This window comes from Cibotium barometz, chromosome 15, assembly GCF_041138505.1.
Source record: "Cibotium barometz isolate CiBa-2024 chromosome 15, ASM4113850v1, whole genome shotgun sequence".
In the NCBI taxonomy this organism is placed as follows: Eukaryota; Viridiplantae; Streptophyta; class Polypodiopsida; order Cyatheales; family Cibotiaceae; genus Cibotium; species Cibotium barometz.
The window spans coordinates 54,957,135-55,101,313 of NC_141060.1; the positions used below are offsets into that span (position 1 = coordinate 54,957,135).

At 44.3% G+C, this 144,179-nt stretch overlaps 1 protein-coding gene across 1 annotated transcript; it reads left to right on the plus strand.

Moving 5' to 3' along the window:
- The first annotated feature begins 6,486 nt into the window (after window positions 1–6,486).
- On the plus strand, window positions 6,487–117,542 carry LOC147631440 (uncharacterized). Its single transcript, XM_086809188.1, has 13 exons — window positions 6,487–6,825; window positions 21,981–22,163; window positions 23,005–23,157; window positions 62,530–62,575; window positions 62,951–63,102; window positions 63,223–63,418; window positions 63,511–63,654; window positions 63,841–63,908; window positions 75,563–75,611; window positions 75,814–75,881; window positions 76,049–76,093; window positions 76,189–76,257; window positions 116,244–117,542. Exons 1-13 carry the CDS (start codon window positions 6,487–6,489, stop codon window positions 117,372–117,374), a joined length of 2,643 nt encoding a protein of 880 aa, XP_086665314.1. The 3' UTR covers window positions 117,375–117,542.
- Window positions 117,543–144,179: the final 26,637 nt, after the last annotated feature.

Here is a 144,179-nt window from a genome sequence, read left to right on the forward strand (position 1 = left end):
TTCCTTACCCTTTGCTAGGGTTTCACCTAATATTTTTTTGTTATTGGTAGCCTTAGGTTTCCATTGTCATCTCTTGGTTCTTTTTGTTGTGACTAAAGAGGTTGGGGGAACATGTGACTATAAAGGACCCAAATGCTTTTGTTACCTTCACAATACCGATGGGCCACTAGAGGCTACACCATTTTTGGGTAGTGTATTTTTGTGGGGGACGTCTAGTTCGATGGGTCAATGCGGATTGTGGTGTTGTTTTAGGTTAGTGTATTAGCCTTGGCATGACTTTGACTAGTGTTGTATGTTGGATCTTTCTCTTGGTGGTGGATGCAAGATTGTTCATTGTCCTTCATAGTAACCTTGTGCTTGGAGCATTGCTTTTGGAACACACCATATGTCTCCCTTCTCATAGAAACATTGGTGTTACTAGGAGCTGATGGTGGGTGGTTTTGATTCTATAAGGTTAGATATGTTAGCAATACTGATATTCATTGGGTTAGTTTTTAGAGAGGACACTCGTGTCAGTTACTCGATGTGAAGATTGATCTTGCTTAGGTGTGGTTTTATTTGAAGCTTGGTTACTCACCCTACAAATAAGTATAATATAGGCATCTTTTTAGGCAGCATGGTTGGAGGGTGAGGTATTTGTGGATGTGCTATGGGTTGGACCACTTCCTTGATGGGGGAATCGGTTTTTTGTAAGATCCCTATCCCCACCGCACAACAAATTCTGGGGTGCTAGCAGCGGAAGTAGCACTTCTTGTGCGGGCTTCTTGTGCGGGCAGGGTCCTACACTCAGGGCCTCGCCCTTGGATATCTGGACAAGAGACTAATCCATTGGTTTTTCCAAAACCAAACCCGGAAAAACTTCCTTTCCCCAGAAAGCACGGGCGATTCCACCAGGATAACTTTTCCCTAACGTACTCAAAAGCCTTAACTATAACTGAACTGATCTGACCGAACTCGTAAGTTCCATAGTCAGATCAAGGGACAGATTGCACTTGGATCATGCTTTTTTCCTCATCGAGAGGCACAGCCGTTGATTCTTTTTCCATAGAACAATTTTTGTCCGAGATTTACTTCATCTATCGAACTAAACGGAAATTGAGTCTCGATTTACGGATCCATCAGTCCAGCCTAACCCTATCCCATGGGTTAGCCAACCGCCCAACCACTGTAGTGATGGGATCCAATTAGGAATTTGGTTAGGTTTTGTCCCGGGTACCAGGGAAAAGAGTTCCCAGGCCCCCTAGCCAGATGTTCATGCAAACATAAAACTAGTCACACCACTTACACACCCAATATGAAATTGTCTTTTTCACAGATTCAGTCATCTTTAAAACGATCATTTAATAAAACCATAGTATCACTGATCACAATCCTCCAAAATATCTGGTTGAATCTTAATTTCCAATCATTCCTTCATCAGAGTATTTATGGCATCATTGGCAACCAGAACGCTCACCACCTGTTCACTCAGGGGCCTTTTCAATAGTTCCTAGCTCATAGTACTCGGCAATATAATCACTTATAAAAATCAAGATGGAATCTCCATTGAAGATCAGTAAGATCAACCAACAGATCCATATAAAAGAGCCATGGACTCATCCGTTGAGGACCAGCAAGGTCAATCAACCAGATCCATGCCCAGTTTCAGAAAACAACTCTTACTCCTTGTTCCAATATCTTCCATGATGCACGTGTGGGTATCTTCGGCGACCCAAAGCCCAAGTATCGTATGGTCAGCACCCTCTAGGATCCTTCGCAGGTCACCTAGCGCTTCACTCATAGGCCGCTTCCTTGGTCCCTCATCCACCGTACCGGAAGCTCACCATTTAAATCGTACCGAGGCTGGTCAAGACCTCGGTCGACCTTGCTACGCGAGACGTCCTCTGTTGACTCTCTGTCAACTGTTGTAACTTTATCAGGTAGGTCTCCACGACCACATTCTCAAGACAGTCAAAATGCTTCCCCAGCATTCTTGACATAAAACAGTCATTTACAAACAGATCACAAATACAGTTTCTATAATGAATTCACATCTTTCCAGTTTGTTCCACATCAATCCATATTACTTAACCCAATTCTGATTCATAAGTGTATCCATTCTTGACCAGATACATCATTTTCCATCCCATCTCATCAGATTCATTCACTTCACATAACATCCATTCCTATCTTTCTTAATTTACATTACGTCTCATCACATCCATTTCTCATTACATCTCATTAGTTCACATATTATATTATTCATTTCACAGTCTGATTCACATGACATCTCATCTCATCCATTCGTTCATATCGACTTCATATCCATTCACATACATATTCGCATTCATTATTCCGCATACACATCCACATTCACATCTACATCCATACATCTATTTTCACATCCACATTCATACATCCACATCCATACATCCACATCCATATCTACATCCATACATCCACATCCATACATCCACATCCATATCTACATCCATACATCCATTTTCACATCCACATTCATATATCCACATCCACATCCACATTCATACATTCCACATCCACATTCATACATTCACATCCCCATTCACATTCATACATCTACATCCATATCCATACATACATTTTCACATCCACATCCATACATCCATTACATCCACATCCATACATCCATTTCCACATCCACATTCATACATTCACATCCACATGCACATTCATACATCCACATCCACATCCACATCCACATCCATACATCCATTTCCACATCCACATCCATACATCCATTTCCACATACATCCATACATCCATTTCAACATACATCTTTCCTTTCACATACATCCTTCACATACATACATCTACATCCACTCTTTCACATACATATAACTACATCCATTCTTTCACATACATACATCTACATCTATTTCTCGTTCATTTTCATCTATCTGATTCGTTTCACATCCTCATATCTATTTATAGAATGCAAGAGAATTCTTATTTTTGATATAAGATTTCTTTACACATCTATTTAAGCATAAATTTTATTTTAAAGAGAATAACACTTTTGAAATAAAAATCGATCTTTTATGCATCTTCCTATGCATAAATTCATTTTAAATGAGAATGTCACTTTTGAATTATAATTCAATCTTTTATGTATCTTCTCATGCATAAAATCAAAATTGATGAAAATAACTCTTTTGAACTAAAAATAGATTTCTTTATGCATCTTTATATGCATAAAATCAAAATTGATGAGAATAACTCTTTTGGGTTAAAATAAATTCTTTATGCATCTTTCCATGCATAAATCCAATTTAGTAAGAATAACACTTTTAGAATAAAAGAATTTCTCTTATGCATCCTATTTATGCATAAAATCATTTATGATGAAAATCACACTTTTAATATAAAAAATATCTTTTATGCATATGTTTATGCATACAATCATTTATGATGAAAATCACTCTTTTAATATAAAAATTTCTTTTATGCATCTAGTTTATGCATAAATTCATTTATGATAAAAATCACACTTTTAATATAAAAAATATCTTTTATGCATATGTTTATGCATACAAACATTTATGATGAAAATCACTCTTTTAATATAAAAGAATTTCTTTTATGCATCTAATCTATGCATAAAAATCATTTATGATGAAAATCACACTTTTAATATAAAAAATATCTTTTATGCATATGTTTATGCATACAATCATTTATGATGAAAATCACTCTTTTAATATAAAAATTTCTTTTATGCATCTAATTTATGCATAAAATCATTTATGATGAAAATCACACTTTTAATATAAAAAATAATATTTTATGCATACTTCTATGCATAAAAACCAAATATGATAAAAGTAACACTTTTATAATAAAAAATAATCTTTTATGCATACTTCTATGCATGAAAATCAAATATGATAAAAGTAACACTTTTATAAAAAAATAATCTTTTATGCATAAAAATCAATTATGATAAAAGTAACACTTTTATAATAAAAATAATAATCTTTTATGCATACTTTTATGCATAAAAATCAAATATGATAAAAGTAACACTTTTATTTAAAAAAAATATTTTATGCATACTTTTATGCATGAAAATTAATTATGATAAAAGTAACACTTTTATAATTAAAAAATAATCTTTTATGCATACTTTTATGCATAAAAATTAAATATGATAAAAGTAACACTTTAATATAAAAAATAATCTTTTATGCATACTTTTATGCATGAAAATCAATTATGATAAAAGTAACACTTTTATAATAAAAAAATAATCTTTTATGCATACTTTTATGCATGAAAATCAATTATGATAAAAGTAACACTTTTATAATAAAAAAAATCTTTTATGCATACTTTTATGCATGAAAATCAATTATGATAAAAGTAACACTTTTATAATAAAAAAATAATCTTTTATGCATACTTTTATGCATAAAAATCAATAATAATAAAAGTAATACTTTTATAATAAAACTAAATTTCTTTTATACAAATAATCAAAATGCATCTTCTATGCATGAAAATGACACTTTAGAATATAGAAATCATAAGGATTACTCTTTTAGAATAATGAAAGATAATACTTATTTCCAAATTTTTGAAAAATTTTGCCATAACCTCCTTTGTATGGCTGACCATTTTTCAATTTTTAAGTCTATAAAATTAATTAGAAATGCACCAAGAGTATTTAAATCATTCTAAAGTAACATTTTTCTACTTATTTAAGAGAAACATTATGAAAAACTTGATTTTATTTATTAATCATTCATCTAGGATAAAGAATGGTTGGATTTACTAGAGAAGAGAGGGGAATGCCTTTTTGTAATGAGGCATAACATTTTTTTTAATTTAGAGAAGATAAAAATCATTAAAAAAACCATAAAAAGAATATAAAAGAGAAGAATCTCCAACTTACATTTTTAATTTGAGAGCTTTCCTTTGGCTTGATGGTTTGAGGGTTCTACTCTTGTTTGAGACAAGAGTGGCCACCAATCTTCTAGAAGAGGGAAGGTCAAAAACTAATGAATTATGAGTAAAATTCACTATTTTGGACACTTGGGAGAGACAGGGTAATAGTGCAAAACACTATTGAGTTTCAACAAAGGGGAAGGCTTCTATTTATAGGAAAAAGTGAGCTTCTAACCAAGCCAACTGATTCTAGAATTTTCCAAATCAATTTGGTCAATTTTTGACCATTTTTGGGTCAGTTTTGCTCACTTTTTGAATCTAGTTGAAACAGGAGAGAGGAGAGATAAACATATCTCATTGAGCAGAGATAAAAATATCTCATTATTTGGGAGTTTAAAACTCATTCAAGCATAGATTTGAGTTAAAGCAAGTGTTTAGAACACTAATGCTACTCTAATTAGTTTAATTACAAGTAATCAAGCTCAATTTTTTGGCTTTTTACTCTCTTTAAGTCCACTAAACACACTAACTAATGATTAGTGATAATTAGTAAAAATTAAGAGAAATTTTATGATTTTTTTTAGGTTTTTTAGGTTTTTTGTTTGATTAGTGTTCTATCTAGTAATGCTAACCTACCTATGCAAAGAGATTAAGAAAAAGAAGAAAGATTAAGCTAAAAATTAAGAAAAATGGCCTAAGTTTAAGCAAAAACCCTCTTGATTAGGCTCTCTAATCACCCAAATCACAAGTTTTTTAAGTCAAACAAGCGAGCAATAATCCCACTCTAAATACAAAGCTATACATGAATCTTAACAAAAACATAAAAACAAACAAACAAAACATCAAAATACAACAAAAAATCAAAAAAACCGCATGCCAAAGAGCCTACCTAGCACCGGGCTATGGGGGCTTCATCGGATTCGAATCAAAGATGACATAGACAAGTAGCAGGATGGTGCTCCCTCTGCTGACAGCAGTGCCAAAAATGTTAAGGAAAGTCTACCCTAACCGTGTCGTGGGAAGTTGCCTATCTGCCAAGCATGGCTCAAGAGCTCCACCATAGCCGCTCGTCACCGTCGTCCTCCCGCACTCATTGTCACACCGAAGCGATTGCTCTAATCCAACGAGTGATGCAAGCTCTCTTGCGAAGGTCGTGTGGGATCTCTGTGGAAGAGGATCGCATTGGTTAGCCTAAGAGAGAGAGAGAGAGAGAGAGAGAGAGAGAGAGAGAGCAAGCAAGAGGGAACAAGTGATTAGCACTAATCACTCACAAACCCTAACCCTAAGCACACCACCCATGCTAGATTAGAGTTGGAAGAGAGAGGAAGAGAGAGAACACTCCACTTCTATTGCATAAATGGGAGAATCCGTTACAAACAAGAGAAATTGGCTTTTATAGTTCCAAGCCTTTTCCCACTTAGCCGCTCAGGAGTAAGTTACCCGAGGTGCCCAAAACATAGTTACAAGGCTTTTCTCTATGGTTTGGCAACTGACCAAGATTCTCTTGTCTCTAGGGCCACCAACCATCATTCCTAAAGAGCTGTAAGAAGGACAACCCTATTAAAGGAGACAAAGTAGATAATGCAGGAGCTGAAGAAGGGGAAGCGAAAAAAGAAAGACAAAAAGATGAGGGGCATAATTCTGGAAGTTACCGAGGAATCCCAGCACTTGGAAGCAAAAACAACCCAAGATATTGCATCATATCAGCAAACGCTAGAGCAACAACAAGAGGCATGGGGAGTGAAACTTCCTGATATACCAGTAATAAGCACAGCTTCAAAGTTACCGCTTCACATGCCCCCTCCCAGCCCGGCACAAATGGCATTCAAAAACCTCTCACCACCCCACGAATCGATTCTCTTAGATCAACCAACTTCAATGGAGATTGGTGCAGAGAAGGAAGTAGTGCCGCAAAAAGATGTAAGCAAAAGGAATGAAGAGGCTACATCCGCACATCCAAAGGCCACAATAGAAGGCCAAGAAGTTGAGAAAAGAAAGAGAGCACAAGAACCTTTAAGCCCAAGCAAGTGACAATGACTGGAAGATGAAGGTCCAGTAGATGACCATTCGTTCTTGCATAACTTAGATGCCGATCGCTTCTTGCATGAGATAATGGAGGGCCTCGAAAGCTTGTTTTTACAATTACCAGTCAGCAAAACAGAAGGAACAGCCTCCATAAGTGCTTCTATCTGGGAACAAGAGCAAAGGGTATGGCACTGTCACTTACTTACTACTCGCGTGCTCCAAGACAGGAATGTCACCCTATGGAAGCAAGTATAGGAAGCTAAAAAACAAGTGCAAAAGCTTAAGGAGCAAATGGCTACAGGCGATGCTACACACAAAGAAGTCATCCTCAAAAGCTTGAAGACCGCAGAAGAACAAGAGGCAAGATACCAAGTGTTAGAAGGGCACAACCAAATGCTAAGCAAAACCGTAGTTCAAAGAATCAAAGAGAACATGGAGCTGAAGGCACAAGTCGAACAAGCCAAGGAGCAACGTCAAAAAGAGGTGGCAAATGCTAGAGAAAAAGAAGGGCAACATACATAACAACTTAAAGAAGCTCATGCAACGTTCCAAGTCAAAGAATAAGGGTTTACAAAGCAAATCGATACCCTAACTGAAGCCGTGGTTGCAGCAAAACAAAAAGTGATTAAACTTCAAACTAAAAGGGAACAATTAAACAAAGCCCATATGTAGAGAAGATTGAGGTAATCACTGCAAGATCTTTGGAAATGAGAAGATTGAAGATGCTAATGCACTAGAAGCGTCTGGCAAGAAGCGGCTACTAGAAGATATGAAGAGCTCGATGCTGCTAGAATGGTACCTGAGACTGCCATCTCTGACCTTTTATCGACCAAAGTCTCAAGGATTCAAGAATTGGAATGCCAGTTGGCCATCTGGCGCAAAGGACTGAGGGAACAGAGCCAACCGATGAATTGCGAATACTCATCAAACGAGCCTTGGAGATAGGTTTGTTATTTGATTTTAAGAGTCATTTAGGAGACCATGCTCCCCCTACAGGATAGAACTAGGTCTTATCTATTAGTCATATCCTCGCATCTTTACATGGTCGAGGTGTCGACGAGTAGGAAATTTTTCTTTTGTTATACTTAATAGACTATCTTAAGGTTTCCCCTTTTTAGGTTAGGGACCTTGCAGGACAAACCTCATTTGTAAAGATGGCTGATGGTACCATGTCGACCATGGATGGGGGTTCTATAGAACTTGATGATGGTCTTCTCTTTCCACTAATGTCATACATTTATGGTCATGAGTTTTACAGGACATGTAGATTCATATGATTTAATTCAGAAGACCTTTTATAAGAAGTGCCAAGTTGGTACATGCAATTAGGCCATAGATCACATCTATCTCTACAAAAGGATTCACATCTATCTCTACAAAAGGATTCACAAATCCTAAAAATAGACATGAAAACTTGGAAGATGCACCATGGGGGGTGGTATGGGAGTGACTCGGAAACTATAGACAAAACCACCTCAGTGCAACTATGTGAATATTAGAACCATCCACAAGAAGAGAATATCTTGTATGCTTCCCTTCTGAATGATGATTTTTACAAAGAATTAGATGCTATATTAGCCATGATGATGATAGATGTCACAGGGAAGACTAGGATAAAGTTTGTGGAACCTGATGAGAAAGGCAAGATGCCAGTCACTCACCATAATACAGATGATGAGACCCTAAGTGATGAACCAGTCCAAGGAAAGCTCTTCAAAAGAGCAAGAATCTAAATCTAGTGACGAGGAAGAAGCCTCAATTTTAATTGCAAGGTTGAAATTTCAGAAATGGTTGTAGAAGAAATGTTTTTGTGCTAGATTCTTAGAAGAAGACTCATGGATGCACAATGGCTAAGATACGTCACAAAGCTAAGACCCTCCTAAGCTCACAAGATCAGCAAAGAAGGAAGCAAAATAAAGCTTTGGCTAACGCGGAATGAGAAGCAAGAAGAGATTTGGTAGGAAAGGAGAGGAATGATGAGGAACCAAATTTGCAAAAGGTTCCCAACCATTTCAAATCCTTCGATATTTATGAGATAAAAGTAGTTCACCTATGGGCATAACATTTGAGGGGTGATCAAATAGGAACCTCATATGATAAACTTGTAGAGGTGAAAGAGGTGAATATTGTAGAGCCTAGAAATCCCAAACCTATCTTCATTGCCCATAGACCTCACCTTGTATAGAGGCATTGATAACTCTTTTAAAAGAGTTTAAGGACTACTTTGCTTGGAGCTATAAAGACATGAAGGAAGTGCTACCAGAAGTGGTTATAGCACACCATCCCTGTCATGGAAGGTTCTTCAAGGCCGGTCAAGTAGCATCCCTCCCAAATGAATTCGAAATACTCAACAATTGTAAAGGGAAAATTTAATAAACTCATTGCTGAAAATTTCATTTACAAAATTGAGCACACGGATTAGGTATCATTGTACCCAAGAAAAATAGAAAGCTTCATGTGTGTGGAGTCGACTTGAAGAAAGTGAATGCGACAACCCATAGAGATTATTACCCATTATCATACACAAGGTACGTTCTGGAAAGAGTGGCAGGCATAGAAGCTTATAATTTTTTGTACGGATTTTCCGAATACAACCAAGCATCCATTGCACCTGAGGACCAACATAAAATTGCTTTCACCACCACATGGGAAACCTTTGCATATAAGGTCATGACGTTTGGATTGACCAGCACTCTTGCAACATTCTAGAGATTAATAAGCATAGCCTTCAAGGATTACCTGTAGAAATGGTTGGAGGTATTTATTGATGATCTCTGTGTACATTCATAATGGTTGGACCATCTAGCTTGCCTGAAAAAGGTGTGATTGTATTACATATCCTTAAACCCTTTGAAATGCCGATTTTGGGTAAAGAATGGAATGATACTGAGGCATATTGTGTCCAAAAACAAGATTTTCATAGATTATTGTAAAGTAAAACTCATCCTAGAGTTACCACCACCCACAAGGGAGTACAATGGTTTATGGGACACGTAGGCTATTATCGAAGGTTTACTGCATTCTAATGTGCTGATATTTTCATGCCATTATATAAGCTTTGATTGTATGCAAATGAACCAAAGAGTGTCAGTAGTAGCAGGCATACGATGAATTAAAGAGAGCATTAGCTAGTGCACCCATCTTGAGACCACCAAATTGGGACCTTGTGTTCCATGTGCATATCGATGCAACAAACTTTACAATTGGGTGTGTTTTAGCATAGCTAGGGGATCATAAACTAGAATACCCAATCGCTTTATGACTCGATATCTCAATGAAGCTGAGATGAATTATACCATAACTAAGAGAAAAGGACTAGCCATGGTATATGCAATGAAAAAGTATAGAAACTACTTATTGTCTAATAAATTTATCTTCTTTGTGGATCGTCAAGCTTTGTTGTATATGGTCAACAAGCTTTGTTGTATATGGTCAACAAGCCTTGCGTGACTGGGTGAATTACTCAATCTCGTCTTTGGTTATTGCTATTAATGGATTTTGACTTTATAGTCATATAAAAGTAAAAGATCACAACATATACTAGCAGACCACATGTCGAGAATACCTAATGGTGGGGAAGCTACCACCACTAGTGTCAATGATGAATTGCCAGATGCTACTCTATTCAAATTAGATCCGGTATCGGAATAGAGGGAAGAAATCTTTAAGTAGCTTTCATACCTTGGCTTGTAGAAGGCTATTTCCATCCTCTTGGTGAGAAGTTAACTCACTTAGGCATGGCAATTGTATGGGATTATCTCTTTAATCTTGTATTAATCCATGGTGATTATCCCATATCTCAGCTTTATGGTCACTCCATTTTAAAACAAAAGATTGTAGTTCATTGCCTCTTTAAGGCTCACGCAACGTGTAACAACCAGAAAACATAAAAAAAGGAAAAAATTTGAAGCTTCACAGCCTTCTCAGAAGGCTCAGCCAACTAAAGTACACAGCCACCCAGCGCCGAGGAGAGAGAGAGAGAGAGAGAGAGAGAGAGAGAGAGAGAGAGAGAGAGAGATTCCATGGCCACCAGTAGTGTTTTTTTTTTTAAGAGAAAGGAGTTTGAACGTGATGTTAAAAAAGAAGAAAGCTGGAGTCTTGAACGTTTAGGGTTTCCTTTCCCTCTTTTCACACCCTCTTTACTTAATCCATCCACACCTCCTACTCTCTTCATTTTTTTTTTGCCATTTATCCTTGCCCACATTTCATACTCTCCCTTATCCTAAAATTGTTATGGTTTGATCACACGTGGCTATTTGGTGAGGGTACACATTGATATTGGTTCACATGCATTGTGGTATGGGTTAAATTGGTGATCATGGGGGATTGTTCACACGTGTCTTATATTTTCATTTGATTTGAACATGGTTGAGTGTTGTTCACACGCATTAGCATATTGTGCACATTGATAACCTTTTTTGACTTTTCGAAATTGTTTAGGCTTATTCACGTGCCCTTGCACATTGTGGGCTTTTTTCACACGATTTATGTTTTGATGGGTTTGTTCACGTGCAATGTGCATTTTGTGCATTATTAGCATTGATTCACTCATACTTTGGCATTGCTAGTGTTTTCTCACACTGTTTGTGCTTTTATAGCCTTGATCACACGCGTTAGCACATTGTGGGCTTGTGTCACACATTTAGGGGATTTTGTGAGTTTGTTCACTCATACTTTGGCATTGCTAGTGTTTTCTCACACTGTTTGTGCTTTTATAGCCTTGATCACACGCATTAGCACATTGTGGGCTTGTGTCACACATTTAGGGGATTTTGTGAGTTTTTTCACTCACCTTAGGCTTTGGATAGTGTTCACATGCAACCATGGGTTGTTCCTATTACTTTTATCCTTCATTTGATCGCCATGGTGTGAATTCACATCATCGTGACATCATTTTGATAGCATTTTATGACTGTGATAGTAGGAGATCCACTAATGCACTATCATCATGGCTCTATGATTGCTATTGTGATTTGTCTTCTCGTGTCATGTAGTGCATATCTTTTTCCACATTTGCACATGCCTTTGGCATTTTGAGGCTTAGATCTCTACCTCTTCACTTGTCAACTTCTTGCTATTATAAGGTAGCATCTTCATACCAGTATTAGATGTTCGAGCTTCATAGTTTGATGCCTAGTCATTTTTGGTATTCACTCAATGAGGAGCAGATATGTGCCATATGGTTTAGGTGGCCCACACACGATAATTTCATCACTTCATTTCTTGGCTATATTGGCCCATGAATGGTTTGGTTTTGTTTGCATGGGATGATTCTTCTTTTGGTGACTCGATTGACTTTTCCACACTCTCGGTTAATCATCATTATAATTCTAATGAGAATGTGGATTACACTGACATGGATACTTATGAGGATGATGATGATGATGTTCGTGATGTGGTCATAGATGATTATATGGGTGATGATGATCATGGTGGTTAGGGGATATATTTAGTGAGTTATTGCATGACAGGATTGAATCGTTAAAGGATGCGTATCGAGCATGTTTACACTTTGGCCGCTATCGCAGAGTGGTGTTTGCATGGGCCTTGATAGCTTCAATGACTCACCCATGACATCAACTAGCCATCATCTCATTGATTCTCATTTGCCTAAACCGACTCATTCATTGTATTATGATGGGGATGATGATGTATTATACACACACACACACATGATGACATTGATGTATCACACACACATGCACATGATCATAGTGATAGACGTGAGAGTGGAATGCAATAATGGTTAATCACACAAAGATAATGATGCATAGCCAAACTCATCAATGCACATAAGCAATGCTAGATGCACTTATGAAAATACCATGAATTAAATGATAAACATGAATACCACAAAGATTACCTTAATACAATGAGGAGATAAGCTCATGCCCCACAAAGGATCCACCAAGTTATATTACCAAACATATGGTAGCTTGCACAAAGCACTTACAAGATCTTCTCTCTACATGTCCAAGGAGTGTAAGACCTTATTTATATAGAGAGCAAAGGGGAAAATGTGGGAGCTTCCTAGATTGCACTAGTCTCACCATAAAGTGACTCCTACATTAAGGGGAACCACCTACCATGCCTACACATGTAAACCATAGTAATAAGAGACCAGATGACCTTAGGATGTATATTCCTAAGGTGAACATGATATCTATCCACTAAGGACTAAAGCTAATGGATGCTAGATCACACAAATCTCAACAACATATGCACATGATGATGATGTATGTGATTGTGATGTGTATGAGTTAGATCATGTGGGCATGATCTCGAGGGTAGAGATGGTAGTGAGCATACCAAGCATCGACACTTCTATTCCTATCATCTTTCCTATGGATCATGTGGACACTCTAGTTGATTGTGGTGACATTCTAGAGGATAGTGTGCATTTGATTAGTGATGTATCCATTGGCACACTTGAGGTTAGTGTGATACTTTGCATACGAGCAACAAAGACACCTATGAGCATAGACCTGAGTTCCTAATGCTAGATGCATCGGGCTATTCTTCTAGGATTTCTATTTATGGAGACATCAGTGATACGACCACTTCTCTTAGTATTCATAGCATTCCTGGTAGCATTCGTGTGGATAGAGTTCATGTATTTGAGCAGTCAGGGGATAGTGCATGAGAGTAGTGATGAATTATCTCAGGTTAGACCTTGTAGGAGAGACGGGATTGTGCATATGGATCTAGAGAGATTTATATTTGATTTAGCCATTTTTTTAGATCCACTAATCATAGAGGTTGACCTATCTTGGGATATAGGTCATATATGGATTCCATTGATGGACAAGACCATGATCTTAATGATGACTTTAGAGATTTTGAGGATGACATGGTCATGGATGATGTCACTTTCTTTTCATGTGTGGATACACTCAGTGATGATAATGCTTATGTGATGATCGTATTGATCATGTTTTTGCTTTAGAGGACCACACATATGCAGAGGGTTTCACATATGAGGGCATATTACTTATTTTGGATCATGCCTATATACTTATTGATGCAGTGGATCATGCCTCAAATGATTTGAGCTATGCTATAGTGGATGACGGCATTGGTTCACACGAGTTCTTTCACGATACCAACTTTGAGATGTGTTTCTTTGGCTTTCATGATTGTCTACACAACCCCAATTTCTTTGGAGCCAAAATATTCATTTTTAGGTACATCATAAGCCACTTGGGATGTATAGTAGATGATTACATGGCATACCATTTAGATGCACTTGTGACATCTCTTGGTCTTGATCCACATGGACCATTTGACATTCTAGCTAGGCATTTTTCTTCCATTTGGTGGATACCCTGGATGTCAGTTCCATGTTATGGTCTTGAGGATGGGCTTATGAGCTATCCTTCAAACTTGAACTTTGCTTTTGACCCAAGAACTATTGTTACATTGGATTTGAGAATCTGTGATGTATACTACATTTATCCATTTGACCCAAGAGGACTTGTACCTAGCCTCATCATCGACATTGGCTTCTTGCACTTTCCTTTTGACCCTAGGGGGATATTCGACTACTTTCGTCATCGATAGTGGTCTCTTACACTGTCCTTTTGATGGAGGTGGGAGATTGCTTAGCTTCATCATTGAGAGGAGATTCTCATTCTTTCCATTTGACCTTGGGGGTCATACTACTCATGTTATGCTGTTTGGGTCTTCCATGACATTGGGTTATGTCATGATTTTTGGCTTTCATATATAGCCTTTTGTATATGTTTGATTTTCCACGACCACCCTTTGATTTTGATGACAAAATCATTATAGGAGGGGATGGTTTATAATGAAGTAACAACTTTAGCTTAGGTGTAGGACCATGGTCATGGGCTCAAGTATAAAAGGGGGCTCATGGACCACTATTGTATCTTTTTGAGACTTTTTTTACATCTTATGATATTTGGTCATCTTGTCTCTTAGAGCCTCATGGCTTTCATACCTTGGCTTGTGGAAGACTATTTCCATCCACTTGGTGGGAGGTTAACTCACTAAGGCATTATGGCAAGTATATGAGGTTATCTCTTTAATCTTGTATTAATCCATGGGGTTATCCCATATCTTATCAATTTCAAAAGAAGTCGTATGACCCTCAGGATCAAATGGAAAGGAAGGTGGTACGTCGAAGATGAGGCTAATCATGTAACCAAGATCAAATGGGAATCAAATGGGAACCAAGATTAAATGGGAATCGGAGCCATGAAAACTCTAAAAGAATGACTCTCCAGCCACCCATGTCAAATGATAAATGTAGGAAGTCAATGTAAATGATGAGGCTAGCCATGGATCGTCCTGGGTCAAATGGATAGCCATAGTGCATATCACGGACTCCCAAAATCGATATAATAGTAGCTCCTAGGTTGAAAGGAAATCTCAAATATGAGGGAAATCTTACTAGCCCATCCTCATGATTTTAGTGAAAAATCCTGAAACCCTAAGTATATCCATTGAGAAAGCTCAAAACCCCTAGCATGACTATTGAGAAATCTTGACTTAAAAGAGTCACCGTGTAGGCCAGGACTACAATCAAGTAAATCTAAATGTCGTGCCACATAATCATCTAACATACATCTTAAATGGCATGTGATGCACCCAAAAATGTGTGTCCTAGCGCCAAAGAAAATAGGATCATGTCGACAATCATGGAAGCCAAAGGAACACATCTCTTGGTTGGCATCATGCAAGAATAAATGTGAACCAATGCTGCCATATACTATATTAATGTGTTACGGCGGGAATCATCCAAAACATGCACCAAATCCTCATGTACAAATCCCCCTGTATGGGTGTGATCCTCCAAGGTAAAAACATGACCAACAGGATCACCACCACAAGCAAGTGTTATCCTCACTGAAGACTACCAATGTATCCACACGTGAGAGATAAGTGGACTCACCCATGAAATCACTAACCATGGAATCCGCAAGGTCACTAAAGTCACCCTCATAAGTATGTTTTATCTCCATCGACACTCGATCTAAGAAAATGTATAAGTTAACTGCAAAACTCTCTAGATCCATATGTATGTATAATCATGCCTCCCCTATGAGGTCTCACCATAGTACAGTCATCATCACTACCCTCATACTCGATGCTTAATTACTCAAGTACACACGAATGCTACCAGGTATACTATGAGAGATAGGAGTAGTGATATCATGAATGTCCTCACATGTGAAAGTTCTAGAATAATAGCCTGACACATCTAACCAAGAAACTTAGGCCTATGCTCATAGGTATCCTGTGACTCCCCATGCAAAATATCACTAACCTTGTGACTAATTAATGCATCACTAAAATCGAATGATGGGCCATGTAGGCCTAGGTTTATCAAGAAGATAGGTAGGCCTAGGTTTATCAAGAAGATAGGTAGGCCTAGGTTTATCAAGAACGTAGGTAGGCCTAGATGTATCAAGAATCATAATGCTTGATGCCATCCCTACCCTCGAGATCATGCCGATATGATCTAGCTCACACACATCACTATCATATGCATCATCACCATGTGCATATGTGTCCATGTCATCATGTGCATATGAATCACTATCATCATGTGCACATGTGTGCAATATATTAATATTATCGTGTGTGTGTGTGTGTGTGTGATACATCACCATGTGTATAAGTATACAATACATCATCATCATCATCTAGATCCATGTCAATGTAGTCTACACCATCAGAAACATATTCATGGTAGCTTAAGAGTGTAGGACACTCGTATAAGTCACCAAAAGAAGATTCATCCCATGCGAACAATGCTAAACCATATGTGTCTCATTGCTCGAAAATCCCCTCCCCCACAACAAGGAATGCTTGCAAATCCCCTCCTCCAAAACATAAAAAAGCTATGTTGCATTTGAACAAAAACATAGCATATGGATTCACTTCACAAATACCCCAAGTGTGCTCTATTTAGCGTTTATGTGAGTTGGCACATCATTGTACTTTGTAGCTATTATTTTGATTAAATAACTATTTTTTGGAAATTGTGTTTTAAATTATTTAATGATTGTTTACATTTATGTAAGGTTGTTGCACTATTTTAAACGTCATGAAATTTTTAAAGTAAACCATTGATGCCGTTTATATGCAAAAATTGAAATAAATAAGGCAACGTCATTCTATAAATTTAAAGGTAGTGTGTAGAGTTATCAAGTTAAGGTATTATGTTTACTTATTTACTAGATAATAATCTTTTCTTATTGTCACTATGATAGCATGTAAATTTCCACATGCAATCCATTGTCTATTAAGCATATTGTTTACTAATGTTGAATTACTTGGAAAATTGCTTTAGGTTTTTGTATTATTGTGTTGCATGCAATGTACTTGAGTAATTTTATGTTTTGGGTTAAGAGCTACATGTTAAATTGATATCAACATGTTTTTAATGTGCATGGTTCTATAATTTAATTATTGGCAATCAAATGCATAGTCCTAAAAAGTGAATGATGAATTGGTCACCACGTTTTGAGTGCTTCAAAGTCCTCCTACTATTAGCAAGCATATTATTATTTATGTTCCATGGTGAGAATTATAAGAGGGTTGTTAGAAGCATTTAAATCAAAGTGCTTAGTGTGCGTATAGTTGACGGTGAGCGTAGTTTAGGAAGTGCTATTCTTGTATCTTTCATTACTATTTGATCAACATTGAGTAGCTTTAGTTTGCATTAAATAGAGAGATTCTTTCATTCTTGTATCTTTCATTACTATTGAATCAATATTGAGTAACTTTAGTTTACATTAAACAAAGAGATTATCATTTTTATGAGATTAAAGTGGAAATAATAATTTGTAATTTTAAAATGTGAAGCTAAGCAATTTTCTCTTGAGTTACTATTTTTTCCATCATATAAAAGAAAAGAACACCACTTGTGAAATGTTTAAAAAACCAAATGAAAATTATTGGTTAATCAGGGTGCGCACATAGGCTATGATGGTGGGTGGTAAACAACCACGGCATAGAGATTGGGAGAGAGGGAGAGAGAAGCAAACTGTAGAGAGAGGATGTGACAAAGCTATTGCACAACTCAAAGAATGATTTGATTAGTTGATGTGATGCTGCACTGAGTACAATGCCTTTTTGTAGGCTTAGAGCCTTATCTTTCACTGAGTCACACACATAGGGGCAATGACACATGGCATGAGGTATGACATCATTGCTTACATACCACACATAAAATATAGCCTTAAGAGGTGGTTCACACACATACATATAAAGGATTGTTTCACACACACGAAGCTCTGCTTTCCCATCAAACCCCCTCCCCAAACTGGGAGTAGTGCTCAAGAAGGCCTCCACAGCAATAGCATCAGGATGGCCTTCAGACTGCACAACACCACTAATGCCAACACCTGGACCTCAGCTTATAGCAAGGCATGGTAAAGGAGCTCCACCACAATCACAAGCCTCTAAGAGGTCGCCCTCAGCAAAAATCCCTCCCCCACCATCCTTGTAATTTGCCATGGGTGTGTAATGAAGCAACGACAACTCAAGGTGCACATGCACATGAATGGGTTTAGGACATCTCTATACATGTGGAATTAGGGCTATAAAAGGCACATAGCCCATGTACTTTGTACATTTGGATGACCTTCTAATGTCTTTTGACCTTTTGGTCCTTTGGAAAATCTTGGAGACTTTTTGGCTTACACAGATTTGGGCTTATGGAAGGCTATTTCCATCCTCTTAGTGAGAGGCTAAATCACTTAGGTACTATGGATTTATATGTGACCATCATCTTAATTACATGTAAGCTTTCATGGTGATTTCCCACATATCAGCTTCATTTCAATTGGTATCAGACCTATCTTCAGCTTCATTTCAATTGGTATGTGATCATCATCTTAATTACATGTAAGCTTTCATGGTGATTTCCCATATATCAGCTTCATTTCAATTGGTATGTGATTATCATCTTAATTGCATGTAAGCTTTCATGGTGATTTCCCACATATCAGCTTCATTTCAATTGGTATCAGATCTATCTTCAGCTTCATTTCAATTGGTATCAAGCACGCTACAGCTTTGCAACATCAACAAATTTCAAAGCATATTGAGGGTACATGGACACATCTAGGAGAGTTTAACTTTAAATTCTTTTCACACTCCCTGTCCTAGCCTAGGGTTCACACTAATTTTCCCTGTCCACAAATTTGTTTTAACCTTTCACACTTCCTATTTCCACACCTAACCGTAATCAAGTGCCAGTCCACACTCCTCATTACCAATTGTTGAGCCCTTTACTAAGAGCATTTCACACGCAGCATGCACTCTTAGGATTTGTTGAGGTTTGTACACATATGAGCAATAAATGAAACAAAAAATATATTTTAATTGAAATTAGCTTACAAAAAATGCCACTTGTATATAAATAAATCAAATCTTAGATCCTCATTATTAAGATTTACAAGATTTAGTATTGACTATGACACTGCATAAGGTTTTAGTGGTTTAATCCATCTACTATTTCAATGCCTCATCATGTGATTCAACACATTAATAGTCTACCATTATCAATTCCAAAAGCACATTAAGCCATCCCAAGTTGCAAATGAGGCCTCAGTCATGGTTGAACCTTGACTTGATCTCAATTACATTCTTAAACAAGAGGCAGCCATGTTACAACATCTATAATTAGAATCCTAATCATCTCTACTAGAATAAACACCAACCATGTGATGCACTATACATAAGTGCTAATGATCATATACTCCACTAAAATGGTTAACTAAAGATTAATAATGGTGCCATATGCCATGAACTATCTTTAGTGCTAAACTCCACCAAAAACAGTTAGCTAATGATTAATAACCTACAAAAAACATGGTGCCTTAGAAAGAGGGATAACCATGGGCCATGACCTATCTTTAGTGCTTAATGAACATGGTGCCTTAGTAAGAGAGACAACCATGTGCCATGAACTATCTTTAATTCTTAATGAACAATTGTATAAAGTTATACATATGATTCAATATCTGAGATAATACTATACATAGAATCCAAAACTATACATTTAAACACCTAATATATATTGAGTTTTAACTATCTAATATATATATCAAGCTTTAATTACTTAATATATATTGAACTTTAACCATCTTTAGTGCTTAATGAACATGGTCCTTAGTAAGAGAGACAACCATGTGCCATGAACTATCTTTAATGCTTAATGAACAATTGTATAAAGTTATACATATGATTCAATATCTGAGATAATACTATACATAGAATCCAAAACTATACATAGAATCCAAAACAATACATTTAAACACCTAATATATATTGAGTTTTAACTATCTAATATATATATCAAGCTTTAATTAATTAATATATATTGAACTTTAACCATCTACCATAACCTTAGTAGTCCCTAGAAGCCTAAACATGTGATTTAAACCTTTGTCATCATCAACACATGTAAATCCTAAAAATTAGAGGTTTAATCAACCTAAAGTGAAAACTGTATTAGGCCTTGAACATTTATATAGTAAAGCCTAAACATGTGATTCAAAACTTTGTCATCATCAACACACGTAACTCCTAAATGTTAAATGTTTAATCAATAAAAAATAGAACTTATTAAAATGATATTGTCATGGAATCATCATTAAAGGGGACCTTTTTCAACAGCCATAGTAAGATATAAACAATGACTATAGTAGGCGCTAACCATATTAATGGCAAAACATGTGATTCAAGACCTTCACATCATCATACATTGTTACCCTAAAAAGTACACATTTAAAGTCTAAATTTAACATTGGCATTGTATTTCAAGGTTGATCATCCGTGGCATAAGGAGCCCAATCAATCGTACGTGGTAGCCGACTACAAAGTCCTAGAAATATCATTAAGCATGGCATAAAGATTAGAGAGATGGAACCCATACTGAATATGTAAAGTACACGAGACAATCGTAGCGGCCTCACATCGATGCTAGAAGCTCGTGAGTAAAGCCAAACAAAGAATGGGGCCAAAAGCAAGTTGTCAAGCCAAAGTTCCTCAATCAACAAAAGCAAACCCATTTTTAAAAAAAATTTTACACACACCAAATTTACGCGTGCAAAACAAACATATGCATTATTTCTACCATGCAATTGTAATTAGCGCCCTCACCAAGATCACCATAGGCGGCATGTATAAAACACTATAGATATAAATAACATCAATGAACTAACAACTTGAGTTCATTCCAACCCTAAAAATTACAACTAACCTAATTACATTGAAGGCTAATGCTAACACACCTACCACAAACGTTAATGTTACATTTAAGAGTTCAACATACAAGTTCCAACAGTATAAGCATATTTGTATGAATTTGCAATAAATAAAAAATTCCATAATAAAACACACAAAATATAAAAAATTTGGATCCTTAGGTTATTGACCAAATAACCTTGACTAAAAAAAAAAACACTTGCGAGTTGCCAAGCTAAAGTTCCCTCATCAACACAAGCATACATGCTTTTTCACACATTTGATTTACCAAACAAACATAGGCATCACATTCCTACTGTGCAATCGTAAGAGTGCCCTTACTAAGACCAACATCGCACTTCATCAACAAATAGACTGAAGAGTGTAAAGAAGAATGTAGACATCTCAAGGGGCAGGCTTTACATGAATAAATACATCATTAACACAAGTCAAGGTATAATCCCCATAGTAAATATACACATGTATACAACATTAAGGCTATAAATAGTAGTAACAAACTAACAACACGAGCTCATTCCAACCTTAAAAATTACAACTAACATAACTACACTGAAAGCTAATGCTCACAAAACTACCACAAACGTTAACATTACATTTAAGAATTAAACATGCAAGTTCCAACAATATACTAGCGTATTTATAATAATTTGCAACAATAAATAAAATATCCCAAAATATATTAACACACTAAATTATCAAAAATTTCCGGCGGTTGGATCCTTGATTATTGACCAAACAAACCTTTGACGAATTAGTAGGCAAGACCAACAATTCACCTGACGTCACTATAATTTGGTCCGCAATAGAAAACAACTTGTGGTAACTTAAAGAGCGGTAGTCTTCTAGAGGAGGCAAGGCCGAAGATCCCAAGACTGTCTCGGCGGAAACCAGAACCAGACCAAGCAAAAGCCATTGCAACAAGAAGCCAAAGCAAAGGAGGGCCCAGACGATTCGGAAGTAATCGATCAGCTATGGCTATCCAGAAACAGGTATGTTTTGAACAACCGCTAGTTGTACTATTTGTAAGTATTTCAGGGCGAGTGTCCTTCAAGCTCTTGTCTTTGCTCTTCAATGCTAGCCTCTCCTATGTGCCTTTAAAGATGTCTAGAAGTCCATAAAGCTGTCGGATATCCGGTACTTTGGCTCCTTCATAGTAAAGTGATGTTGACTATCAGGCCTTTAACCAACCTACAGGAGGTAAGCGGAGAGAAAGCGTAGAAACACTTCATCGCACAAAAAAAAGGAGATTCAACACATCAAATAGACACGTGACCTTCACAAAAACAGGGTCATTAGGTGTTGACGTCTCATTAGAGTCATTAGAGAAGCAAGGGCTCATGTCAAGGCTGGAACATAGTGTTTGGAGCTCAAGACACCTGAAAGGGATGCTTAAAATACCTGCAGCACACATTTCAGCTTATTAGCCAGGTGGCCATAGCACAAAGAGTGTTTGGAGCTCAAGACACCTGAAAGGGATGCTTAAAAATACCTGCACCACACATTTCAGCTTATTAGCGAGGATAGAACTGATGAAGGTAAACAACAAGTAGCAGGCAGTTGGGGTGCGAGGGCACGTGCCAATGTATTCAAGTTGGACAATAGCACAAAGAAGTATTTTACCTTTACCGAATAATTATGAATTCCAATCACCAGATGGCACTCTTCCTCCTAGTGCAAGTTATGTCTCACTGTGCTCTCAGACAAATAGGGTCGGAAACAAAATAAAACATTTTGTATTGCCTTTGTCAGACACAGAAAAGATGCCTTGCAAGGTGTGCTTAGGCTGGGTGTGGAGCTCTAAAGATGCCTGATGTTTTGTTGCGTGCTCAGGCTAGGTGTGGAGCTCTAAAGATGCCTGATGTTTTGCTATGTGCTGAGGCTGGGACTGAGGGAAGGAGGCCTTTCAATTGGTTAAATTACCTCCCTATATTGCTGATTGACTTGTGTGGGACCAACAATTTGCAATTTTATTGGGAATTCAAGGTACCTCACTATCCTATTGGATGCCCTATCAATCCTTTGCTTACACATTTAAGAATCCTATCTCCTTTCCTTTCCCCCCTCCCCCCCCCCCCTCTCCTAGTTAAGATATCGAGTTCAACTAGTGCTGTGGACATTGATGATCCACGTGGGTGATAGCTTTCGCACTTATGTCACTGGCATGGTTGGTGAGATTATGGTTGATATGTCTCCAATGGACGATAGGTTGTGTGACAAGTCACTTTGGAGTACTAGAGTTATGGTATAGTTATAGTGCTAGATCATGTAGTTTGGTTCACACTATGGACCGACCATTGTATGTAATAGTAGGAGAGTACTTTTTCTTCCAGTACGTACTCTTATTTCTTTAGTTTATGGTTGTAGAGAAGAGAAGAAGATAGAAGAAAATTCAGTCATCCATCTCTCTTGTGACTCTCTCTCTCTTGTGCATATGTGTTTGCTTGCAAGGACTCAAGCTCTCTCTCTTTCTTGCATTCTCTTTATGGTATCAGAGCTTCGGTTTGTGTGAGAACTAAGGAGGCAAGCAAGAGACGAGAACAAGGCAAGCAAGGAAGCGGTACATGGGTAAAGGTATTTCCATCTCTTTATCTCTTTGATTTTGAAGTAACACCTTCGGTAGTTGTGAGAGCTATAGGCAGATAGGAAAGTCAGTCTTAGATTGAGGCATCCTTTTGGGGTGAAGAAACAAGACTATATTGTATGTAGTTAATGCAGGTAACTGAATTTTTATGCGTTTCGGGCACGTTTCGGTTCTGCAAGTTTTTTGCTGCATTCACTCCGTGAAGTGTTGATTTTGATTGTATATGCCCAATTTCTGGTTTAGTGCAAAGTTGTTGCAACTGCTCCTCACTGGAGACCAACCACAATTGGAAAACAAATACACGAGCTCAGATCACTTAACTTTGACAATTAATGTACATCATAATCATCCACCAAATCTGAAAATAAGAAAACACAACGTGACACCACCACTGGGGTCGGAAAGGGCCGATCCTCCCCTCAATACAAGTTGTATTTCTTGGAGTATTTGATGAGTATAAGTTTCATAGGCTTATGAGCGAGATTCCTCTATTCATGAGTGATCACAAATGGATCAAATACCATAAATGTTGTCAGTGAAGAACAATTTGTTGATGAAGACTGTGTCACATGCAGTCTCCCACCTTCACTGGGGCTTAGCACCCGCATTACACTTGTCTTTCGGGACCGTGCAGCAACAGACACGCCAGTACTAGCATCTGGCAGGGTGATTCGCCGTAGAGGGATGAAAACCTGGTACTCCAAATGAAGCTTTGCTCCCAAATTTCTACGCCCACTTACATTCATTGGTAGAGTACGGTCAGGGCAAGCATAGGGACAATAAGATCTCATAGAATCCGAGTGAGAGAGATAGCATGTACTCTATACACAAATCAAAGAAAAACAATAATAATTTGCTGTATCAATCTATATGCAGCTCTTATCTTGTGGGAAAGAGAGATTGTCATAACCAGCTCCTATATGACACAGCTCTTGTTTCAGTCCACCATATGAGAGAAAAAAAGTCGAGTGTTTCAGTCCACCGGATGGAAGAAAGATCGGGTGCTTCAGTCCACTAGATGAGGGATGAATCGGTATCTTCACTTTAGAGAGAGAGAGAGAGAGAGAGAGAGAGAGAGAGAGAGAGGACTTTCGTTTTCAGCACGTCGGCAGCATGGAAGAGAGAGAGAGTGCCGGTTGTGTTTCGGCATGCCGACAGCCAGGGAGAAAGTCGGGTTGGCGAAGTCTCTTACCTCCACGTATAAGCCTTACGTGGCCTCTATCCAGCCTCCTTGCGTGTGTTTATTCTACATAGGAAGTCTTGTTTACACTAAAGTTACTTCAAATGAACTTTGGGCACCCATACTTATTATTGCCCATGGCCCATGGTTTAATGAATATGAACTCATAACCTTTATAAATGCAAAGATTAATATTAGTTATAAATATAACCTTAGAAAATGGATTAAAAAGTATACTTACCACCTGTTCACATGCAGCAAAACATGTCAGAAGACATGGCAAGCTTCACGGCTCACTGCAGGTGTCCCTACTCAGTAAGTGGCACATCATAGCAGGCAGATATACAAATATAAGTCACGCAAAACAGTTTCAAACATGCAAAGTTTGATGCACGTGCACATGCGATGGATGAAATCTCCCTTTCATGAAACTTGTATAAACATTCTAGTTGGGCACAAAACTGGCACGACAGAATGTGAAAACCTTGGCCTTCCTATGGAGTAACAGTCCCATAGGTACGACGCGATACAAACATGTGTCCTTCCATGGAGTGATAATCCCATGGACAAGATACCGTCCTGGTCATACAGATATAGGCTCCCGTCCATACGGCACGATCCTAGTCACATGGGTGGCACGAAAGTGGTTCCCGTTCATGTGACGCAAAGTGACTGGCTCTTTCACATGAGACATTGGCCTGGCCTCATGTGAACATGGCACAAATCTGGCTGCTCTATGGAGTGACAGTTCCATAGAAGTGGCACCAAAAATGGAGATGGACCAAATAGGCGGCTAAATGGTGACATTCCTCGTGGCTTCTAAACAGTTGACCTCAATTGAAAAGCCTCAAGATATGCCCGCAAAAGTTGCTAATCAACAAAGTAAGCCATATCTACCCACTTTGCATCAATGGGTAAATAATGTTCAAACTTCACAAGGTATCTCCTGGAGAGCTTTCCAGTTGGTATACTGCCTTCTCTCCTTGTTGAATACAATCTGCTTTGGCTGGAGGATCTCCTCAAGCTTATCAACCTCTGGCGGATCTTCTGAGACAGGCTTGTCAGGATCTGGCCCCACATACTTCCGTAAAAGACTCACGTGAAAGGCATAGTGAAACTTCCAATGATTGGGTAAAGCAAGTCTGTAAGCCACTTCATATACAACAATAGGCTATATACAAAAGACAAAAATCACATCCATGACTAAATGTCGATATGTCGAAACAAATGGATGCCAAAAACACGAGTTGCATGACCCCCGGAATCATATGAAAAGGTGTAATGAAGCAACAACTTTAGATTAGGTCTAGGACTATGGTCATGGGCTCAAGTATAAAAGGGGGCTCATGGACCACTATTGTATCTTTTTGACACCTTTTTGACATCTTCGGTATCCTGATCATGGATCATTTTGGTTTCCCTCATGAATGGTCTCCCAATGATGCAGTCATATGAAACTGGCTGACGTCCAAAGTTCATCACTCACCACAAAGGTGTGGTGTAAGGTAGTTCTGAGGATCTTTATTTTCAAATCCTTCAATAGACCAATGGGTCTAGCAGTGACTCCGTAAGTGAGTTTGACCAGTAATGTTGTGTCATCCATGGCAGATGCTCCCCATTTTTCCTAGCATTGTTTGGTAACAATGCTCACTCTTGCTCCCCCGTCGAGGATTGCTGTGACCTGGAGGCCATCGAAGGTTATCGGTAATGCTGCATTGAGTTCATGTGGTAGATAGTTCTCCCATGCATTCTTTTGATTTGCCACATAACACTTTAACAAATCCAAGATAGCTGAATTTGCAGCCTCACACTGGCCATCCGTTTGCAGGCGATAGGCTAATGAGAACTCAAGCTTAGTGTCCATATTGTTAAATAGAGCCCTCCAAAAGAGGCTCGTAGTCCTAGAATATCTGTCCCCAATGATGGACTTAGGCATACCATGATGCTTAATGTATCATGCAGTGGAAGTATTCGTAATCGAGGATCGTGTCACACAAATGCTCACACTGTCTTTTGTATCCTGAGTTTCGCGAGTTTAGCAATTTACTTTAAGACTTCAAACTTTAAGAGATTTGAGAGAGAGAGAGAGATGGAAACTGTACACCGTATGGGGTCCCGAATCACCCACTGAAGGGTCCCCTATCCCGTTACCGGAATAGTATTTGCTTTATTACTTTGAAGAGACTGACGATGGACTGACGATAAGCCAAATGCAAGATCTCTGAAGACCAAGAGTCGGGCTGAACTGTACACGGCTGTAGAAGCATCAATGATGTCCAATCTCGAGCCTATGCACTCTTCCCAATGGAATGAGGAAGGGCTGCAAATCTGAGGCTGAGATAGGGGCTGTTTGGGACTGTTCTAGGCTATGTATGATTGCTGTAAATGAATATGAATGTTGAGTTTTATCTTCACCAAGTGGCTGTAGCAAAACGATGAAGATATGAATGCTGAAAACTGTATGTATGCTGAAAACGCAAAACATGATGCTGAAGTCGGTGGTCGTGCCGGAATGCAATCTGACCATCCAAGGATGCCCTCACGCTAGGATACGTTGTGTGTGGACAAGCTGAATCGGATACCAATGTAACATGCAACAGAAGTATTCGTAATTGAGGATCCTGTAACACAAATGCTCACACCGTCTTTTGTATCCTGAGTTTCGCGAGTTTAGCAATCCACTTTAAGACTTCAAACTTTAAGAGATTTGAGAGAGAGAGAGAGATGGAAACTGCACACCATAGGGGGTTTCGAATTACCCACTGAAGGGCCCCCTATCTTGTTACCGGAATAGTATTTGCTTTATTACTTTGAAGAGACTGACGGCGGTGGACTGACGATAAGCCAAACGCAAGATCTTTGGAGACCAAGAGTCGGGCTGAACTGTACAGGGCTGTAGAAGCACCAATGATGTGCAATCACGAGCCTATGCACTCTTTCCAATGGAATGAGGAAGGGCTGCAAATCTGAGGCTGAGATAGGGGGGCTGTTTGGGATTGTTCTAGGCTATGTATGAATGCTGAGTTTTACCTTCACCAAGTGGTTATAGCAAAACGATGAAGATTTGAATGCTGAAAACTGAATGTATGCTGAAAACGCAAAGGGGACTGAAGGCTGAATGCTGTAGATGCTGCGTTTTACTGCATAGAGGCTGAATTGCTCAAGCGTTGATACCCCTAGATGCTGATGAGGAAAACGTTGAGGTATGAGGTGTTGAGTTCTGCAATCGCTTTATGCTCCTTGTGCTGAAGGCTCCAAGTGTTGAGTGCTTCAAGGTTGAATGAGATATGAATGAATAATGGATGATATGCTGGGCTATTTATATGGGCATGGGGTGCTGGTCGGCTAGCTAAAGGGCTGGCGGACTGCACTTGTCCAATAAAAATATATAAATGATGTAAAAAATGCCCAATAATGCTATAAAATATGGGAATAATACTGGATAAATTTTGATGGCTGCTAGATGATATCTGAAGGCTTCTGCAATGGTCTAGATGGCCTACATGCATATGGAATGAATGCTATGCATGTCCTGATGCAAACTCTAAGGCTTCTACTGACTCTACATGCATGAATGCATCTCTTTAAGTGGGTTAAGGGACTTGGACTTACTGACTGACTGTCTAAGGCTGAGAATGACCTACGTAGCTCGTGCCTGACTTATCTTGGACTGAGGATTACATTGGGGTCACAGCGTACGACAATTATCATCCTAAAAGGTACTAATACTTTACAATGTTGCACTGATGATGACAAGCCAGCTTGTCACCATGCACTATAGTGCAGAGTGCATGTGACACTTAAATATCTGAGCAAGGAAAAACATTTCCATGCGGGGATCTAGGCAAGTCCATAATGAAGTCCATAGTAATGCTTTCCCATGGCTATGTGGTTGTAACATCGTCACTAAGGTGTCCCAAACCTCCTTAGGCGTTTGTGCATCCTGTATATACACAATCATAGAATCTGTCACACTGATAGACAACCAATACAACACCTTTCTGGCTTTTTCATGCCATGCTTTATATGCCTATAACTGCTAAGAGGTCAAATTTTCACCAGCAATCTCCGGCTCCTTTTTATCACCTATGATGAACTCCCAATATCCTTTTCCCATAAGAAAATTGGTCATCTTGAAGTTCCATGCCTGGAAGTTATTCTTGTCTAGCTTCTCACTCACAATCTGTGATAGACTGTTAAACATCTTTTTTTGCAACAACTTGCTAAACAGTGCTTGCAAACACCTTCTGCACTTGTAGCAAATTTACAACCTTCAATAACGATATTGTAGACCTGTTATAATCCCACTGTGTGTGAGCCAGTCACATACACACACATCCGCCAATACCTGCAACACTTAGATTCTTTGCACAAACTACCTTACAACCAAATTTATGCTGCAACTCTCACCATTTGGCCATCCATTTGGTCCATCTCCATTTCTGGTCCACTTCTATGGGACTGTCGCTCCATAGAGCGGCCAGATTTTTGCCATGTTCACATGAGGCCAAGCTAGTGTCTCATGTGAAAGGGCCAGTCACTTTGTGTCACATGGATGGGAACCACTTTCGTGCCACCCGTGTGTGACCGAGATCGTGCCATATGGACCAGGACGGTATCTTGTCCATGGGATTGTCACTCCATGGAAGGACCCGTGTTTGTATCGTGTCTTGCCTATGGGACTGTTACTCCATAGGAAGGCCAGGGTTTTCACATTCTATTGCGCTAGATTTGTGCCCGACTAGAATGTTTTGTACAAGTTTCCCGAAAGAAATATTTCGTCCATTGCATGTGCACGTGCATCCATCTTTGCATGTCTGAAACTGTTTTCGCGTGACTTGTATTTGTGTATCTGCCTGCTATGATGTGCCACTTACTGAGCCGGGACGCCTGCCAGTGAGCCGTGAAGCTTGCCCTGTGTTTTGCTGCATGTGAACAGGTGGTAAGTATACTTTTTAACCCATTTTCTAAGGCTATATTTATAACTAATGTTAACCTTTGCATTTATAAAGGTTATGAGTTCATATTCATTAAACCATGGGCCATGGGAAATAATAAGTATGGGTGCCCAAAATTCATTTGAAGTAACTTTAGTGTAAACAAGACTTGCTATGTAGAATAAACACACACAGGGAGACTGGATGGAGGCCACGTAAGGCTTATACGTGGAGGTAAGAGACTTCGCCAACCCGACTCTCCCTAGCTATCGGCGTGCTGAAACGGAACCGGCACTCTCTCTCCCATGCTGCCGGCGTGCTGAAACGGGTCTCTCTCTCTCTCTCTACCCGACGTGCTGAAACGAAACCCGTCTCTCTCTCTACGGGGCGTGCTAAAACAGAACCCGTCTCTCTCTTTCTCTATCTCTCGGCCAACTGAAGTGGGTGGACTGAAGCACTCGATTCTTTCTTCCATTCGGTGGACTGAAGCACTCGGCCGACTGAAACGGGTCTCTCTCTCTCTCTCTACCCGACGTGCTGAAACGAAACCTGTCTCTCTCTCTACGGGGCGTGCTAAAACAGAACCCGTCTCTCTCTTTCTCTATCTCTCGGCCGACTGAAGTGGGTGGACTGAAGCACTCGATTCTTTCTTCCATTCGGTGGACGGAAGCACTCGGCTTTTTTTCTCTCATATGGTGGACTGAAACAAGAGCTGTGTCATACAGGAGCTGGTTATGACAATCTCTCTTTCCCACAAGGTAAGGGCTGCATACATATTGATATAGCAAATTATTATTATTGTTCTTCCTTGATTTGTGTATAGAGTACCTACTATCTCTCTCACTGGGATTCTATGAGATCTTATTGTCCCTGTGCTTGCCATGACCATGTTCTCAAGTTTTGAGAGCCAATGAAGATCAATGGACCTGGGAATTTGGGAGCAAAGCTTCATTTGGAGTACCAAGTTTTCATCCCTCCGCGGTGAATCACCCTGCCAGGTGGTAGTACATGCGTGCCTGTTGGTGCACAGTTCCAGAAGACCAGTGTAGTGTGGGTGCTTAGCCCAATGAAGGTGGGAGACTGCCTGTGACACGGTCTTCGTCAACAAATCGTTCTTCACCAACAACATTTATGGTATTTGATCCATTTGTAATGACTCCATGAATGGAGGAATCTGGCTCATAAGCCCTTGAAACTTGTAAGCATCAAACACTCCAAGAAATACAACTTGTATTGAGAGGAGGGGGGGAGGGTCGGCCCTTTCCGGCCCCAGTAGTGGTGTCAAGTTGTGCTTTGTTATTTTCAAATTTGGTGGATGATTATGATGTACATTAATTGTCAAAGTTAAGTGATCTGAGCTTGTGCATTTGTTTTCCGATTGTGGTTGGTCTCGAGTGAGGAGCAGTTGCATTGGTATCAGAGCCCGATCGTTTCTCTTTCTCAAGAGGGGACATGGTGTTTTGAAATCAAAAGCAATCACAGACACTTGACTCAATGGACAACCAAGGCAATCCTTTGGAAGTGCCAAATTCAAGGGGTCAATCAAGTGCCTCTCGAGATTCTAATGCATTGCAGGGAAGGCACAAGTCCCTTGAGAGGGTTTATGACAATGCTTTGATGGGACAGCCATCCTGTGGAAAAGAGCCTATGCATGAGGATGAGCCTGATGCATTGAGGGTTGAATTGGAACACATGAAGAAACTTTTGCAGGCAAAGGAGCAAAAGCTGAAATTTTTGCATGAAGATCCTCATGTGCAAAGTGTCATTGAAGCAAAGAAAGCTGATGCTATGGTAGATATGACCTTTGAGTCCATGGCTCGTAAGGTGGGTAAGAAGCCAAGGGAATTGGCACTCTCCTATCTCATCCAAAAGGGTGATCTCAAAGAGGAAGGGGATGGGGAGTTAATGTTCAAGAATCCACCTCATTTGAAGCCTGGTGACCTAGCATCTCAACGGTTGAGATCTTATGTGCACAAGGAAGAGGTGCCAGTCACTTCTCGCCATGCATCTACTCCACATGGGATGGGAGGAAACAAGTATGTGCATGTTGAAGCCAGTGCAAGGCATGATGGCCTAGTGGATTCAAAGCATGTATTTCATGGTGAGAGTGATCGGTATGCAAGCCGAAAAACATTGCCCATTGATTTGTCTCGTGGTGAGACATCGCATCATTCAAGGAGGTCACATGCATCTGGGCCACAGATTCATAGAGCACATGCCACCGTGCCTCGTGAAACACCTTTGGTTGCTCATGAAGCTCATGCAGAGAGGGCTGTCGCGTTGGATAAGGGGAAGAGAAAGAGGGAAGAACATGAGTCACATGCCAAAAAGCTCAAGGAGTTTAAGATAGGTGATAAATCTGTCAAGTTTTGCCTTTCATGGGGAATACGATGCATCTAAGGTGCTAGCATTTGTGGCACAATTTGACATTGCTTTTAGTGATGAGGACTTCACCGAGAAGTCTAAAGTCCACCATGCAAGTATGTTCTTGAAGGAGACAGCCACACATTGGTGGATCACCGAAAAGAATACCAAAGATCACATTTGTACTTGGAAAGAGTTCAAGGACAGATTTTATACCAAGTTTTTGCCTCCAAATGCGGAGCAAACTCTCACACAAAAGTGGGATAGACTTGAGCAAAAAGACAATGAGAGTGTGCAACAATATGTGAACAAGTTCTGGAAGGTCTTGCTTGAGGTTACTCCCTTCATGCATCTCTCCGAAGATTAGAAGAAAAGGAAGTTTCGCTCTCGATTGCAACCAGCCTACTGTTTAGGAGCTCACAGCATCTGCTCTTGCTACGAAGTAATTGGTGCTTAAAATTAAGCAAGATAATGGAGATTCTAAGAGCAAAGAGAGGGTTGTTCCAAACCCACAAAAAAAGGTGGACAGCCACTTAAAAATAACAATGAGCAAGAGCATAGGATTCACTTGGCCATAATGTTTGAAGAGTTGCGAAAGCATAAACTCTTCATAAATGCCAAGAAAAGTGAGTTCGTTCTCTCAGAGATACACTATTTGGTGCAAATTGTATCCAAAGAGGGTGTGAGAATGGATCCTGCTAAGGTTGAAACCATTCGGAATTGGCCAAAGTTACATAGTACGCATGAGGTCCGTAGCTTCCTTGGATTATGCTCATATTACAGGAGGTTCATAAGGCATTTTGCCAAGATTACCTCGCCATTACATAAGCTTACAAAGAAGAAAGCCACTTTCAAATGGACCTAGGATGAGCAGGATGCCTTCTACCAACTCAAGGATGCTATCATATATGGGCCTATATTGATAATTCAGGACTTACAAAAGCCATTCACGATGGAATGTGATGCTTGTGGGAATTGCATAGGTGCTGTCCTAAATCAAGCGGATCATGCAGTGGCATATGAAAGCCGTAGATTGCATGATGCAGAGACCCATATGGACATTTATGAAAAAGAGTTCTTGGCTGTAATTCATGCCTTGAAAATATGGAAGCATGATCTTCTTGGGCTGAATTTATAGTCAAAACCAATCACCAAAGTTTGAAGTATTTTTTATCTCAAACAAAGCTCTCGAAGAAGCAAATGAGAATGGCAAATTTCCTTTCTATGTTCCATTTTCAGATTGTACATACTCCGGGAAAGAAGAATGTAGTGGCAGATGCCTTGTCCAAGAGGCCATATGTGGCTACCGTTTCAGTGGCCTCACATGGGGACTTGACTGCCATGCATGATTTATACCATTTGGATACTAATTTTTGCCATATTTGGGCTGATTTGATGGCTGGTCACACACATGCCACTTATGTGATCAAAAGAGGGTTATCTCATGAAGGATAACTGCTTGTGTGTGGTGAATGATATGCGTCCAAAGGTTATGGAGGAATGTCACGCTCCACCTTACGCTGGTCATAGAGGTATTTTACCTACGACACGCATGATAGAGAGAGATTTCTTTTGGCCAAGCATGCGTAAAGACGTTGAAGCTTATGTACACGCATGTATTACTTGCCAGAAGGTGAAATTCGATAGGCAAAAAGCCTCCACGTTTGCTTCAGCCTTTGCCTATTCCCTAAAAACCCAAGCTTGGAAGATGAAGCTAAAGCGGGAGTTGCATAATGTGACCAGAGGAAAGTTGAGTATAAATGATTACTCAATAAAGCTTAAAGGGCTTGTAGTCCTTGCTTCTATTGGATCACCAGTAGATGATGATAATATAGTAGATAATGATAATATGGGCATATAAATCATGGCATGAAAAAGCCAGAAAGGTGCTGTATTGGTTGTTTGTCAGTGTGACAGATTCTATGATTGTGTATATACAGGATGCATAAATGCCTAAGGAGGCTTGGGACACCTTGGTGAAGATGTACATCACAAACACCCAAGCTTCGAAGAGGAAGCTAAAGCGGGAGTTGCATAATGTGACCAGAGAAAAGGTGAGTACCCATCACAGGTGTCACAACTTTTTGTTGGGATTTCTTTGTCCATGACGTTAAGACCAGATTTCTCCCTCCCTAGTATTTGACCAACGTGGCAGATGAGTTCTATGGACTCAGACCGAACGGGTCACCTATGCTTCAGTTTTGCGGTAAGGTTATAAATTTAGCACCACAATTAGGGTTATCTTAGTAGGCCAAGATGGATCAATTCATTTGTGGATTAGATCCCAACATCCGGTTCACAGTTTGTAACTTTGAACCCAACACGTATGACCGGGCTTTGACTCCGGCTCAAAATGAAGAAATGAGAATGAACGGAGGTAAGTCTAAACAACCGCAACCTAGTACCAAATCCCAACCTTTCCCATGCGCAGCAGTTAATAGCATTTAATGCTATTTGTTGGGTATTTTTGTCCATGTTGAACTGGCCGACAGCCCTATGCTGGCCGACCAGCAGCAAGGAGACCTATAAATACAGGTGCATTAGTCCTCATTCAGTCATTCAAGTATTCTCAGCAAAGCATATACTCAGTTTGCAGCATCCAAGCACTCTAGGCTATAAGAAGGAAGACATTCTTCACATTCAGCCAGCATATGTGCAGGGCTACAGCCATCTAGACTTGCATCAGTGGCCCCAAGGAGAGTCTTCAACAGAGCCTCGGGAGAGCTAGATACTCAACCGACGTACAGTCTTCCTCGTCCTTGTGTTGGGCATTCATATCATTTGTACTCAGCATTGTACAACATTTCTCCAAAGAATAATATGAGCAAATACTCCTGCTTGTTGCAGGGGGGCCCTTCAGCAGGTATTGGGACCCAATACTGTGTCGTCTTCTACATTCTCATTCTTCTCTCTCTCTCTCTCTCTCTCTCTACTCTCTAAAGTTGATGCTAAAGATTCTTACCACATAAAGGTATGAAGAAGGCCCTGTTGTGCGTTATCACGATCAACCTCAATGCATGTAACAGGATAGGGTCTACTTGCATATCACGAAACAGAGATTGAAACAGGTGGGCAAACTTTGTCCCAAGCTTTCTTTCCATAGTTTTGGACCCTTTCCTATAGTTAAAAAGTTAAGTGATGTCTACATGAAATCGAAGTTGCCTAACAGCTGGACAAGGCATGATGTTTTCCATGTTTCTTGTCTAAAACCGTGTGTTGGACCAGAAGTGTTTGATTATTCAGATGAACAACAGTCAGACGTGGTAGATGAATTAGAGATCATTGAGCTTGAGCAGATCCTTCTTCATCGTTGGAGCATGGTTCCAATCGACGATTCTGTCAGTTCTATACAAAGTTCGGAGATCGAGGTACGCACGAAGCAGTTTGGCTAGATGAAGAGTTCTTTCAAGAGTACCCCAGTTATTGGCGGACTACTTGGAAGCCGTGAACCTGCCGCCAAGCTAAGCAGGAGGAAATGTCACATGCACTCTACACTGTAGTGCATGGTGACAAGATGGCTCATCATCAGTGCAACATTGTACAGCAGTAGAATCCTTTAGGATTTGATATTTGTCGTACGCTGTGACCCCATTGTAATCGTCAGTCTAGGATATGTCAGGCATGAGCTATGTAGGTCATTCCTCAGCCTTAGAGAGTCAGTCAGTCAGTCAGTCAAGTTCCTTAACCCACTTGGAGAGAATCATTCATGCATATAGAGTCAATAGAAGCCTTAGGGTTTGCATCAGATCATGTTTGCATTTTGCATATAATTCATTCCATATGCACATAGACCACATAGACCACTGTGGAAGCCTTGGAATATCATCTAGTATTTTATCCTATTTATTTGGCATTTTTTCCATAATATTCCAATATTCATTACGCATAATTCTGCTGCATGTTACATGTATGGAGCCCTAAAATGCATGGTGGGTTGAATATCTTGAATGTGCATTACCATGTACTGGCTCAGAAAAGTACCATGATAGTAACTTTTGTGGAACAAGAATTGCCATGGGCACGGATGCTGGATGCTGGTTGCAATGTGTGCGCATTACAAGGTTGATTCTTTTGGGCATTGAAATCTCTCCTACTAGGATATCTTGGTAGGTTAGGTGCAAGGAAAAATCCCAGGCTACCCCTACTCTTCTAGATTGCTGCAAGGCGTGAAGTCTATGCTCATACATTTGCATTGGGCACATAGGCTAGAACCACCTGGAAACACACTGGTAGCTGAAAATGTGCATCGGAGCAGAGCATTTGATATGCCATTGCCAGTGGTTGAGCCAAGAAAAGCTTATTTTTTAGCACAAAAAGGAATTTACATAGTGGCAGATGTCATATTGACTGAAGGCAGACCATTATCGTTTCCACTAGCGCAACGACGATGGCAATTTGGAGTCCATTACCGCCCTGTATGGAGACTCGTATATATCGTACGCTCCGGCAAGAAGCTTTGATGGCGATTTAGAAAGACACTGAAAAATTGAGGATGTCATGCACTAGTAAGGGTGCACAATGTAGTGAAGATAGACCTAAACTCAATATCTCACTATATTCGAGGCATCTACTAGACCTGTCTATATAAAGTACCCAGGGTTAGTCGCATCATAGGTCGGCCCTATGACTGGTCCAGATGGACCAAACCACGTCACCCAATTGGGACAATAATAGACAAACAATACACCATAGGTCCTGGCTGTAACATGCAGCGGAATTATGCGTAAAGAAGGATCTTGTCACACAGTCTCACTCCGCCTTCTTTATCTTGAGTTTTGCGAGTTTATAGCAATCCACTTTATCACTCCAAACTCTAAGAGATGAGAGAGAGAGAGAGAGAGAGAGAGAGAGAGAGAGAGAGAGAGAGATATCTGTACACCTTATTGGGTCCCAAATTACCCTCTGAAGGGCCCCCTCCTATTGCTAGGAGTATACTTTATTATCTTTGAAGAGAATGATAGGACTGACTTTTTTTTTTTTTCCGGAAAAACGATCCTTCTATTAGTTAATGAGAAAACGCCATAAGGCTACAAAGCTCACCTCGCAAGGAGGGATAAAAAACACAGTGAACACCTGAGCTCCACCCCCGTGGCTGGCCGCTCTCTGGGGGGGGGGGGGGGGGGGGGGGGCTACCTAGTAGTACATGTGGGAGGTGAGAAAAGCCAAACTGGAGGCCTGTAGTGCCAAGTGACATCCTCGCCCCTCGCGGTGAGGAAAGGGCCAGGCTGCCAAGTGCGGAGGAAAGCCTTGCGGCGCCCTCTCATGCGATCCGAGTCGCCCTGGAGTTTCCCCCAGTGTCCTCTCAAGGTGTGAATGATGTCCACCCAGAGGGCCTGTATGACCTCTGCCGGTGGAGTCGCCTGGCGGTCAATGGCCTCCCTGCATCGGGCTCTCCATATGTGCCAAGCCGTCATGCTGCTGATCATCTCCCATCTGTGCCCGACCCCCTCCTGAGGGGCTGCCGAAGAGAAGTCTGGCGTCGGAACCACCGCCATCGCCCTGTCAGAGACCTGGATGGTCGCACTGCCAGGGACGTCCTCATATCCAAGGGCCGGGCCGCTGTCCGTGGCCCAAGCCACTGCACCCCACATCACCAGCATCTCACCTGGTGAGCCTGCAAAAACCATCCTGAGAGCGCGCTGCCAGACTTGCTGTGCCTGTGGGCAATCCCATAAGCAGTGCCGCTGCGACTCCTGTGCATGGCCGCACCGAGGGCAGGACGCTGGGTGACTGCCAAAAGCTAGCCAAGCCCCCACAGCCAGTCCTCTATGCGTTGTGAGCCAGAGAAACAGCGTCACCTTCCGGGGCCGGAAGCTGGCCCAAAGGCGCTGCCAGAAGTCCCTAAGAAAGGCAGGGGAGAGCCCCTGTCGTCGCCGCCAATGCTCGGCTGCCGCCGGGGTGCTCGCTATCCTGTGTCTCTGAATCCGCCGCCCCAGCCTCGCTGTGTACTGAAAAAAGGGGATGCCTGGGCTGGTAGGGGCCAAGTAGGGATCTCGCCAAAACCACTCACCTGGATCCCACTGAAGGCGAATAAGAGGCCTGCTGTCCCAAGCCCATAATCTCCAAGAATAGTGCTCCCCTATCGAGGCCGGTGAGGGGTCTACATGCCACTGTCTCTGATGAAAGCCGACCACCCGCACCCTCTGAAGAATACATCCCTGGAGCCCATCCAAATCTAGTCGTGTCCTCTGAAGTTGGCCACCCTCTCCCACCTCAAAAGTGAGTGGGGCGACTCTCTCCGCTGTGCCGCAGACCGCTAGAAGGATCTCATGCCGAGTAAAGACACCCATCCACTGTGGAGGTGGAGGGTCATGTACTGGGGTCCGCCACTCCCGGGGGATGGCCGCCTCAATGTCCTGTCTCATCAACTCTCTGCCCCTCATCCCACTGAGTCTCCTCTCCTGAGCCTCTAGAGGCAGCTGCTGAAAACCTATCCAGTCGTCTAGGGACTGGGCTGGGCTGGGCTGGGCCAGAGCTCAGCGGGCCCCACGACACGTGAGACCGCGATCCAACCATATGGCCACTGGGGAGTCGAATCAAGGGGTTCCAGATCAAAGGCTGCCTCAGGTGCTCCTCATCGGTGCCCGGGAGAGTCTGGAAGAGTGACGGCCTCAGATGCGCCCAGGCCCTCAGAAGGCTAGCTGCAAAACGCTCCTCGAAGCCAAGGCCCACTCCTCTGGATCGCTGCTCTGTAAAGATCCACCTGATGCTGGGGGTCCAGGGGCCGCTAAGAGAAGGGGTGCGGCTGAGCATCCTGGAGACAAGAAACTCCTTCCACGGCTCAGAGGGATGGCACACCACGCAAACTCGCAAGGGCGCGACCAGTGTCTCGAACGGGCCAGCATCCAGCTGGAGGCACCTGAAAAAACCGTAATCCACTGGTAGCCCCATCACTCGCGGGGGCCCCCCAGGGGAGGCTGGAGAGAACTCTGTGGCGGGCGAAGCAAGGATCGCCATCTCCACCGGCCCGGAGTGGCGGTGGAACAGCCGCTGGACTGAGCTCTGGCCTACCCAGCTGCGCTGCCCCGGGGCAGTGGGTGGTCTGGCGAAGTATCCTGGAGAGGCCGAGGGAGGGATGGGGGCTCGCGGCGAGGAGGGGGGAGAGCGAGGAGAGGATGGAGAGGCATCTGCCAGAGGATAGGTGTCAGGGGGGGCCGCCGGGGGAGGCGGGAGGGGGGGGGGCTGGGGGGGGAGAGGGGGGGGGTGGAAGGAGTGCTCTCCGGGTGAGGGGAAGGGGAGCCGGGGGTCGAAGAGTGCAGCCCGGGATCCTCAGGAATCTGCTCCAAGGAGGGGGCGGGGCCCCCCGCGGGGGGAGGCGGGAGCAGGGTCTCCACGTGGGAGGCTCCACCAGCGGCCTCAACGGGCACTGAGTCTGAATCCTCGTCCATCGGGGTGGGACCTGCTGGCCGCCTATCCCTGACTGGAGCATAAGTGCGGGTAGGTGCTTGTACGCCAACCGGAGTCGCCTGTCCGCCAACCTGTCCACCAGCCTGTGCTGCCTGCTGGCGTCTGCGATGGTCCCTGCGGGCCGGGCGTTTCTGCCGGCGAACCTCCTGCCATCCGCCAGCCTCCTGGGTCTGCGCGGCATCCTCCGCCGGGGCCTGCTCGTCAGATGATGGCGCCTGCTGTGGCGAGCCAGGGATGTCCGGTCTCTGAGGTGGATGGCCACCCCTCGGGTCTCCTGCAGGGGGTCCAGAGGCGGCATAGCGTGAAGGATGAACCCCCTTACGGGGACAGGCGCGTGCGAGATGGCCCATCTCCGGACATGTGTAACACTGGCCGGGGAGGCCCGAATACTCCACGCGCTGTATCAGATGTCCTCCAGAAAGACAAGGGAGAAGGATCGTCTTCGGGAGGGACTCCGGTGACGGAACCACAACTCGAATGGCCGGGAGTCCTGCTGCCCGAGCAATCACTGAAGCCGTTGTCTGAGGCGTCTCCACCACCTGCCCGAACGCCTTGCCAATGGATGACAAGAGGGGCAAGTACTCCCTACGGAGTCCAGGAAAGCAGATAGTGACGGGGAAACCTGTCGCGCCTGCTAGCGGGTCGGAGGCGGGGTCGAAACCATGAGTCCATTGCGCCAGGAACGCCCGGGATGAGCGGAGGGCAATGGGGCTCCGAGCCAGCACCATCTGAGCTGCCTGTGGGGACTCGAAATCCACCTGGTAGTAGCCACGTCCCAAAAAATCTACGCTGACGATCTTGGCGGGCACGCCAACAAGGCTGCCTTGCAGAAGGTCGCGAAGCTCTCTCCGCATCGGACGACTACCCACTATCTTGCAGACCAAGGAGGAGGCCTCAAGAGCGGAAACTGTGGAAACAAACAACTGAAGATCTTCAGCTGTGAACTCCAGACGGAGACCGGAATCGGCAGGGTTAGTCGGAGCGGCTTCCATGGAGTCCTCCAGAGGGAAAAGGCCAGAAACCGGGGTCACCAACGGGAGGGACACAGCCCTGCGAGGAAAAAGAGAGGCGGAGGGCAGGATAGCGGGGGCGGGGCGGGGGGGAGGGGGGGGGGAGCTGAGGCGGGGAGGAGCTAGCGGTGGGCGGAGGGGCGAGACGGAAGGGAGGAGAGGGAGAAGGCGGAGGGGAAGAGATGCGCAGCGGAGGAGAAGGCGGAGGGGGGAGAGGTGGCGGGGGAGAGAAGAGAGGCGGGGGAGAAGGAGGCGAAGGGGTTAGAGAGGCGGGGGAAGAGATGACGGGGGAAGGAAGCAGGCGGAGGGGGGAATGGCGGGGAAGGCAGCGTGGAAGGTGGCGAAGGAAGAGAAGGCGGGGGGAAAGAAGGCGGGAGAGGAAACGAGGAGGGAGGCGGGGGAGCGAAGGCAGGGGAGGAAGCGAGGCAGAAGGCGGGGGGGAGATGGCGAGGAGGGGCGCAATGAAGGAGGCGGGGGAGAGGACGGAGGAGAAAGCGGTGGACTGGCGGGGGGGAGAGGGGGGCGCGACGGCGAGAAGCAGCGGGGGGGGGGTGGGGAGAGGCGGAGCTCGCAGGCGAGGTCGTCAGTCGCTGTTCTTTGATAGGACTGACTTGGGATTGTAGATCAGCCAAACGCAAGACCTTTGAAAGACCAAGAGTCGGGCTGAACTGTACCTGATGACCGATCTCAATGCCTATGCACTCAATGTAGGAAGGTTGCAAACTGAGGCTGAGAGATGGGGCTGATTGGGACTGTTCTAGGGTGTGTTATGCACTATGAATGAATGAATGTAACGGAAGGGCAGCTGTAACATGGAAATCTTATCAATCATGAAAACTGCTTAAACACATAAGCATGCCAGATTAAAGAAAGATGTCAACTTTGCATAGTACACCACACTAGGGGCGAGAAGATGGGCTGACCCCCCGCCCCCCTCCCCCCCCCTTTGTGGTTAGATTACTAAAAAGGAGTCTGCTTCTGAATACAACTTTGGGGGTGCCCAGGATTCACCATTGGCTAGCACCTATTTCTTCCAGTATAGTATGAAAACAAAACAAAACATATGCTGAATTTTGATGTCAATCTTCAGCACTAGAGAGCATTCCCGGCATTAAGCACATGTAGGACAACCATGGACAGCCCATAGCACTCCCACATCAGCCAGGACAGCCTTGCATCTACATCTTCCTCCTGTCTGGCTCACAGAGCAAGTCGACCAGCTCTCAGAAGCCACAAGGGAAGTCGACCAGCAGCAGTTCACAAGCCAGATGGTCTCCAATCAGTAGAGGATGTCTTTCCCACAAATCGGCCAGCACTTCCCTGTCTCCGGATGCCCCGACCAGCAGCTTCTTAGGGCTGTAAACAGTCGGCCAGCATCAAAAAACAGCCACCCGATGAAGTCGACCAGCCTTGGCCACACCCTTGGTTGAATTCCGTTGCGGTAGGTAGTGATAGATGGTTGTAGCAAGCTGTAGAACCAGTCGACCAGCTCCTCCCATGCACTAGAAAGCAGGCGCCTCTCCAAAACTGGAGTCCCCCACCCCGTAATAAGAGTTCAACCGCTGAAAATAGCCCAGGTGTGTGCTTTTCTGGTCCAGAAGGGGGCACCTTCAAGAGATTGGTCCAAATCTTGTCCAGTCACTTATAAGTGAGTGTGGACCCGCACCCATAATTATTAGTATGTGAAATCATAAAGCTGTAAATTGGCTTTTTGGAGACACTTACCACCTGCAAAACACATGTAGACCACGTGTTAGTCCCAAACAGGTGTGCACATACATGTCCACAGGGTGCGCAGGCGTCCCGTCCCATGGACAACACAGGCTGTAATCTCAAGCATTGTCCATGCAAACAAAACAAGTCATCCAAGTATAGAATCAAAGTCATGCACACACGAGTGCAGCTAGATTGGAAGAAACACCCATCTGCCCAGTTGTATCAGTTAAAATGTCCCAGGCTCATGATCCTTCCGGAACCTTCCCAGAACATAAATACAGAAGATCTCCAGGATAGCTAGTCCCAGGGAATCACATCATGTCAGGCTCCATGAGCCATACATGTACACCATGTCAGGCCCCGCAAGCCACACATGTACTATCATGTTAGGCTCCATGAGCCATACATGTACTGTCATGCTAGGCTCCATATGCCATACAGACACAACATGTCAGGTTCAACAGCCATACATGTATGTCATGTTAGGCTCCATATGCCACACATGAACAATAGAAAACAGACGCTGTGAGGAAGTTTGTGGGCTTCTAAGCAGTTGACTGCAACTGAAAAGCTTCCAGATAGACCTTCAGAAGCTCTGGATAATCCTCAAAATAGTCCTCGTCCATCCATTTTGCATCCATAACCGAATAGTTTTTAAACTTCACAAGATACCTGCGTACTAGCTTGCCACCTACATGCTTATGCTCTTAATGAAAAACTATCTCCTCAGGTTGCAATACCTCCTCAAGTTCATCCACCTCTGGTGGATATTCCAAAACTGGTTCCATAGGAAATGGTCCCACATATGGCCTTAGCAAGCTGACATGAAATGCATTATGTATTTAGTGATCGGGCAGTACCAATCTATAAGTCACTTCATTGATCTTCTGCAAGATCTGGAATGGCTCATAATACCTATTCGAAAGCTTAGGAAATCGGCATTCTTTGCCTGGCCGCTTCCCTGCTTTCTCAAGCTTAAGTAACACCCAATCACCTTCCTTGAAAATAAGCCCTCGGTTGTGCTTGTCAGGTGCCTTTTTCTACTTAGCTTGAGATCTTTCCATCACTGTCTGAACCTATGCAAACGTAGTATCCAAATCTCGGACATTCTCATCTGCTGCAAAGATTTCATCTTTTGTTCGTAAGATAGGTGGAAGAACCACCTTGCTATAGACTATCTCAAACAGAGTCTTATTAGTTGAAGAATGGACAGTGTTATTCTATATGCAAACTCAACCAATGGCAGATACTTTTCCCAATCTAACTACTGCTCAGATACATAACACTTGAGTAAATCAAGTACGCCTGAATTGGCAATTTCACTCTGATCATCCGTTTGAGGATGATAAGCTGATGAAAAACTCTATTTTGTGCCCATATTTTCAAACAATGCCTGTCAAAATAAACTTGTGCTCCGAGGATCTCTATCCCTCACAATAGATTTGGGCGTGTCATGATGTTTGAAAACTGAGCCAAACAACTTTGCCATGTGCTGTGGCTTGATGGTTTTCCTCACAGGAATAAAGTGTGCATGTTTGCTAAGACGATCAATGACAGTCCATATTGCATTATTACCATGTGGTGATCTCGGCAAATCCATAATGAAATCCATGGCAATGCTTTCCCATGGTTCCTATGGAATGGGTAAGGGCTTAAGCAAACCGGGTGTCTTGTGCCTGTGAAACATGACTTCGCACTCACGAACTTAAGCTTCAATATCCCTGCATATAGCTGGCCAAAAGAAATATCATTTCAAAGTCTCTGTAGTAGCGAGAATACGACGATGACCTCCATATGGAGGTGCATGACACTCTTCCATAACCTTTTGGCGCAATTCTTGGATCACAGTAATACGGTTTTGCATCATCAGAAAACCATCTCGAATCGAATAAGATGGGACAGCAGCACCATCATTTAAATCAGCCCAAATAAGCTAAAAATCTATGTCCACAGAATACATATTCTGCATCCCTGACAAGTCCCGATTGTTGGGGTAAAGGCGTTATGCCCACCCTTATAGTGTGTACAAGCCCATAAGTTATAGTACATAGTACACTTAGTACTTTTAATGTACTAAGTGCACTATGTGTACTAGTGCAATATACATGTGTGATAGGGGAGTCACACACTCATGCCTCATGAGTTGACTTATCCCCACAACTCTCTCTCTCTCTCTCCCTTGCTTCTCTGTGTAGGTCTCCCACACAAGTGAAACCCTAACTGTTTCTCCCCATCAACTGGTATCAGAGCCCTTAGTGATCCCTCCCTTCCTCTTCTCCTTGATGGTAGCAAGGAGTCAGGCGCAGCAAGAAGCGACCAGCAGGCAGCTGTAGTAGATAGGTGGGCGTAAGGAGAAGGTGGCGGAAGCCACTTCTGTGCTGAATCACAGCAGCCAGGCGCCTACAGCAGTCTAGCGTGGCGTCAAGCGTGGAGCGAACATAAGCGCACACCTAGGCGAGTGGCGCTAGGCGAACCGTAAGCGAATACGTGAGGTGGGCGTTGAGCGAAGGTCGCTGGGCATTAGCCATCAACGGCTACTAGGCCTCGGCGCCCGTCAACTCGCGTAGCCAACAACCGCTGGTCACCTAGCGAAACCACGCGAAGCGAAGGCTACTAGGCCCCGGCGCCCGTCAACTCGCGTAGCCAACAAATAGACGCCCAGCGCTAATACACTTCCTTTTTTCTTTCGAATTGCTTGTGACTAGGCGAAGGCAGCCAGGTATGCGTATTGTTGCCCCTCTGCTGCACAAGAGCCTCCAACAACAAGAGGGTAAAGGACAACCATGAAGCTTCTACCCAGGGAAAATGAGAAGCTTTTCCTGCATCAGGCATGCTTCCTTGCAAGTGGGAAGAAGATGCCTCCCCCTTCCTGCAACAACTAAAATTCAGCCTGCAGATCAGAGAAATTCAAAAAATTAAGAGGTATTTGCCTTCAATTTTGGGAATTTCTTATCAATTCAATCAATTGAGCAGGTACAGGTGCCCAATTGCTCAATTTTTGAGCAAAATTGGCAAAATTGGGTGACATTGGTCACAATCAGGATAAATTTGCAGGAAATTGGTCAAATCAGGATCAATTTGCAGGAAATTGGATGTCGAAATTTGGGGCTTTTGATGTAATTGTGCAATTAAGCACTCATACATGCTGTATGATGTGAAAAATCGCACATTTGGGTAAAATTGCAGCAAATTGCAGTGCAAATCAAGGGGCTTTTGTGCCGTTTTGGTTGATTTGCATGCAGGAAATCGCATTTGATGCTGTGGATAATGTGTTGATGCCTTACAAGCACTCAATGTGCCTGTAAATCAAGGGGCTTTCATGTATTTGATGTATATGTGGCCAGGGGGAAGCATCGTGAACACTCTGGATGCCTTCATGTGTCTCAATGTACCATGTATGATCAGCAATTGATCTTAAATCAAGGGGCTTTTCAAGTTTGTATGCTTGTTGAGCTTGGCAAAGCAGCAGGTGAGACTTTTATGCCTTGAATCCTCAAAAATCAGCTTGCAGTCAAGGGGCTTTTGCCCAATTTCTGTTCGGGACTGTTTTATGCAGTGTACAGGATTGTAAAAGTCTGATTTTCACTCATTTGGACAGCCAGGAGAGCATTTATTGCTATTGTACCTGCTGGTACAGATTTGGCACAGCTTTGTGCATGTTTTGGCATGGCTGTACACTGTTTTGAGTGACCAAAAGATTCAATTTCAGCTGCTGAAATTGCCGGTACAGGTTTGGTACATCATTGGTGAGCGCTTAGTACTGCTGTACAGTACTTTGGAAGGGCAAAAGAGCACATTCAAGGTGCTGTCCAAAATCTGCAGCAACCAGATTTTGGTGTTTTCATCACAAAAAGTGGGAGAAAAGTTGCATTCTTGCTTCCGCAGTGGGAGATAAAGCTTGGGAGAAAAACTGTGAGCACTTTGTGTGCTTTTGGTGCAGTATTGCACATTTTGCAGGGAGTCAGGCATTGACAGGTTGCATTTTGCTATGGCAACCACAGGTGAGAGCTCTTCATTGCTTCACATCAAGAAGCTTGAAGGCTTGCATAACTATGATATTTGGCAAACCCAGTGCTACAATGTGTTGCTCCAGAAAAAGCAGCACAAGCCTATCAAAGAAAGGGGTGTAATGCCCGCTTCTCTTACTGCTGAAGAGTGGGAAGATATGGATGAGCTGGCAATATCTACTATCATGTTGTCTGTGTCAGACTCATTACTTTTCAGCATTCGTGAAGAGAAGACAACTTGGGGAATGTGGCAGAGATTGCAGGACTTGTATGCCCAACAAAGTGCCTCAAGCAAAGTGTATTGGTTGAAGAAACTCATAGGCCTTCAGATGAAGGAAGGGGCATCTATGACAGCCCATCTCAATGAGTTTAATGGTATTGTCAGCCAGGTCATTAATCAAAAGTTGGCAATGGACGATGAGTTCAAAGCCACTTTTCTGTTATGCACTTTGCCAGAGAGTTGGGACACATTCAGGACAGCCACTAGCAATTCGAATGCTATGCTGTCATATGCAGATGTTGAGGGTGCTCTTCTTCAAGAAGAGATGAACAGGAAAAACAACTCTGTTGGAAAGTCCAATGCAATGAATGCACGTGGGAGATCCCAGCAAAGGGGGAAAAGCCAAGAAAGGGGAAGGAGCAAGTCTCGCTCCAAAAAGGATTTGGAATGCCATTATTGTGGCAAGAAGGGACACATTAAAAAGCAATGCTGCAAATGGAAAAATGATCAAAAAGAAAAGGGAAAAGGCAAAGACAAAGAGAAGGATGAAGCCAAAGATGTAAAGCCAAAGGGCAAAAGTGGAGTCAAGATTGAAGAAATCAATGTGTCACATGCAGGTGGCAGTGAGGATGAGGTCCTATTCATGCCCATTCACTTCTTACAGGTGGTCATGGTATGCACTCATGGATCATTGATTCAGGTGCCTCCTTTCATGTCACAGGTTGCAGAGACTTGTTTGTCAGGTATACTGCTGGCAATGAAGGAGTGGTTTATTTGGGTGATAACCATGCATGCAAGATACTTGGCAGAGGTGATGTGAGGCTTGTGTTTTCAGATGGCTCACAGCTTATGCTCCATGATGTCAGGCATGTGCCTGAGGTCAAGAAGAATCTGCTTTCTACTGGACAGCTTGATGATGCTGATTATGTTACCACATTTGGTAGTGGAAAGTGGAAGATTAGTAAGGGCTCACTGGTTGTTGCCAGAGGCTCTAAGGTGGACACTCTTTACTTTATGCATGCAGGTGTTTGTCACCATGCTAATGTAAATGCAACCGAGCTGCCGGAAATCTCTATGTGGCATAGCCGGTTGGGACACATGAGTGTCAAAGGAATGGAGCAATTGTCTCGTTTGGGTTACTTGCCTTCTCTAAAGTTTTCAAGTTTTCAATTTTGTGAGCATTGTATATATGGTAGGCAACTACAGTGCCCCCACAAGAAAGCACTTGGACAAAAAGATGCTCAGTTAGAGCTTGTGCATACAGATGTATGTGAGATGCCTCAGCTTTCTTTGGGAGGGGCAAAATATTTTGTGTCTTTTATTGATGATGCCACACGCAAGGTGTGGGTCTATCCTCTTCGTTTGAAGAGTGATACATTCTCAGTGTTTGAGAAGTTTGTTGCTCTTGTTGAGAATCAAACTGGCAAAACACTGAAGGCTTTGCGTTCCGACAATGGTGGAGAGTATATGTCCAAACAGTTTCAGGACTTTTGTGATGCTAAAGGCATCAAGAGGGAGCTCTCTACTCCTTATGATCCTCCACAAAACGGGACAACAGAGAGGATGAACAGGACCATACAGGAGAAGGTCCGTTCTATGTTGTCACATGCTGCATTACCTCATGGTTTTTGGGCTGAAGCTGTTATGACAGCCGTTCACCTTATAAACAGGTCACCTAACACGAGGCTTGGTGGGAAAGTGCCAGAAGAAGTATGGACAGGGAAGCCTCCGTCATACAAGCACTTGAGAGTGTTTGGTTGCGTTGCGTACGTGCACATACGCAGGGAAATGCGCACCAAACTTGATCCTAAGTCTCACAAATGCATATTCCTAGGATATGGTGACAGAGGTGAAATGGGGTATAGACTATGGGATCCCATGAATAGAAAGATCATACGCAGCAATGATGTCATTTTTGATGAAACATGCATGTATAAGGAGCCTGCAAGGCAACAGGAGCCTGGCAGAGTCATCTTTGATGATGATGGACATCATGGACAACAACAAAGGGCTGTAAATCAGCCATTACAGCAGGAAAACCAGCCCTTAAATGGTGCTGAAAATGGTCCAAATGGACAGCCAGAGATGGCAGAAGATATCCCTATGGATATACCACAGTTGGAGGAGATACCGGGCATGATTTTTCAGCCTTATGGCATGGAACAGGAGCCACCAATGGGTGATATGCAGGCTGGACAGCAACCTGCAAATGATGGTCATTGGGTACGGAGGTCCACTAGACCCTCCAGAGCCCCTGACAGGTTTGTTATAGGGGTTGACTACTTGATGCTCACTGACTGTGGGGAGCCCTCATGTTATAAGGAGGCTTTACAGAGGGCAGACAAAGCTCTATGGGAGCGTGCCATGAAGTCAGAGATGGATTCTCTGCATAAAAATGGAACTTGGAAGTTGGTGCCTTTGCCTGCAGGCAAGAAGGTTTTGCCATGCAAGTGGGTATACAGGCTCAAAGTTGCACCAGATGCAAAGCCAAGATACAAAGCCAGGTTAGTGGCTAAGGGCTTTAAGCAGGAATATGGTGTGGACTTTGATGAGATCTTCTCTCCAGTGGTCAAAATGACCACACTTAGAGCTGTGTTGGCTTTGGTTGCGCATGATGATCTGGACTTGATTCAGATGGATGTGAAGACTGCTTTTCTTCACGGTGATCTCCATGAGGAGATATATATGCAGCAGCCAGAGGGTTATGCAGTAAGTGGAAAGGAGAAGCTTGTATGCAAGCTGAAAAAGAGTCTTTATGGGCTCAAACAGGCACCAAGAGAATGGTATCATAAATTTGATACATTCATGAAATCTCAGAAATTCAGGAGAAGTGACATAGATCACTGCTTGTACACCAAGAAAGCTTTGGATGGCAGTCTATTGATCCTCATCTTGTATGTTGATGATATGTTGATTGCCGGGAAATCTCGTAAAGAGATGGATGCCTTGAAGAAGAGGCTGCATGAGACCTTTGATATGAAGGATCTGGGTGATGCAAATCACATCTTGGGTATGCGGATACTTCGGGACAGAAATCAGCATGTGTTGTATTTGTCTCAGAAGGAATACATTGGCAAAGTCTTGCAGAGGTTCAATATGGACGGGGGGAAGAAGACTAGTACTCCTTTGCCTCCATATGTGAAACTCAGTGCTATGGACAGCCCACAGTCAGATAGAGACAGGGCTGATATGGCCAAGATTCCGTATGCTTCAGCTTGTGGCAGTCTCATGTATGCCATGGTTGCTACTAGGCCGGACATTGCATTTGCAGTGGGAGTGGTTTCTAGATACATGGCCAACCCTGGCAAGAAGCATTGGGAAGCAGTGAAAGGTGTCATGAGATACCTGAAGGGCACACAGGATATGTGCATTTGCTTTGGCAAACAGGATGCATTAGTGCATGGTTACACGGATTCGGATTATGCCGGTCATCCAGATAACCGGAAGTCTACTACCGGTTATGTGTTTACATTCACAGGAGGTGCTGTGTCATGGATATCCAGGATGCAGAAGTGCACTGCCTTATCTACTACAGAGGCCGAGTATATTGCAGCCACAGAGGCTTGCAAGGAGGCATTATGGCTATCTCGGTTAGTGGTTGATTTGGGCTATACAGGGGATATTCCATTGTTGCATTGTGACAGTCAGAGTGCCATCCAGTTGGCAAAGAACCCTGAAGTATCACTTCATCAGAGAGGTGATAGAGAACAAGCAAATTCAGCTTGTTAAGATTCACACGGATGACAACCCGGCTGATTTGTTGACAAAGAGTTTGCCTCCGGAGCGGTTTGCTCATTGCAGACACTTGATGGGCATTGGATGAGGCCAATTTCAGCCTTGATATGGCCTTGTATATTATCATGTACATGCTGATTTTTCTTTTCCTTTACTTAAGGGCACTTTGCCTTTAAGTGGGAGGTTGTTGGGGTAAAGGCGTTATGCCCACCCTTATAGTGTGTACAAGCCCATAAGTTATAGTACATAGTACACTTAGTACTTTTAATGTACTAAGTGCACTATGTGTACTAGTGCAATATACATGTGTGATAGGGGAGTCACACACTCATGCCTCATGAGTTGACTTATCCCCACAACTCTCTCTCTCTCTCTCCCTTGCTTCTCTGTGTAGGTCTCCCACACAAGTGAAACCCTAACTGTTTCTCCCCATCACCGATGATAGGCAGTAGTCATTGTGCACTTGAGGCTTGCGTGACAAAGCATCCGTCACCAAATTCTTCTTGCCTGGAGTATGCGAAATCTGAAAATGAAACATGGACAAGAAATATGCCCACCTTTGGTGCTTTTCCGAGAGTTTAGGTTGTGTGAGAAAGTGCCGTAAACTCTGATGATCTGTTTTAACCATAAATTCAGCCCTCAAAAGATAATGCTTCCATGTTTGCAGGGCATGAATAATGGCCAATAGCTCTTTCTTATAAACCCGCAACTACAATTCTGGGTGTTGCAGGCGGCGGCTTTCAAAAGTCACTACATGTCCCTCTTGATCCAAAACAGCTCCCAAACAATCTCCACATGCATCACACTTGACCACAAAAGATCCATGCAAGTTTGGAATAATAAGAACAGGCTGTGAGATGATGGCGTCTTTCAACTTTTGGAAAGCTTTCCTTTCTGATTTGGACCAACGAAATGCAACTTTCTTCTTCGTCAAATCATGCAACAGAGAAGCCAAGAAGCAAAGTGTCGATTAAATTGACGATAGTAAGAACATAGACCAATGAAGCTCCTGACTTGATGAACATTTTGAAGCTCTGGCTAGTCCTTAATAGCTTGAATCTTTGCGAGATCCATGTGTACACCATCTTTTGAAACAATATGCCCCAAATAATGGATCTCTTGGAAGAAAAATTCACTCTTCTTTCCGTTCGATGAAAAGCTCGTGTTTCCTAAGCTCTTCAAAAACAATGGCGAGATGTTCTTTATGCTCAGCCTAACTCTTTGAAAAGATAATAATATCCTCAAAGAAAGTTCTTGTGAACTTGGGGTGAGGTCTAAAAATTATGTCCATTATTCCATTAAAAGTGGCAAGAGCATTGGTAAGACCAAATGGCACCACCAAATATTCATAGCGCAAATGAGGTTTTGAAAGCCGTTTTGTGCATATCTTGAGGTACCACTCTAATCTGATGGTAAGATCAATGTGACTGAAACAAGCAACTCCCTCAAGTTTATCAAGAATATCATCGATTCTAGGAATCGGAAACTTATTCTTGATGGTAATCTTGTTAAGGGTCTTGTAATCAACACACATTATGTATGTCCTATCCTTTTTCTGCACAAGCAAAACTGGAGAACAATAAGGCGAAGAACTTGGCCTTATTAACCCCTTTTCAAGCAAATCATTCACTTGAGTCATAATTTCCTCCTGTTGGTTAGCACTCACTCTATAAGGAGGTCGGTTAGGTGGAGAGCTACCAGGGATTATGTTAATACAATGATCCTCTGGTCTCTCTGGGGGTAATTGTCCAGGTAGGGAGTTAACAAAACAATCAGCATAATCACTTAAGAAGTCAATCTTATCTTGATCTACGGGATTTACAGCATCATGGTCAACATTATCACGTACAAAGACCAAGTAAGAACAAGCTGATTTCTTTATTGCCTTGGAAATATAAATGTGGCTTACAACAAGTATGGTACTCCGAGTAGTACCCGCATCAATACAAACTTCCCTAGCCCTTTGAGTAAACATAACTTTCTTATCCTTGTGCAAAATCTTGGGATCTAAAAGATAATGCAATGGCATCCCAGGTATCACATTACATCCCGTAAGTGGTGCTACGAGGAAATCTTCATGATCCAAATATCTTTGAATCTGTATGCGAAGCTTCCCGATGATGGGAGTGACCTTGACTTCCTTGCCCTCAAAGGCCATATCTGCATGAAAGTCCATGCCCAATTCCTGGGGCTCTAGCCCAAGAGCAGCAACCATTTGAATGGATATAAAGTTATCTGTAGAGTAAAGCTGTTTGATCCTTTAGCTTGCCCCAAGCTTTGCATAAAATTCTTCTCTTTGGCTCATGTACAGTATTACCGTGTACAACGGGTATAACATTCACACTTAGTTTTGCATCCTGCACATTATTCTTTTTGGGATTCTGGGGGCATTGAGATTTCATGTGATCCTTACTCCCACATAAGAAACACTTCCCCTCTCATGCAATAAAAAATGTGCTGTCTGGACAGCTTAGGATCATTCTTTTTATCCGCCAGCTTCTTTTCCGAGTTCCTTTTGCATCCTTGGACTTATTGGGCATAAACTTAGGTGGCTGTCCACCCTTTTTCTAATGGACGGGGTGGGAAATCATCTATGTAGCATACAAGTCCCTCCACCGTTACGAGCTCCCCCCTTCTGAATTTTCCCTTATATGAGCTGAATTCTTGTCTTTTTGATGCTCCCTCGCCATTTAGCTCCTCAGAAATAGTAGCTGAATATATGAGCTCTTGTAAAGTGTTGTGGGGATACATTGCAAGGCTCTTCTGAATGATTCTTTGCAGCCTTGACTCAAACTTTGTTTTCTTCTTGTCCTTACTAAATGTCATGAAAGGTGTGATCTTGAGAAGAATCCACTAAAACTTTGAGACATAAGAGGAAATGGACTCGCCTTCATCTTGTGTCAGCCAATCCCATTCCTTTCGTACGTCCTTTCGAAGTGAGGAGGAAGGAACTGATCATAGAATTGCTCTTTGAAAGCACTCCATGTACGAGCAGCTGTCCTATCCAAGAGCTTTGCCATCCACCAATCACTTGCAGTCTCTTTAAGATGCATACCCACGTGCCTGAGCATAGATTTCTCGGTGAAGTCCGATTGCAAAAGGCTATTTCGAATTGCCTTATGAAAGCAAGTGTCTTAGTGGTATCCAGCTTTCCACTATAGCTCTCAAATTTGATGTCCTTGTCCCCTGACTTGAACTCTTTGGTCTTCTTGCTGTGACGAGCATCCCGACGCTCTAAAACATCATCCTCTTCGTCATGTCTACGATGGCGAGGATGCCCAGGTCTAGGGTTGATTTCCCGTGCAACACCCTCCACTCTGGAAACAAGAACATACCTAGAAGGTGGAGATATCACCGATAGTGCATGAAGATCTTCTGCATCTCTCATATGGGCTGAAAACCCCTCATCATCGGCTTGAGCTGCATGTCGATGTACATCATCTCCTTGGGTTGCATGTCTTCTCACCTCAGTTGCATGGGCTGCATGCCCCCTCATAACATCTGGCCAGGCTGCATGCCCACTTACATCACTATCTTGAGTTGCATGCCCTCTCACATCACTGGTGCGGGCTGCATGCCCTCTCACAACATCATTAGAATTCCCTCCACGAGATAACCTGTGAGGTTGTCGTGTGAAGACCCACTTGATCTCATCATCAGAAACATCGCCACGGCTTTTCAAATAAGCAACAACCAACTCTTAAGGTTTGTCAATTCCCATTTGTTGGACAATTGCATCAAAAGTGACCACATCAACCTTAACCTGAGACTTTGATTCAATAACCCTCTGTACATCCGGGTCCCTTTGCAAAGCACGGAGCTCTTCAAGCTCGTTTATCAAAGCATCAAGATCTTGCTGATCATAGTAGTTAGGGGGGTTGCTTCAAACGGGCTTCCTAAAAGTTTCAAACGTGTTTCAAACGGGTTTCGTAAAATCAGCCCAAAGTTTCCTACCTAGAGGTTTTTGCATGTACAAAATCTCAAATATATACTGTATAAAATATGTAAAAATAACACTAAATGCATAGAATACATGGAAACATCAATTTGAAGTCTACAGTCTTTGAATCACAAATAACAAAAATTATATAATGATCCATCATCAATGTCAAATGATCATGATTCATAGACCATGGTCCACTGTCCATGATCCATGATCCAATCATCCATCATTCCATGCCACAAAAAAAAAACAAACATGACACTACATAAAAAACTTTATCAAAAGAGTCGCACAGATTTCGACGTTAGATTTGGGGCAAAAAAAAAAAGCCAAAAAATTTGCTTGAAAAAAACGCGTTTCCTACAAGGAAACGTTTCTAAGTTTCCTTCCCTGTAGGAAACGTGTTTCCTAACTACTATGCTGTTGATCCTCAGCCCTAGCAGACAACGGTGGATTGTTTGCCAAAGCCCCAACATGGTCCCTGTCTCTATCTTCCCGCATGCGGCGAATACGGGTGATAAGAGTCCTCCACAAAATGATTTGACTGGCTGGTCCTAATGTATCTATTAGATTTTTAGAAAGAAAAGAATTTCCGTGCCTCGGAATCGCTCTCTACCAGCTTCCCAAGTATGATATTGAATGGGCTGCAAGGGTGCAACAGTGCCCCTACACAGACATGAGAGCCACGAAGTCTTTCCACATGCTCATTGCCACTTAAACCTAAAGTAATCTTTTTCGAGGCGCGATAGTAAGATGAGGGCTACCTTAGAATCCCAACCTTCTCTCACGGATAATGACTCCGTACAGCCATTTTCAGCATCATATAAGGCACAAGCTTTGTAGAAAGCCAAGCTCTGATACCAAAGTAACGGAAGGGCAGCTCTAACACGGAAATCTTATCAATCATGAAAACTGAATAAACACATAAGCATGCTAGATAAAAGAAAGATGTCAACATTGCACAGTACACCACACTAGGGGCCAGAAGATGGGCTGAACTCCCCCCCCCCTCTCTTTATGGGTAGATTACCAAAAAGGAGTCTGCTTTCGAATACAACTTTGGGGATGCCCAGGGATTCACCATTGGCTAGCACCTATTTCTTCCAATACAGTATGAAAACAAAACAAAACATATGGTGAATTTTGATGTCAATCTTCTGCACTAGAGAGCATTCCTGGCATTAAGCACATGTAGGACAACCATGGACAGCCCATAGCACTCCCACATCAGCCGGGACAGCCTTGCATCTTCATCTTCCTCCTGTATGGCTCACAGAGCAAGTCGACCAGCCCTCAGAAGCCACAAGGGAAGTTGACCAACAGCAGTTCACAAGCCAGATGGTCTCCAATCAGTAGAGGATGTCTCTCCCACAAATCGGCCAGCACTTCCCTGTCTCCGGATGCCCTGACTTGCAGCTTCTTAGGGCTGTAAATAGTTGGCCAGCATAAAAAAAAAAGCCACCTGATGAAGTCGACCAACCTTGGCCACAGCAAGCTGTAGAACCAGTCAACCAGCTCCTCCCATGCACCAGAAAGGAGGCGCCTCTCCAAAACTGGAGTTCCCCCCTGTAATAGAGTGCCACCCCCGTAATAGAGTTCCACCGCTGAAAATAGGCCAGGCGTGTGCTTTTCTGTTCCACAAGGGGGTGCCTACAAGAGATTGGTCAAAATCTTGTCCAATGCCCATCTATTGGCCGCCACATGTATTAAATTGGTCATGCCTAGTGTGAAAAAGCTGGCCACTTATAAGTGAGTGTGGACCTGCACCCACATGAAATCATAAAGCTGTAAATTGGGTTTTTGGGAACACTTACCAGTTGCAAAACACATGTAGACCACCTGTTAGTCCCAAACAGGTGTGCACATACATGTCCACAAGGTGCGCGGGCGTCCCCGGCCCATGGACAACACAGGCACTAATCTCAAGCATTGTCAAGGCAAACAAAACAAGTCATCCAAGTATAAAATCAAAGTCATGCACACCATGAGTGCAGCTAGATTGGAAGAAACACCCATCTGCTCAGTTGTATTAGTTAAAATGTCCAAGGCTCATGATTCTTTTGGAACCTTCCGAGAACATAAATACATAAGATCTCCAGGATAGCTAGTCCCAGGGAATCACATCATGTCAGGCTTCATGAGCCATACATGTATACCATGTCAGGTCCCACAAGCCACACTTGTACTGTCATGTCAGGCTTCATGAGCCATACATGTACTGTCATGTGAGGCTCCATATGCCATACAGACACACCATGTTAGGCTCCACTAGCCATACGTGTATGTCATGTTAGGCTCCATATGCCACACATGAACAGTAGAAAACAAAAGCTGTGAGGAAGTTTGTGCATTCCCCTTGGCTTCTAAGCAGTTGACCGCAATTGAAAAGCTTCCAGATAGGCCTTTGGAAGCTTCGGATAATCAATGATCGTCAAATTAATTCTCGTCCATCCATTTTGCATCCATGACCGAATAGTTTTTAAACTTCACAAGATACCTGCGTGCTAGCTTGCTACCTGCATGCTTATGCTCCTTATGAAAAACTATCTGCTCAGGTTGCAATACCTCCTTAAGTTCATCCACCTCTGGTGGATCTTCCAAAACTGGTTCCACATATGGCCTCAGCAAGCTGACATGAAATGCATTATGTATTTTTCAGTGATTGGGCAATTTACCAATCTATAAGTCACTTCATTTATCATCTGAAAGATTTGGAATGGCCCATTATACTTGTTCGAAAGCTTAGGAAACCGGCCTTCTTTACCTGGCTACTTTCGAAGACGTGCTTTCTCAAACTTAAGTAATACCCAATCACCTTCCTTGAAATAACCTCGTAGTTGTGCTTGTCAGTTGCCTTTTTCTGCTTAGCTTGAGATCTTTTATTGCTGTCCGAACCTGTGCAAACGCATGATGTTTGAAAACTGAGCCAAAAACAACTTTGCTATGTGTTTTGGCTTGATGGTTTTCCTCACAAGAATAAAATGTACATGTTTGCTACAACAATCAATGATAGTCCATATTGCGTCATTACCATGTGCCGATCTCGGTAAATCTATAATGAAATCCATGGCAATGCTTTTCCATGGTTCTTGTGGAATGGGTTAGGACTGAAGCAAACTGGGTGTCTTGTGCCTGTTCAACATGACTTTCTGACAAACTAGGCATTCACGAACATAAGCTTGAATATCCCTGTGCATAGCTGGCCAAAAGAAATATCGTTTCAAAGCCTATGTAGTAGCTAGAATACCAAGATGGCCTGCATATGGAGGCGCATGAAACTCTTCCATAACGTTTTGGCGCAATTCTTGGACCACACAAATACGGTTTTGCATCATCAGAAAAGCATCTCGAATCTAATAAGATGGGAGAGCAGTACCATCATTTAAATCACCCCAAATAAGTTGAAAATCTGTGTCCACAGAGTACACACCCGCATCGTTGACAAGTCTTGATGGTAGGCTATAGTCACTGCATGCACTTGAGGCTTGCGTGACAAAGCATCTGCCACCAAATTCTTCTTGTCCGGAGTATGCAAAATCTGAAAATGAAACATGGACAAGAAACTTGCCCACCTTGGATGCTTTTCTGAGAGTTTAGGTTGTGCGAGAAACATAGTTGTTTGCGAAACTAGTCGCGCTTATGAGGTACGTAAAAAACGGTACGGTATGAAACCATGCAAGCGAAACTCATGCGAAAAAATTGGATTACCGGAGGTCACCTAACACCTTAAGGTTTTGGGGTCTGGATGGCTAGACCAATTTGTAGAACACCTCAGTTAAGCGCGCTTGCGCAAGAACACAACTGGGATGGGTGACCTCCCGGGAACTGGGAGGATCCATGTTTTCAACATAGGGCTAGAAGAGGAAGATGCTGAGGGACGAGTAAGGGAACGAGGAAGAACCCTACGACGACTAGTTTGAAGAGGAGAACGAAAGGGTGAATTACCTCCAGAAGTTCTAGTCGCCGGGGGCATACACAACACTTCTCTCACCACGATCACAAATCACCAAAAAAGAAAAAGAGATTTTTTTGAGACTATCCTTGACCTCTAGGAGAGTCCCCTCATGATCGCCAAATTTTGTCTTAGCTGTGGATGGCTCCGCCGGTCCTCACTAGGGAACTCTTGGACTACCTACACAAACACTATGGTTGGGGGAAAGGGACCGTGGATCCTCTTAGGGAAGTATACCTACGAAGGGTGGGTCGACCTCACTGGCTAGACATGCAAGATCTATGCTCTACACCGTCTACCGTGCTCTCCGACCACCTCCGAGCACCACAGTATCTCCACAGGCCCCTCACTCATGCCACACCCACCACTGACCACTCACTCATCTCACACAGAGAGAGAAAGAAAGATTTTATTAACGTCTTCTAAAGGCCAAAAAACGGCCTATGAGACAAAACTTGTGTACATCATCATCATGTCTCAATGGACATCAAATGGATACAAAAGGAAAAAAAAGTACAAAGTACTCTATAATGTGGATATAAATCACTGAAATATCAAAATTCCCAAAAAGAATGATACAAGAGAGAATGTGCTACACTGCGGAGTGAGTGCTCCCCTTAACTCCTCCTTGGGTGTCTTCCTTGAAGTCCCAACCCCTCATCATGTTGTGTAGAGGGAAGATCTTTCGTTAGAAAAAGGGAGATGGTGCTCAAAGAGGATCTCGCCCTGCCTTGGGAAAGGGAGAGGGGTGTTGCCTCCATGAGTCGGAGGATCCGATGGGTCGGAGATTTCGGAAAGCATCGGCGGTGATGGCGGTCGGAGGTGATAGTGGGAGGAGTTGCTCTTGGTGGAGTGTGGAGGACCTGGCTTCCCGTCCACACATGTCCATAGCAAATGATAAATACTCTCCATCCGATGATTGCACCGCAAACAATTTGGAGCCACAATTTTTCACTTTCCTACTGGGAGCATTCCCATGAGACATCTCCATAGAAAAACCTTATATTTTGAAGGCAGTTTGCTTTGCCATATCTTTCCCAAATTACCTTTCCACTAGCCTAAGGACTTGTTTATATGCCACACTTAGTCTGCATGTCCCTTTATCCAAGGCTATGGAAGCAATAATCTATATGCCCTTGCCGCTGACAGTCTACAAAGAGGAAACTCCGTAATATAACCTAGTCAACTATTCTTTAGCCGCCAATCATCCTGTGATTCCACCGGCGGGTGTGGAATGCTTGGTTGAACACAATGATAATCAATACACTTAAATACACTAAAATACACTAAAATACACTAAGATTTAATGGACAACAAGCACAATACAAGATGTAATTTGCTGAATTGACAAGAGACGCACAATGAGCCAGAACTGTCGGCCTCTCCCTCAAATAGTGTATATTAATCTTGGGAGAATCAAGTTCATAGTGTCATGAGCATTTTTGAACAGATTTCCATACTAATACATATGAATACAATATTGCAAACAATATGGTTGTCTGACATGATCCTTCGACAAAAGTCTTCAAGAGAATGAAGGCAACTCTAAGAAAGCTTCCCCTATGGTTCAACTTGAGAAAGGAATGCTGAAATTAGGTTTTTCAACTTAAAGACCAGAAATCACAGCAAATATAAGAGTGGTCTTGCTGAATTTCAAACATTGGGAGCGTGTAGGATAGTGAATATCCTTTTGGAAGCTTGGAAAACACAGTAGCAAGCTTGGATATGGAGTTGGAAAGGAGAGCGTACAGAAAATACAGCCAAAGAGGCTCATGAAGGAGGTGCCTACTTCTAGAGAGAGAGGGAAGAGAGATGATGAGATGTCCACCCTTGGTGTCAGGTAGAGAGGACAAGTGACTTGTGGTGCAAGATGGGATGGACCCATGGTGGCTGGTTGCTCCCTTTGTATAAAGGGGATAAGGTCTGGGCGGTGGGCACCTCGCGACATTAGTATTGTCCACCTCGCGACATTAGTATGTGCGAACACAGGGCTGGTCATAATTTATAAGTGAGTTTTGGTCGCCCAAAACTTAATGAAGTGTATACACATTTACTTATAAGTTAATGCTGATTCCTAAGGCGAGGTTTTTGACCAATACATACCACCTGTCACATGCCACATAACCATGTCAACGGACAGTTTCACACACGGTTGACGGGCAGGCATCTCCTTAATCTGGAACTACACATTGGTCAAGCAAGCATGAAAACAACATGCAAATTCGATTGCAAGCAAGCACACAAAGATGCTATGCAATGCATCATTGGTAGAGACAATCCTGGTTTATGAGACTATACCAAAATAGATGTGTTCCAGGCAAGTACACAAGGTACCAACCCAATGGAACACCAATCCTCCTCCGTGCATGTACACACAGGCACAAGTCCCAAACGGAAAGCAAGTCCACCGTATCACATGAGTGGCATCAATCCCCGGCATATGCAACTGCCATGGATGCCAGGCCAATGTACATACATAATGAGAAAGCATGGGTGGACCAATTGGGTGGCCAAATGGTGACACATTCGGTTGTTGCCCAATCGGGTGGGGAGATGCCATCAGTTTGTAATGTGGTTCGCAAATAGTTAATTCAGGTTTTTTTATCCATCTCTATTGGCATTAAGTTCTTTGTCTTGTGGAGGATTCTGTTGTTTGTGTGAGCGCAAGTCATATCCCACCCACCCCAGTGGTTCAGGGCTGACGTACGATACAGCCAACTCTGGGTACTATATATAGACGGTTTCAGTATAGCCGCCTCAGAGTTTAGGTCTTATCTTCACTGCGTTGTGCACCCTTGCTAGTGCACGACATCCTCAATTTCACAATCTTTCTAGATCGCCATCAAAGCTTCTTGTTGGAACGTACTCTCTTGAACGGTGTACAGTGCAGCAATGCCCACCTTCTATGGCTGGTGGGCATTGTGATCGCGTGATGGGAACAAAAAAGTCTCTGATGACGGTTTGAGAGGTGTTCGACTCATTGTGTCTCCCGGAATATTACCTCAGCAGACTCTCATGATGATGACGAAGCTCCGTCAAGTACAAGCAGGACAGCTTTGATCTTATATTGCATAGGGGGTCAAAGCCATCGTGGGAAGAGGCAAAAACATCTCCTGCATATCTCATAATTGATTGGGAATCTACATATTTAATGCTCCTATGTCTTAATCTCCCCAGTCCTGCATAACCTGCATACTCGAGCTTCCCGTGGGATGCCCTCAGCTCTCCCAGACTCAATTGTGAGGCAGTGGGAGGACACCCTCAACTGATCGATGGAAATCCACAGCACCTGTGACATGTGTCTGTGAAGATATTCTGGTGCCTCAATGAAGCCGCCCTATGAAACCCTCAAGAAGTGCTCTTTGTAGAACTGAAGCTCTGTGGGGTCATACCCATGCCAACTCCTGTGAAGCTGGGTCAAGTCCCGGCAGATGATGTAGTTAATCTCTTGTCGAGAGAGATCCAAGGATGGGAATCTAGACTGTCCTCAAAAGGGAGAAAGTGGTCCATCTGAAGACCATGCATGTGAAACCACCTGACGGTCTGTAAGTTCTAAGGCCTGCTAGGACCCTGCTGTGCAAGCTGCCATCTTCGGTAGTAGGCGATCTCTGTCCAATGTGTACAGATGGGAAATGTAGGTGATCGATCGTTTGGAAAATGGCAGCAATGACCAGCGGTGCTGCCCCAAACTCTGCAAAGACTATCTTATGTGGTACAGAGGCCTTACTTTTGATCGTGTGAAAACATCATCAGCTGCAGTCTCTGGGTCGTCCTCTCCCAAATCAGCTCCCCAAAATGGAGCCCCATACATTATAGCTGGCCTCACCAATGTGTCAAACAACCAGCTCTTTGTGCTAGGTTCCTGAAAATGGGCCTAAAAGCACTCATAAGAGAAAGAGTGTCTGACTGCCACCTGATATGAGGTGTCGAAGAGCATGATGTTGGTTTTACCAAGATTCACTTAGAGATCTCTCTCCTCACAAAAATTCTGAAGGGCATTCAGATGTTTCTGCAGCCCCTCTGCTGAATTCGAGATGCAGACTATGTCATCTGCATACAAGAGGATGGGACTACAGGGCTATCTGTGATCCTGTACCCCCCAATATGTCGATAAAATCTGAGGTCTCATCAATGTATAGCCCAAACAGTGTTGGGGAGAGTGGGCATCCCTGTTTGACGTTAATGGGAGAGAGAGAGAGAGAGAGAGAGAGAGAGAGATTGCTTTTTTAACAATCAAAACTCTTTAAGAGCTTGAACTCACACAAGATTTTGATGATGGACGATGTATTTTTTTTCCCTTCAGGATCCTTCTTCAAATGCTTCATTTAATATTATGGCAACTAACGAAGGTAAAATTCTAGTATTTTGAAGCAATATAGATTTTAGCATGTAACACGTGTAGCCATTTGTGGTATTGTGAGCTAGTCTTCCATACATGGTACAGTTGATGCCTTTAGATATCTTGTTTTATAATTAGGTAGAATTTTAGATTAGTACTTTTTAGGCTAGTCAGTTTTGGGGTAATGTCAAATGTTTACAATATTTGATGAATTAGCTTCACATTTGATGCATGTGATAGCAGTGGCCTTTTGTTGAGAAAAGGAACTACTCTCCTAGTAAGCTTTAAAGGCTAGATAATTATATGGCCAAAGTGTATATACAAACCATGAATTGCCTTATTTCTTAGGACGACTTTATTTTGAATGTGGTAATTTCATTTGTAGGTTCGAGTTTGATACAACAGCCAATGACACAACTTGTGCCTTCAACGTCTTTGCCTGTTGTTCGAACCCACTCCCGTCCTCACTGGTCACAAATGGCTTGGGCAGTGAGTTTTTTGCTGGCAGCTTGTACAGGAACCGGGTTTCTATTTAAGGTCATTCTTTAAGAACATTGTGGGATTTGATGCCATTTGAAGTTGAATTTATAGTGTTGCACTTCTCGGGAAAAAAGCAATTATTATGTGGTCACTCTCTCTGCATATTGTGATGAACAGAGATTATTACTCCAAAAGCTGAAATTGTGGATACGGCGGGTAGTTTTGGAAGATGATTCTATTGGATTTGTGTTTTCACAAAACAAACCTGATGAAGAGGTTGCAATGGCAGCAGTGGTTGCTGTGAAAGCTGCATCTACTGCAGCAGCTGAAGTGGCTAGTGCAAGTCAAGAAATGATTAAGATGCATGCTGAAGGTTAGATTAAGGATATTGTGTTGACTTATAGTTCTGTGCTGTATGTTTCGTGACTACTTTTTTATAATTAAAGCTTTTCTTCTCCTTGACAGAAAAGCATTATGTCAGCAATATTATTAAGGCTTTAGAAGCTCATACTCTTGAGCTTACTAAAGCTATGATAACAATGGAAGGCATTATGGAGGCAATAGACGGACCAAAGCAATTAGCACTTATAAAAAGCATGCCAATGGGTTGTGAGTCTAATGCAGTGTGGTCCTTTTATTTATTCATGATATGAATGGAAAATTTTGCAATAGGAGAAACTGTATGTTACCATAAGTAATTGAACTTACCGGATAAACTTAATGGAAAGTTTTTGTGTAACTGTATTCATCTCCTTGCTTGATATCTAATATGCAAAATAATTTGTTGTTTTGCAGCACAGTCAATCAAGAAACGATACACTATAGAGGACAAGTCATTGGAACACATCCAAACTGCACAAAAGGTGAAGTCCTTTTCTAATCTTTGCTACCGCAAATTCCAGCATGCAGTATATGTATGTAACCTTTTCCTGTTGCTTGATTGTGAAGATGTTTTTCTTTGGTAGTAACATAAAAATGGGTTTCTTTATGAAAAAAAAAACCTTTTTTCCTCCAAAGAAAATTATTATTTAGCAAAAATGATAATCTGCCTGGAAGCAGATCACAACGCTCCAAAGAGGTAGAAACACTAAGACTTGGGTGGGGGTGGGGGGATAGGGGCTCCTTCCATGGCTGTGGGGGAGGGGGGAAAAACCACCTGGGGGCGTGTAATACCAGAATATCCTGCCATCACCTTCGGGGAGAAAAGGACGGGGCTCCGGCTGCACATTGCTGCTGCATAATTTCAGAATCACCCTGCAGGTACTGTGAGCATCCCCGGAGGGTGTGCATGATGCATGTCTTTATGAAGTGGATGGAGTCCACCAGAGGGGTGATTGTGCCCAGTGTGCTCGCCAAATGTTCTAGGTTGTTGACCAGCTGTCACAGATCCGTGAGGGTCAGTGGGGTTCAGAAACCTCAGCGGCCGCGATGACAGTAATCCGGAGATGTGAGTCTAAGCACATGACTTTTGCCATATCCTCCTCGAAGAGCAGCACCAACCCTGCCTCCATGGCCCATGCAATGGTGTCTCAAGTGATAAAAGAAACCACCACTAGGCCATTCCCCTGTTGGGATTTGTAGTCGTATTTGTACTTGTCCATCATGTGTCCCGTCATGTGTGTGACCATGTTTGTGTGTCCACCAGTGTGTGTGTGTGTACATCCCCAAAAAGGGTGTGAACACTCACTTATGTGTTATTGGTGTGTTTTGGTGTGAACCCACTCTTATAGTGGTTGACATAATATCTAGATATTTATACCTACTTGACATAATCTCTAGATATTTATACATACTTGACATCATTGCTTATGTCATGCAGAACAATGTTATAAAAGCATTGTACTTGGTGTATATCTAAAATATCACACTTAGTTGTTGGTGTATGGTCATACGATGCACAACAAGAATTTACCGTACCATATGAAATTTTGGAATATGATACGATAAACACTTATAAATTTATAGATAATCAATTTGAAAGGTTAGAGAACTCAGAGGTTGTTACAAGCCAAAATTCCATTAAAAACAAGTTACAAACAAAAGTACAAAGCATAGTACTAAGGGTGACTAGATTGTAAGACCGGTGCAATGCGCACTAGGTGCAAGTACAAAAAAGTGAGTACAAAAAAATGGATAAGAGGATGGAGAAAGATGTTGGAGAAGCCTTGGGACACCGCTTGAATAGTTTTTGCCAGAATACCTACCTACAAGTCCACTTACACGACTTGGACTTGTTGGTGGCTTTCTCGAAATTGATAATGTGCAACTTGAAGGCTTCCTTCACCTCCCTCACCATTGTGATAAGAAGAACAGAAGAGATGGGCTAGAGGCTTGAGAGAGAGAGAGATGGAGGGGCCTGAGGGAGAGATCGAGAGAGGCTAAGGCCCAAGAGAGAGAGAGGGAGAAAGAAAGAAAGTTGTATTAACGTCTTCAAAAGGCCAAAATGACCTATGAGACCAAAATGTTACATAATGTCCATGGAATACATCATCATGGTACTGAAAGTAAAAAAGTAAAACTAAAAGAAAACATCCGTAAAAAAAGAAACAAAGAGCGTCAAGCTCTTGCATCAGCCAAGAATATCTCGCATAGGGCACTGCAACATGGTACCCAATGTATTAAGGCTGAGATGGCGGGAGATAGTCGTGCAGTGGTGGGAAATGATGGCTCTGATCCCCCTGAGGTAATGTGAGCGTGGGTGGTGGCCACTATGTTGGGGGCGTCGGGCTATGCATAGCTCGGTGGTTGTGTCTAATGTCACTTCTCTCGGCCGGGCTCCTGCATCAGCCTGGAGGTTGGGGGGAGTGGGTGGATATGCTCTCAGGGTTCTAGTCTGGAAGAAGTCAGTGAGAGCTCTCTGTGCTGGTCCTCGGGCAGGTGCAACTGATGTGGGCCATAGTCCACCCATCATATACCTCTCCTGTATCTGTCACAACTGATTGCCTTTTTTGTCTCCTCCTGTGGTATAAACTGGGACCCCAAATGGAGCTCCATACAATAATACAGGTGTGACTAATGTGTCAAGCAGCCAGAGCTTCGTCCTCGGCTCCTGAAATTGTATCTGTGAGCAATGCCTCTCAAGTGAGCCCAGAGCTGCATACCCTCACATCAATCTAGTTTCGGCTGCCTTCCGCATAGAGAATTCAGGACTGGCAAAAGTAATCCCAAGATGTGGCGCCTGAAGACGTATCGCGAAGGTGGCGAGCGCGAATAGAAGGCAGGTCGCGCGCCCATTAGGTGGCAGCCGGCATGCACAGGAGGGCGGAACATTGGCGGCAAAGGCCAGGTGGTCACTAGTGCACGCCCTCTAAATGTGTCCTCAAACAAACCTGCATGTGTTCGCTGAGCTCCATTGCAGTTCCAGACTGCAATCTCTAGTATGGTCTCATAGGTTGCGCACCGTCATGTAGAGTGCCACTTTGTGATAACCACCCACCCATCTCTGTATACTGCCCACTTCCCGGCTTTCTGGGCCTCCATCACTTGTACCATTCCGGCCCATCTGTGCTCCACCTGCATGGGTGTGAGGTCATCTCCTAGGTAGATCTTGGTTCCTTTTAGTGTAGCCCTCTTTTGCAAGAAGGTTGTGCGTGTTTCTCCACCTTTAAATCGTAGGAAGAGAGGCCTCTCCTCTGTAGGGTCCTTCCCCATGCGCCAGGCTTCCATGAAGGGGTGGCTCCTAGTATTCCCATTTGTTTGCATAAGGCTTCACCATCCTCCATCGGTGAGCCTTCTACCTTCAGCCTTGTAATCCTCACATTGAGGGCCTTCTGCTTGTGACGTTTGTCCTTCTCAAGCGTGGCTGTCATGATAGTGTAGGTGTTGGGGTCGGGGCTGATTTTTGCTTCTTGACGTCCTCTGTCCATTCCTTCCCCACCTCTTGTTTGATGACATCTGCCCATCCCTTCTCGAGTTCCTTGTGTCCATGAGGCCTTTGTGGAGTTGGGTTCGGAGGTCTTCAACCTCTGAAAGTAGAGAGGGGTTGATTTCCCGCTCTTCCTTTTAAAGATCCTGAATTGCTTCTGTGAATTTCTGGGCCTCTTGTTTATGCTCGTGGGAGGCTTGTTTGAGAGCTGAAATCTCTCGTTCAAGGGTTTACACCTGCTTGCCATGTCATCTCCTCTTGGATCTCAGCGGTCTCTTTCTCCCGTTGGTCATCCTTGAACACCAAGATGTCCCTCATGGCCTTTAGCACATCTCTGGTAAGAGTTCCCTGGCTGTTGGGTCTTGAACTCGTGTTTGCTTGGGTGTTGAGCTTGTCCATCGCTTTCTTTAAATCTCCTTGTAATCCATCCCATTTGTTGTACCCAGTCATGATCCTGTGTGTCCTTCATCTGCGTGATGCACGAAGTCGAGAGGGGGAGACCTTTCACATTCTGCGGGTCGAAGAGAATCCCCTTGGGGCCAATAGGGGCTGCCTTGCTGCCTTGGGGGCAGGCTGGAGCTGAGGCAGGGATGGGAAAGGGGCGCAGGCAGGAAGGAGAGAGAGAGAGAGGGTAGGAGGAGAAGGTGAGAGCAGGACTTACTCCGTTTGGTAGGAGGAGAACCATACTTGGACAACATGTCCAAGCCATACTACCTCTGTAGTAACAAAATTCCATGAGGGTAGGACTTACACGGTTTGGTGATATTCCTCAGTTGGAAGATCAACAACCTTGCTTAGATTGGGCATTTTGAAAGCCTCAAGACATTGTCCAACGTACAACAAATCAAGTGTACCATATGATGGTGGAAGATAAGAGCTGGATCATCAGAAGGCTAATAGGGTATGGAAAATCAGGAAAAGTAGGGCCTGGTGGAAGGAAGTAATCTTACAGGGTTGGTGGTTCAAGATTCCATATTAAGGGAAGGTGTTCCTATGTCGCATGCTAGTTGGAGACTTACCATTGGGGGACGAGTTTGCGAAAGCGGTGGATTGCTTCTGGTAATTGTGTGTTTTTGTACTACATGCTTGGAAACATGCCCACATCTTTTCATTTCATGTCCGGTGGCAAAAAAGGTGTGGGATTTCCTTTCTCGCGTATGGATTCCATTGACAGATAGGCCCGTAAAGGCTAAAGGTTGGATTTTTGGCAAGATTCCGAATGGGCCGGATAACCTAGAACATTCAGTTTTCTTTCATTTTTTCAGGTGGACAGATTTGTGGCATATCTAGATTTTTTTTTCCCGCGAAAAAGATTCTTCAATTAGTTAAAGAAAAAACTAGCCATAAAGGGCTAAGTACAAACCACGACTACCAGATTATAGTTGTTATGAGGCGTGCCTCTAACAGTTCGGGGCATTCGAGGTATTCGAGGCGTATGACTGCTGAATCGAGGCGTCCATCATTTTTTTTTTTGGCTAGTTTAACTCTTTAGACGGAGGCTTTAAGGGCCCAAGGTAGCCCCTCTCACACACACTCTCTCTCCCTCTCTCATACATTCTCTCCCTCCCTCCCTTGAGTCTTTCTCAAGACCCAAAGTTCAAAGTTCAAAGTTCAAACACACTAGGATGATGATGTTTTTTATACCCACTTTTGGAGCTATCTCATACACACCCTCTCTCTCCCTCCCTCAAGGCTCATGCATACACACTCTAGTCTCTCTCTCTCTCTCTCAACTTTCACTATACACACACACACACACACACACACACACACACATAGAACACACACACACACACATGCACATATAATAAGAATATCATTGAATAAGAAATGATATCTAAAGAAACATGAAAAGAACATCCTTGCTTTCATTAAGAAAAATTTGGACTAAAAAAAAACATGTCATCACTTTTCTAGAAAAAGGAAGCTGTGGAGTAAACCTTATGTATCTTACATTAAAACCCCCTACATGACATACCATTGGAAATCCCTTTAAAAACGAATTCTAAATCCACCACTATATATATATATATATATATATACCCGGTGGGTAAAGTGCGTCTCAGGGCGAAAGAGGCTGGCCCCGCAAACTCATTCCTCAAATGAGGTACATTTTGCTACTGTTGTATTCTCTACAGCAGCGATACTATACTGCACCCAAACTGTCATAACCAGCGACCTCAATTTGCATACATACTTCCAATGGTAACTTTAACATCTCTTTGCAGTACACATAGTGTCTGCATAACTAATCTCCCTTCCTGCAGTTCCAAAAATAGAGTTCTGCAGAGAATCGAAACTTACCCGTAGTGCTCGTGAATGATTGCGAACTGAAAAACGGAGGTCCAGACGCGCCCGAAACGCGTTTTTGGCCTGAAAATTTTATCCAATGGATTATATAGTTTTCTTGTATCTTTATATATACATATATATATATACATATATATATACATATATATACATATATATATACATATATATACAGATATATATATATATATATATATATATATATATATATATATACATCCTCACAGAGAGGCCAGCAGGAGGAGAAGCATCTCTTCCCCTTTGATCATTTGTTTCCCTCCCTTATGTGAGATGAGTTTCTATCTAGCCCATGGTTGTTAGAGGCGTCAAAGGCGTTTGGAACGAGGTGGGTATGGTATGCGCCTCGAAAGACTCATATTTTTTTAGAGACGTTAGAGGCATCTGTATATATATATATATATATATATATATATGTATATATATGTATATATATATGTATATATATATGTATATATATATATAGACGCCTCTAACACGCCTCTAACAACCATGGGCTAGATAGAAACTCATCTCACATAAGGGAGGGAAACAAATGATCAAAGGGGAAGAGATGCTTCTCCTCCTGCTGGCCTCTCTGTGAGGAGAAGGCTATCTCATACAGGGGGAGGGGAAACAACCATACAGGTGGTCTGTAATGCTAAGTGAGGTCACCGCCTCTATCTGCAAGGAAAGGGCCAGGCCTCCAAAGTCTCAAGAAGGCTTTCCGCCGCTTCCGCATGCGGTCAAAGCCTCCCTGCAGCTTCCCCCACTGACCGCGGAGGGTGTGGATGATATCGAGCCATATGCTCTTGATGGTCTTAGCGGGCGGAGTGTGGGTACCCTCGATGGCCTTGTTGCATTTAGCACGCCAGATGTGCCATGGTGCTATGCTACTGTAAATCTCCCATCTCTGACATGAGCTTGGTCGCCAGGCACCTGGCGGCGGGACAGTGACTGGTACTGCTACAATACGATGGCGGGAGACCTGAAGGGCAAGTCCTCCCCCATCCTCCTCATAAGTCCTGACCACTCTAGCCTCAGTGGCCCAAGCGACAGAACCCCAAGTGATGATCCGGGTCGATGCCCTTTTCATAGCGAAGATGCGGAGAATCCGGTGCCAAATCTGCTGAGCCTTTGGGCAATCCCAAAGGCAATGTCGCTGAGACTCTTGGGGGTTGCCGCAACTCGGGCAAGCTACTGAGCGACCTCCGACTGCCAGTTAGGCCTCTCTCCTGCTCCTCCTGAGGTAACTGCCTATGTGCAATCCAATCTCCAAGAGACCTGGCTAGTCCCATGCTCAAGGCGCCCCAAGATATATGCAGTCGGGCCCCTAGCATGTGGCCACTGGATAAATGGATCCAGACCAATGGCTGCCGAAGCTGCTCCTCTGAGGTCACTAGGACACTGTGTCTGAGGGCTGGGTGAGATGATCCCAAGCACGCAGTAGACTAGTTACGAATCTGTCCTCAAAGGCAGTGCTAAAACTGCGTGCTCACATCTTGGTGAAGATCCATCCAGTACTCTGCGGCCACGGGCCTCCAAGGCTTGGAGTGTGGGCTGAAGTCCGGGCCAAGAGGAAAATCCTTCCAAGGCGCACCACCGGGTAGGAGTCCTCTGACAATCAACTTGCCTAGCAGGGCACCACTCTGTATAGCGGGATCGAGGAGGCCAAGCCCCCCTCTGCTATGTGGGTGAATGATCACTCTCCATGCCACCTTGGCCATGGCTGGCCTCCCATCACTTCTGGCCCACAAGAAGTTCCGGATCAAACGTTGTACCTAGCCAATACATGCCCGAGAGCAAGCCCAGCACAAAGTGATGTACCACATGGTGGCAAGGAGTGCCTCGTTCACCACCACCACTCTTCCTGCTAGGGATAGTCTCGTCGAGCTCCAGTATAAGAGCTTCTTCTAAATACTTAGAAGAAGCAGAGTGAGCTGCTGCTCGGGAGAGATATCAGTGCCAACCTGGCAACTGAGGTAGCGATCCACTGGAAAGCCTCAACTGGTCTCCAAGTTGGGGCGGGTGCTAAGCCTACCCAAAAAACCACACGACTTGTGCCAGTTGATTTGTGCTCCTGATGCTCCGTAGAAAATCTCGATTGCCTCTATGAATCTCTAGAGATTCCCAACATCTCTAGCAAGGTAGGCTGCTATGTCGTCTGCAAACTCTGAGTCCAGCATATCCTCTTGTGTGCGGAGGGGGAGGCGCGATCCTTGAAGTCCAGTCTCTTGCGCGGAGAGAAAACTACTCATGGTCTTGGTGACAAATAGGAAAAGGTACGACGCCAAAGGACAGCCCTGTCGAACCGAGCAAGAAAGGGGGAATCTATCGCCTCAGGCTCCTTGAATGAGAACCTAGTTGTGTGATGCTGAATAAAGTCTTGAGACTCCACGAATCCACTCCATGGGGAATCCCATGCGACTCATTGTGCCCTCTAGAAAGCTCCAGTCCACCCTGTCATAAGCTTTCTCAAAGTCTAGGAGTAGCTTAATGAGATCCTGCTATCGCATCCTGGCCAAAGCTGTCGCTTCCCAAAAGGTAAAGATGTTATCCAGGATGCTCCGGTCCTGAACAAAACCAGTCTGAGTGTCGTGGATCAAGTCTAGGAGAAAAGGGTGAAGTCACCTGCTTATGGCCTTGGCCAAAATCTTATAGGCCGTCCCTAGAAGGGTGATGGGTCTCCACTGCCGGATCTCCCATCTATCACCACCCTTTTTGGGAATCAAATGTATCAAGCCCTTTGTGAGCCTCTCTGGCATGGCACCTGTGAGCATAATCTCATTGAAGGTAGCGCAATTGCCACCTTCCATGAGGTCCCAATGGTGAAGAGAGAAAGAGATAGGAAGCCCATCCGCTCTCGGGCATTTTCCCTTGGGTAATGCTGTCACCGCCTCCGCAAGCTCCTCTGAAGTGAAGGGGGTCAATAGGAAAGACCGAAGGGAGGGGGGAACCACCTCTCTCGTGTGCCTCCAAACTCTCTCGCGCGCATCCAGTGAGGAGATCGGAAGAAATCCGTGACGATGGCTCTCACATGTGGGGGATCAGAAACAATAGCTCCATCCTGGCCACGCAGCGTGCGAATACCATCTCTCCTCCTGTGGGGGCTAGCTATCTCAAAGAAATCTCCAGTAATTCTGTCACCGGCCTGAGTCCAGAATGAAGCCTTGGCATGGTATCTATACTCCACCCTCCTCTCCTCAATGGACCGAATCTCTGCAGCCCCACCCATATCTGCTGGATGAGGCTGTTTGGAATCCTAGAGCTCACATGCCTGTCATGCCTCCATGGGTCCTCTGGGGACATAATAATTGAGGCATGATCTGAAAATGTAGTGCCTGCTAGAATACCAACCATGCCTCCACGGCTGCAAGTCCACTCATCGACATAAGACCTGTCCAACCGAGAGAGGTTGGGGGCAGTGCTTCGCCTATCTGATTGAGAGAAGCTAAGATTCCCAGGGCTACGCCCAAACTCTGGAAGATGCCAAGGGCCCTGTCCCCTAAGAATCAGTATCATCTCCTCCCAGGCAGAGTACTCCATTCATGAGACTGTGGTTGTGCCTCCTCCACGTATGTCCTCTGTTGCCTCTATCATGTTGAAGTCACCGCCCATGCACCAGAAATCAGCCTGGGGTAGGGCTTGTCGGACGGTGCTCCAAAAGATAGCTCTACCTACAGCGGCATTCAGGGCATAAATGTTCAGGAAGCCAACGCTTTCCTCGCCAATCAAAATGGTAACCCACTGAGCACATCCTGGAACTATGACTCCTGATCCTATCATAGACCGCAGAAGCTGCTCACTGACAGAGAGAGACACTCCTCCCTGCGTCTGTGATGGGCCGAAGGATGGAGACCAAAAAGTATGACTCCTTGGTAGGATCTTCTCGCAGCGACGGGTGCGCCCCTCAGTAAGGTGATGCTCCTAGAGGAAAAGAATGTCAATGGGTTCCCCCACCATAGCGCACTGAAGCTCTCCACTAAGGACGCCTCTGCTGAGGTCCCCCTAAACCCTGAATGTTCCATGAGACAATCCTCATATCAATCTCTGTGTGAGGTGGAACTATCGGAACTGCCATCCACTTGAAGAGTCTTGGACGCGGGTTTGGACGGGGAATAGTCACAATCTATCCTGGTGCGAAGTCGCACCAAGTGGGCGTGGATCTTGCCCTCCATGTACTGCCACTCTGCCCGAGCGCGAGAGTATGCATACTCCGTGCTCCACCGATCGCAATGAAGATATCTGTAAGAAAGGGGGGGGGGGGGGGGAGGTATTGCGATAGAGGTATGCATAAACACAAAAAGCAACACCTCCAGGTTGGAGGTCACCATCTCCCCTCCTTGGTCTCTGTGGGCTGATCCACCAAGCTCCATCCTGGCCAGGGGCCATAGATGAGTAAGAATGTCGGTGATGCGGAGATCCCGAAGATGACGCGATAGCTCAACTGCCTGCCCTGAATGGTATCGGCCATAGACTTTGGATCCCACTCTGCCCTCGAGGCTGCGCTCAGCGCCATTCTCTGGTGTAGAGGGTCTGGAGTGGTGGAAGACCACACATACCCAAATAGGGGCTACAGTCTCCTCAAACCTCTCTGTCTCTTCCGTCGAAAGACATCACAAGAAACAATAATCCACAGGCTACCCCAAGATCTTGGGGGGCCCGCCTGGAGACTCCGGTGGGAGAGCCCTCACCGGGGTGAGGCCACAATGGTCATCTCCACCGGCTCTGAGAAACGATGAATCAGGCAACGAACGGAACTCGCCGGTTGTCTCCTCTCCAGATCAAGGGTTGCCCGCGGCGGGCGGGGGGGGGGGGGTTCACTGAAGAAGAGGAAGGGGCAGAAGGAGCGACTGCGGGTAGAGTCGGAGGTGAGGGTGGGGAGGGGGAGCGGGAAAGCGGAGAGGCTGGAGAGGGACACGCTGCAGAGAGGCATCCACCGGAACGGAAGGCTGTTGGGGAAGGCTCGACGTAGAGAGGGTGGGGTCAACCGTCCCCGCTGGGCACTGAGGCGCATTGTAGGAATCGCAACGAGGAATTGGCTGCCACATCGAGGAGGGGGGGGTGGGGTTGCAGAGGGAAGTGCTCGAAATGGTTCTCTGACAAAACCGAAACCTTCTGCATGTTGCCAGCTTGGTGCGCACGGCGGCGACGCTTAGCTCTGGTGCTCGGTCGGCGACCCGGACGGGGGCCAACCGTCTGCCACTCTCCAACTGATGGGTCATCCATGGTCGGTACCTGGTGCTCCTCGGCCTGGGAACCTGCGCCTCCCTTTGTCCCTTGGTGCAGATCTGAGCAGGAAGTGTGAGGGGGAACCACCAGGGACAGTCTCCTAGACTGACGTCAAGGGCAAGCTTTGGCTAGATGACCAATGTGCCTGCAAATGAAACATTGGCCTGGAAGGCCGGAGTACTCCACTCTCTGCATAATGGGGTCGCCCCGAAGATCGGGAATAGATATCATGTGAGGGACGGTAGCGCACCTAGAAGGCTTGACATGAGAGTTCAGGTGTAGGCATCACCGTGTTCTTTTGTATCACATGATTGTAGTCGTAGAGCCCAAATTATCATATTGAAGGTTCTTCTCAGGTCACTCCACCTTCTCTTTGAAGGGGGTTTTGTTGGGATTTGGAGTCATATGTGTATGTGTCCATCATTAGGCCTACTCAAAGCTGGAGTAAGTTACTTTTCCTTGCCTAGGGGGCAGCCTTGGTGAACCGTGTGGGAGATGGAGAAGTGAGGACTGTGCACTTTGAATGAGTGCGTGATTGTAGGCAGAGGGGTATAGAATGGACACTCCCCTCACCTTAGTGGTTGAAAATCCCATACGATCCATAGTGCCCTCCAGGAAAGCCAGGTCTACCTGGTTGTAGGCCACCAATTCCTGCCAGCAGGTATGTGCCACTGGTGTTGCATCCATAGGGTGAAAATGTTATCCAAGATGCTCCTATCCCTGATGAAGTGTGTCTGTGGTGCCATGGATTATTTGGAAAGGCTGTAGGTGTCTGACCAATGGCCGGCTTTGGCGAGGATTTCATACGTGGTACTAAGCAAGGTGATTAGCGTGATTCTGACCAGGTCTACAATTTCTCAGATTTCTCTTGTTATTTTTGTTTCTTACTAAATATAACAAGGGTGGCATCAGGCATCTTATCTCACAAATGCATCCATGGTTTTATGGTGGCTATTTATGACTGCAAATTTGAATGCTTCTGTTGATGACCGTAGGTTAATGTCCTAGGTTACATTGTTAGATTCATTGAGTCTATATGTCATCTGGTTTGTTTTTTTGGGTTTTTGTGATAGGCCTCAGTGCAATGTTGATTTACCCTGTTTGTGCAAACAGCTTTCCATTTCAAATGCTGATCTGATTGGGACGTCGACAAGCATTAGGGGTATAGTTGATGGAAACCAGGCTTGCACTTCATTCATCAATACTATCAGATGTTTCTTTTTCCTTTTAAACAAAGATTTTGTTGTGTTTCACATGCAAGACCTACCCATGTTGGCTCTGTAGACATAAATAGAAAGTTGATTTTCCAATATTCGTACTTCCATTTTTGGGAATAGCACAAAATGGTTTGTTGTTGTCGGCAGACAAACTTTTAGAAGCACCTCAATCCAGTAGACCACATCGTGCTCCTCATTCTGCATCTTACCTCGAGGTAACTGGTGATGCTGTTGAGTTTCTTAGATCAAATGATTTATGCCCTATGGCACGTTTTACATGAAATAAGGAGTCTAAGCACTCAAGAAATCTGCAAAGTAGTGAAGTAAGCAAAGAGTAAAGGTTACAAGTGTCTCTGATTTATTCTTTCTGATTATGGCCTAGGTTATGGCTATCCTAGAACGAGGCGAGACCCCGCCAGGAATTCAGGTATATTCTACTCTTATTGTTGCCCCATTCACATGGATGGCCCCCCCCACATTTAATGCAATTTCTTTCAAAAAATGACTTTGATGTACTCACAGGAAATCAATGACAAGCCTCCAAATCCACATCAACTTCCCTCAGTGTCTTGTTTGCAGCCCAAACCAAAGGTATGTGTTGTTTCTAGCTAAGGGAGTCTGGGTGAAAATATATCCTTCCTCATTGATAAATATTTTTTTGCTTTGCAAAGAAGAAATTCATCACAGAGCATAAGAGCATTATCTCCCAATGCTAGAATACTTAATCATACAAATTTCGAAAAACCGGATCGTCGTTACAGATTGAAGAAATCTGAGGCAGAGGAGCAGCCACTGCGAGCTCCCTGAACCCTGAAACGCTCCCCTCCGTCTCTGATCCTTCATCCGCCTCTGTTCCTCTGCCATCGCTTCCTTCCTCCGCCTCTGTTCCTCTGCCATCGCTTCCTTCCTCCATCGCTGCGCCCCTCCTTCCTCCATCGTTTCCTTCCTCCTTCGCTGCCTGAATCGCTCCCCTCCGCCTCTGATCCTTTCTCCGCCTCTGTTCCTCTGCTTTCGCTTCCTTCCTCCATCGCTGCGCCAATCCTTCCTCCTTCGTTTCCTTCCTCCTTCGCTGCACCCTTCCGCCTCTCTTCCTGCTTCGCCCCCCATCCTCCTCTGCCTCCCCTCCTTGCCTCTGCCCGCCCTAATTCGCCTCTTCCTTCCCCTCTGTTAGCCCCTACCCCTGCCCGCCCTTCTTCGCCCTCCTGTTGATTGTTTTGCCTCCCCTCCTCTAAACGTCTCCCCTCCTTCTTCTGCCTCTTCCCTCTGCACAGCCCTGTTGTGCTGCCCTTCCCCTGCCCCTCTTCGCCTTTGTGTCCAGCCATCTCCCCCTTGCCTCCCTTTCCTTTTTGCTTTTCCCTTTTCCACCCTCCTTTCCTTTCCTCTGCCTCAATGCCTTCCTCTTCCCCTTGGTTCGGATTGCTCCTCATCCGGGTTCAAGTCGGCCTTTTTCTTCGATTAGCATCATGGCTAATCATTCTCCCTCGGCCGGGCGAACCATTGTATTTTCCGAAGCCGAGCCCGCGGTCCTCTACGCCGAAATAGAGAAAGACTCCAAAACGACCCTCATTGCCAGAATCTTTGGATCTCACCCGTCCCGTCTCCAGGCTCGGGATTGGGTCCTGGCGGCTCTGCCCTCCGACCTCGCTCTACACTTTCGAGATGTCAGGTTGCTTGGAAGAGGTTTCTTCCAAGTGGATTTTGATTCTGAGGACGCACCCTCGGAGGTTTTGAAGGGCAGCCCTTTGCCATTGGGCCCGAGGAAGATATTCTTTCTTCCCTACTCCAGCTATTTTGACCCTGTTGAGGAAGACCGGAACCGTTTCGAGATCACTCTCAGATTCCCAGGTCTTCCTCGCGCATATTGGCCTATGTTAGAGGCCATCGGGTCTGCCTTTGGGCTTGTTCTTCAAGTGCCCCCCCTTCACGCCTTGCCGACATCTTCTGCCCAGGTGGTCACTGCCTCGGCGGATGCTGTCCCCAGGGTCATGGTTCTTGCCCGTGACATTGAGCTCTTTGAGGACTATGTTTTGCTTCCGGGCCCTTGTGGCCCTTTGAAGCAACGTATGGAGATTAGAGGTAAACCCGATCAGTGCCGGGTTTGTCACCAACAGGGTCACTTTGCTCGAGATTGTCCTCGGGCTCGAGGTCGCAGGACTCGTAAGCGTGCCTCTCAGGCGCCACCTCCCTTGGTTCCTTCCTGTCCTTCAGTTCGCCAGGTGTAGCGAGCTGTTTCTCACGCCCGCTCCCTAGTGCGATTGATGGGAAGGCTTTCTCGGATCATGTACAGATAGATGATGTTTCTGGTGAGGGATGTGTCAGCTGATGCATCTCTGCAGAGAGATGATATCTCAGATCAGATCAGGATGACTTTGTGGAGTCCTCTCTACTTGGAGGGGGCGATATGCAGGATGTTCAGCACAGTGGGGATCATGTATTGCAGGATTTTCAGCATGATGCCATTATCCTTGATGCCCCGCAGGGCGAACAGGTTTCTCGTACATATGCAGGCATGGTGCAGGGCCTCGGACAAGGGCATGTCAGTGGACTTTGCCCCGTGGATTTTCCCGTCCTCCAGCATTACGAGAGGTGTCCTCAGGCTGCCCATCGTCTTCTTGGATCGGGGATCAAACCCTCTTCTCTTCCATGAGAATCATCTCATGGAATGTTCAGGGCTTCCCAATTGGGTAGGAAGCACCTTTTGAAGGACTAGCTTCACCCTGCTGCTACAGGAGGGTCTATGGATGTGCTTTTGTTGCAGGAACACAAATTGGATAGATCTCAGTGTGGCAAAACTGGTAAGATGCTTTTTGGCCACACCCTCTGGTCCTCGGTAGTTGGGACTAGAGGGGGTGTTTGTATTTCAGTGGCAGCATCTATTATACCTCATGTTATTGGGCACGGTGTTATCATCCCTGCTAGAGCGTAGTGGATCTTGATCATGCATGAGGGTCAGAAATTGGAAATCTTGAATAGCTATGCACCTAACGTGAGGTGAAAGGGTGGCCTTTTGGGACACCATTACAAATGTCATTTCCCAGGTTGATCATTGGATAGTGGGAGGAGATTTTAGGTTGAGCAACCTTTTGACAAGAAGGGTGGACGCGAAGGGGGTTTACACCCTTTGGAGCGAGCCTCATGGGAGAGGTTCACGCTTTCCTTTTTTGGTAGGGATTGCTGGACTGAGGATGACTTCCAGAGAAGGCCAAATTCCTTATCTTTCTCTTAGCATAACCGTAGGAGTGGGGATGAGAGCATCTTTGCACGTCTGGACAGGTTTTATGTGGATGATTGGTTTTTGGACAGAGGAGGCACCATTGCTATTATGCCTGGCACCACCAAATCCGATCATTGCCCCGTCGTTTTGTGTCTTAGGGAGCCTGGGGCTCGCTCGGCCTCTCCCTGTATCCGTATCCCTGACTCTCTTTATCTAGATGCTGACATTTCCCTTGAGATCAAAGAGATATGGAGATCTTGTGACGGTCCTGATCCTCGTCATAATATTACGCTAGCTCTTGAGAGGACCAGCCATCATTATCATAGCACTGCCTTGTCTAAGAAGGAGGCTCTGGACAAGGAGAGAGCTATTAGGCGTAGGATTGCTGCTCTTCAGAGGGAACATGAAAAGCATCCACATGCGACTTGGATTACAGACCTCTTGACCACAGTTAGAGCAGAGCTGCAGTTGGCCATGGACAGGAGGGCTGAGTTCGCCTTTCATGCGAACGAGGCCTTTTGGACTCATATGGGTGGCAGATGCAACAAAGAGTTTTTTTTCAGCACACAGGCCTTCCCATAGCAGGGATTCTGTGAGGTACTTGCAGGATTCACAGGGTGAGGTTCAGATTGAGCCTGATAAGGTGAGGGGTATTGCTTCAGAATTTTATCGGTCTTTGTTGACTGCAGAGGTGCCCTCCCCTCAGAGAGATTTGGCACGGCAAAAAGTTTGGGAGTGCATGGCCAGGCTCATTACAGATGCTATGTGTTCTTCCCTGGACGCCCCTTTCTCGAAGGATGAATTCCTTCACGCACTGCATGCTCTCTCCAGTGATTCATGCCCAGGGGATGATGGTCTTTCTCCCGCCTTCTTTATTCTTTTTTGGGATCAATTGGAGATGCTATCACTGTTGCCCTTCAGGAAATGTGGTTGTCGGGTATGATGCCTCCATACCTCACGGAGGGGCTGATTCACCTTATCCCCAAGAGTGGGGACAAGACTGACATCAAGCAATGGAGGCCCATCACCCTCCTTGGATTTGCATCTTTCTCTTGGCATGACCGTAGGAGTGGGGATGAGAGCATCTTTGCACGTCTGGACAGGTTTTATGTGGATGATTGGTTTTTGGACAGAGGAGGCACCATTGCTATTATGCCTGGCACCACCAAATCCGATCATTGCCCCGTCGTTTTGTGTCTTAGGGAGCCTGGGGCTCGCTCGGCCTCTCCCCGTATCCGTATCCTTGACTCTCTTTATCTAGATGCTGACATTTCCCTTGAGATCAAAGAGATATGGAGATCTTGTGACGGTCCTGATCCTCGTCATAATATTACGCTAGCTCTTGAGAGGACCAGCCATCATTATCATAGCACTGCCTTGTCTAAGAAGGAGGCTCTGGACAAGGAGAGAGCTATTAGGCGTAGGATTGCTGCTCTTCAGAGGGAACATGAAAAGCATCCACATGCGACTTGGATTACAGACCTCTTGACCACAGTTAGAGCAGAGCTGCAGTTGACCATGGACAGGAGGGCTGAGTTCGCCTTTCATGCGAACGAGGCCTTTTGGACTCATATGGGTGGCAGATGCAACAAAGAGTTTTTTTTCAGCACACAGGCCTTCCCATAGCAGGGATTCTGTGAGGTACTTGCAGGATTCACAGGGTGAGGTTCAGATTGAGCCTGATAAGGTGAGGGGTATTGCTTCAGAATTTTATCGGTCTTTGTTGACTGCAGAGGTGCCCTCCCCTCAGAGAGATTTGGCACGGCAAAAAGTTTGGGAGTGCATGGCCAGGCTCATTACAGATGCTATGTGTTCTTCCCTGGATGCCCCTTTCTCGAAGGATGAATTCCTTCACGCACTGCATGCTCTCTCCAGTGATTCATGCCCAGGGGATGATGGTCTTTCTCCCGCCTCCTTTATTCTTTTTTGGGATCAATTGGAGATGCTATCACTGTTGCCCTTCAGGAAATGTGGTTGTCGGGTATGATGCCTCCATACCTCACGGAGGGGCTGATTCACCTTATCCCCAAGAGTGGGGACAAGACTGACATCAAGCAATGGAGGCCCATCACCCTCCTTGGATTTGCATCTTTCTCTTGGCATAACCGTAGGAGTGGGGATGAGAGCATCTTTGCACGTCTGGACAGGTTTTATGTGGATGATTGGTTTTTGGACAGAGGAGGCACCATTGCTATTATGCCTGGCACCACCAAATCCGATCATTGCCCCGTCGTTTTGTGTCTTAGGGAGCCTGGGGCTCGCTCGGCCTCTCCCCGTATCCGTATCCCTGACTCTCTTTATCTAGATGCTGACATTTCCCTTGAGATCAAAGAGATATGGAGATCTTGTGACGGTCCTGATCCTCGTCATAATATTACGCTAGCTCTTGAGAGGACCAGCCATCATTATCATAGCACTGCCTTGTCTAAGAAGGAGGCTCTGGACAAGGAGAGAGCTATTAGGCGTAGGATTGCTGCTCTTCAGAGGGAACATGAAAAGCATCCACATGCGACTTGGATTACAGACCTCTTGACCACAGTTAGAGCAGAGCTGCAGTTGGCCATGGACAGGAGGGCTGAGTTCGCCTTTCATGCGAACGAGGCCTTTTGGACTCATATGGGTGGCAGATGCAACAAAGAGTTTTTTTTCAGCACACAGGCCTTCCCATAGCAGGGATTCTGTGAGGTACTTGCAGGATTCACAGGGTGAGGTTCAGATTGAGCCTGATAAGGTGAGGGGTATTGCTTCAGAATTTTATCGGTCTTTGTTGACTGCAGAGGTGCCCTCCCCTCAGAGAGATTTGGCACGGCAAAAAGTTTGGGAGTGCATGGCCAGGCTCATTACAGATGCTATGTGTTCTTCCCTGGATGCCCCTTTCTCGAAGGATGAATTCCTTCACGCACTGCATGCTCTCTCCAGTGATTCATGCCCAGGGGATGATGGTCTTTCTCCCGCCTTCTTTATTCTTTTTTGGGATCAATTGGAGATGCTATCACTGTTGCCCTTCAGGAAATGTGGTTGTCGGGTATGATGCCTCCATACCTCACGGAGGGGCTGATTCACCTTATCCCCAAGAGTGGGGACAAGACTGACATCAAGCAATGGAGGCCCATCACCCTCCTTGGATTTGCATCTTTCTCTTGGCATAACCGTAGGAGTGGGGATGAGAGCATCTTTGCACGTCTGGACAGGTTTTATGTGGATGATTGGTTTTTGGACAGAGGAGGCACCATTGCTATTATGCCTGGCACCACCAAATCCGATCATTGCCCCGTCGTTTTGTGTCTTAGGGAGCCTGGGGCTCGCTCGGCCTCTCCCTGTATCCGTATCCCTGACTCTCTTTATCTAGATGCTGACATTTCCCTTGAGATCAAAGAGATATGGAGATCTTGTGACGGTCCTGATCCTCGTCATAATATTACGCTAGCTCTTGAGAGGACCAGCCATCATTATCATAGCACTGCCTTGTCTAAGAAGGAGGCTCTGGACAAGGAGAGAGCTATTAGGCGTAGGATTGCTGCTCTTCAGAGGGAACATGAAAAGCATCCACATGCGACTTGGATTACAGACCTCTTGACCACAGTTAGAGCAGAGCTGCAGTTGGCCATGGACAGGAGGGCTGAGTTCGCCTTTCATGCGAACGAGGCCTTTTGGACTCATATGGGTGGCAGATGCAACAAAGAGTTTTTTTTCAGCACACAGGCCTTCCCATAGCAGGGATTCTGTGAGGTACTTGCAGGATTCACAGGGTGAGGTTCAGATTGAGCCTGATAAGGTGAGGGGTATTGCTTCAGAATTTTATCGGTCTTTGTTGACTGCAGAGGTGCCCTCCCCTCAGAGAGATTTGGCACGGCAAAAAGTTTGGGAGTGCATGGCCAGGCTCATTACAGATGCTATGTGTTCTTCCCTGGATGCCCCTTTCTCGAAGGATGAATTCCTTCACGCACTGCATGCTCTCTCCAGTGATTCATGCCCAGGGGATGATGGTCTTTCTCCCGCCTTCTTTATTCTTTTTTGGGATCAATTGGAGATGCTATCACTGTTGCCCTTCAGGAAATGTGGTTGTCGGGTATGATGCCTCCATACCTCACGGAGGGGCTGATTCACCTTATCCCCAAGAGTGGGGACAAGACTGACATCAAGCAATGGAGGCCCATCACCCTCCTTGGATTTGCATCTTTCTCTTGGCATAACCGTAGGAGTGGGGATGAGAGCATCTTTGCACGTCTGGACAGGTTTTATGTGGATGATTGGTTTTTGGACAGAGGAGGCACCATTGCTATTATGCCTGGCACCACCAAATCCGATCATTGCCCCGTCGTTTTGTGTCTTAGGGAGCCTGGGGCTCGCTCGGCCTCTCCCCGTATCCGTATCCCTGACTCTCTTTATCTAGATGCTGACATTTCCCTTGAGATCAAAGAGATATGGAGATCTTGTGACGGTCCTGATCCTCGTCATAATATTACGCTAGCTCTTGAGAGGACCAGCCATCATTATCATAGCACTGCCTTGTCTAAGAAGGAGGCTCTGGACAAGGAGAGAGCTATTAGGCGTAGGATTGCTGCTCTTCAGAGGGAACATGAAAAGCATCCACATGCGACTTGGATTACAGACCTCTTGACCACAGTTAGAGCAGAGCTGCAGTTGGCCATGGACAGGAGGGCTGAGTTCGCCTTTCATGCGAACGAGGCCTTTTGGACTCATATGGGTGGCAGATGCAACAAAGAGTTTTTTTTCAGCACACAGGCCTTCCCATAGCAGGGATTCTGTGAGGTACTTGCAGGATTCACAGGGTGAGGTTCAGATTGAGCCTGATAAGGTGAGGGGTATTGCTTCAGAATTTTATCGGTCTTTGTTGACTGCAGAGGTGCCCTCCCCTCAGAGAGATTTGGCACGGCAAAAAGTTTGGGAGTGCATGGCCAGGCTCATTACAGATGCTATGTGTTCTTCCCTGGACGCCCCTTTCTCGAAGGATGAATTCCTTCACGCACTGCATGCTCTCTCCAGTGATTCATGCCCAGGGGATGATGGTCTTTCTCCCGCCTTCTTTATTCTTTTTTGGGATCAATTGGAGATGCTATCACTGTTGCCCTTCAGGAAATGTGGTTGTCGGGTATGATGCCTCCATACCTCACGGAGGGGCTGATTCACCTTATCCCCAAGAGTGGGGACAAGACTGACATCAAGCAATGGAGGCCCATCACCCTCCTTGGATTTGCATCTTTCTCTTGGCATAACCGTAGGAGTGGGGATGAGAGCATCTTTGCACGTCTGGACAGGTTTTATGTGGATGATTGGTTTTTGGACAGAGGAGGCACCATTGCTATTATGCCTGGCACCACCAAATCCGATCATTGCCCCGTCGTTTTGTGTCTTAGGGAGCCTGGGGCTCGCTCGGCCTCTCCCCGTATCCGTATCCCTGACTCTCTTTATCTAGATGCTGACATTTCCCTTGAGATCAAAGAGATATGGAGATCTTGTGACGGTCCTGATCCTCGTCATAATATTACGCTAGCTCTTGAGAGGACCAGCCATCATTATCATAGCACTGCCTTGTCTAAGAAGGAGGCTCTGGACAAGGAGAGAGCTATTAGGCGTAGGATTGCTGCTCTTCAGAGGGAACATGAAAAGCATCCACATGCGACTTGGATTACAGACCTCTTGACCACAGTTAGAGCAGAGCTGCAGTTGGCCATGGACAGGAGGGCTGAGTTCGCCTTTCATGCGAACGAGGCCTTTTGGACTCATATGGGTGGCAGATGCAACAAAGAGTTTTTTTTCAGCACACAGGCCTTCCCATAGCAGGGATTCTGTGAGGTACTTGCAGGATTCACAGGGTGAGGTTCAGATTGAGCCTGATAAGGTGAGGGGTATTGCTTCAGAATTTTATCGGTCTTTGTTGACTGCAGAGGTGCCCTCCCCTCAGAGAGATTTGGCACGGCAAAAAGTTTGGGAGTGCATGGCCAGGCTCATTACAGATGCTATGTGTTCTTCCCTGGACGCCCCTTTCTCGAAGGATGAATTCCTTCACGCACTGCATGCTCTCTCCAGTGATTCATGCCCAGGGGATGATGGTCTTTCTCCGGCCTTCTTTATTCTTTTTTGGGATCAATTGGAGATGCTATCACTGTTGCCCTTCAGGAAATGTGGTTGTCGGGTATGATGCCTCCATACCTCACGGAGGGGCTGATTCACCTTATCCCCAAGAGTGGGGACAAGACTGACATCAAGCAATGGAGGCTCATCACCCTCCTTGGATTTGCATCTTTCTCTTGGCATAACCGTAGGAGTGGGGATGAGAGCATCTTTGCACGTCTGGACAGGTTTTATGTGGATGATTGGTTTTTGGACAGAGGAGGCACCATTGCTATTATGCCTGGCACCACCAAATCCGATCATTGCCCCGTCGTTTTGTGTCTTAGGGAGCCTGGGGCTCGCTCGGCCTCTCCCCGTATCCGTATCCCTGACTCTCTTTATCTAGATGCTGACATTTCCCTTCCCATAGCAGGGATTCTGTGAGGTACTTGCAGGATTCACAGGGTGAGGTTCAGATTGAGCCTGATAAGGTGAGGGGTATTGCTTCAGAATTTTATCGGTCTTTGTTGACTGCAGAGGTGCCCTCCCCTCAGAGAGATTTGGCACGGCAAAAAGTTTGGGAGTGCATGGCCAGGCTCATTACAGATGCTATGTGTTCTTCCCTGGATGCCCCTTTCTCGAAGGATGAATTCCTTCACGCACTGCATGCTCTCTCCAGTGATTCATGCCCAGGGGATGATGGTCTTTCTCCGGCCTTCTTTATTCTTTTTTGGGATCAATTGGAGATGCTATCACTGTTGCCCTTCAGGAAATGTGGTTGTCGGGTATGATGCCTCCATACCTCACGGAGGGGCTGATTCACCTTATCCCCAAGAGTGGGGACAAGACTGACATCAAGCAATGGAGGCCCATCACCCTCCTTGGATTTGCATCTTTCTCTTGGCATAACCGTAGGAGTGGGGATGAGAGCATCTTTGCACGTCTGGACAGGTTTTATGTGGATGATTGGTTTTTGGACAGAGGAGGCACCATTGCTATTATGCCTGGCACCACCAAATCCGATCATTGCCCCGTCGTTTTGTGTCTTAGGGAGCCTGGGGCTCGCTCGGCCTCTCCCCGTATCCGTATCCCTGACTCTCTTTATCTAGATGCTGACATTTCCCTTGAGATCAAAGAGATATGGAGATCTTGTGACGGTCCTGATCCTCGTCATAATATTACGCTAGCTCTTGAGAGGACCAGCCATCATTATCATAGCACTGCCTTGTCTAAGAAGGAGGCTCTGGACAAGGAGAGAGCTATTAGGCGTAGGATTGCTGCTCTTCAGAGGGAACATGAAAAGCATCCACATGCGACTTGGATTACAGACCTCTTGACCACAGTTAGAGCAGAGCTGCAGTTGGCCATGGACAGGAGGGCTGAGTTCGCCTTTCATGCGAACGAGGCCTTTTGGACTCATATGGGTGGCAGATGCAACAAAGAGTTTTTTTTCAGCACACAGGCCTTCCCATAGCAGGGATTCTGTGAGGTACTTGCAGGATTCACAGGGTGAGGTTCAGATTGAGCCTGATAAGGTGAGGGGTATTGCTTCAGAATTTTATCGGTCTTTGTTGACTGCAGAGGTGCCCTCCCCTCAGAGAGATTTGGCACGGCAAAAAGTTTGGGAGTGCATGGCCAGGCTCATTACAGATGCTATGTGTTCTTCCCTGGATGCCCCTTTCTCGAAGGATGAATTCCTTCACGCACTGCATGCTCTCTCCAGTGATTCATGCCCAGGGGATGATGGTCTTTCTCCCGCCTTCTTTATTCTTTTTTGGGATCAATTGGAGATGCTATCACTGTTGCCCTTCAGGAAATGTGGTTGTCGGGTATGATGCCTCCATACCTCACGGAGGGGCTGATTCACCTTATCCCCAAGAGTGGGGACAAGACTGACATCAAGCAATGGAGGCCCATCACCCTCCTTGGATTTGCATCTTTCTCTTGGCATAACCGTAGGAGTGGGGATGAGAGCATCTTTGCACGTCTGGACAGGTTTTATGTGGATGATTGGTTTTTGGACAGAGGAGGCACCATTGCTATTATGCCTGGCACCACCAAATCCGATCATTGCCCCGTCGTTTTGTGTCTTAGGGAGCCTGGGGCTCGCTCGGCCTCTCCCCGTATCCGTATCCCTGACTCTCTTTATCTAGATGCTGACATTTCCCTTGAGATCAAAGAGATATGGAGATCTTGTGACGGTCCTGATCCTCGTCATAATATTACGCTAGCTCTTGAGAGGACCAGCCATCATTATCATAGCACTGCCTTGTCTAAGAAGGAGGCTCTGGACAAGGAGAGAGCTATTAGGCGTAGGATTGCTGCTCTTCAGAGGGAACATGAAAAGCATCCACATGCGACTTGGATTACAGACCTCTTGACCACAGTTAGAGCAGAGCTGCAGTTGGCCATGGACAGGAGGGCTGAGTTCGCCTTTCATGCGAACGAGGCCTTTTGGACTCATATGGGTGGCAGATGCAACAAAGAGTTTTTTTTCAGCACACAGGCCTTCCCATAGCAGGGATTCTGTGAGGTACTTGCAGGATTCACAGGGTGAGGTTCAGATTGAGCCTGATAAGGTGAGGGGTATTGCTTCAGAATTTTATCGGTCTTTGTTGACTGCAGAGGTGCCCTCCCCTCAGAGAGATTTGGCACGGCAAAAAGTTTGGGAGTGCATGGCCAGGCTCATTACAGATGCTATGTGTTCTTCCCTGGACGCCCCTTTCTCGAAGGATGAATTCCTTCACGCACTGCATGCTCTCTCCAGTGATTCATGCCCAGGGGATGATGGTCTTTCTCCCGCCTTCTTTATTCTTTTTTGGGATCAATTGGAGATGCTATCACTGTTGCCCTTCAGGAAATGTGGTTGTCGGGTATGATGCCTCCATACCTCACGGAGGGGCTGATTCACCTTATCCCCAAGAGTGGGGACAAGACTGACATCAAGCAATGGAGGCCCATCACCCTCCTTGGATTTGCATCTTTCTCTTGGCATAACCGTAGGAGTGGGGATGAGAGCATCTTTGCACGTCTGGACAGGTTTTATGTGGATGATTGGTTTTTGGACAGAGGAGGCACCATTGCTATTATGCCTGGCACCACCAAATCCGATCATTGCCCCGTCGTTTTGTGTCTTAGGGAGCCTGGGGCTCGCTCGGCCTCTCCCCGTATCCGTATCCCTGACTCTCTTTATCTAGATGCTGACATTTCCCTTGAGATCAAAGAGATATGGAGATCTTGTGACGGTCCTGATCCTCGTCATAATATTACGCTAGCTCTTCAGAGGACCAGCCATCATTATCATAGCACTGCCTTGTCTAAGAAGGAGGCTCTGGACAAGGAGAGAGCTATTAGGCGTAGGATTGCTGCTCTTCAGAGGGAACATGAAAAGCATCCACATGCGACTTGGATTACAGACCTCTTGACCACAGTTAGAGCAGAGCTGCAGTTGGCCATGGACAGGAGGGCTGAGTTCGCCTTTCATGCGAACGAGGCCTTTTGGACTCATATGGGTGGCAGATGCAACAAAGAGTTTTTTTTCAGCACACAGGCCTTCCCATAGCAGGGATTCTGTGAGGTACTTGCAGGATTCACAGGGTGAGGTTCAGATTGAGCCTGATAAGGTGAGGGGTATTGCTTCAGAATTTTATCGGTCTTTGTTGACTGCAGAGGTGCCCTCCCCTCAGAGAGATTTGGCACGGCAAAAAGTTTGGGAGTGCATGGCCAGGCTCATTACAGATGCTATGTGTTCTTCCCTGGACGCCCCTTTCTCGAAGGATGAATTCCTTCACGCACTGCATGCTCTCTCCAGTGATTCATGCCCAGGGGATGATGGTCTTTCTCCGGCCTTCTTTATTCTTTTTTGGGATCAATTGGAGATGCTATCACTGTTGCCCTTCAGGAAATGTGGTTGTCGGGTATGATGCCTCCATACCTCACGGAGGGGCTGATTCACCTTATCCCCAAGAGTGGGGACAAGACTGACATCAAGCAATGGAGGCTCATCACCCTCCTTGGATTTGCATCTTTCTCTTGGCATAACCGTAGGAGTGGGGATGAGAGCATCTTTGCACGTCTGGACAGGTTTTATGTGGATGATTGGTTTTTGGACAGAGGAGGCACCATTGCTATTATGCCTGGCACCACCAAATCCGATCATTGCCCCGTCGTTTTGTGTCTTAGGGAGCCTGGGGCTCGCTCGGCCTCTCCCCGTATCCGTATCCCTGACTCTCTTTATCTAGATGCTGACATTTCCCTTGAGATCAAAGAGATATGGAGATCTTGTGACGGTCCTGATCCTCGTCATAATATTACGCTAGCTCTTGAGAGGACCAGCCATCATTATCATAGCACTGCCTTGTCTAAGAAGGAGGCTCTGGACAAGGAGAGAGCTATTAGGCGTAGGATTGCTGCTCTTCAGAGGGAACATGAAAAGCATCCACATGCGACTTGGATTACAGACCTCTTGACCACAGTTAGAGCAGAGCTGCAGTTGGCCATGGACAGGAGGGCTGAGTTCGCCTTTCATGCGAACGAGGCCTTTTGGACTCATATGGGTGGCAGATGCAACAAAGAGTTTTTTTTCAGCACACAGGCCTTCCCATAGCAGGGATTCTGTGAGGTACTTGCAGGATTCACAGGGTGAGGTTCAGATTGAGCCTGATAAGGTGAGGGGTATTGCTTCAGAATTTTATCGGTCTTTGTTGACTGCAGAGGTGCCCTCCCCTCAGAGAGATTTGGCACGGCAAAAAGTTTGGGAGTGCATGGCCAGGCTCATTACAGATGCTATGTGTTCTTCCCTGGATGCCCCTTTCTCGAAGGATGAATTCCTTCACGCACTGCATGCTCTCTCCAGTGATTCATGCCCAGGGGATGATGGTCTTTCTCCGGCCTTCTTTATTCTTTTTTGGGATCAATTGGAGATGCTATCACTGTTGCCCTTCAGGAAATGTGGTTGTCGGGTATGATGCCTCCATACCTCACGGAGGGGCTGATTCACCTTATCCCCAAGAGTGGGGACAAGACTGACATCAAGCAATGGAGGCCCATCACCCTCCTTGGATTTGCATCTTTCTCTTGGCATAACCGTAGGAGTGGGGATGAGAGCATCTTTGCACGTCTGGACAGGTTTTATGTGGATGATTGGTTTTTGGACAGAGGAGGCACCATTGCTATTATGCCTGGCACCACCAAATCCGATCATTGCCCCGTCGTTTTGTGTCTTAGGGAGCCCGGGGCTCGCTCGGCCTCTCCCCGTATCCGTATCCCTGACTCTCTTTATCTAGATGCTGACATTTCCCTTGAGATCAAAGAGATATGGAGATCTTGTGACGGTCCTGATCCTCGTCATAATATTACGCTAGCTCTTGAGAGGACCAGCCATCATTATCATAGCACTGCCTTGTCTAAGAAGGAGGCTCTGGACAAGGAGAGAGCTATTAGGCGTAGGATTGCTGCTCTTCAGAGGGAACATGAAAAGCATCCACATGCGACTTGGATTACAGACCTCTTGACCACAGTTAGAGCAGAGCTGCAGTTGGCCATGGACAGGAGGGCTGAGTTCGCCTTTCATGCGAACGAGGCCTTTTGGACTCATATGGGTGGCAGATGCAACAAAGAGTTTTTTTTCAGCACACAGGCCTTCCCATAGCAGGGATTCTGTGAGGTACTTGCAGGATTCACAGGGTGAGGTTCAGATTGAGCCTGATAAGGTGAGGGGTATTGCTTCAGAATTTTATCGGTCTTTGTTGACTGCAGAGGTGCCCTCCCCTCAGAGAGATTTGGCACGGCAAAAAGTTTGGGAGTGCATGGCCAGGCTCATTACAGATGCTATGTGTTCTTCCCTGGACGCCCCTTTCTCGAAGGATGAATTCCTTCACGCACTGCATGCTCTCTCCAGTGATTCATGCCCAGGGGATGATGGTCTTTCTCCCGCCTTCTTTATTCTTTTTTGGGATCAATTGGAGATGCTATCACTGTTGCCCTTCAGGAAATGTGGTTGTCGGGTATGATGCCTCCATACCTCACGGAGGGGCTGATTCACCTTATCCCCAAGAGTGGGGACAAGACTGACATCAAGCAATGGAGGCCCATCACCCTCCTTGGATTTGCATCTTTCTCTTGGCATAACCGTAGGAGTGGGGATGAGAGCATCTTTGCACGTCTGGACAGGTTTTATGTGGATGATTGGTTTTTGGACAGAGGAGGCACCATTGCTATTATGCCTGGCACCACCAAATCCGATCATTGCCCCGTCGTTTTGTGTCTTAGGGAGCCTGGGGCTCGCTCGGCCTCTCCCCGTATCCGTATCCCGGACTCTCTTTATCTAGATGCTGACATTTCCCTTGAGATCAAAGAGATATGGAGATCTTGTGACGGTCCTGATCCTCGTCATAATATTACGCTAGCTCTTCAGAGGACCAGCCATCATTATCATAGCACTGCCTTGTCTAAGAAGGAGGCTCTGGACAAGGAGAGAGCTATTAGGCGTAGGATTGCTGCTCTTCAGAGGGAACATGAAAAGCATCCACATGCGACTTGGATTACAGACCTCTTGACCACAGTTAGAGCAGAGCTGCAGTTGGCCATGGACAGGAGGGCTGAGTTCGCCTTTCATGCGAACGAGGCCTTTTGGACTCATATGGGTGGCAGATGCAACAAAGAGTTTTTTTTCAGCACACAGGCCTTCCCATAGCAGGGATTCTGTGAGGTACTTGCAGGATTCACAGGGTGAGGTTCAGATTGAGCCTGATAAGGTGAGGGGTATTGCTTCAGAATTTTATCGGTCTTTGTTGACTGCAGAGGTGCCCTCCCCTCAGAGAGATTTGGCACGGCAAAAAGTTTGGGAGTGCATGGCCAGGCTCATTACAGATGCTATGTGTTCTTCCCTGGACGCCCCTTTCTCGAAGGATGAATTCCTTCACGCACTGCATGCTCTCTCCAGTGATTCATGCCCAGGGGATGATGGTCTTTCTCCCGCCTTCTTTATTCTTTTTTGGGATCAATTGGAGATGCTATCACTGTTGCCCTTCAGGAAATGTGGTTGTCGGGTATGATGCCTCCATACCTCACGGAGGGGCTGATTCACCTTATCCCCAAGAGTGGGGACAAGACTGACATCAAGCAATGGAGGCTCATCACCCTCCTTGGATTTGCATCTTTCTCTTGGCATAACCGTAGGAGTGGGGATGAGAGCATCTTTGCACGTCTGGACAGGTTTTATGTGGATGATTGGTTTTTGGACAGAGGAGGCACCATTGCTATTATGCCTGGCACCACCAAATCCGATCATTGCCCCGTCGTTTTGTGTCTTAGGGAGCCTGGGGCTCGCTCGGCCTCTCCCCGTATCCGTATCCCTGACTCTCTTTATCTAGATGCTGACATTTCCCTTGAGATCAAAGAGATATGGAGATCTTGTGACGGTCCTGATCCTCGTCATAATATTACGCTAGCTCTTGAGAGGACCAGCCATCATTATCATAGCACTGCCTTGTCTAAGAAGGAGGCTCTGGACAAGGAGAGAGCTATTAGGCGTAGGATTGCTGCTCTTCAGAGGGAACATGAAAAGCATCCACATGCGACTTGGATTACAGACCTCTTGACCACAGTTAGAGCAGAGCTGCAGTTGGCCATGGACAGGAGGGCTGAGTTCGCCTTTCATGCGAACGAGGCCTTTTGGACTCATATGGGTGGCAGATGCAACAAAGAGTTTTTTTTCAGCACACAGGCCTTCCCATAGCAGGGATTCTGTGAGGTACTTGCAGGATTCACAGGGTGAGGTTCAGATTGAGCCTGATAAGGTGAGGGGTATTGCTTCAGAATTTTATCGGTCTTTGTTGACTGCAGAGGTGCCCTCCCCTCAGAGAGATTTGGCACGGCAAAAAGTTTGGGAGTGCATGGCCAGGCTCATTACAGATGCTATGTGTTCTTCCCTGGATGCCCCTTTCTCGAAGGATGAATTCCTTCACGCACTGCATGCTCTCTCCAGTGATTCATGCCCAGGGGATGATGGTCTTTCTCCGGCCTTCTTTATTCTTTTTTGGGATCAATTGGAGATGCTATCACTGTTGCCCTTCAGGAAATGTGGTTGTCGGGTATGATGCCTCCATACCTCACGGAGGGGCTGATTCACCTTATCCCCAAGAGTGGGGACAAGACTGACATCAAGCAATGGAGGCCCATCACCCTCCTTGGATTTGCATCTTTCTCTTGGCATAACCGTAGGAGTGGGGATGAGAGCATCTTTGCACGTCTGGACAGGTTTTATGTGGATGATTGGTTTTTGGACAGAGGAGGCACCATTGCTATTATGCCTGGCACCACCAAATCCGATCATTGCCCCGTCGTTTTGTGTCTTAGGGAGCCCGGGGCTCGCTCGGCCTCTCCCCGTATCCGTATCCCTGACTCTCTTTATCTAGATGCTGACATTTCCCTTGAGATCAAAGAGATATGGAGATCTTGTGACGGTCCTGATCCTCGTCATAATATTACGCTAGCTCTTGAGAGGACCAGCCATCATTATCATAGCACTGCCTTGTCTAAGAAGGAGGCTCTGGACAAGGAGAGAGCTATTAGGCGTAGGATTGCTGCTCTTCAGAGGGAACATGAAAAGCATCCACATGCGACTTGGATTACAGACCTCTTGACCACAGTTAGAGCAGAGCTGCAGTTGGCCATGGACAGGAGGGCTGAGTTCGCCTTTCATGCGAACGAGGCCTTTTGGACTCATATGGGTGGCAGATGCAACAAAGAGTTTTTTTTCAGCACACAGGCCTTCCCATAGCAGGGATTCTGTGAGGTACTTGCAGGATTCACAGGGTGAGGTTCAGATTGAGCCTGATAAGGTGAGGGGTATTGCTTCAGAATTTTATCGGTCTTTGTTGACTGCAGAGGTGCCCTCCCCTCAGAGAGATTTGGCACGGCAAAAAGTTTGGGAGTGCATGGCCAGGCTCATTACAGATGCTATGTGTTCTTCCCTGGACGCCCCTTTCTCGAAGGATGAATTCCTTCACGCACTGCATGCTCTCTCCAGTGATTCATGCCCAGGGGATGATGGTCTTTCTCCCGCCTTCTTTATTCTTTTTTGGGATCAATTGGAGATGCTATCACTGTTGCCCTTCAGGAAATGTGGTTGTCGGGTATGATGCCTCCATACCTCACGGAGGGGCTGATTCACCTTATCCCCAAGAGTGGGGACAAGACTGACATCAAGCAATGGAGGCCCATCACCCTCCTTGGATTTGCATCTTTCTCTTGGCATAACCGTAGGAGTGGGGATGAGAGCATCTTTGCACGTCTGGACAGGTTTTATGTGGATGATTGGTTTTTGGACAGAGGAGGCACCATTGCTATTATGCCTGGCACCACCAAATCCGATCATTGCCCCGTCGTTTTGTGTCTTAGGGAGCCTGGGGCTCGCTCGGCCTCTCCCCGTATCCGTATCCCGGACTCTCTTTATCTAGATGCTGACATTTCCCTTGAGATCAAAGAGATATGGAGATCTTGTGACGGTCCTGATCCTCGTCATAATATTACGCTAGCTCTTGAGAGGACCAGCCATCATTATCATAGCACTGCCTTGTCTAAGAAGGAGGCTCTGGACAAGGAGAGAGCTATTAGGCGTAGGATTGCTGCTCTTCAGAGGGAACATGAAAAGCATCCACATGCGACTTGGATTACAGACCTCTTGACCACAGTTAGAGCAGAGCTGCAGTTGGCCATGGACAGGAGGGCTGAGTTCGCCTTTCATGCGAACGAGGCCTTTTGGACTCATATGGGTGGCAGATGCAACAAAGAGTTTTTTTTCAGCACACAGGCCTTCCCATAGCAGGGATTCTATGAGGTACTTGCAGGATTCACAGGGTGAGGTTCAGATTGAGCCTGATAAGGTGAGGGGTATTGCTTCAGAATTTTATCGGTCTTTGTTGACTGCAGAGGTGCCCTCCCCTCAGAGAGATTTGGCACGGCAAAAAGTTTGGGAGTGCATGGCCAGGCTCATTACAGATGCTATGTGTTCTTCCCTGGACGCCCCTTTCTCGAAGGATGAATTCCTTCACGCACTGCATGCTCTCTCCAGTGATTCATGCCCAGGGGATGATGGTCTTTCTCCCGCCTTCTTTATTCTTTTTTGGGATCAATTGGAGATGCTATCACTGTTGCCCTTCAGGAAATGTGGTTGTCGGGTATGATGCCTCCATACCTCACGGAGGGGCTGATTCACCTTATCCCCAAGAGTGGGGACAAGACTGACATCAAGCAATGGAGGCCCATCACCCTCCTTGGATTTGCATCTTTCTCTTGGCATAACCGTAGGAGTGGGGATGAGAGCATCTTTGCACGTCTGGACAGGTTTTATGTGGATGATTGGTTTTTGGACAGAGGAGGCACCATTGCTATTATGCCTGGCACCACCAAATCCGATCATTGCCCCGTCGTTTTGTGTCTTAGGGAGCCTGGGGCTCGCTCGGCCTCTCCCCGTATCCGTATCCCGGACTCTCTTTATCTAGATGCTGACATTTCCCTTGAGATCAAAGAGATATGGAGATCTTGTGACGGTCCTGATCCTCGTCATAATATTACGCTAGCTCTTGAGAGGACCAGCCATCATTATCATAGCACTGCCTTGTCTAAGAAGGAGGCTCTGGACAAGGAGAGAGCTATTAGGCGTAGGATTGCTGCTCTTCAGAGGGAACATGAAAAGCATCCACATGCGACTTGGATTACAGACCTCTTGACCACAGTTAGAGCAGAGCTGCAGTTGGCCATGGACAGGAGGGCTGAGTTCGCCTTTCATGCGAACGAGGCCTTTTGGACTCATATGGGTGGCAGATGCAACAAAGAGTTTTTTTTCAGCACACAGGCCTTCCCATAGCAGGGATTCTGTGAGGTACTTGCAGGATTCACAGGGTGAGGTTCAGATTGAGCCTGATAAGGTGAGGGGTATTGCTTCAGAATTTTATCGGTCTTTGTTGACTGCAGAGGTGCCCTCCCCTCAGAGAGATTTGGCACGGCAAAAAGTTTGGGAGTGCATGGCCAGGCTCATTACAGATGCTATGTGTTCTTCCCTGGATGCCCCTTTCTCGAAGGATGAATTCCTTCACGCACTGCATGCTCTCTCCAGTGATTCATGCCCAGGGGATGATGGTCTTTCTCCCGCCTTCTTTATTCTTTTTTGGGATCAATTGGAGATGCTATCACTGTTGCCCTTCAGGAAATGTGGTTGTCGGGTATGATGCCTCCATACCTCACGGAGGGGCTGATTCACCTTATCCCCAAGAGTGGGGACAAGACTGACATCAAGCAATGGAGGCCCATCACCCTCCTTGGATTTGCATCTTTCTCTTGGCATAACCGTAGGAGTGGGGATGAGAGCATCTTTGCACGTCTGGACAGGTTTTATGTGGATGATTGGTTTTTGGACAGAGGAGGCACCATTGCTATTATGCCTGGCACCACCAAATCCGATCATTGCCCCGTCGTTTTGTGTCTTAGGGAGCCTGGGGCTCGCTCGGCCTCTCCCCGTATCCGTATCCCGGACTCTCTTTATCTAGATGCTGACATTTCCCTTGAGATCAAAGAGATATGGAGATCTTGTGACGGTCCTGATCCTCGTCATAATATTACGCTAGCTCTTGAGAGGACCAGCCATCATTATCATAGCACTGCCTTGTCTAAGAAGGAGGCTCTGGACAAGGAGAGAGCTATTAGGCGTAGGATTGCTGCTCTTCAGAGGGAACATGAAAAGCATCCACATGCGACTTGGATTACAGACCTCTTGACCACAGTTAGAGCAGAGCTGCAGTTGGCCATGGACAGGAGGGCTGAGTTCGCCTTTCATGCGAACGAGGCCTTTTGGACTCATATGGGTGGCAGATGCAACAAAGAGTTTTTTTTCAGCACACAGGCCTTCCCATAGCAGGGATTCTGTGAGGTACTTGCAGGATTCACAGGGTGAGGTTCAGATTGAGCCTGATAGGGTGAGGGGTATTGCTTCAGAATTTTATTGGTCTTTGTTGACTGCAGAGGTGCCCTCCCCTCAGAGAGATTTGGCACGGCAAAAAGTTTGGGAGTGCATGGCCAGGCTCATTACAGATGCTATGTGTTCTTCCCTGGATGCCCCTTTCTCGAAGGATGAATTCCTTCACGCACTGCATGCTCTCTCCAGTGATTCATGCCCAGGGGATGATGGTCTTTCTCCCGCCTTCTTTATTCTTTTTTGGGATCAATTGGAGATGCTATCACTGTTGCCCTTCAGGAAATGTGGTTGTCGGGTATGATGCCTCCATACCTCACGGAGGGGCTGATTCACCTTATCCCCAAGAGTGGGGACAAGACTGACATCAAGCAATGGAGGCCCATCACCCTCCTTGGATTTGCATCTTTCTCTTGGCATAACCGTAGGAGTGGGGATGAGAGCATCTTTGCACGTCTGGACAGGTTTTATGTGGATGATTGGTTTTTGGACAGAGGAGGCACCATTGCTATTATGCCTGGCACCACCAAATCCGATCATTGCCCCGTCGTTTTGTGTCTTAGGGAGCCTGGGGCTCGCTCGGCCTCTCCCCGTATCCGTATCCCTGACTCTCTTTATCTAGATGCTGACATTTCCCTTGAGATCAAAGAGATATGGAGATCTTGTGACGGTCCTGATCCTCGTCATAATATTACGCTAGCTCTTGAGAGGACCAGCCATCATTATCATAGCACTGCCTTGTCTAAGAAGGAGGCTCTGGACAAGGAGAGAGCTATTAGGCGTAGGATTGCTGCTCTTCAGAGGGAACATGAAAAGCATCCACATGCGACTTGGATTACAGACCTCTTGACCACAGTTAGAGCAGAGCTGCAGTTGACCATGGACAGGAGGGCTGAGTTCCCCTTTCATGCGAACGAGGCCTTTTGGACTCATATGGGTGGCAGATGCAACAAAGAGTTTTTTTTCAGCACACAGGCCTTCCCATAGCAGGGATTCTGTGAGGTACTTGCAGGATTCACAGGGTGAGGTTCAGATTGAGCCTGATAAGGTGAGGGGTATTGCTTCAGAATTTTATCGGTCTTTGTTGACTGCAGAGGTGCCCTCCCCTCAGAGAGATTTGGCACGGCAAAAAGTTTGGGAGTGCATGGCCAGGCTCATTACAGATGCTATGTGTTCTTCCCTGGATGCCCCTTTCTCGAAGGATGAATTCCTTCACGCACTGCATGCTCTCTCCAGTGATTCATGCCCAGGGGATGATGGTCTTTCTCCCGCCTTCTTTATTCTTTTTTGGGATCAATTGGAGATGCTATCACTGTTGCCCTTCAGGAAATGTGGTTGTCGGGTATGATGCCTCCATACCTCACGGAGGGGCTGATTCACCTTATCCCCAAGAGTGGGGACAAGACTGACATCAAGCAATGGAGGCCCATCACCCTCCTTGGATTTGCATCTTTCTCTTGGCATAACCGTAGGAGTGGGGATGAGAGCATCTTTGCACGTCTGGACAGGTTTTATGTGGATGATTGGTTTTTGGACAGAGGAGGCACCATTGCTATTATGCCTGGCACCACCAAATCCGATCATTGCCCCGTCGTTTTGTGTCTTAGGGAGCCTGGGGCTCGCTCGGCCTCTCCCCGTATCCGTATCCCTGACTCTCTTTATCTAGATGCTGACATTTCCCTTGAGATCAAAGAGATATGGAGATCTTGTGACGGTCCTGATCCTCGTCATAATATTACGCTAGCTCTTGAGAGGACCAGCCATCATTATCATAGCACTGCCTTGTCTAAGAAGGAGGCTCTGGACAAGGAGAGAGCTATTAGGCGTAGGATTGCTGCTCTTCAGAGGGAACATGAAAAGCATCCACATGCGACTTGGATTACAGACCTCTTGACCACAGTTAGAGCAGAGCTGCAGTTGGCCATGGACAGGAGGGCTGAGTTCGCCTTTCATGCGAACGAGGCCTTTTGGACTCATATGGGTGGCAGATGCAACAAAGAGTTTTTTTTCAGCACACAGGCCTTCCCATAGCAGGGATTCTGTGAGGTACTTGCAGGATTCACAGGGTGAGGTTCAGATTGAGCCTGATAAGGTGAGGGGTATTGCTTCAGAATTTTATCGGTCTTTGTTGACTGCAGAGGTGCCCTCCCCTCAGAGAGATTTGGCACGGCAAAAAGTTTGGGAGTGCATGGCCAGGCTCATTACAGATGCTATGTGTTCTTCCCTGGACGCCCCTTTCTCGAAGGATGAATTCCTTCACGCACTGCATGCTCTCTCCAGTGATTCATGCCCAGGGGATGATGGTCTTTCTCCCGCCTTCTTTATTCTTTTTTGGGATCAATTGGAGATGCTATCACTGTTGCCCTTCAGGAAATGTGGTTGTCGGGTATGATGCCTCCATACCTCACGGAGGGGCTGATTCACCTTATCCCCAAGAGTGGGGACAAGACTGACATCAAGCAATGGAGGCCCATCACCCTCCTTGGATTTGCATCTTTCTCTTGGCATAACCGTAGGAGTGGGGATGAGAGCATCTTTGCACGTCTGGACAGGTTTTATGTGGATGATTGGTTTTTGGACAGAGGAGGCACCATTGCTATTATGCCTGGCACCACCAAATCCGATCATTGCCCCGTCGTTTTGTGTCTTAGGGAGCCTGGGGCTCGCTCGGCCTCTCCCCGTATCCGTATCCCTGACTCTCTTTATCTAGATGCTGACATTTCCCTTGAGATCAAAGAGATATGGAGATCTTGTGACGGTCCTGATCCTCGTCATAATATTACGCTAGCTCTTGAGAGGACCAGCCATCATTATCATAGCACTGCCTTGTCTAAGAAGGAGGCTCTGGACAAGGAGAGAGCTATTAGGCGTAGGATTGCTGCTCTTCAGAGGGAACATGAAAAGCATCCACATGCGACTTGGATTACAGACCTCTTGACCACAGTTAGAGCAGAGCTGCAGTTGGCCATGGACAGGAGGGCTGAGTTCGCCTTTCATGCGAACGAGGCCTTTTGGACTCATATGGGTGGCAGATGCAACAAAGAGTTTTTTTTCAGCACACAGGCCTTCCCATAGCAGGGATTCTGTGAGGTACTTGCAGGATTCACAGGGTGAGGTTCAGATTGAGCCTGATAAGGTGAGGGGTATTGCTTCAGAATTTTATCGGTCTTTGTTGACTGCAGAGGTGCCCTCCCCTCAGAGAGATTTGGCACGGCAAAAAGTTTGGGAGTGCATGGCCAGGCTCATTACAGATGCTATGTGTTCTTCCCTGGATGCCCCTTTCTCGAAGGATGAATTCCTTCACGCACTGCATGCTCTCTCCAGTGATTCATGCCCAGGGGATGATGGTCTTTCTCCCGCCTTCTTTATTCTTTTTTGGGATCAATTGGAGATGCTATCACTGTTGCCCTTCAGGAAATGTGGTTGTCGGGTATGATGCCTCCATACCTCACGGAGGGGCTGATTCACCTTATCCCCAAGAGTGGGGACAAGACTGACATCAAGCAATGGAGGCCCATCACCCTCCTTGGATTTGCATCTTTCTCTTGGCATAACCGTAGGAGTGGGGATGAGAGCATCTTTGCACGTCTGGACAGGTTTTATGTGGATGATTGGTTTTTGGACAGAGGAGGCACCATTGCTATTATGCCTGGCACCACCAAATCCGATCATTGCCCCGTCGTTTTGTGTCTTAGGGAGCCTGGGGCTCGCTCGGCCTCTCCCCGTATCCGTATCCCTGACTCTCTTTATCTAGATGCTGGCATTTCCCTTGAGATCAAAGAGATATGGAGATGTTGTGACGGTCCTGATCCTCGTCATAATATTACGCTAGCTCTTGAGAGGACCAGCCATCATTATCATAGCACTGCCTTGTCTAAGAAGGAGGCTCTGGACAAGGAGAGAGCTATTAGGCGTAGGATTGCTGCTCTTCAGAGGGAACATGAAAAGCATCCACATGCGACTTGGATTACAGACCTCTTGACCACAGTTAGAGCAGAGCTGCAGTTGACCATGGACAGGAGGGCTGAGTTCGCCTTTCATGCGAACGAGGCCTTTTGGACTCATATGGGTGGCAGATGCAACAAAGAGTTTTTTTCAGCACACAGGCCTTCCCATAGCAGGGATTCTGTGAGGTACTTGCAGGATTCACAGGGTGAGGTTCAGATTGAGCCTGATAAGGTGAGGGGTATTGCTTCAGAATTTTATCGGTCTTTGTTGACTGCAGAGGTGCCCTCCCCTCAGAGAGATTTGGCACGGCAAAAAGTTTGGGAGTGCATGGCCAGGCTCATTACAGATGCTATGTGTTCTTCCCTGGATGCCCCTTTCTCGAAGGATGAATTCCTTCACGCACTGCATGCTCTCTCCAGTGATTCATGCCCAGGGGATGATGGTCTTTCTCCCGCCTTCTTTATTCTTTTTTGGGATCAATTGGAGATGCTATCACTGTTGCCCTTCAGGAAATGTGGTTGTCGGGTATGATGCCTCCATACCTCACGGAGGGGCTGATTCACCTTATCCCCAAGAGTGGGGACAAGACTGACATCAAGCAATGGAGGCCCATCACCCTCCTTGGATTTGCATCTTTCTCTTGGCATAACCGTAGGAGTGGGGATGAGAGCATCTTTGCACGTCTGGACAGGTTTTATGTGGATGATTGGTTTTTGGACAGAGGAGGCACCATTGCTATTATGCCTGGCACCACCAAATCCGATCATTGCCCCGTCGTTTTGTGTCTTAGGGAGCCTGGGGCTCGCTCGGCCTCTCCCCGTATCCGTATCCCTGACTCTCTTTATCTAGATGCTGACATTTCCCTTGAGATCAAAGAGATATGGAGATCTTGTGACGGTCCTGATCCTCGTCATAATATTACGCTAGCTCTTGAGAGGACCAGCCATCATTATCATAGCACTGCCTTGTCTAAGAAGGAGGCTCTGGACAAGGAGAGAGCTATTAGGCGTAGGATTGCTGCTCTTCAGAGGGAACATGAAAAGCATCCACATGCGACTTGGATTACAGACCTCTTGACCACAGTTAGAGCAGAGCTGCAGTTGGCCATGGACAGGAGGGCTGAGTTCGCCTTTCATGCGAACGAGGCCTTTTGGACTCATATGGGTGGCAGATGCAACAAAGAGTTTTTTTTCAGCACACAGGCCTTCCCATAGCAGGGATTCTGTGAGGTACTTGCAGGATTCACAGGGTGAGGTTCAGATTGAGCCTGATAAGGTGAGGGGTATTGCTTCAGAATTTTATCGGTCTTTGTTGACTGCAGAGGTGCCCTCCCCTCAGAGAGATTTGGCACGGCAAAAAGTTTGGGAGTGCATGGCCAGGCTCATTACAGATGCTATGTGTTCTTCCCTGGATGCCCCTTTCTCGAAGGATGAATTCCTTCACGCACTGCATGCTCTCTCCAGTGATTCATGCCCAGGGGATGATGGTCTTTCTCCCGCCTTCTTTATTCTTTTTTGGGATCAATTGGAGATGCTATCACTGTTGCCCTTCAGGAAATGTGGTTGTCGGGTATGATGCCTCTATACCTCACGGAGGGGCTGATTCACCTTATCCCCAAGAGTGGGGACAAGACTGACATCAAGCAATGGAGGCCCATCACCCTCCTTGGATTTGCATCTTTCTCTTGGCATAACCGTAGGAGTGGGGATGAGAGCATCTTTGCACGTCTGGACAGGTTTTATGTGGATGATTGGTTTTTGGACAGAGGAGGCACCATTGCTATTATGCCTGGCACCACCAAATCCGATCATTGCCCCGTCGTTTTGTGTCTTAGGGAGCCTGGGGCTCGCTCGGCCTCTCCCCGTATCCGTATCCCTGACTCTCTTTATCTAGATGCTGACATTTCCCTTGAGATCAAAGAGATATGGAGATCTTGTGACGGTCCTGATCCTCGTCATAATATTACGCTAGCTCTTGAGAGGACCAGCCATCATTATCATAGCACTGCCTTGTCTAAGAAGGAGGCTCTGGACAAGGAGAGAGCTATTAGGCGTAGGATTGCTGCTCTTCAGAGGGAACATGAAAAGCATCCACATGCGACTTGGATTACAGACCTCTTGACCACAGTTAGAGCAGAGCTGCAGTTGACCATGGACAGGAGGGCTGAGTTCGCCTTTTATGCGAACGAGGCCTTTTGGACTCATATGGGTGGCAGATGCAACAAAGAGTTTTTTTTCAGCACACAGGCCTTCCCATAGCAGGGATTCTGTGAGGTACTTGCAGGATTCACAGGGTGAGGTTCAGATTGAGCCTGATAAGGTGAGGGGTATTGCTTCAGAATTTTATCGGTCTTTGTTGACTGCAGAGGTGCCCTCCCCTCAGAGAGATTTGGCACGGCAAAAAGTTTGGGAGTGCATGGCCAGCCTCATTACAGATGCTATGTGTTCTTCCCTGGATGCCCCTTTCTCGAAGGATGAATTCCTTCACGCACTGCATGCTCTCTCCAGTGATTCATGCCCAGGGGATGATGGTCTTTCTCCCGCCTTCTTTATTCTTTTTTGGGATCAATTGGAGATGCTATCACTGTTGCCCTTCAGGAAATGTGGTTGTCGGGTATGATGCCTCCATACCTCACGGAGGGGCTGATTCACCTTATCCCCAAGAGTGGGGACAAGACTGACATCAAGCAATGGAGGCCCATCACCCTCCTTGGATTTGCATATAAAATCTTAGCTAAAGCCTTGAGTATAAGGTTGCAGCCGATTCTCCAAAGGACTATCCATGATACCCAAAATGGGTTTCTCCAAGGAAGGAGTATATTTGATAACATCTTTTCTTTCTGGGAAGTTGTCGAGTGTGCAAAGTCTAGTCAGCAGCCTCTTGCCATTCTTTTGCTTGATTTTGAAAAAGCTTATGACAGAGTGGATTGGGATTTTTTGGAGGACACTATGGCATACATGGGGTTTTTCCAAAACTGGATCAGAGGTGTGTCTTGCCTATACAGGGAGGCTCATAGCACTGTTTTAGCCTGTGGGGGGGGTGTGGTGAGCGTTTTCAGATTTCCCGTTCAGTGAGGCAGGGCTGTCCCCTCGCCCCTTTACTGTACCTCATTGTAGCTGAGGCTATGACTAGGTTTTCTTTGGGCTGCCCTTGGTGTTGTGGGTCTCAGGCTGCCTTTATGTACGGAGGAAGAGTTTTTGGACTCTGAGTTAGTAAATGATACGGCGTTGTTCCTTGAGGCTTCATGTCACCAATTGGCTGACCATTTGGTCCATCTCCAGATTTGTGTCTTGTTCACTTGAGGCCAGACCGGTGTCTCATGTGAAGGGGCCAGTATTTTGCATAACATGGACGGGAGCCAGATTGGTACCACCCGTGTGTTAGCAGGAAGGTGTCGTATGGACCGGGAGCCAGACTGGTGCCACCCGTGTATGACCTGGACTGTGTTCTATCCATAGGATTGTCACGCCATGGAAGAGCTAGTATTTGTGCCGTGTCTTGCCTATGGGGCTGTCACTCCATAGGGAGGCTCGTGCCTGGATCTGTGTCTTACCTATGGGACTGTCACTCCATAGGAAGACCGGGATTTATACTTTCTGTCGTGCCATCATTGTGCCCGACAGGAATGTTTAGTACTTGTTCCATGAATAGGAGATATGTCCATGATACTGTTTGCACATGCATTCATGTTTGCATGCCTGGAACTGTCTTCGCGTGACTTGTATTCTTGTGTTTGCTTGTTTGACGTGCCACTTACTGAGTGGGGACACCTGCCAGTGAGTCGTGAAGTTTGCTTTGTCTTCTGACGAGTTTTGTTGCGTGTGAACAGGTGGTAAGTGTATTCCATTTGTTTATTTTATGGCATTATTTCTAACCTTTGTTTTTATAAGGTTGCAGGTTCACACCCATTAATGAGTGGGCGGCCTCCCCAATACTTCATGGTGTCCTTTTTCTAGGGTGGGCACCCTTTATGGGCACCCACACTTGGGCCATGGTGGGGAGAGAAGCTCTCCCTTAACCGTGTGTGATGGTGGGTGCATGGTCACCTAACCACCCTCCCTTAGAAGCCTTTAAACTGGCCGCCCCCTATGCAAAGGGTGAGTCGGCCAGCTGTATGTGGCTCGGCCACCTTTGCCCAGGCGACTCTCTCTACGCTTACCCACAGGCGACTCTTCTTGCTCTTGCTCCCAGGCGACCCCTCTTCTCTCTTGCCTGCAGGCAGCTGCGCCCAGGCGCCGCCCTCTCTTGCTTGCAGACGGCTGCGCACAGGCCCTCCTTCTTTTGCCCGCAGGCAGCTGTGCCCAGGCGTCCTTCTCTAGCCCCTATGCGGCTGCACTCAGGCGCCTCTGATACTTGTTCTCCCACTAGCGAGCTACAGGTGACTCTCTCACTTGCAGGCTGGCAGCAACAGCAGTAATAGAGACTTCTCCTTTCATACGTGGGTGCCTAGTTCTACTGAAGGCCATATTCATTGTTTTACCAGGTACATTGATTGAGATTCAAGCAAAGGTCTTTGGTGTAAATCTTACAAATGATATTCACTGCTGCTAACACCCTTTCGGTGCTGGGTAGTCCAAGCTTTTGGAGAACCACGGTCCATGGGTGTCCAGATCGGGAGAGCCAGGCGTTAGTACGGGAGCGCCTGTTTGTGCGTGGTCCTGGAACACCAGTGGGGCGCTCTCTGCGGATTCCAGTGAAGTCATGGGACCGTAGAGACTAGACTTCTTCAAGTGGATCGCTCTTCTTCGAACGTCTACTTCGAGTCTCTTGTTTGGTAATTGTATTCATTCAGTTGTACATGGACATCATCTGGTTCACTGAACCCATGGAGCATTGTATCACTTAAATACTCCCAATAGTATATTATATATTGAGGGGGGGGGGGGTCGGCCCGTTCCGGCCCCAGTGCTGGTGTCCATTGATCATCATTTCCTTTCATTTCAGTTTTTCAGTTGTTATTGAGTTGTCCATTCATATTGTGATATTTAAGTTGTGCTATTACGCATGTGGGTGTCCAACGTGAAGGAAATGGGTGTTAGGGTTAGGGTTTACAGAAGGTACAAACAGGCGTGGAAACCAACACACAGAGAGAACACGACTTCAGTATGCTTGAATGATCAAAAGTGAAGTACAATAGCCACATGATAGTGACCCTAAAGATAAGTGTTCACATGTCCGGCCATAAATGTGCCGGGTGGATCAAAACACTTATAAACTGCATATAAGTGAAACTGAGCTAAACTGGGGGAAAAAACCTCCACTAACTGAAGTAAAAAGTGCCCCAGTAATCTACTGATGATCACTAGCACTCCTCTGGGTGCATACACAGCATAAAACCCAACAAACCCCCCTGGAGTGATATGTGATCACTGTACATCATCCACCAAAAGGAAACAAATTCAAAGCATTGCGGAATGCTTCAAATTTCGGACGTGGTAATGCCTTGGTGAAGATGTCTGCCACATTCTGATCTGTAGGACAGTAGATCAGACTGATATCTCCTGCCTGGAGTCTCTCCCGAACAAAATGATAGTGAATCTCAATGTGTTTCGTGCGAGCATGAAACACAGGATTCCTGGCCACAGCAATGGCACTCTGACTATCAGTATAGATAGGTGTAGGCTCCTCCACTGAAATATCCATATCAGTCATGAGACGACGCAGCCAAACACACTCAACAGTAGTAGTGTAGGCGGCTCTGTACTCTGCCTCACAAGACGAAGTGGCCACTGTGGTCTGTTTCTTGCTTAGCCAAGAAATGCATGAAGAGCCAAGAAAGAAACAATTTCCACTAGTGGAATGTCTGGTATCAAAATCACCAGCCCAATCTGAATCACTGTAAGCGTATAACTGCATGTCACCCCCCTCAGGATAAAGCAATCCAAGAGACAAGGTACCCTGCAAATAACGGAATACACGCTTCACAGCTTGCCAATGTGACAACCGTGGGCTGTGCATGAATCTGCTCAACTGAGAGACTGCATACTGAATATCTGGCCTTGTATTACACAAGTAAATGAGGCACCCAACAGCCTGAGCATATGTAGTGGCATCAAAGGAAACACTGTCATCTTGTAGTGACAGTTTCATCCCAGGCTCCATAGGAGTACTAATAGGCTTGTAATCCTGAAATTTAAACTTCTCCAGAAGTTTAGCAACATAACGTGATTGCAACAACCCAATGCCTCTGTTATCCTGCACAAACTGTATGCCCAAATAGTAATGTACAAGGCCCAAGTCAGACATGTCAAATGTCTGTTGCAGTATCTCCTTAAAAGCTGCAATTTTGTCATCATTTGATCCCATGAGCAAGAGATCATCCACATAAAGACTGATGACCAGCAGATCTGTCTCTTCTTTCTTTACATACAGAGTGGCCTCTGATGGACTGTTCACAAATCCCTGAGTGAGTAGAAAAGCATCTATTTTTGCATACCAAGCTCGTGGAGCTTGTTTCAAACCATACAAGGCCTTTTTCAGCCTGCAAACTTTCCCCTCATGACCATGTTCTGCAAAACCCATGGGCTGAAATACATAAACTTCCTCCTCGAGGTCCCCATGTAGAAATGCAGTCTTTATGTCCAACTGGTGAACAACCCAACCACGATGTGCAGCCAATGCAATGACACACCTAAGTGTCGACATACGGGATGTAGGAGCAAATGTCTCCTCATAATCAATGCCCTTCTTCTGTGCATAGCCCTTTGCAACTAGACGGGCTTTGTACCTGTCAATGGATCCATCTGCATGTCTTTTCAACTTATAGACCCATTTAGTACCAATTGCTTTCTTGCCTTTGGGCAGATCAACCAAATCCCATGTTTGATTCTTTTTAATAGAATCAAGCTCATCCTGCATGGCTTTGTTCCAATGCACATTATCTCGTGCATCCACAAATGAATCAGGCTCATCATCATCCTGTAAACTGGCTGCCATAACCAGATTCAAATCCATGATGTGTGCATGCTCATTGGTCCTTGTTTCCCTACGAGTACGACCAGCAAGAGGACCCTCTAAATGGCTGTCCTGTAATGTCCTCAAATACCATCTAGGTATATGTCTGACCTGTGGTGCCTGCTGCCCCATATTTGGTTCAGCTTCTGGCTCATTTGGCTGCTGAATTTCTGCACCACCTACATCATTTGCTGGCTGTCCTGTACCCTCATGAGTTGGATCACCAACTGTGGAATGAAACTCCATGGGTAGTAGACCTTCAAACACATCATTTTCAGCCTGATTTGCCTCATAACCAGCCATGGATATTTCTGATTTTTCATCAAAAATCACATCCCGACTAGTGAATATCTTCCTGGATAGTGGGTCATATAACCTGTAGCCCTTGCTCTCACGGCTATACCCAACAAAAATGTATTTTGTGGCTTTATCATCCAGCTTCCTCCTCAATTCTTTGGGTATGTGTGCATATGCAAGACACCCAAAGATACGAAAATGCGATACAGAAGGCTTGCGGCCATGCCAAGCCTCAAAAGGAGTAATAGAAACCAATGCCTTTGTGGGACATCGATTCAAAATATGACAAGCACACATGACTGCTTCCACCCAAAAGATATGTGGTAGCCTTTTTGCCTTTAACATACATCTGGCCATCTCCATGAGTGACCGATTCTTCCTTTCTGCAACCCCATTCTGCTGTGGAGTGTAAGGAGTAGTATACTGATGTTTTATACCTCTACTCCCAAGAAAGGAATTCAGCATATGTGACATATATTCCCCCCCTCGGTCAGAACGGAGAGTCTTCACCTTGCATCCTGACTCTGTCTCAGCAAGTGCTACAAAGGCCAAAAATGCATCATATACCTGTGATTTCTGTGTCAAAGGATAGACCCAGCATATACGAGAGAAGTCATCAATAAATGTTGCAAAATAAAAGCAACCACCTAATGACTTCGTCTGCACATGGGACCACAAAGATCACTGTGTATAAGTTGCAACTTTGCAGTTGCTCTTAGAGCCTGATCACGTGGGAAGGAAAACCTGTGCATTTTTCCCAAAATACACCCTTCACAAATGTGATCTGGAGGCTTCTCCATGAGAGGTAGATCTGTAAACATGTTATGTCGCTGCATAAGCATAAGACTACCAAAATTTACATGCCCCATGCGAGCATGCCATAACTCCGCATCAACCATAGCTGGAGTAAGAGTGAATGCATGATAAGCAGACTGATCCACTGGCTGAAATGCATCCAATTGATAAAGTCCATGACATAATGTACCAGTAAGCATCAAGGTCAAGGCATTAGCTTTGTCTCTGACCATGCATTTATCATCATCAAAGTGGACCTGCATACCACAATGTGCTAAAGAAGAAATGGACAACAAATTCTTCTTTATCCCTAGTACATATAAGGCATCTGTAAGGCGGAGAATGGAGCCATCAATGGCTGTGAGCTGAATCTCCCCAATGCCACGAACTGGATATGAAGCATTGTTGGCACACTGAACAGTTTTGCCAACAGGGGCAGGGCCAACATGACTAAACAAATCCCTGCGAGATGTAATATGCTTTGAGGCACCACTATCAAAATACCAAGTACATGCATGCTCTGTCAAACTGAGTGCCTGTGAAGACCAAGAGGCATCATAGCTGCATGTATAAAAACAATAATCCCTGTCCTCAACAAAAGAAGCAGTCTCTGGAGGAGCTTTAGAAGCATCATTAACAGACATCCGAGCTTCCTTTGCCTTCTCTTTGGCAATCCTCTTCCTACATTCCGTGATGTAGTGACCTGGCTTCTTACAGTAATGACATTTGCCCTTCTTCTTGGGCTGTCCATCACTTTTCTTGGTATCTTGTGAAGAACCACCATCACCTGAATTTTGATTTGCACTCTTTGGCTGAGATTTTCCTTTCCCCTTTTGACCTGTAGTAAATGCTTGTTCCGCATTTGTGTTCATATTCATATTCTTCCTCATTTGCTCCTCTTGTAGTAAGAGAGCAACAAGTTCCTGATACTTGAGGGGTTCAACAGCATTCCTCATGCTGAGGTTCAAAGAGGTATGAAAAGCCAAGTAAGATCTTGGCAAAGAGTGCAAGATGGTGGACACAAGCTGTGTCTCAGGAATAATCTCATCCACATTGATGAGTTGTTCTCTCAAATCCTGCAGCTTGTTTAAGTGGCTAGACATATCATCTCCTTCATTCATTTTCTGATTTTCCAGCTCTCTTTTCAAAAATGAGATCCTAGCCTCATTGCGAGCAGCATACATCTGCTCCAAAGTCACCCATGCATTCTGTGAAGAGCCAGTTGAACGGATATGAGGTATAATAGACCTCTGAACTGACAATGCAATGAGTGACAAAGCTTGTGCATCCCTGGCATCCCATGTCTTTTGAGCATTTGTTCTTTGAACAGGCAATGGCTGTCCTGGAGCCTGTACCTGTTGTCCTCGTCCACGAGCACCCCCTTGGGGAGGAGTCTCTGGAGCCAATGGACCTGGACGTGGTTCATCACCACTAACAAAATCCCGAAGACCTTTTGCCACAAGCACATTTTTCAGCATAAAACTCCACAAGGAGTAGTTCGTGCCATCCAATTTGTCTTCCTTAGACAAATATGTGAATACATCACTTTGCTGTTGATTTGCCATTATGCTTTATGCACAATGTTGTACCTGTTTACCAAAAAACAATAGCAGAAACCCTGATAATAACTGTACTCCACTGAATACAGTTCACCCAAATATGCCTGCACTTTCAATCCTCTGAATGTGCAGGTCAATGCACCAATGACTGAGTAGAGCAGCAAATAGCGTACACAATGCCAAAATGCCCCAAAAATGCCCAAATTTGCTGCACCCAAACTGTGCAAAAAACCTGTATATTTCCTTGCTAGAAAATCTGCCTGTCGTGCCTGTATATTTTCACAGAGAAAATAAAAATGCCCAATATTCAAAATATGTAATGCTTACCACTTCTGTATTGTGCAGGTACTCAGCAACTCAGTCGAGGTGCTGTACGGAAGCAGGTACGAAAGCAGAAGGCTAAACTGCAGTCGAATGTTGACGTAGCAGATTCTGGTCGACTATACTGTGCAGGTACTTTGACTGTACTATTGCAGTCGTGTACTATACTGTGCACTGTACGGAGCTGGGCGACCAGTTCCACAGCAGGTCACCTGTACGGCTGTCTACACAGATCAGCAGGGCGACCACAGTACAGTACTGTCCTGCGCAGGTTTGTACAGAGGCGCAGTCTGCGAAGCAGGTACAGTATACACGTGCGCTGCAGGTTCAGATGTACGTTTCAGGTACAGGCGCTGACAGGCGCAGTCATTCGAAGCAGGTACAGTAGGCGGCGCACAGGTGTACGGGCTGCTGGCTGCGCTTGACTGTACGGGCAGGTACAGTAACTGAAGGCGATGCAGGCGGCGCAGACTGGGTGTACGGGCAGCAAGCGCACAGGTGTACGACGCTCAGAAGTACGGGCGGCAGGTTCTGAAGCTGCTGTACGGGCAGTGCAAGGCAGAGCTTCAATGCTCTGATACCAAATGAAGGGAATGGGTGTTAGGGTTAGGGTTTACAGAAGGTACAAACAGGCGTGGAAACCAACACACAGAGAGAACACGACTTCAGTATGCTTGAATGATCAAAAGTGAAGTACAATAGCCACATGATAGTGACCCTAAAGATAAGTGTTCACATGTCCGGCCATAAATGTGCCGCGTGGACCAAAACACTTATAAACTGCATATAAGTGAAACTGAGCTAAACTGGGGGAAAAAACCTCCACTAACTGAAGTAAAAAGTGCCCCAGTAATATACTGATGATCACTAGCACTCCTCTGGGTGCATACACAGCATAAAACCCAACACAACGGAGTTTATTCCCACTTGACGAGATTGGTTTCACTTCACATGCTTGTTTATGTGCTTTCCAGACAGCCTTGGAGGCCTTTTGTTTGGCAGCAGGAGCTTCTATCAATTGGCATAAGTCAGTTGGTTTTTGGATCAGTGATTCTCCTCTTCAGATTGGGGTACAGATGTTGGTTTTACTTGGATTGAGAGAGGATGCTTTGCCAGATACCTTGGTTGTCAGGTGGGCGTTGATATCTCCCTTGCACAACAATTTGCTCCAGTGCTCTTAAGCATTAAAAGCAAACTTCATCACTGGAGTAGGAGGAAGCTCGCGACTTGGCCTCTAGAGCTTTGGTGGTTAACCAAGTTTTGCTAGCCACGACTTGGTTTATCGCTTCGTGCTTTATTTTTCATAAGGGCTGCATTGGCCAGCTTCGTCGCCTTATTCGGAACTTTCTTTGGTCAGGGCTTGATGGAAATGCATACACCAGGGCTATAGTTGCTTGGGAAACCATTATCAGGCCTAAGCAGGAAGGGGGATTAAATATCATTGACCTTGAGGTGCAATGTAAGGCTTTGTTGTGTAAGCTGGTTGTTAGGGTCTTTCTTCTAGGCACTGAGCCGTGGAAGGACTTTCTTATGCAACAGATCACGAAGTGTGTCCCTGTTCGCGGAGGTGACTGGACTCTCAGCTCACGCTTTATTTTTTCGGATGCAGTTCACCGCTCCTCTTCATCCCCCCTGGTTAGGTCCCTTCTACGGGCCTGGGACTGCCCGAGGAGTTTTTTGGTACACATCCCCCCGCGTTCAGCGGAGGAAGTTAATCGGCAACCCATTCTGTGGAATGATTTGATCTTAGATGTGCATGGTAGGCCTCTTGGGGCAGCTATGCATATTCTTTAGGCTGGCCGTGAGACCCTTTGTCCCACAGTGTTGGCTTGGAAGAGATTTCAGAGCCTCACCGAGGTACAGAGATTGGATCTCACGCAGCATTTGAGAGGCTCTAGTCGGAGGATTGCAGAGATTGATGCAGCCATTCCCAACCACTGGATTATTGGATCTTTTTTGGAAGACCATCATCATTCTTGGTTTGGGGTTTTTTTTGGGACAGGTGTTCCTCTTCAGGTTATGGGTCTCCCCTTGCCTAGGGAGGATGATGTACCGGTCTTTTTTTCTGTACAGGATGGATGGCAATTGGAGAGATGTGACGTACAGGACCTTATTGAGGGCCCCTAGATTCGTCCAGTCAGAGTTGTTGGCAGGTTAGGGAAGCACGTCTTTGTTGACCCACCCCCCCCGGGATGATCACACAGAGTGTTAGCCTTTGGTTGTATGGTGGCTACCCTATCAGACATTTGCATTGGGACCCCGGTGAGTGGGTATGGAAGGATGCTTGTAACCCCTTGAAAAGCATGCCTTTTTTCAATTATACAATGCGGAATGCCAGACATCTTATCTTGGGACACATTCAGAGTGTCCCTACTCTTAGACCCCATTGGGAATCTTACTGCATTTCGATTGACATTCAGAGGGTTTTTTGGCGGAGATTGTGGCATTATTATAGGAAGCCACAGATTTCCTCCTTTATCTGGGTTTCTCTTCATGGTGGTTCTGGCCACCAATCAGTGGAGGTCAGTTACTTGTGCTTGCCCAGCTTGCCCTAGATGTGCAGCAGTTTCGGAGTCAGTTTACCATTGTTTATGGGAATGCAGGGAAGCACAGAGGGTTTGGTTTGCGATTGCACACCTCTTTGGTAGGATCAAGAGGGATGCTATCATTTCTTTTGGTTCTCTCATTTGGTTGACACAGTCTGGGCATGAGCTGAGATTCGAGGGGACTGACAGGAGCTTGGCCATTATGGTTAGGCAAGGAGTTGCTCGACAGGTCTTCAGGATTTGCCACTTTCACACTTTGTCCCTCCGGCAGAGAGGTTAGACAGCTCTTGGGAGATTATTGCTAGCATCTCAGCCTGGAATATCTGGAAGGCTAGATGCACCGAGGCCATTGAGGGTACTCCCGTTCTTGTTTCTCAATGTCTTTGCAGGATTTGGAGTGATATTATTCACACCATCATGGCTACCTGGGCCAGAATCCAAGGATCTTCGAGTGCTGCGGAGAGGAAGCGCGGACAGTTTATGAGAGAGTGGGACATTGGTATCTTTTTCACGTCCTCTCACTCGGGACCCTATTGGCAGCACAGGGCTCCTGATTGGTTGAGATCTCCACCTTTCTTGGTGTGAAATCTCCATTTGGTAAATTTTTTCATACTTAATAGAAGTCTCCTTTCTGAAAAAAAAATCATACAAATTTCTTTTTGATTCTTTTGTTACAACAGTGTAAAAAAAAGAACTCAAATAGTTTCTGATGCAGATCACGAGTATACTTTTTCAGAGTGCGTGTGTGAGAGCACGTGTGTGGAGTGCGTGTGTGAGAGCATATCTTGATACAGAGTTCTACACCCACTATTGGGCGCTGATGACGTTAGTGGGGATGTCCTAGTATCTACTCCATACTATGCATAATGGAGTTGATAGTTATATAGTCTTGTGGGTTGACTACCATGAGTATATAACATGCATGTTTCTAAAAGGTGAATTTGGGCATGTTTCTAGGTTCATCTAGGTATATAATTCAGCCGTATTAGCGAACATGCAGATTTCACACTGTGAAGTTTTCGTCCGAGTTGCGGCCAGTTGATATTGTGCTAATTCTTTCTATCTTTAGGGGTGCATTTCCCCTATCAACTACTTATTTGCTGTACTAATTCTTTCTATTTGCTACTTCCCTTAGTGCTAGGCTTCATTATGGCTGAGTCTGCCCTAGATCTCCGAAGTTTTGACAGAAACTTAGTACGAATGGCTGTGTAATATATGCACTTATGTGTGTGTGTGTGTGTGTGAGAGCATACCTTGATACAATGTTCTACACCCACTATTGGGTACTGATGACGTTAGTGGGGATGTTGTAGTATCTAGTCCATGCTATGCGTAATGGAGTTGATAGTTATATAGTCTTGTGGGTTGACTACCATGAGTATATAACATGCACGTTTCTAAAAGGTGAATTTGGGCATGTTCTTGGGTTCATCCAGGTATATACTTTTTCATCATTTCATCATAAATCTAAGAGAACATGAAAAATAAAAAACCACATGAAGATAAACTGTTTTCGCACATTATTTTTTTACTAACCAACAAAAGAAAATGTGTGCTTTTGGAGTGTTCTCGTCCTTTTTTTTTTTGGGGGGGGGGGGGGTGGGGGGGATAAACACACACACACACACACACACACACACACACATATGAAGAAAAAGTGAAAGGACAAATTACAAACAGCTCCTCAGCTGAGGTTGACGATCAAAAGGAACATAAACCACGAAAGAAATTCAGCATCAACTAGTGTCCTATATTAGTGTTCTCTTGTCTTCGTAATATATAAATCAGTAGCCAATGAGGTGATAGCTCAAGTGGTGAAGGTGTTTGCCTAGGACCAAGAGGTCCTAGGTTCAAAACTCCCCTTGGTGCTTCCTCGGTGGCATCGCCTACGGGTGGATAAATAAGCGCCTACGGGCGGCTGTTTACGGATGGTGAAATTTGGTAACTATGGGAGGATCTTGGGCCAAAGGCCAGTTGAAAATATATATAGCAGCATATTCGAACATACATGAGACATGTATTTATGCATATGGGCATGCATTCTTTGCCATCAGCCAAATAAGTGTGTTCTTAAAAATGTCACAAAGCAAGCAACTGTGGGTTAAAGGTAGCACACTGTTCCTCTCAATATCCTTTTGCCTTGATTACTCCACACACCTTTCTTTCATCAGTGTGCATGCATTGCAGAGTTCAATATTTTCCATTCATGGTAGTAGGTCTTTGCTCCATGTACCGTTCAGCAGCAACTGGAGGGAAACTGCTCAAAAACATGACTTGTTGCTGCAGCACCATCCTATCTGCTTTCAAGTTACTCAACCTGTTCTAGGTAAATTGCCAAATGGGCCATAAAACCATAGCATTTCAACCTTTGTCACAACAGTGAAAGCAAAATTCTTTCAAGTTACACCTACCCTCAACCTTTGACTTCGGTTTTATTATGTGATTTCACCTTGGCCTAACAGCCTGTATGGTGTATGAGGTAAAATGTGTACAGTAAGCACGAGTTTTGAAGTTGGAACTGGGTGCACGCCTTAGTTGGTTTAAAAGCTGTAGATATGTATTTTGGAGAAATGCTCAAATAATGTCGCTACATATCTTTCCTGTTGTACAAGTTGAATGAGGAAAACTGCTTCACCTTTCAAGTTGATAAAATAATGCAGCATGGCGGTTTAGGAATCAAGTAGTGAATTCTATGGTGGGCACAATACTGAGTAGGGATGTAGCAATTCCTAGAGTATGTCGTCAAGTTCGATGGTGTGAATAGACTTTCGTGAAGTCGAAGTCTTCATGTCTTTCCTAGGTTTGGGAAGTGTGCCATGTGTTTTGCAGCTGCTTGTGATAGAAAAAAACTGTGTAGTTTCAAAGGTGCCACTCAATGTAATGTGTTATTTTTGCAGCCTTGGGAAACAGTCAGGCCTAACAGTGACAACAAGATATTTAAATCAATGACCTACATTTCAAGTGTCAATGCTGAAAATCATCCAAAGTCTGCTAATGCTGGCAATGGCTTGAGTCAAGTAGATGGTCCCTCACATGTACAGAAGCTGCTCTCACTGCCATCAAGTTCTTCTGGAGGAAACGGAGTCGTAACGGCAAGTGCAAATGCTCTTCCGCGGTGGAGACAAAGGGAAGCCGAGGAAGAATGGTACAGTCTTCCCAGTTTTTCTGAAAATACAGTGAAGGCTACTGAAGATGCTAAGAGTGATGCAACAGGCCTTTTGGTCACTTGTTCGGGTAGTCAAGATGAAAATGATTCTTGTGGCATTGATGGTGATGGTTACAAGAGCAGCTTAAACTGGGTTTCCGGAGTTGCCACTGCAACAAAGTATTGTGAGGGGCTTCAAGGTGAGAAAAATGCCTCTTCAAGCATGCAGGAGTCTTCACAGGTACCCTTGTCTTCTTCTATGCCATTAGCAGTCAATTCTGAGGATTTCCCAGCATTAGTTTTAGCCAATGAATCAAAACATACAGCGAGAAGAACAGCTTTACAATCTTTGCTACACTCTGAAGGAGAAGACAAAGGCTTTGAGGAAGTCCCCGCTTTTGAATTCCCATCTTGTGTTTCAGATCCTGTAAAATTTTGTGAGGTGGGGATGCAAGATGATGCTAAGTCCTTGTTAGCTTTCTCTAATGTTCCGGAATTGGAAGATAAGTCTTTGCCAGTCCGTCCCCAGGTTGCAAAGAACTCCCCCCTGACCAATGGATCAGACTGTGTGTCAACATCAGTCTCAGAATGGTATCAATGTCTTGAGCTGAAGGACAAGGAGCGTGATGAGCTTGTTGAATTGCCATTTCCTGATGTGTTAGAGGTGATAAATGTCCATGGGCTGAAGGCACAACCCTCATTTAACCCACAGAATTCTCTGGAGAGTCCTCTATCAACCGCAAGAGTGTCCTTTTCCCAAGCCATGCAAAATTTATTTCCAACCAATGAAGCAGTAGAAAGTAAGCTGGACTTGGTTTCAGAGTTATTCGATGAACAGAGTCAATTGAAGAACATGGTAGTAGGGTGCCCCTTGAGCAAATGAAGACGATGTCCAATGAACCTGGATTATGACCATCTGAAGTTTAAAGAATCATAATGCTTCTTTTGAGTTCCACACTTGCAAATAGGTTTCTAAAGGTGTACCTATAATGCTGTCACATTGTTGAAAAGCACCATAGAGTGCAGTATAATCTCAAGTGAAATTCTAAAACCCAGTGCTACGTTTAGTCTCCTGTGTGTGTGTGTGTGTGAGAGAAACATGCCAAAAAGGAAAGTTACACCCACACATCTTTGCTTTTGTCAATGGGGTTTGTGTAACGTATGAGGTCCTGTATAGAGATGGTAAATTACAAACAATGCATCGACAAAGAACCAAAATTGACGTTGTAAGTCCTGAAGTAAGACTTTCAAACATTATCACAGTTGACTCAAAGATGGTGATAACGGGAAAATTGAAGTAAGACGTTCAAACATTATTATAGTTGACTCTCAAAGATGGTGATGGTATTTCTGAAGGGAAAATTGAAGTGCACTTCGAAACACGCACTCCCCAGGCAAGTGATGGTGATACTTTTAAAGGGGAATTTGAAGTGCACTTCGAAACACGCACACCCCGTGGAACTGTCAAGGTGATCGAGATGATATTTGATTTTTGAGGCATACCATGCATGAGAGTTCAAAACCATGTAAGCATTATTTATTTCTCCTGCCCATGAGAGAGTTCAAAACCATGTAAGCATTATTTATTTCTCCTGCCCATGCTGCCCCGAGATGATCTTGACTGTTGAGACCATGCTTTTTGAGTGCGCGATTCCAGATCAGATAAACATAATATATATATATATATCAAGGTCACCACGAAACGCTTCACTATCAAAACGAAACAATACTGAAACGATTTATTTTGGAACAAAACGTTTCAACACCAGGTAGGTGTACAATGAAACGTTGGACCGAAACGATCATATACATAAAATGTGAAGGTACTGGCCAATAGTTATAAGATGATATTAGCATATTTATCATCAGTAAACAAAGAAGACATACAAAAAAAAAAGAGAAAAGAACAAATAGGATGAAAGAAGCAAAGAGAGAATTATAAAAGCTAAAAAGCACACAAAATCACAATCCTTTTCCCCACATGAAACAATATGGTTTCAATGTTCACATGAAACATTTCAACACTGAAACGTGAAACGAGTTTCATGGTGACCATGATATATATATATTAACCGAGCTGTAAGGTTCTCTTAACAAATATTTGTGTGTTTGTGAATGTTTCACATAGCATAGCAAGCGCGGGGTTTTTTAGACGTAAACAAGGATTTGATCGCACTGCTCGTGAGCGCAAGCAAAATTCATGGCATGGAAGACCAATCACAAGCGAGGGAACTTGGTCATTATTGTTGATGTGAGAAAAGTTTCGGAACCCAGTGCTAGTTTTTTTTTTTTTGTTTTCATAGGCTCGATACTCTCTCTAGTCAATATATGTAAAATTTTGCTAGTTAGAATTTTGAATGCTTTGTTAGAAAAAAAAAAGAGTTTTTTGGAAACAATCTTGAGTAATATATATATATATATATATATTCATTACTTTATCTTTGTATTATCTTAAGGAAGAGTTTCACAAAGCTGCCATGTGGCAAGAATTTGGAGGTTCGGGAAGGGGAGGAGGAGGTTTGGATAGAATTTGAATTTAGAGTCTCAAAGACGTGTGAAGCATGGGTTGCCCACTAGTTCTAATAAATACACATTTCATCAAGGGGCTTGCATGTCATTATTATTCATTTCACTTGTCACAGGTTAAGGAGGTTAAGTACGCTCTGTACAATATGCAAACCCCATCAGTTTTGAAAGCCTTGCACGACGATAAATATGTAGTGTCTTTTTGTTACACATGTACAAATGTGCGTTCTACCATGCTCTTAATTAGGTTTGACCAAACTTGATTTGTCATGTCCAATGCTCACATTCTAATCAAATACCAAGCAAGATTATTGAAAGGATTAATGGACTAACAAGGTGAAAGCTTGATTGACTCAACAAATAAGAGATTAAAAGGGCCAATCATGGCATAGCGTTTAAGGATCCTCCCCTCCTTATATACTCAGGTCCTCATGTTGAAAAGAATTTCCATGCACTTTATCCTCCTATTTAAAAAATTGAATCATCCTATTTCGATTTACAATGTCGCTTATGTTAGATGTATCCATGTCCCTTCCAAAATAGTATGGGATACATCTAACAGATATGTTTTTTTTTTTTGGCAATACTTGAATTTTTTGGACGTAATCCTTTTGTTTCTAGTGATAACATCTTAAATCATCATAATTCAAATGGCAAAAAGTTTGTAGAAGAGTGCTTGCATGAATTGTACGTTCTCTCATAAAGGTAAATTTAGTTTGTCTTTCTCCAACATAGGTCTTAACGTACCCTCTTATACTTGATTGACTCTGTATGACCATTAGCCTCACTATGATCTCCACTACTCATTCAAAGTTGTCTACCCGACTTGCTAAGTTGTAAACCTTGGATCTCTATTATTAAATGCAAAGGATTCGAGCAAGACGTAATATTCTTGATAAATAAATCCATTACTTGTGGTGCTTCCACTTTTCCTATGTAGGAACAAATTGCTCTATTTCTCTATAGCAACATTTCTTGGTCTTAGCTATCCCATGATAAAATTTGCAACGGATTGAGACTTAATGTTGAAAACAATGCACATATTGGCCCATCTTGGATACTTTATATGCTCAAACTTTGAGACTTAACGTTGAAAACAATGCACATATTGGCCCCAACGGCGACCTAGTGCAATGAAAAAATTGAAAGTCGAGTCCCAAGATTGAGGGTTCAATTCCTCGCTTTGTAAGCGGTAGAATGCATGGGTGCGTTGGTGTTGGTGTTGGTGTTGCTCTTTCAAATTTTCAACTAACTAAAGAACAATGCACATATTTCAGCCACGGGTAGAAAAGCATTTAATAAGCCCAATTGTTTTCTTGACCCCTGCAATCATAACAATCCCTTATCATTTGCACTCTCACATTCTTTTGACTCCAGGATACTTTGCAATTCCTTTCCCACCTCAATCGTAAACTTACAATTTTGTTTAGTCTAAGCTGATTCCTCACCAACGTTTTGAACCTAGTCATTTTGAGCTTCTAGTATTTGTTGCAACGTATCAATTTTTGTAATACGAAAGCTCATTCCCTGTAACGCATCAACAAACTTTTGTTAAGGAAACTCTACTTAGTGACCACCACGACCACTCTCTAAACACAAGAGTAACTACCCCCTCTTCAAATGATACTAGCCTCACCACCTGAGTAACTACCCACTCTTCAAGTGATACTCGCCTCACCACCTGTCTATGCATAACCTTTGGTCCACCCTCATGTAAACCCTGCTTAGACGTTCACACAGTTAATACCACTGATTGATTAGCACGTTGGCCACTTCTTCCTATACTCCTTGCGCGCTCCCGAATGGCCCAGATATTAAACACAACTTACTTTCTCTATATTAAACACAACTTACTCCCTCTCCGAGAAACACGAGGATTCTTAGATTTTTGAAATTTGAAATGAAAGTATAAATAAGGTTTCGTTTGGATTCATAAATGGTATTTATTATTTTTCTTTAGTATGTTTTTCCAATACAAGATAAAGACCATGCTACCACCCCTAGCTCTTCAAACCTAGAGCCATTTCTTTATATTTATATAGTATAGGCATACATACATATACCTATATATGTATATACACTAATATATTATATAAATACCTACTTGTCTTATATAAATGGTATTTATTTCCCTTTAGTATGTCTTAACTCTTTGCATCAATATAAGATGAAGACCATTTTCTAAAAGCTTTCACCCTAGCTCCTCAAACCTAGAGCCATTTCTTTATATTTATATAGAACACACACACACACACACATACATCTATATAAGTATATATAGATGTATATATGTATATATACACGTTTTGACGAACATTTTTAATCCTTTAGCTCTGGGCTATTTTACAAGCTTAAGAGTAAGGTAATGGTACTGTTGACTGCTATACAAGGCAAGGTTTATTATTGCAAATGATTATGGTCAGAAGAAAGGCATATATTATGATGAGAACTTTGTACTCAAGTCTCGTATGACTACAATCAGGTGTACTATTGCATTGGTAGCATATCGTGGTGGAATGTACATTAGTAGGATATCAAAACTACCTTCTAAAATGGTCATTTGCATTAGGAGGTTTATGTATCTCAGCCTCGTGGTTTTGTTGGGAAGGGACATGAGTATAAAATGTGAAAGTTAAGAAAAGATTTATATGGGCTTAAACGGGCTTCTAGAGCATGGTATGAGAAGATAAATGCATACTTGGTTACAAATATTTTTTTGCAACAATCCAAGTGAGAGTATTCTCTAGGTAAAGAGAAGTAAAGAATATTTTTTGGTCATAGTTTTATATGTTGATGACATGCCGCTCACAGGTCCTTATGAGGAGAATATTTTAGCCTTCAAGAATGAATTACATATGTCATTTGAATGATATACTTTTTATGCAGCGTGTGATGGTTTTATATGATGTTTGTAGTCAAAGCACATATAGAGACTGCTTACATGGTTTGGTCTTGAAGACTATAATCCTATTGCTACACCAGTAGAGAGATAGGTGTTAGGCTCAGTCTCTAGGATGCATGTGAACCACCATTTGATACATCACTTTATCACAGCAAGTTGTTAGGCGCCTTATCTATCTATGCAATACGAGGCGATACATTTCGTTTGGAGTCTCCTAGTTGAGTAGGTTTATGCAGAGTACCCTAGAAGTAAGCATTAGCACGTTGCCAAACGACTATTTCGATACTTACAGGGCCCTCAACCCCTTGGGCTATTCTACGCTAAGAGGGGTGATATTCAATGCACTTTCAGTGATTCTGATTGGTTGGATGTTATGACACATGCGTGTTGTCTACTAGTGGCTTTTGCTTTTATCTTGATGATTCATGTATATCATGGCTTAACAAGAAGTAGCTAACATTAGCCACTTTGAGCTGTGAAGGCAACTTTACAATAATATAGAGCGTGTATGGCTTAGATGCTTTTTGGTAAATCTTAGTGTTGGACATTAGTCCGATGGTGTTTTAGCAGACACCTTTCAACAGACCTTGGTGTTGGCATAGTCGTCCATCTCCGTCTTCATTTCTAACAGCTAGAGTGCATTGGTTGTCGTGTTGTAAAAAACCTAGTGTTTCATGCTCACACAAAGCACATTGAGGTGCATTATCATTATGTCAAGGAGAGGTTGCAAGACAGATTGGCTTGGGTTATGTCTCTAGACAAGACAATGTAGCAAATATGTTCACGAAGGCTCCCTTTACATGTTCACATTATCATTATAGGAGGGATTAGGTAGTGATGTTGGATGTAAGCTAATAATGGGCCAAAGCACTTTCTCTCTCCTTATTAAGAGATTGTATCTTCCGAGCATGTGTACACACTCTTATGAGTGTTGTAAGTGACCTTATCATGTCACTTCACTTGTACTTCACTATTCTCATCAATCTACTTTGAGTGTTGTGCTTCTCTCTATCTTTGCTTGCTTGTTGCTTCTGTGTGTGTGTTACTACCTTTGTCTCCAACACACACACACACACACATGTATATGTGTATATACATACTATCTCGTTGTGGTGCATACTCCTTTGTAAAGAGATGACCAAGATTAGACAAATGAATCCTCAATGGGAAGGTGCCAAGTAGTCTCAAGATACTCCAAGATAGCCTGAGTATAATCATGTAAAATTTCAAGTTCTCCTCTCTAAACGAACGCAATAAACAAAGGCTTGGAGAACTACATCTCCCACATGCCAAGAAAATCCACTTCGTCTCGGTTCTCAACTGAGCAACTAGAGACTTAATCTTCCCATGTAGTCCCTCTAACCCTTGAGACCTAGTTGCGACCTCCTTCTAGGATCTAGTCAACTTCTCTCTCACTTCCCCAACTCCACTTTGAACCGACTACCTCTCCTGATCCTTAGTGTCAATCAATGATGTATGTTTCTTGATGATGACATCTTTGACCTTAGCTTCCCTAGTTAGCTTTTCGACCAAAACCATGCAATCAACAATACCAGTCTCTCTGTAGTGGTGAACTCATGTGACAAAAAGAGCCAAAGAGGCTATTGTGAAGGGGGACCAAGAAAGATGTAACAGTCTCCCCCATGGTCCTAGTAGTCATGGTCCTAGTAGTCATGTGCGACATAACATTGGTGTACAAAGGACCACCCAACAAATCTTGCATTTGGGGATAACTATGCAAGAGACCATCTTGTATGGTACGATGTTGATCAAGTAGATTGGTCTGAGCTAGAAAAGAAGGAAGGGTGGTAGAACTAGCTTTGATAGGAACAATGAAAGAGGTACTCTTCTTCGAGGAAGGCTCACTTGTATCAACCCCACAAGAAGAATGTCTCCTTTTTAGAGTGGCTTGAGATACCTATTGAAATTGTTGTATGCTCATGGGTGTGTGTGTGTGTGTGTGTAGAAAACCATCTTTGTTGAGATAAGGTTTGTGTGTATCAAACCCTAGCCTAGAAGCTATAAAGGGATCAACTCTCTCTCATGTGGTGTGAGAGGAGAAAGGCATGTGTAAGTCTTTATTTTAGCTAAAAGCTTTGATAAGTTTTTTGCTACATTGTATCTCTCTCTATCCACGTTTATCTTATTCTTATCTTGCTATCGTTGCTCTCATCCACGATTGTTCACTTGGTATCACAACCAGTCTAGTATCAAGGGTCTGTCCTCCAAGCTAGCTTTGTTGGCCAACCCCTCGATTCAACCATACTGAGGACGATAGTAGTGCCACTTGTTGGACTATCTTTGTTGGCCAACCCCTCGACTCAACCAAACTGAGGGTGGGAGCAATGCCAATTTGCTGGTTGTCCATTGAAGGGAAGGGCCTGGGCTTGGGCATTAGTAACCCCTTTGTTGGTGGATTTTACTTGGCGTGGACACTCTTGTTTGGGCCCTCTTCTTAATTTACGTGTCCCATGGCAACATATGACGATGCACAACGACATGGTCCAATTATCAAGCAAGGCATCCATATGGCAGTCGTTTTTCATTTTTAAAAAATGACTAAAGCCTTTCTTTTCACATGTCCATGCCCATTGGATTTAAGGCCTTATTTATATGCAAGTATTTATAGTGTTTTGCCATAAGCATTTGCCTTTGCAAATCATTAAGCTTGTTTCTTTCCTCTCTTATGTCGAGACACCCAGTTTGTAAAGGAGCTAGACACTGCTCTTTCCATTCTATAAGTCAAGTAGTAAGACCTCTTCCAAAATTGTGGAAGATGATGAACGAGCTCAATCCATTATAGCTCTAAATATGGACAAAAAGCTCGTTCATCGTGTGGCTCCAACATGAAGACCACTAAGGCAATGTGGGATGAGATGGCAAAGTTGTATGGAGCAAAGGGCAAGCACTCCCGTATCTCTCTTAAGGTGATTTTTTTTGGCCTTGAAATGAAGAGTGGAGAGTCCCTTGGAGGCTTCATTGTGGAAATACATGCTTTGTTTTCTTTCCAAATTGACATGCTTCACATACTTTCTGCATACCTTCAACCTTAAACTTAGGCAACCTTGTCCACTTTCTTTAGTCTGCATAGACTTCATTCTTTGCACCTTTACATGCCCAATTTTCTTATGCCAAATGTATGTATCTACAACACAACTCCTCCTGAACCATTTGCAAACATTGCAACACTTACTTCATGCATATTTACATTCAATGTAAACATTCTGCCCGCTCTGTTGCTTTTTGCAACCAACCTACACTTATCTTTAAAGTCTTCTACATAATAGCCATCACGGTTAAATCGGACCTACAAACCCTACTCAATCATGTGGCCAACTGAAACTAGATTCTTTGTAATGTTTGGAACATGAAGTACATCTACAAGATACTTCGCCTTACCATCCTGCATAAACAATGACACATCTCTAACATGGGCAATTGGATGAGCAGTGTCATCCCTTGTTTCAACAAAACCTGGTCTTTCAAGACTCTTCATTTCCTTGAACCACTCAGCATGACTTGTCATGTGGTTCGAAGCACCTGAATCAACATACCACCATACATCGTCCTTACATGCTACTACATCATTCCAGACACAGCATTAACAACATGTTGCATAACTAACAACCTCTCATTATCCTCATTATTTCTACAAGAGGACACAGTTATTTTGTCGCACTTTTTCATTTCGTGTGTCACTCTGCTTCTTATAGCAATCTACCTGCACATGTCCAGGCTTACCACAGTAAAAAAAGCCTCATGTATCATTATGTTGCCTTTGCCAATTACCACGACCTCTTTGACTCCCGCTGCCTCTAAACTGGCCTCTTTCAGCTGTGTGTTGTTGTTGTGCGAATCCTGGGATTGTTGTTGCTTTGCTGACCATAATTTTGATTATCTATTTAGCCACCACCTTGGCCACATCCACGACCTCTACCTGAACTTGTGTAGAGGACATGCTCCTCTAAACTGTTTTTGGTTTGTGAAGACTATTGATCTTCACCCAAATTCTTCTCTTCAATGATCAGCATTGACACCAAATCTGTGAAGTTGGGAATATTCTCTCGAGTCTGAATAGACATCTTGAATGCCTTGTATTGTGGATCGAGACCACGTAGACACACTTCCACCTTATCATCATCATCATTAATCAACAGAAACACCAATTGATGCAAGGTATTCCACAATGCCCTTCATCTTCAAGGCATAATCATTCACACGACATATTTTTCTTCTCCACAGTACGAAGCTCATTCTTTAATTGAATCTTTCGTGCCTTGGTGTTGGTTTCATACAACTTCACCAAGGTACACCATGCCTCTGTAGGTGACTTGGCATCCTATATATGCCCAATTATGGTGTCCTATATACTAATAGAAAGCTAATACATGACTTTCTTGCTCCTTGATTCCAATCCTTGAATTCTTACATCTGCAGCAGTTGGATTAATCTTCGGTATCTCTGGTGCCTCCTCATGTTCACCTTTCAATGTAGTCCTAGTAACCTTTTCCCAGGAAATTTGTCAATCTAAACCTCCAAGCATGGAAGTTGTTCTTGTCAAGCTTCTTTGCAACAATTTGGTTTACTCCATCATTCGATATCTTGTCTGCAATACAAATTTACCAAAAACAACACTCTTGTTTGACCTGCACAAACTGTTGTATTCTCTGCAAACAACAGTACTATACTGCACAAACTGTTGTATTCTCTGCAAACAATAGTACTATACTGCACCCAGAATGTCACAACCAGTGAACTCAATTTGCATACATACATTCATTGGCAACTTTAAGAATACACACAGTGTCTGCACAACCAATCGCCCTTCTTGCAGTTCCAAAAACAAAGTTCTATAGAGAATCGAAACTTACCCGCAGTGCCGTAAACGCTTGCAAACTAAAAAACGGAGGTCCAGACGCTCCAGAAACACATTTTTGGTCCCAAAAATGTAGTGCAACGGCTATTTGCCTTGTAGCTCTGCTCCTGTGAAAGAAAGCTTCTTAATCAGGGTTTGTTTGCCAGTGCCTCGAAGAGCTCCTGAGACAAGGGTGTAGTAGCCAACACAAAGGGGGAAGAGTAGATGAAGCTCTTACCCTCATACCGCTTCCTGTGCTTCTCTTGCTTGCCGCTCAGCCCTTAGCTACCAAACCCACCTATAGTAATTTAAATGTCAAATGGTCATGTAGGTGCCTCGTGAGTGTCAGCTCATGTTGAGCTTAACATCTCAATAATGCATGGGATCATTCACTAATACTATGTTTTACATTGGATATAACCCCTTGAAAGGGACATTCTATGTTATTCCTATAGGTACCCTGCGTGAAGATGTTTTCTCAAACATAGAAGGATGGAGCACAATCAATGCCAAATAGACTAGGACTTGCAAACTTCTACCTTGCACCTAACTGTCTACCAAATGTAACTATTCTAATGACAAATGCGGAGCCCATTTCTTACCAAAATTTAATTAACAAAGAACCATTCTCCCATCAAAGAAGTGGTCTAATCCATCGAACATCCAAGGTACCCCACACTCTAGCCATGGCACCTAAAAAGAGACCTATTCTTCTATACTTGACTACATGGGTGAGTGAACAAGCTCCAATAAAAGCCTTTCCCAATTAGGATCAACCTTCAAGTGGCCTCTCTAAAAGCTAACCCAATTAACACTAATACTACAAACATATCTAACCTTATAGAATTGGGACCACCCACCAATTCTCAACAACAATAGTTTCCATGATAATGGTGATAAACGGTGGGTACCAAAAGTAATACTCTGAGCAGAAGGTTACTAATGAAGGGAAAAGAAAAATCTGGGTACCCAAGAGGAAAGGTCTGGCATATGCTAGTCAAACCCAGACCACATAGCAAAACATTAAATCCCAACCCCAGACCAAAAACATGGTTCATCAAAAGGGAGTTGTTGGAAGCCCTAAGGGTACTATGCCAAACAAAAACAACTCTGCTACCCAAAGCAGCACAGTCCATACCAACATGTCAAATAAGATAACCCTGACAAAAATGTGCTACCCAAAGATGGTGAGTGCTTGATATGCTCCTAGTGACACCATCGGTTTCCCCAACCTCTTCAATCACAATAAAAAGAACTAAGGAGAGATGGCACTAGCAACCCAAGGCCACCAATAACATAGAAACCATAGGTGTAACCCTAGCAAAGGGTAAGGAAAAAATTGACTACTTTTTGGAGCCCCATGACCATCTCCAAACATACCCTAGATAATATATTCCTTTCACATCGAACTCAGTAGTCTATGATGCAGCTGAAGGCCCTACACCACCCATTTCCCTATACAACAACTGGTATCCCTCTCAAGCCTTACTAAGTGGGTCAAAAACAGGTACCTCACCCATGCCAGATGAAGAGGGATACCAATTAAAAAAACTTATGAATTTTTTTTAAGAAAGTGAAAAAAAAGAGTCAAGGAAAGCAATTTAGAAGGGGAAAAGCAAAAATATAAAAAAGTGGAAGGATGGAGATTTATGAAAAAGATTCAAAAAGAAGGCTAACACTCTTTATAAAAAATGGTTCTCTAATCAATGGCCTTCTAGATACATCTTGGGATGGGGGGGCATGGTGAGTGAAAACTTGGTCCATGGTATGGGCCATCACCTTGATTGCTAATCATCAAAATACCGCTAACTAAGACACTCCATAATATGTTAAAAAAACTTAGTCCATGGCATGGCCCATTGCCTTGAATGCTAATGATCAAAATTCCACTAACTAAGACACTCCATCACATTAAAAAAACCGCAAGATGCAATGCATGTTTCCACATTGCTATGCATACACATTCTCATCTATACATGCACGTTCTCATCTATACATGCACATTCTCATCTGTGCGCACACATTTCCAGTTTTTGTATACAACATTCTCATCTGGGCATGCACGTTTCTAGTTTTTGCCCACTCTCAGCACACACATTTGGATTTGCAAATGTACGTACATTGTTTTATATATGCACATTTCTAAGAATGGTCTATGAATGTATGTACCCATTGTGTACATATGTTCCTAGGAAAAAACTATAAATATAGAGGAGCCTCCTCTCATTTTCTACTATTCACTCTCCATCTACCCAAACTATTGCCAAGTTTATCCATAATCCTTTCCATCCCTCCTAGCCTTATGCCTCCTCCACCATTGTGTGCAGTAGGGGCCTCATATACCTCTATGCTCCTCACAATCACCAAGAAGAAGAAGGCCACCAAGGTCGCCAAGCTCTTGGAATACCAAGTAGCTGCTGCACCGACTTCTCCCCACTAGGAATGGAGCTATTCTATGAAGTATGCGGCCAAATGATTCATAACCACATCCAATCTGATAAGAAGGTGGAGCACAAGCTCACCTACCACACCTAAGGGTGCTAGTAGATTACCTAGAGACTAAAAGTCATGGAGCACCTACACAAATTTGGACTCGATGATGGGTTGGTAGCTCTTCTTGCTTGGGGCCCCAACCTCTATGCCTGTTTTAGATTCATCTCCTCTTATGATACCCACCTCAGCACTAGCACAGTCTATGTGATGCTATAGGTGCCGACTTGACCTTGGCCCTCTCATGGTGATGTGGTCCATGAAGCCTTGTACTTGCCTCGAGAGCTACAAAGCCTTACCAGATGTTAACTGGAGCACAGGAATGGTCAGAGACATCATCAAGGGCCCTATCAACAAAGATGGAGTAAAATGGGAGGACATCACTTGCTTTGATTTGTGTACCCGACCCCAACCGACTCTCGTACCCCCAGAAGCTGAGGTTGGATAAAGAGACCACTTCCACCAAGGCCTTTGCTAACTTTTTAGAAACAAACTTGATGGATAATCCCACACGGCCATCTAGCAATAGTCAGGCCATAGGTACAAGTGCCGAGATGACCCAGCTGAGCTAGCATAGTATAGTGGCCCCTCCCCATAGATCCATCTCTATCACTACGATAGTATTAAGTAGTGCCAGGAATGTAGTTTTACTACAAGGATAGAAAATTATCTAGTACACAAGAAGCCATAATATTACTAAAAACCACAGGTGGATCTAGGATGGAAATCTCACCTCTATTAAAGCTTCTCTCCATACTAAAATCTCAGGGCAGCCTTCAAATTTTATCATCGCCTTCTCTTCTATGATATCCATAATATTTCTAGGCATATGACCGATTTCATGGCAAGTGGATGTGGCCCAACAAGCACTCCTCCTGGCATATGCCACCATTACCCACAACTGGAAACTCAAAAAAACGCCACCACCATCACCCTCAATGGTGATATCGGCAACAAGTGCAAGTCCTTGAAGTTGACTCTCACATCACTCATTTGCAATGAGAGCTGGAGGTGATATAAATTGAAATCCAGGGGGTCAGAGTAGCTAGAGGAGGTACTTACCCTAGCTACCATAGCACTCCAGAGATCTAAGACCATGGCACACAACCGGTAACAGCTCACGGTCTAGTTGTCGACAAGGTCCACGACCAGATGTTCGAACATCTAAGACCATGGCACACAATTGGTAACAACTCATGGTCTGGTTGTGGACAAGGTCCACAACAAGATGTTCGAGCATCGTAGAGATTTCTAGAGGGCCATAAATGCAAGGACCTAACCATTTCTTAACTCGAACAACACATTACAAAGTTGAAGGCTAGGCCTCAACAAGAGCAGGTCCCCTCTACAAGGAAGGTTAATAGCCTGATAAGTACATCTCTACTAACCTACCCAATCTCACCATCCCTTCCCAACTACCCTTTGTCCTCCTCAAATTGTAGCACCAAACCCTCCAACTCAACCTCCTTCAACACAACATCGTCATTGATGATGAGAGGAGATTCCCACCCCTTTTCCACAGTCCTCTCCAAAATTCCTTATTCCTTCCATACCACCCTCGCCATGCTCTTCTTCCAAAACATCATCTCCCTTACTAAGCCCTCCACTATCTTTTGATTCCCTTACCACATCCTTTGCCTCAACCTCCAATCCGAGTGATGCGTCCTCGCCTTCTCTGACTACCTAGATGAGGATGACTTCATCCACCTTTTTGTTACCACTAAGTTATGCTCGTACCCCGCTTCCACCAACACCATGAGTAAGACCATTTAATGGACACACACACACACACACACACACACACACACACACACACACACAAAACTGGCATGCCTATACACCCATTGGCATCCTTGTCTTGTACAATAGAATTTGGAAATAGCTGCAAACTAATGTGCACTAGACAAGCATCACCTTTTTGACATAGGGTGCACATGGCCTACACCTAGGACATCTCCAAGGTCTGGAATCCATGAAGGCCCTTGAATTTTATCAATCTATGAAGCCAACACTCAAGGTCAAGAATGAGGAAGAGGATACCACACAGACACTACCAAGGACGATGATGATGAGATGCATCCGATAGCAAAGACATGCCTAGAAGAAGTCCCCCTAATAGTACTAGTGGTGGTAGGTGGCCTCGGTGAAGCTTTCCCATGGCCCTTCAGCATTAGGCCCCTCTTTAGCTACACATGTTTCAGGAAATTTTTCCAAAGGCAAGGAGATAGAACATGCCTTGACCCTCTTTTCCTTGAACCAACCCTCTACATTAGTTCCCCCTTTCCTAGACTTCACCATCAACACCTACCACTCCTCCCTAGATTTCCCCACTTGCATATCCTCAGCAATGTAGTCACCCCTCTCATCTTCCAAGTTTCCCTTAATGGACTCACCAAGGCCTCAACCTCGCAAGAAGATCACCCCTCTCTCAAGGACATCCTCAATGGACTCACCAAGGCCTCAACCTCGCAAGAAGATCACCCCTCTCTCAAGGACATACTCAATGGACTCACCAAGGCCTCAACCTCATAAGTCGATCACCCCTCTCTCTCCCATCACAAATATTGAAAGAAGGTGAGATCCTAGAACCCCCCCCATCAGAGAGTAGCACAACGGTGGTGGCACCCCCTTGACTACCCATTCAACTGGCATGATCCTCTCAATGGGATTGATATTGATAGAGCCCTTAGAATCTTGGACTAGCAACAATGCCTGGACCCTATTCGCAACACTAACAAGATCACTGATCACCTCGATATATGCCTTATCAAGATTTATCTAGAATAAAAGTTCAATTAGTGGTGATAAATCTCATTACAAGAGGGACCATGGGGGATACAAATGACCATAGGCCAAGGTAGCTCCAATAACACATGACCTCATGGGGGAGAAACCTATGTGGCAGTGATCTTATCTTCTCAAGGCCAAGTGTTGGAAAGAGTATTGATATGATCTAAGAAGGTATCTCAGGATCAGTCCTATTTATTTCTTGATCGAATGCAGATGGGCTTGGAATCTCTTCAAGTAAGATCTAGAGAAGAACTTGATGCTGCAGTTCAATTTCCCATAGATACCCCCTACCTCAATCACCCCTAATCCTCCATGAAGAATGGATGCTTTGCACAATTTGGATGTCCATCCAATATTGTGTTGTAGTACCAAACCCTGATACGGGCGTTACTATCTACTTTTTTAGGCTCACCATTGTCCCTCCATTGTCCTTTTAGTAGAGTTTCGTGATTGGCATGAATTTGATGAGGGAAAATAGGGCATGGCCTTTGACATCAACAAGGGTCCAACACTTTGCCAGATACTTGGCTACTACTATAAGTGAAGAGTACAGTGGATGCAAGGCTGTCACATGCTCATATTTGAAGATATGTTTGAGACAGCATTTTGGACGTCCTACAAATCCTTTTATTGAACCACCTAGTACATGAAGTCTCACTACTCTTGGAACTTTAGGGCTTCTACCACTAGCCTCCCAATCGAGCATCACTACCAATTTTGAGGACAGAGCCATGCGGTATGTTAATTACATTAGCTAACATTTCTCCAAAACACACGGTAACATTTTTAAGTCACATTTTTATACTACACAATGTGCTTTATGCAAAATGATTATGGAAAATCTCTGAGCTTATGATTTGTGTAATGCCAGAAGATAGCCAAAAATTAGCTTTTACGACTTGTGTAATGCTGGTAATATACATTTAGATTAGGAAATTAGTGTGGACAGTTATTGGGCCCTCGGACATTAGTTGAGTGGTTGGGCATTGTACAAATGGGTCTTGTACATAAGACATTTTGACTAATGAGAAAAAACATAATCCCATTCTCACAATTGAGCTTGAGCATTCTTGCTTTTATAGTTAAATGTATGCTTTCTCTTCTTCTTATTACATGCATGCCTAGAGATTGTGTGGGTGAGTGATGGTGTTGGTGTATGCTCTCTTCTCCCCCTCTCTCTGTCTCTTATCTACTCTCTCATACTCTCACTCACAATGGCATCAAAGTAGAGGTTGAGCTTTCCATAGCTCTCTCTCTCTCTCTCTCTCTCTCTCTCTCTCTCTCTCTTTGCTCCCTGCCCATTTACAAATCTTCTTTATGGTGACAACGAAGGGGTAAGGTTGAGGACCCTAGCTCTCCAAGAGAGAGTTACCCTACCAAGAATGGCTTGAAGTACAAACCGGTAAGACCTTTGTATTCTCCTCTCTTTCTCTCTATCGTGCAAGGCTCAAGTGTTCTCAATTGATGTGAACATGATTTACTCCCTTACAATAGAAATACTTGCAAACTCCCCTACTTATCTACTCTTGCTTGCTTGTGCTAAATTGAATGTTGCATGCTTGATTGATGCTTGCTAGATAGGATTGTTTGTAGGTTTTCTACTTGCATTAGGTTACTCTTCTTCCGCCACCATTTTTATGAGAGAGAACCATCACAAAGGACCATATCTTTTTTCTCCCATTGTCCATACACATCACTTACATATTTTAGTGTGGGAATTATATTTTTTCCCCACATCTCTCATCTCACTATATGCATGCACACAAACACGTGAAACTAACCTTATCAACTCCAACCCTCCATGTAAATATTTAGATGGGAAAACCATAGCGGGCCAAGGATGGCCCATGGTGGTATGACCCACCATTGCCTAGAGCACCCTGGACCTTGCAAGTGCCTCTAAGAGCTTCAATGCACGCAACCTCTTTCAAATCTAATTTAATACCAATAAAACCTTGCCCTGACCAATGTATTTGCCATGAAGAAGCCCAATCTCGAGGCATCCTCAGGGTATAATATCATGTTGCATTAAGATCCAAACCACCATCTATCTTGCAACAAATCACATTCCATGGTGATCTTGGCACTCATTCTACTAATCTCATAGGAGGTGTGGGGACTCCTTCTGCCAACTACCTAATTTTAAAAGGTCCCAACCATTTCCACAACAAAAGTAGCCTTGTATAAAGAACTTCAACAACACCTATACCACCTTTCATGCCACCTTGACAAGCTGCCTATAAACTAGGCCTACCAAAAGCTTTTATCACTAATATGCCCCTATGTCTAAGCTGAGAATTAATCTTGAACCATACCACTTAACCTTGTATGTGAACTTTAATATTTCTAACTTCGTGATATATCCTAGACCATCCATAACTTTTCAACCGAGTAACGATTTCACCACCAACTTGGGTGATGTGAGAATGTGATCACTATTAGGAAGGGGATATGTTAACCACTTTATAGGTTAACATGGTTTCATCTACCTGACCTACCGTAAGGTGCTTTTCCATCTTACGTGCTTGAATGGACACTTACCTTTTGCAAGATAGCACTAGAATATATAAAGCAGTCTCACCTTGTTCTTAAATAGGGAAAATCTAAGGACTTTATGTACATACTTGCTCAAGACTAGTAATAGAGGCTACCACATTTTTAAGTTTGGATAGCCTAATGTGAAAACTAGTCATTTATATGTAAGTCATTTTTAACAATAAGCAATATACAATCATTCCCTTATAATAGAATACTTGTGAGGGCTCCCCTTTCTTCTCTATTCTTGCTTACTTGTGCTCTATTGAATTTTACATGCTTGATAGATAAGATTGTGTAGGCTTTATCCTTGTGCTCTATTGAATCTTATTTGATTTTGATAAGATCGTTTGTAGGTTTTCTGCTTGCATTATCTTCCTCTTCTTTTATCTCCTTTTGTGAGAGCTAACCATTGCAAGGGAGGACCATATCGATTTACGTAACCCTATCTAGGTGACAATATCTCTTCATTTACCCCATATTGATAAGCATTATTTTGGTGCGATAACAAAGTAAAGAGTACCCAGTCAAAAAGCTGCACTTGTGGCTCTAAGGTAAGACCCAATGACGCATGCATTGGTAAGGATAAGATAATCTCTTGACTTGAACACAACATAATCACCAAGGATTGCTAGGGGGCATGGGGAAGCCCATCACCTATAGGCATAAGCTTCGTGGTCAAGGTTGTTAATGAGAACATTGCCAAACCCTTAGGCATCCTACAAAGTCAGGACTAAGTTTCCACCTTTACACATTCGTGTGATGGATTTCAAGAGAGTAGTACACCATGCTCCTTGAAAGGTCATCTAACATGAAAGAAGCCTAGGCTAGTTCTCACGATTGTTGGGAAACCAATCACATTTACATAAGCAAAGGTATCTAGTCCTTAAAAATAAACTTGAAAAGAGAGAAGACTTGTCCCATCAATCAAGGCAATGTCTCACCAATGAGTTTAACACATAACTATCCAAATGTTGCACCAAGTTATTTGATAGTGAAGATGAGAACTTCGAGACTATAGCAACTCATTGCAGTAGAAAAGGCTTTTGACAAATATTTAAGCACTTCAAGAGGGTCAAAGAGGATGAATTGATGGAAATAAACCTCAGAATTGATAAATGACCTCAAGATGGTCCGGGTGAGTGCCAGCCTAGACACTGAGTTTCGAGAAGAAGTCCAGGTGTTACTCACTTCCTTCAAAGATGTGTTTGCATGGAGCTACACCGAGATGAAGGGGATTGAGCCCAACTTCTACTAACACTGGATCAATCTAAAGGAAGATGCCATCCCTATCCACCAGCAACAACAAAGATACCGAATGAACCTAAACTATGCCAAAAGGGTGAAAGAAGAAATAAAAAAACTATACAAGTCCGATTCATATATCTGATCTATTGGTGGGCAACATGGTTGTCCCCAATCTTGATTGTGCCCAAAGAAAAACCAAAAGTTGAGGGTCTGTATAGATTACAAAAGCTGAATGCTGCAACCATTTCAGATCCTTTTCCCTTGCCATTCATGGATTTCATGCTTGATGCTATAGCACGCCATGAGATGTACTCATTCCTAAATGGGTTCCATGGATATAATCAAGTTCAAATGGCCCTGGAAGATCGACACAGAAAACAGCTTTCATCACACAGAATGGGGAGACTTTGCATCTAACGTCATGACCTTTGGTCTCAAGAATGCTCCTGCTCCACATTTCAGCGCATGGCCCAGGAAATTTTTGCCAATTTTTTGACCACCTTCATGATGATGACTTTAGTGTTTTTGGCAAAACATCTCAAAATTTGACGCACCTACAGGTTATGCTTGGCCAAATTTAGACTCTGCAGATTAAGCATGAATCCAGCCAAATGTGCCTTTGTTGTCCAAAGAGGAATGCTTTTAGACCACATCATTTCCAAAGAAGGAATAGCAGTTGACCCGCTGGCCAAGGTCGAGGTGATCCAGAAAGCCCCAAATTTAACCAATGAGAAAGAGCTGAGAAGATCTTTTGGGCAAGTCGGATAGCACAGTCGAATGTTCAGATACCTCGCCCATGTAGCAGTCCCCTGAAATTAAAAGATGGCACAAATTAAACACCTTTGACCAAGCGATTGAGGCAGGCAAATTTCAACTGGACAATGGAATGTGACATCGCGTTTTGGCATCTCAAACTCATGCTGTCAAAAGCGCCTGTGGGGTCCAAGCCCCAAACTGGGAACTGACCTTTCATGTCTTTGTGGATGCCTCTAATGTGGCAATTGGTAGTGTTTTGATGCAAGAGGCCGAGAAGAAATGGTTTTGACCTAGCTACTATGCCAGTCAAAGGATCTCTAATGATGCTAAGCACCACACGCGGGGAATCCCTTGGCATGATCTACTCAGTCATCAAGTTTCAGCACTGGGTAATAAGTTTACCTTTCATCTAGATCACTCCACTTTGCTGTATCTAGTTGAGTTTAGTAGGAAAACTAGCTAGATGGATACTTATACTCCAAGAATTTAAGTTCACAATAGTGCACACCCTAGGTGCCAATCATACAATGGCAGATTATCTATCTCGCTAGAGTCCGAAGAAGCCCCAAGTGGAGTAGCAAATGACCTACCAGATGCTGAGCTATTCATAATTGACACAATCATCCTCATCCCCCCCAGACATGGTATGATGAAATGCTAATATTTATTGTTATAAGTCTGATGGAGAATCATCTTTCCAAAGATTAGTGGAAGCGAATTGCGATCCGCAACCGGCACTTCCAAAAGTCATAAGCCAACCACAGCTATACAAGAAAGGGATTGACCAAATCCTTCGAAGGTGTATCCCACCACATGAGCAGGAAGCTGTTCTCCTGAGAGAAGCTCACCAAGGAATCAGTGGAGGATGACACTTTGCTAAAGAATTCATTGGAAGGAAAGTCCTCCAAGCAAAACTCTGGTGGCCTGACAATACTTGGTGATGCCTACAGATGAGCCAAGTAGTGTGACGTATGCCAACATCTTGGCCAGCCAACAGAAAGAGACAGAATGCCACACAACCCAATCCTCCCCCTAGAACCATTTAAAAAATGGGGCCTCGACTTTGTTGGCCCATTTAAGCCCCCAACCCATTTCACCAGTTATAAGTATATCCTAGTGGTCACTATCGTACAAATGGGTAAAAACTCATGCTCTCCGAGATAACATAGCACAATCAACTACCAAATTCCTCTATGAGATGATAATCACTTGTTTTGGATGCCCGATCAAGTTGATTAGTGACCAAGGCAAGCACTTTGTCAATTATATCATCAAAGAACTGGTCACCCAACATCTCATCATTCATAAACGCTCCATAGTATACTATCTGCAAGCCAACGATGAAGCTGAGTCGACTAACAAAATCCTCAAGCAGATCCTCACAAAGTTGGTCAATCAAAATCACAATGAATGGGATGAAAAGCTATTTTCATCTTTATGGGCATTCCGCACGGGCATTCCGCATAGCCTACAAGATCTTGATCGGAATGACCCCATTCAAACTAGTATATGGCACAGAGGCAATCACACTAATGGAATACCTAGTACCAAGTCTCCGCATTACATTGCAGAAAAGCTAAGCCCAAAAGAGTCCCTACAACATCACCTAGATCAGCTCCTTGTGCTGGATGAAGCATGCTTCAAGAGTTTTTTCGTCACCACAATAATCCAACAAAGAAGGGAAACATGGGTCGATTGCCACTCCAAGCTCCACATGTTCAAGGAAGAAGATCCAGTCCTGTTATATCTAAGTCTCGCATGGGTCCGCATCTCAAAAAACTGAAGCTCCGGTGGACAGGACCATTTTGGATAGTCAAAAAATTGTATGATAGCACCTTCCGACTCTGCAAACTCAATGGCAAATAGTTCTAGGAGTTTGTCAATAGCTACCACCTGTTGTGACCCTACCACGCACCGATGCCATTGAATCCCTTCATTGAGGCAATAGCACCACCAATCCACTACCTAAGCATCCATCACCATCATGATATCACCCCTCTCTCCATATAATCATGGAAGATTCGCCTCAAGTGCCGAGCGACATGATGCAGTCTCATCAAGAATTTTCAATCGCACGCGCCAATGCTACACAGCAACTCGTTTTAAATCATTGCAAGATCTAATTAATCTTTGTGTATCTATGTGTTTGCATGCAGCAACCCTTCTTGCTCCAAGCCATAACCCTTCGCCTGTAACAACCTTCTACATTCTCTCTCCCATTCGACTTGCTCTGCACACACTCATGAGGAATACCATATATCTGCCCAAGGACTAACTGCTAACCCTAAAAAGACTAAGCTGAAGTTACCATTACCCTGAAAAGGAAGGCATCACCTATGATAGATGTCTAGGCCCTCATAGGAGTTTCTACAATGAAGGCCAGTCATCTAGTGGTGGCAGTAAAGACCCTTACAACAAAGGGAGAAGCCGAGGATGGCTAGGAAGAGAACCGCCTTCTTTGCAAGATTGGAGATCAAAGAATGGGTTCTAAAAGCTCACTCTTGGCTATGCCAAGATCCAGCATGATAGCCATAGCTTTGTTGACAAAGATGTGTGGCCGAGTAATCCAGGGCCCAATCTGGGTGAAAGCTTTGACTTCCACACATGAAGTAATTCCAACATAGAAACTGACTTGAACAATCAAGCAAGTGTGCAAAGACCTGTAACCATTGGGTGCTCTGATGGGGCAATTACTCTGGAAGAAGATGGCAAAGAAGCCAGCATTCTAGAAGATGGAGATACATCAACAATGACACCAAAAGACTAGTTGCAAGATGACAACCTTGTGGGTTCGATTCGTTAGATTGGGAATCCGACCCACCACGTGTCCAAGTGTAAGCTGTAGGCACTCCTATGCCACGGACCAGCATTGCATGTTAGCACCGCCAACTATCAGGGCTAGTCGAATGGTAGCTAGAGTACTTCATTACAAGAACAGTGCTTCCCTAACACCCGAGACCGGCACATCTTATCACCGAGGGAATCACAGTACTGAGACAGGGATACTTTAAGCAAGTAGTATAAAAGGATGGATCTTGAGCTTTGTAAAGGTTGGATGTCAATTCCTTTTTGGTTGATATAAGCAAGACCGTTCTTCTCTCTCTCTCTCTCTCTCTCTCTCTCTCTCTCTCTCTCTCTCTCTCTCTCGTACATTCATCTTCCTATTACGTCTTTGTGTATTTTCATTTCCATTTTATATGTTGTGGTCAGTAGAGTTATCATGTTCTTGCACTATTTATTATGCGCAGTCAATCCAGTAGTTTTCAGTGGTATGTGTGTTGTGTTTGTTTTGTGCTAGATCCGTATTTGCCTGGTGTACCAGAGACTCTCAGTAGGTTGCCGAGGGAATAAGCAGTCATTTTCCCCGCCAACAAAACATAATATTATATATAATATATATTTACATGTATGTGTATGTGTATGTGTATGTGTGTGTGTGTGTGTGTGTGTGTGTGTGTGTGTGTGAGAGAGAGAGAGAGAGAGAGAGAGAGAGAGAGAGAGAGAGAGAGAGAGAGAGAGTTTCTATGTGTGGAAGAGTGTGTAAGAGAGAAAGAGATTCTATGTGTGGGAGAGTGTGTGTGAGAAGAGACAAGGCCTCTCTCAAATGTTCGGTTCCCTACCAAACCAAATAATCATAATGGAAGGGTATATCTTTTCCACTAATCTATACTCTTATTAAACACAAGCTATTCCCTTTCCATGTGGTCAAAGACAAGAAGAGAGAGCAAAATATCCAGAAGCTTGTGGCCCCATTGGTGGAAAAGTATTTGGTGCATATGGATACAGCATAGGTCCGCATCTTGCCTCAAGCTTGTGATCCCATCATGCAACTCCTTGCTTATAGAGTCAAACTTGTCCACCATGGACTAAAATCTTTGGTCCATCCTTTCAATCATAGTTTGCATGAGATACATCATGTTGTTCATGTTCATGTCCCCACCTTCTTTAGGTATTTGTGGAGCATTTGCTTAATGCACCCCTTCATTGCCACTAATTTCTTCTTGCATAGCTCCCTAAGCATCCTAATTTGCTTCTTGTCTTGCTTCCGATGTGCCCGCTTCATACTTAAGAGCTTCCTTGTAGTTCCCCTTGTAGTTCGATGTAGCGCCTTGAGCATCTTGATTTGCTTCTTGTCTTGCTTCTAATGTACCTGCTTCATACTTAGGAGCTTCCTTGTAGTTCTCCTTGTTGAGTTTGGCCTTTGGCATCATCTCAATTGCTCAAAAGACTTTTGAAAGGGTTTCCAAAATCCAAATGGAATGATCTTTAGCTATATAGATAGCTAATGATGTTTACCAAAACAATATGCAAAAATAAAAAGTTTTTGGATGAGGCAAATATTCTCTATTTTAGGGCTTATGAAGTACTACTAAAAATGGCAAGTTGACTATAGGATGGCCAAAACTCAACTAGTTTTGATGATCTATAGTTTTTTAGAATTATCTTAGCATGTACTTTTATTCTCCCAAAGCGTTTGACCAAAGTCAAAGTGAAAGTCAACTCTATTTTGATAATTATCAAAAAAGTCAACTATGTCACTAACCTAAAAAATGAAATCGGAATCAGAGAGTTAAGGGCTTGATTGGAAGGTCTAATGAAGTACTAACAAGATATGTAAAGACCCATGTGACACAATCTATGGTTTATGACTGAATTAGAGTTTGGTTATTTATAAACGCACACACACACATGCATATATATATATGTATTTATAGGTATATGTGTCTAAATATAATAAAACATAATATTATATAATATATATATGTGCATGTATGTGTGTGTGTGTGTGGGGACTCGGGGAGAGAGAGAGAGAGAGTTTCGATGGGAGAGTGTGTTTGAGAAGACACAAGGAGTGTGTGTGTGTGTGTGTGTGTGTGTGTGAGAGAGAGAGAGAGAGAGAGAGAGAGAGAGAGAGAGAGAGAGAGAGAGAGAGTTTCGATGGGAGAGTGTGTTTGAGAAGACACAAGGAGTGTGTGTGTGTGTGTGTGTGTGTGTGTGAGAGAGAGAGAGAGAGAGAGAGAGAGAGAGAGAGCGAGCGAGAGAGAGAGAGAGAGAGAGAGTTTCTATGTGTGAGAGAGTGTATGTGGGGGGAGATAGTGTACGTTTGCATTAGTGCATGTGTGGGTGTGTACGTGCATGTGTGTGTGTGTGTGTGTGTGTGTGAGAGAGAGAGAGAGAGAGAGAGAGAGAGAGAGAGCGAGCGAGAGAGAGAGAGTTTCCATGTGTGAGAGAGTGTATGTGGGGGGAGATAGTGTACGTTTGCATTAGTGCATGTGTGGGTGTGTACGTGCGTGTGTGTGTGTGTGTGTGTGTGTGTGTGTGTGTGTGTGTGTGTGTGTGTGTGTGAGAGAGAGAGAGAGAGAGAGAGAGAGAGATGTTGAGAAAAGTGGTGCCAAAGCATATCACTAGGATATTTCCACAAAATGGATAGACCAAAGGTCCTCCCATCACTTTAAGGTTTTGGGGTTTGGATGACTAGATAATTTGTGGAAACCTCCAGTTAATTGCACATAGGCGTGAACACAAATGGGATGGATAGCCTCTCATGACTTGGCACCCCACCCCATTTCCAACATGGTATCAGAGCCATGGGTTGAAGTGTAACCTTTGAGCAGCACTAAAGCAGCCAAGTTGATTGTCTGAGCTAAGAAAACATGGACAAGTTCAACCCCTCAGCTAGTTGTCTTTGCCTTTTCAGCCCCACAAAACTTCATCCAAAAAGTCATGTTTTATGTTCAAGTTGGCACCAAGGGGGGGTGTTGAGAAAAGTGGTGCCAAAGCATAGTACTAGGATATTTCCACAAAATGTATAGACTGAAGGTCCTCCATCACCTTAAGGTTTTAGGGTCTGGATGGCTAGACCAATTTGTGGAAATCTTTAGTTAAGCATTTATTGGCATGAACACAACTAGGATGGGTTACCTCCCGAGACTCCCCCCCCCCAACAGAAAGAGAGGGTGCATGTGTGTGTGTTTCATATAGTGAGAGAGACATTACATGTAAGATTAAGAGTGAGCACACCTCACCATGCATAAATTTTAATTAATTAAAATTATATGTGTATATATGAATTTATTTATATTTATAAATATACATACATACATATACATATATATATATGTGTGTGTGTGTGTGTGTTTGTATGAGAGAGAGAGAGAGAGAGAGAGAGAATTTATATGTGTGATAGAGTGTATGTAGGGGGAGAGAGTGTGCTTTGCATTAGTGCATGTGCAAGTGTGTGTGTGTGTGTGTGTGTGTGTGTATGAGAGAGAGAGAGAGAGAGAGAGAGAGAGAGAGAGAGAGAGAGATGGGGACATGCCAATGGGGGGAGAGAGGGAGAGAGAGAGAAAGATAATACAAGTAGATTTTGATTTTTTATGTGTGTGTGTGCATATTTATTTACATTTAAAACACACACACACACACATGTGCATATGTGTGTGTGTGTGTTTGTGTGTGTATGTGTGTGTGCGTGTGTGTGTGTGTGTGTGTATACTATCTATGTTATATATATATATTTATATAACATATCTATCTATACTTTCTATTGTAAGTTTTGGGGGAGGGGAGGGAACACGTGGTGATTGAAAGGGGCCAAGTGTTGGGGTAAGGGAAAGAGAGAACGAGGTGTGATAGGGGAAGGGAGGAGCCACGTGTTGGGACAGAGCACAAAGAGATAGAGAGAGAGAGAGAGAGAGAGAGAGAGAGAGAGAGAGAGAGAGAGAGAGAGAGAGTATAGGAGTATGTTAAGAGAAGAAAATTTAAATAAATAAATAATATAAAAATATAACGATATATAATAAATAAGCATAAAATATAGAATCAAAATATATATAACAACAATATGTAAACATATAATAAGTAATAATTATATATATTAAATCTATATTATAATATTATGTTACACACACACACACACACACACACACACACACATATATATATATATAATATGATAATTTAATATTAAAAATATATAATTAATAAATAAAAATATATAAAAAAAGGAAATTAAATATATGTAGGAAATATATAATAATATTATATATAAACACACTCACATACACATATATAAAATGTACATAAAATCACACACGTGCGTGTGGAGGGTGGGTAATCCCCAATTCCAAAAGTGATCCAATTACCGATTTGATTTAGTAGAGTGTTGATGATGAGCTTTTGCTTGGTAATCTCCCAGTCAAGCCTTCTCACCCCCTTACCAAGGTTTAGAATAAGCCGAAGGGGTTGAGGCCAGGTTTTCACACCACCATGTACCTAATCCCCGTCCTTACTGCTTTTCCAAAGAACTCATGGGGTAAGGAGAGTCCAAGACATGCTCCCCCTTGGCCTCTACACCAATGCCAAGGGTACCCTTGAATTGAAAATCTAGTGATGTAAAGAGAGTAGAGTGTTTGAGGCTTACTATTCAAAGCATACACTCATGTTCATGTGTATTATAAAAGTTTACCATGCACTCGCACTATGCTCCTTGTTTCCTTTCTTCATCAAAATCCATTTCTCCAAGGATTGTAATAGGCATCCACAAAGGAAATACAAATCCCTCACCAAAGCATAATAACAAATGT

Bases quoted from the DNA above. Each gene is read 5' to 3' on its own strand.
- LOC147631440 (XM_086809188.1), top strand. From the start codon at position 6,487: ATGCAGGAGCTGAAGAAGGGGAAGCGAAAAAAGAAAGACAAAAAGATG. The intron at 75,612-75,813 runs GTATAGTTGATG...TGTTGTCGGCAG, and splicing joins GACGTCGACAAGCATTAGGG to ACAAACTTTTAGAAGCACCT. The intron at 75,882-76,048 runs GTAACTGGTGAT...ATTATGGCCTAG, and splicing joins ATTCTGCATCTTACCTCGAG to GTTATGGCTATCCTAGAACG.